The 144,179-nt window shown below is 35.6% G+C and overlaps 7 protein-coding genes across 16 annotated transcripts in view; 4 read left to right on the forward strand and 3 right to left on the reverse strand.

Moving 5' to 3' along the window:
* The first annotated feature begins 4,727 nt into the window (after positions 1-4,727).
* On the forward strand, positions 4,728-15,435 carry LOC125671041 (uncharacterized). Its single transcript, XM_048906536.2, has 6 exons — positions 4,728-5,212; positions 8,401-8,534; positions 10,884-10,924; positions 11,346-11,446; positions 12,660-12,702; positions 12,824-15,435. The coding sequence occupies exons 1-6, from the start codon at positions 5,204-5,206 to the stop codon at positions 13,051-13,053; spliced, it is 558 nt and encodes a 185-aa protein (XP_048762493.1). The 5' UTR covers positions 4,728-5,203; the 3' UTR covers positions 13,054-15,435.
* Positions 15,436-18,662: 3,227 nt separating this feature from the next.
* LOC125671020 (TOX high mobility group box family member 4-B-like) lies at positions 18,663-64,642 on the reverse strand. 4 transcript variants are annotated; one of them, XM_048906505.2, is made up of 11 exons: positions 64,528-64,642; positions 55,961-56,095; positions 46,050-46,144; positions 35,960-36,049; positions 32,253-32,771; positions 29,445-29,584; positions 28,813-28,948; positions 25,605-25,685; positions 23,672-24,100; positions 22,951-23,090; positions 18,663-21,280 (listed from the first exon to the last, which is right to left on the reverse strand). In XM_048906505.2, the coding sequence occupies exons 3-11, from the start codon at positions 46,116-46,118 to the stop codon at positions 21,220-21,222; spliced, it is 1,665 nt and encodes a 554-aa protein (XP_048762462.2). In that variant the 5' UTR covers positions 46,119-46,144; positions 55,961-56,095; positions 64,528-64,642; the 3' UTR covers positions 18,663-21,219. The 4 variants fall into 4 exon arrangements, with proteins under 4 accessions (XP_048762462.2, XP_048762471.2, XP_048762484.2 ...); XM_048906514.2 differs by lacking the exon at positions 64,528-64,642 and adding an exon at positions 61,888-62,033; XM_048906527.2 differs by lacking the exon at positions 46,050-46,144 and having other exon boundaries at positions 64,528-64,641.
* LOC125671011 (zinc finger protein 37-like) lies at positions 64,602-75,571 on the forward strand. 2 transcript variants are annotated; one of them, XM_048906494.2, is made up of 5 exons: positions 64,602-64,943; positions 65,351-65,476; positions 65,655-67,121; positions 69,235-69,318; positions 70,077-75,571. In XM_048906494.2, the coding sequence occupies exons 1-5, from the start codon at positions 64,928-64,930 to the stop codon at positions 70,292-70,294; spliced, it is 1,911 nt and encodes a 636-aa protein (XP_048762451.2). In that variant the 5' UTR covers positions 64,602-64,927; the 3' UTR covers positions 70,295-75,571. The 2 variants fall into 2 exon arrangements, with proteins under 2 accessions (XP_048762451.2, XP_055996321.1); XM_056140346.1 differs by lacking the exon at positions 64,602-64,943 and adding an exon at positions 64,985-65,226.
* A 3,876-nt stretch (positions 75,572-79,447) lies between these two features.
* LOC130048481 (uncharacterized) lies at positions 79,448-79,804 on the reverse strand (the record flags this gene model as incomplete). Its single annotated transcript, XM_056145283.1, has 2 exons — positions 79,448-79,492; positions 79,763-79,804. Coding segments are annotated over 2 exons (87 nt in total), but the record flags the coding sequence as incomplete, so codon positions are not given.
* Positions 79,805-86,694: 6,890 nt separating this feature from the next.
* LOC125671004 (WD repeat-containing protein 88-like) lies at positions 86,695-105,699 on the reverse strand. Its single transcript, XM_048906484.2, has 11 exons — positions 105,422-105,699; positions 102,461-102,660; positions 99,917-99,980; positions 99,692-99,830; positions 99,474-99,600; positions 98,165-98,278; positions 94,376-94,446; positions 91,737-91,819; positions 87,840-87,908; positions 87,572-87,664; positions 86,695-86,979 (listed from the first exon to the last, which is right to left on the reverse strand). The coding sequence occupies exons 1-11, from the start codon at positions 105,527-105,529 to the stop codon at positions 86,839-86,841; spliced, it is 1,209 nt and encodes a 402-aa protein (XP_048762441.1). The 5' UTR covers positions 105,530-105,699; the 3' UTR covers positions 86,695-86,838.
* A 95-nt stretch (positions 105,700-105,794) lies between these two features.
* LOC125670938 (E3 ubiquitin-protein ligase MARCHF6-like) lies at positions 105,795-135,216 on the forward strand. 3 transcript variants are annotated; one of them, XM_048906413.2, is made up of 24 exons: positions 105,795-105,835; positions 109,331-109,427; positions 112,174-112,247; positions 115,649-115,792; positions 115,930-116,002; positions 116,680-116,833; positions 117,022-117,214; positions 118,785-118,879; positions 119,028-119,079; positions 121,214-121,272; positions 121,393-121,502; positions 121,674-121,839; positions 121,941-122,144; positions 123,897-123,947; positions 124,042-124,142; positions 124,596-124,779; positions 125,501-125,671; positions 126,449-126,518; positions 128,465-128,646; positions 128,994-129,128; positions 129,217-129,306; positions 131,347-131,479; positions 132,571-132,706; positions 132,948-135,216. In XM_048906413.2, exons 1-24 carry the CDS (start codon positions 105,811-105,813, stop codon positions 133,024-133,026), a joined length of 2,778 nt encoding a protein of 925 aa, XP_048762370.1. In that variant the 5' UTR covers positions 105,795-105,810; the 3' UTR covers positions 133,027-135,216. The 3 variants fall into 3 exon arrangements, with proteins under 3 accessions (XP_048762370.1, XP_048762378.1, XP_055996350.1); XM_048906421.2 differs by having other exon boundaries at positions 121,725-121,839; XM_056140375.1 differs by lacking the exons at positions 105,795-105,835; positions 109,331-109,427 and adding an exon at positions 109,912-109,927.
* Positions 135,217-137,001: 1,785 nt separating this feature from the next.
* The window catches only part of LOC125670986 (solute carrier family 66 member 2-like), a 13,586-nt gene continuing 6,408 nt past the window's right edge, over positions 137,002-144,179 (forward strand). The window contains exons 1-4 of one of the 4 annotated variants that reach the window (XM_048906464.2): positions 137,006-137,088; positions 137,705-138,000; positions 139,247-139,383; positions 139,768-139,848. In XM_048906464.2, coding sequence (XP_048762421.2) covers positions 137,765-138,000; positions 139,247-139,383; positions 139,768-139,848 — 454 coding nt within the window. In that variant the 5' untranslated portion in view covers positions 137,006-137,088; positions 137,705-137,764. Of the gene's footprint in view, positions 137,319-137,704; positions 138,001-139,246; positions 139,384-139,767; positions 139,849-144,179 lie in introns of all 4 variants that reach the window. The other 3 variants (XM_048906460.2, XM_056140408.1, XM_048906474.2) reach the window with 3 other exon arrangements.

Below are 144,179 nucleotides of genomic sequence, written 5' to 3' on the forward strand. Positions count from 1 at the left end.
TACCCCCTCCCCCTTTTGGGGGATAATATTTTTTGTTGTACGCGCCGTGTGATTGGTTCGAAAAGACATTGTTTAGTTTCGGGATTATCCGAATGGTATCGTGATTATTCACGGACCAATCATACGACACGTTATAATTTCGTACTTAGTTGTGACGTCCTTTTTGGCTGCCAGTGGAAGAGATCAATGCACGCAAGATTATGACAAATAAAAGAGATGAGATGGTTTTTGAGTTTAAGAGACTTATAGTATGACATCTCCCTGACCTGCCGCTCGCCAAAATTACTTAGGTAACGCTGTAATTGCTTGGAAAATGTGCCCCGAAACGGGGACCCCCCTGTTTGTTTACAAATTTTTGTTTCATACCAAGGTTGTGTATTTTATTATACCGGTAGAAGGCCAATCTCTAAAACTTACAAAAAATGTTAAACGATTACATAAATCGAAAGAGGGATGAGATAGACAGGGAATTCGCACATTTCAGAGAAATTATTGCCACAAAAACTATATCAAAAAGGGAGGGGGGAATATCCATACTTCAGGTGCCTGTGGAAAAAATATAGGACTCTTTGAAGTATCATTTCCAGCCCTCAGTTTATAAATGTAGGCTTGGAGGCTGGGGTCACTTTTCAGATCTCTATAATTCTTAAAGTTATAATAGCTCTCAATCTGAAAAATTTATTTTGTTATAAAAATGTGCTATTACGAAAGTTTTGTATGTAACTTTATCTATAGTCATTGATAAAATTAAAATTAAGCTGAAGATTTTATCAAAATAAAGATTTCGATTCTATTGAATATATAGCATTATACAATTTTTGTACGGGAAGACAATAGTGTAATTTTACTTCAGTGAAAGCCTCTGTATAGGCTTTCTAACATATAAATATTCATTACAAAAGTTTATAAACCTTATATTTTCTGTCATTGAAATAGTAAATCACAATTTTGCAACAAAAATTTTCGACACCAAACTGAGAGCAAGTATTACTTTAAATATGGTGTGATGACATGAAATTCTACCAAGGTTATTGCAAAGACCAAAGGAATGCCGTGGTCATTATTCTGCGATATACCTTCATACGTAAAAACTTATTATGAGAAAATTAATACACATCTCACTTACACTTCTTGTTTTGCTAATGCAACAATAAAGTCTATAACTGATAATTCAAATCTTATAATCACAAAAATTATAATCAATACATATTGCGAAACAATTCGCAAATTTATGAATGATTGAAGAACATTTGTCATTCAATATAAATCAATCGTCTGCATTTCTGAGATCAATTCAATGTAAACATTTTGATGCACAGACAAATTACCCTCTTCCATGTGTGAATAGTTTTCTTGGACTGTACATTCAAAGCAGTTCGTTTGATATAGAATTAAACATTCTTTTTGAAGAATTTGTCGATGTTTAAACTCTGAACATTTTACTCACAAACTGAAGAAAAGTACGAAAATGAATTTGCTGCTTTGTGACAAATTATGCCAAACTTTAATGGGATGTGATCTCATGGAAGGGAGCCAGGTGAGACTAGTTTGACAATCAATTAGTAAAACAAGACGTTTTCGGGATGATAATTGAATTTTTAAAAACACAACAGTAAGATGAGTTTATAACACATGTGTTTGGTGTTTTCTAATTAAATTCATAATCTAAAACTTACCAGTAATCACCCCTCAAAACCAAAGAAAGATAACTTCTGATAATTCTTGGAAAGAGAAAGTGGATTCCAATTTCAAATAATACCCCTATTGATAACCACTTAATATTTGAAGAGTCCTGCCAGAAACGAGTATGGAGGGAAAGTAGTGGACGCCCTGGCCCCAGGATCATGAAACATCTTAAGCTTAAGTCAAAATCTGAATATTGTGATGAAATGATTGAGAAGTCGATCATTCCAAAATAAAATTGCTATTCAATATTGTTTCATTGAATTTCTGGTGTATGCAAATTAAGAGTTTCATTTCAAAAGTAATGAATGTTTTACATGTGATTGAAATTTTGACTTAAGTCTGAGTTTGTTACATGATCCTGGGGCCTGGACTATCAGTTCCTTGTTCTCTATCTTTTGATCAGTTTTGTTTTATTCCATCATCCTATATCTAATTAGTATATAGAGATATGAAAAGTGACCCCACCTTTTGGAGGCCCGGCCGGGTAGTATCCCTATAGCCCAGACGTATGGCGGGAAATGATAGGCCAAGGGGTCACCTATCTTGCCATGATACTCATTTCATAGACCCTAAAAAGGTTAAGACGTTATTACCCTCCATTATGATCCTATGAGATGTAAATTGGGAACTTTCAGATTGCCAATCCCCCCGGCCCTTTTGAGGGTCCTACAGGATAGCCTGCGTAGTTTTCTATCTTTTGATCAATTTTGTTTCATTCGAACACCCTATATCTAACAATAAGTGACCCCATCCTCAGGAGGCCTCAGGTAATAGTAATACCCCTACAGCCCCAAACTGAGGGTTGGAAAGGATAGTGCAAGGGGTCCCTTAGCTACTTTGTCTCAATTCTCGTTTCAAGTAAGTTGTTATTAACCTTCATTATGACCATATGGGATGTAAACTTACCAACTTTCAAATGCCCTCATAGGCCGACTTCACCCCATTATTGGGTTCTATTGGTTGGTCTACACTTTTATCTATCTCTTGATCAGTTTTGCTTCATTCAATCACTCCATATTCAATATTCATAGAGGGTCTAAAAAAGTGACCTCATCCTTGGGTACCCCAGGTGGTACACTCAAATGATTGTCCAAGGCTTCCTCTGCTTTTCATCGATACTCGTTTCGTGGACCCTTCAGCCATTAAGAAGCTATCAACCTTAAGATGCATAATTGTAATGTGCCAATTAAACTGATAATAAGCGTATTACCCATCACAATTAACAATCTGTTTTAATCGCTGTAAGCAGTATTTAAAATTTTTATCGGATATTTGTTAATTCTGAATATTCCGTCTGAGTACTCTCAGTACTTTGATGAATTTCCTTATTTTGCCTGCAAGCTTCTGCGGGCTTATTGGAGTTTTACGAACATGACGAAGAGGCTTAGCTTTTACAATCGACGGCTGACTTTTACAATTAAAGGGACCAACTCCAAATATGAAAAATTTGGGAGTGGTACTCGCAAAATTAAAAAAAACTTTTACGGCATTCAGTTGTTGTATATTATATTGTGGGACACTCGAGAAATTCTCACTCGTGTGGAGACATCACCATTCCCGGTGAAGAGCTGCAAAATTTAGGCCTATGCTCGGCGCTTATGGCCTTTTTGTAGAGAGGGGTCTTTATCGTGCCTTAACACGGGGCCTTGGTTTTTCTGGTCTCACCTATTCTAACCCGGACCCCCACGGGGTACGGTATTTAGGACAAGTACATGTCAAATGCTTATATCGATAATGTACAGTGTATACTAGTATACCAGGGAGTAATCGGTTGGGGGGGGGGGGGCAATTTTCATGTTTTGGGCGATTTAATCCTGTATTTGTAAGTAGATCTTCTTTTAGCATACTTGATTCTAACGACCCAGCGCACTCGGGTGAATCGGCAATGACCGGCGACACACTTAATTGTGAACCGGAATTGCGCACGCATCCCGCCGGGTAAGCCGATTGAGCCGGACATTTTTTGATTGGTGAATGTGACTTCAAGCTCAGGATGACGTCCTTGGAGACAGTAGTATCGAGAGTTGTTTATTCTAAGACAATTTTTTTTTAAATTTTCACTCTGGTGAAATAAACATGAATTGTAAATATGTTGGTCATTTCTATGCCGAATAATGTTTATGCAATAGAAGGTCAACATTTTCATTACTGTACTGTAGCCGGGTCACTTGATTCCTAGCGCATCGCCCGGCTTTGTTCGATTCGGCCGGGTTTTTCCAGAATCAAGTATGCTATTTAAGTCAAGGTTTTCAAGGTATTTATGCTTTTACCTGATTAAAACATGGGGCTCACAGCCGGTATAACCGGGGATGCTTACTCTTCCTGGCCACATGATCCCACCTCTGGTATGTATGCCCAACTCTTTATTTTCCTTGTGGGAGTTGTGAGATTGATCACTGTTTGTTATCTTCACCTTTCATGTATGTGTGTGTGTTATTCAAACTTGAGGTGTCATAAATTTGTGGGAAAAGGGGGGAAACCCTAAATCAAGGAAAACTGAGCTACCACAAATACCGTTGATTCTACATTGTATATGGATACATATCACGTGTTAATTGTCTTCACATTTAGATCTAGAGTTTCGACACGAAAGAGAGGAGTACAGAGACGTAGCATTGTTTTGTTTTTTTAATTAGGGAGAACTATAACAAAATATATCTCGACAAACCTACCCCCTCAAATTTTGGGTCTAGTATAGAGCTGCCGTCTGTGTGGGTGTGTGGGGGTTGCTTTGTTCCTGTGGAAGCCAGAAACCCAAGATATAGATTAGGACTGCTGACACATTATTAAGAAATGGTCTGGTTAGTGACTGCTAGCTTTTACTATCGCTGGGGGAGGACTGCTAGCTTTTACTATCGCTGGTTATAGTGACTGCTAGCTTTTACTATCGCTGGTTATAGTGACTGCTAGCTTTTACTATCGCTGGTTATAGTGACTGCTAGCTTTTACTATCGCTGGTTATAGTGACTGCTAGCTTTTACTATCGCTGGTTATAGTGACTGCTAGCTTTCACTACCGCTGGGGGGGGGGGGGGGGGGGGGGGCTGCTAGCTTCAGCGATGGCCGAATTTTACTCATTTCCATTACCCGGAGCATTCCTTTTTTAAAACATAACCTGAAACTTTAAGCTGACTTTGTCTTGAATGGTTTCAAATTTGGGAGGTTCGTTTCATTTGGTTTCGGTTTGGTCTAGTTTTGTTTCGTTTCGTAGGGTTCGGTTTTGTTTAGCAATTTATATAGGCACCTTTGAAACGTTTCTAATTACAACTTGCATGATATAATTTTGCTTTTGGGTGTTTGTTTGTTGTTGTTTTTCCCCCCATCAATAACTTTTGACTCTTTTATCCACGTTTTAATTGATAATAGGGTTTTGACAGCTTTTTTTTTTTTTTTTTTTTTTTGTATAGTCATGGAAATAAAATAAAACGTAAATTTGCAGTCGATAGGTTCCGCATCTTTGTGTAGCAGAGTTTGATCGATCAACATTAAGCACTGGAAGGACTAACGCTGCAGACGCCATGGACAAAGTAAGTTACATATTGTAAAGTTTGATCTAGTTTTTAATTAAGTAAGCTATCCAGCTAGTATGTCTAATGAAATAAAGATAATAAGCATGTGTCTTGTACAAGATTCGCCGAGAAGTCTAAACAGATTTCAGGTGGAAATCAGACTCAACCCGTGTCGATAAAAGGGAGATATTACAATATACTATACAGTTATGTTTTTTGATTTTAAATTGTATCTTATAAAGAATTTGTAGACCATTTATTTCCAATATTCGCCGTGATGCTTTAATGGTTACAGTTATTTTTGGTAGGACCTGTGAAATTCTATGCAAGACAATAGATTGGTCTATTTCTCAATTTCCAAAATTTTGAACATAAGCAAACTTTTGAGATTTTTATTGTGTTGATGCAGTTTTACATTCTTAACATACCACAGATGTAAGATTTATCTAAGCTATCATAAAATATTTATAATTTGCCTTTGTTATAAGATAGCCATTTCCTCATGAACGCGCTGCAGTTGTAAACAATGTGCATATTGATCCGATAAATGCAGTCTGTTCTAATGGCTGAGAATTCTGACAGAAGTGAAAGTAGAATGTAAATATATTGGTAATTTATAAGAAATAAATTTCATTTTGAAAATACATGAGAGTATGAATTTCGCCGCTTCACTTCAGCGTGCCGGCGTTACATGTAAGCGTGAGACATCTTACATAAACCATTTGAAATATTTTTTTTGAAATGCGATATATATAAAAGGTTGTCCAAGAAGTTCACGAACAAGAGAGTTTTCGGAGAATACAAGTCCAGGATATGTGATCCGCCACATTTCTGTCAAGGTTTGTGATCCACCACATATTTCTCTCAAGGTTTGGGATCCACCACATTTCTGTCAAGGTTTGTGATCCACCACATTTCTGTCAAGGTTTGTGATCCACCACATTTCTGTCAAGGTTTGTGAGACAAAATGATGTTTGCTGTAAAGAAATGATTGGTTGTATTAGTGTGTAACGTCCTCTTCAAGAATTTTTCACTCATATGGAGACGATTTATACTGTAAATGTCAAATGCAGAGAAAATAGATTTATTTCTAAACGATGTATGTTTAATCTAATAGTTTAAAAGGGGGAAACATCATGTCTGTGTGATTATTCACATACTGCATGCACCATTTTTACAGATCTTCGTCTGTCTGAGTGTCTCTAATGACGTCAAATTACCTTGCATGTACATTTGTAAATCGACTTGACCTTTAACCACAGTGGATATTTACACAAATAGGCCTACTTCAATTTCAAAAGTCTGAATTCACGCACGGTTTTCGTGTCTGACGTCATAAATGTCTATCGAAGTTTATGCTGAGCTTTATTGGATAAAAGAAACATTTGAAGCGAAGCGAATGAGGAATGTTAATTAAGAAATTTAATGCGCATCTTGAAAGAATGCAGGCGTAAAACGTTGCAATTCATAAACTCATGAATTTTCAAAAATGAAATATGTATTTTATTCTGTCGTAATTCCAGTCGTTATTTGAAATAGACGCACTATATTTACCAAGACCCAAACTCGAAATGTTCACAACTGCAGCACATTCATGAGAAAATGGCTATCGCAAGTTGGCTATATTTGTGAAGAAACATTGAAAATGTCAAAATGAAAATAAGATTATATCGTATGCAGAATTAAGTAAATCAATAAATAGATCAAACTGCTGTATTTCGGTAATTTTCTATGGTCTCTGGGGCAGAAAAAAAATATGGCAAGATCTTACAGCATAAAACTCTATAACAATAGAGAAAATAGTTCAGGTGCTAAACGATATACGTAAAACTGATTCATGAGAGAGAGAGAGAGAGAGAGAGAGAGAGAGAGAGAGAGAGCTCAATTTCCCGTGTTTGCATTCCATTATTAGAAACCAATGATGTTTCACACACCGTTAGTTTAATCCATTGCCCCTAATGATGCGCTGATAGTTCAGCGCGGGAATCCTGCAAGCTTCTGACGGTATAATGATCAGCCCTGTATGGAATTTTCAATGAAAGTAAAACTAATTATCCGCATATCGCACTTGGGCACGCAGCTGATTTCCGGCAACACAGCATGAAAATGAGACTTGAAAATTAAGCCTGCTTGTGCCATCATGTTCTTCTAAAGGTCTATAGAGTTTTACTTTTTATGGTTAGATCTATATTATCATACTTTTTATGGTTATGCTAGAAATTGTAGCAGAGGCATGTTTCTGGTTGTAGTAGTGAGTTTGTGAACTTGGTAAATGCGTTTGACTGATCTGCATGTACGTGTATTTACATTTCATAATCATTTTTTCAAAACAAATTTAAATATCTCAGTATAATTTAGGAATATAGATATGATATTACTTCCAGTGGCGGATTTAAGAGCCCCCCCCCCCTCCTAAATTTTTCAAATTTTGTTTAGAAAAATGTACTAAACGATAAAAGAAGCAATAATTTCTTCCACTCCTGGAGAAATGAATGACAAAATCTTTTGATTTCTTGAATTACTGTATTGGAAGAACTTAATTTTTTTCCAAAAACCCTTAAAATTTGCGTCATTTTATAAATTTTACCTTATTAAAAATGATAGAAAATAGTACAAATGACTAAATAGGAGACATATTTCAAGCCCTATAAAATCCAGGAGTTTCCGGAGGCTTCGCCCCCTGGACCCCCACTTCGCCCTGGACCCATTGGGGGCCTCAAGGCGGCCCCAGGCTCATAAAGTGGCACCCTCCTTAACCGCAATTCCTGGATCCGCCCCTGATGTCACAATGCCAACTATAACCAGTCGTGTGGTATTTATCTTGTTTTTTACACTCTGTACACAGTTTCGAGTTATTTGCACAATTGATGTAAAAAAAAAAAAAAAAAAAAAAAAAAAAAAAAAAAGAAAGAAAGAAAAAATAAAATTGCAAAAAATATAGACTATCAAAGTATATTTGAATTTTCTTGCTAAAATGTTTTAATACTTTGAAATTATCTCTTCCTCCGAACACCCTCCATCAGAGGAGTTCCGATTGGAAAAGTCCCCTTTTCTCCAAATGGAAAATAGTGGGGAGCGTACAAGAACCCTTTTTTGTGGAATAAAATACAAAGCTAACAATGCAGACACAGGGAAATATAATGGAATATAAATATTTTCAAATAGAAACAATTAATTATACGAAACTTCTGTTTTGCATTTTTCAGATATTTCTAGCTGTAATGACGTCACTTTTCCAAGGAAGCTGGTGTTTGATAGGTTTAATCGGTATTCGTCATTATTCACGTGTAGAGCACCATGTACCCCAGGATTTGCCAAAACCAACAACGGCTGAGCATTCGTAATTATTTCATTTTCTATTTATATTTAACTGAACCCTTACACAACCATTAATGCAACTTTAACCAGAGACATATGTGGTATATATGTCTCTGCTTTAACTGAGCCTTCTTTGTTTTTTGGGGGGGGTGGGGGGGGGAGGTTTGGCGACTTTTTCTTCCATACATATTAGGAAACGAATTTCACGTGTTGGTGGCTGTTAAATCCTGCTTCCGGTGCATTGGTTTATGATATTGACAATAATTACCACCTATTAAAAGCAATGCAATAATCAAACTCCCTGTGTTAAAGGGCGTGTTAAAATGTTCTTTGGTTATGATACACTTAAACTACGTCCTATTTATTGTTTGATAGTAATAAAACAATCACTACCTCTGTAACATCCACAAAGCTTTGGATAGGAAGCCTTTCTAAGCAAGTGTATTGATTACAGATAGGTTAAGCACCTTTATGGAATTCTTAGAACATTCTCAGGCATTCTCGGCGACATTAAGTCCATATAAAATCCAGAGACATAATAGGATTTTTCTCTCCATTGTTTCTCGGAAATATCAACGCCCCATTACGGTATGTCAACCATGACTTCAAAGAAATGTCGGGGGAATACGAGGAGAGACGAAAATATACAAACGTTTCTGTTCGTATAAGAAGAATATATGATGAGACAGTTGATAAGATCAAACACATTTCTCAACTCGTACAGAGTAATTTACAGAGGCACACACTACATCGTCATATCAGCTGAATTCCTCTTCAGACATGAATGAAAATATAAATATCAGCAATACTGGTATTTGTATATTCCATTTAAATCTGATGGAAATCTTCATACCTATTGTACTTATACTGGATTCCTAAACTTCACAAAATCCCTTACAAAGATCCAGTTAATGTTCTACCAAGCCCCTATATTTGCTCTTCACGAAAATATTAATAGCTGTGAAGGAGAAACGTCGAACTTACTGTACCACAAGATATGCCAGACGTTGTGTTAATCAATTGCGGATTCAAAATATTCTAAAGAACTTTTAGTAACTTTGAAATCACAAAACTTTTCACAAATCAACATCAAAACGATGACTTTTCAACACTTTACACGACCATTTCTCACGATAAATTAAATACTAGACTTTTTGACATCATAGATAGTTGCCTCGTCAACAAAAATGGAAAAACGAAATATTCAAATCTCTAGTGATCAATCATGTTAAACCCCATTCTGATTCCACGCACAAGTACACTGTACTCTGTACTCTAAGGTTGATATGCTAGAGTTCCTCATTTACAATATCTACTTAGTCTTTGGTAATCAGGTCTTCCAACACTTGCTGGAATTCCCATGGGCATGAATTGCACTCCTTTGTTAGCTGATCTATTTTTATATTCTTGTGGCAGAATTTATTCAAAAGATTTTACATGAGAATAAAAAATCTCTAACTGTGGCCTTCAACTCGACATTTAGATATATCGACGACGTTTTATTTAATCATTTTCATTCATATGTCGATTTCATAGATCCGAGTGAATACGAAATAAAAGACACCATGTCTTCCACATGTCCTTCGTACTTAGATATTTTATTGAACATAGGACTAACGGCAAACTAACAACTCAATTTATGACAAACGGGATGAATTCAGCTTTCCATCTTTATATGGTAATATCCCATCATCACTTGTATATGGTGTATATGTATCTCAACTGATACGATACTCAAGAGATTATTCTGCGTGTGATCAGTTTTTAAATCGAGGCAGGCTACTGACTAACAAGTTGATGTTACAGGGGTTTCAACAGTCTCGTTTAAAGTCAGCATTTTGCAAATTTTATGGTTGCTATAACGATATAGTTTGCCAATATAACCTGTCAAATGCTGTCTGACATATTTCACACCAATTGAGGCCGTTCTTTACACACTGATTTTCAATACGAATTGCTCCGTTTACCTGATCAAGATATAGAGCTCATGGCGGGTGTTACCAGTCGGCAGGGGATGCTTACTCCTTCTAGGCACCTGCTCCCACTTCCGGTATATCCAGGGTCCGTGTTTGCCCAACTCTTTATTTTGTATTCCTTATAGGAGTTAAGAGATTGATCACTGTTCAATATCTTCACCTTTTCGTGTAATTTGTTTTAGTCTTTCTAAGTGTGGGTTAACATCAGGTAAATGAATGATATTCAGCCATGCAATTAGCTTTGTTTAATTTTGTGGTCACTTTCTTTCACGTAGTTTCAGAAACTATCTGACGTAAAACATGATGATATAATCATAATTCAAAAAAAGAATTACCTGGCGTAAAACAGAGCATTCCTTCGGGTTGCCTAATAATGAGTACACATTATTTTTCAGAGTACCTTGGAATGAAACACGGCCGGTTACAGAAGTGGCACGTGCGTAAAACCTTTCTCTCGTTTGTATTGTACATGTATATAACTTATATGTATAGATCTTCATCGCTTCATTTTCATCGCTGATGTCCCTCTATTCTTACAATGTATCAATCTATAGATATGTTAACTTTGGTCTGAGAGAAACTACATAGTCTGTAGAATACCCGCTGTACTGTTCTCACTCAGAGATATTGAATATGTAGAATGTTTCACAGACTCTGAAGAATTATCAGTTTTAGAATTTTGCACGTATGTGTAGAAATATATCAGTGATTATTGTAAATAATAACTTTTATGTGACGTGCAAAGTATTTGTCTCTCACTTTACCCTGACCTGTTGTTTATGTCAGTGTTGTGTAATGGCTGTTTGTGATCTTTTGTAGACATGATTTTGAAATAAATATAAATATTTTTACTTCAGACACTCACCAGAGCTTACTTCACAGTTTTAGATGTGAAGTCCGTGTTCTCAAATCGATTCTCAGAAATCCTAGTATCAACGTCAGTGACGCCGAGAATCTGGTAACTTTTTATTCTATATATCTAATATTTGAATTCCCCACCCTAATTAGAACTCTATTTGGTAGCTTGTCAATCCTTATAATATAATGTTGAAATTTCCAACTCCAAGAATGATAGCTCTATCCGGTAACTTTATAACTCGTCAATCCTGAATATTTGAATTTCCCTCTACAAGAATGATAACTCTATTTGGTAACTTGGGTTTTGGTCGTTAACGTCACTTTGAGAATTTTCACTCATATCGAGACGTCACCAGCGGTAAGGAAAGTGCTGTAATCCCTGCATGGCGCTCCATGTCAGCAGTAAGGGTTCTTTATCGTGTCAACGTTTGCACTCAGGATTTTGGTGTTTTGGGGTCCGAAGACACTTCTGAATGTCGAGCTTTTAGCAAAGAAACCACAACTAGTAACTATTTTAACGTCTTAGGTTTGACACAGCCGTGGGTCGAACCCACGATCTCCAAGTCAGGAAGCAAACGCTTATACCACTGAGCCAGCGTGGATTATCCCGTACTTGCTGATAGTCAGCAATGTTTTCATAAGCTATAGCATGTCATTCACGCCAAGAATGTACTCTGGTTGATAACCTATTGATTTTCCGTTACCAAATGATGACAAGCACTCAGGAATGCTTTCATTTATCAATATTGTAAGGTAACTCATTACACCCAGACTTATACTTTTTATGGCGCTACGTCACAAGTTGGCGATTTTTAAAACAAAATTGTGAAATTATTTGTATCGATCGATTTGTTTGTCTATCATCGTAGTTCAGTGAATAAAGTATCAGTTTAGTGATTCGCAGATCCCGAATTCAAATCCAGCAGTCTTTTGTTCATATTTATTGAAATGAATTGAGAATCATGTTTTTTAAATCCAAAAATGCATATTTTCTGCTTTTTTATATATATACATGTACATACTTGTTACATATCACCATGTCTTTCGTGATTAAATAATTTCATGCTAATTTGAGAAACTCTTTCAAGGTGTAGTGAGCCACCTAAAATTGTTGTGTGTAGTGAGCCATCTTAATCACCAAAACTAATAACTCTACTAAGAACTAAATGGCACATGTAACTCCAAATGTTGATATATGGAAGACGTCACAAGACAATAATGTTCGTCGATGAGATATCACTGAACACGTAATATATAGATTTCTAAATGGTTTGTTTGACATTGTTTGGATGGTTTCCTGGTATATATTGTAGATATTCTTCTGCTCACTTGATTCCAATGAAGACATATCGCCACGTGAGTCAACACTTGCTATATGGTTGTTGTCCCCCTCCCCACTCTCCATTTTTCTTCTTCTGATTTTGCTTAAATATATACATTTTCAGACATGAGAAATTCATAATGAAGCGTTTTGTAGACGGAGACTGTAGACAATCCACACAAAGATGCAGCACGATGACGGCGAGACAACTTCTGTTGGAGCCTGGATGTTCTCCAATATCCCGGATACACTACTGCCTTGGCGACAAAGTGGTATCCTGTTTCAAAAGTTCCAAGTCGGTGAAGTTGATCTTGAGGAGTCTCTTCAATGTGTGTTCAAGACACCGTCATAACAAGCCACTTTTCCCTGTACCACAAATGGGTTAAAATATCACAATATTTACAGAAGCCCTTGACATGTACAATTTCTATTTCCCATTACATGTTGTTTTGTGCCCGAGCAGATAGCCCGGCTTCCGTTGGGTTCTGATACTGAGACTATAATGTACATTTAATTCCAGTGGAAGTGCTTTTATATTTCAGTTAGGACCTTTTTACTTCCAATGAGGTTACAAGTTTTGTGTGAAAGGGTGTTTTTGTTTGAATGTATGCGTGTTTATACGAGAGAAGGTGCTTGTTGCTTGTTTGTAAAGTGAATGTATGCGTGTTTAGACGAGAGAAGGTGCTTGTTGCTTGTTTGTAAAGTGAATGTATGCGTGTTTAGACGAGAGAAGGTGCTTGTTGCTTGTTGGTGTATGTAAAGTGAAATTACGTGTTTGTTTTGTGTGACTTACCGTATCATTCCGATCCGTCGACTTCATGAATACTTAGTCTTCCACATCTGCTTCATATTTGGATATTTCACTGAACATCATGTTAACGACAAACTAACAACACAACTATAAGACAAATGGGATGACTTCAGCTTCTTCATCGTCAATTTCCGATGTTTTAAAATGTAGCATCTGTATATGGCGTTTATGTCTCTCAACTAATTCGATACTTAAGAGCATGGTCTGCGGATACTAACAAATAAGATCATGTTACAGGGGTTTCATCAGTGTCGCTTAAAGTCAGAATTTCACACATTCTAAGATCGTACTAATGATCTTATTTGTAAATACAACCTGTTATCAGATCGAATATTATCTTATATAGATTGTTACGCCGTATAAAGCGACATCAAACTTGCATACAACTGATTTATAAATCTTATTATCGAGAAAATTTTGATTGAGAAATACGTGATGTTGAAGAATTGACGACATTCAGAATATGCAAGACTCTGGAGAAATATGTAGATTTATAGGCACTTTTTAGAGGGGGGGGGGGGTGACATCCGGTCAGCAGGCGAACAATGACTTACAATACATTCTATGGTCTTCTCCAGTCGCACATTCTCAGGCCCTTCCGGCAAGCAAAAAAAAAAATTATTTTTTTTCAATAATTATTCGCAAGAAACGATAATATCTTAGAATAGCAAGTTTAAAACATGCTGATAATTACTATTTAGTGGCTTATATAATGGTTAGACTCCAATCTCTACCAGAAGGTGCTCTCAAATTCGCCTTTGGAAGCACATTCTGGTAGATATTGGGTTAGAAGCGCCCATTTTGTACAAATTTCATACTTCCGGTAAACATAATACATACGAGGCGCCTTTCCCTAGCTGGCCGGAAAGACCCGAGAAATGCCGATTCCAGTCTTCTTATTTGTATCCCGTATTTGTCATTATTACTACATGTATCATACCACGTGTCATAGTAAAACGCATCTTCCCAAATCAAGGACTGAAGATCCAACACATTTCTCACATTCTCGGAAAAACTATCAGGTTTTTAGGCATGCACATATCCAAGGAATTTCTTTGGGTATGTAACGAACCTTGTGGACCAACTAGGATTGGAATTATACTCTTTAGAGAAACGGACTGAATAGCCTGCGTGTGTATTTCTCTAAAGATAATCATGTGAACATATCCCCGGAACAGACTTGTCATGTCCTACAAGATCAACCACTGATTCTAGAGGCAGCAGAAACCTGAAACATATCCCTAGATCTGCAAAGGACTGTAATTCATTGCCAGAAGGAGTAAGCATCCCCTGTTGACCGGTCACATCCGCCGTGAGCTTTATATCTTGATCAGGTAAACGGAGTAACAGTGTGCCAAGAACGGCCTAACAATCGGTATGAAACATGTCAGACAGCAATTGACCCAATGATAGGTTGTATTGGCAAACTAGATCGTTATAACGATCATAGAATTTGCGAAATGCTGTCTTTAAACGAGACTGTTGAAACTCCTGCAACATCAACTTGTTTGTCAGTAGTAACCTGCCTCAATGTAAAAACTGATCATACACAGAACAAGCTCTTGCGTATCGAATCAGTTGAGAGATATAAACACCATACGCAGGTTATAATGGAATATTGCTACATAAATATGAGAAGTTGACGACCATCCAGTTTGTCATATAAAGCTGAGTTGTTAGTTTTCCGTCAACATCTATGTTTAATAAAATACCTAAGTACTAAGCATAGGTTGAAGACTCTGTGGTGTCTATTTTTTTTTTTAGTTCACTGGGATATGGTAAATCGACATATGAATGAAAATGATTATTGTTAATAAATAAAACGTCGTCGACATATTTGAGTGTCGACTTTGAAGGCCACAGCAAGAGATTGTTTTCTTAAGAAAGTTAACAAAGGAGCACAATTCGTGGTTATGGGAATTCAAACCACTGTTGGAAGACCTGATCATATGGCAAGCCCTTTTACTATTTATTCGTAAAATTCTTTAACCAAAAGAGATATCTCTTTCAATAAACGAGATATCTCTTTAACTAAAAAGATATATCTTTAAACAAAAGAGATATTTCTTTACGCTAAGGAGATATATCTTTCGTTTGGAGATATCTCTTAAAGCTAGAGAGATATCTCTCAAAGAGAGATATCTCTCTAGCGTAAAGAGATATCTCTATCAAAGTAAAAAGATATATCTCTTTAAGTTAGAGAGATATCTCTTTAAATTTTCAAAAAGAGATATCTCTTTAACTTGCGTAATTACGCGTACGCTCTCGCAAATAAAACTTGATTTACAGTATTTCTACGTAAAATAAAGTATAATTTGTAACGTAAAACTTATCCTTAACAAAGACGAACCTGCAGTTTTTGTTATTATTGTAAAGCTTTCAGCATTATATAATTATATATATATATATATATATATAAAATGAAATAAAGGTTACCTATCCCATGACTTTCATCTTTAGGAAGTTGTACAATGTGGCAATATTCATAATACCATATGCGATATCCAACTACTAATATCCCACCGTTTTACAAAGGAGATAAGAGAGGCCATGCAAATGAGACATATACAAGATTCAACATTTAATTAAGATATAATTTGTAGAATTCTTCACAAGACAATAAATAAATGAATTGAAATCAGAATTTCCATAACGTTGGGTATATCGCGTGTTGCAAATTGAATCTTTTTATTGATGGATGCAGGGGCGGATCCAGGAATTGAAATTAGGGGGCGCAAGTTTATGAGGCAGGGGATCTGGGGGCCGCCTTAATTGAGGCCTCCAGTGGGTCCAGGGAGAAGCCCTGTTGGAGGCCAAGGGGGCGAAGCCCCCGGAAGCTCCTGGATTTTATAGGGCTTGAAATATGTCTCCTAAGTAGTCATCTTTACTATTTTCTGCCATTTTTAATCAGATGAAATTAATAAAAATGACGCTTATTTTAAGGGGTTTTGGAAAAAAAATTAACTTCTCCCAATAAAAATCCTTCAATAAATCAAAAGATTTTCTTAATTATAACTCCGAGAGTCCGTGGAAGAAATTATAGCTTCTTTTATCGTTCACATTTTTCTAAACAAGTTTACCTTAATTTTGAAAAAAAAGATAAATTAGTTACATGATTGACAGCTCGATGTTGTATACACAAGATCGTTTCATCATTGAACACTCGGGAGGCTCCGCAACTATTACTTGTACGTATCTTTGTAAAATACAGCTTCTTGCAACATTTAACAAATCTATCTAATCGGAGTTACCTCGCTTTGTCTGAAACTGTTCTGTTTTTAGTGACAAAGTTAAAAAAAGAAGAAAAAAAGAAAAAAGAAACCAATTCATTAGCTCTGATATATTTAAGTATATATATAGAGGATGAAATGCTTGAGACTTCGAAAATGTCAAGTGTACCTATCTAATGATGGGAAAGGGGGGGGGGGATGAGATGTACAAGTTTAAGAATATAATTCCATACACATACTAGTGTATAAAGATGTGAGGAAATACAGATGAAGGAAATTAAATAACGAACACTGGTTTTTGCCTTCAAAATCTTGACCAATTTTAATGATAGCACATGGAGCGCCATATTAACATAAACTTAAATAATTTAAGATATCTTTAATTATTTGAAGATATCATCGATTCATTTGATGTGTGTAACAATTCAATTAATGATCTCTTCAAATCATTTAAAATGATATATTCAATTCCGAATTATTGCGCACATTAACTGAATTGTTAATAGCATTAATCATTCTGCTGAATTGATGCGCAGTTGAATTGTTGCTCTCTTCAAATGAATTGATGATATCAACAAATGAATTGATTTCATACTATGCGCAATAATTAAATCATTGCTCTCTTCAATTGAATTAATGATATCATTAATTCAGTTGATGCGCGCAATGATTCTTTTAGAGAGAGAGAGCAACTATGTAATTAGAGATATCTTTAATTCAACATATCCGCAATGATATTTTTAACTGAATTAAAGAAATCAAATCATTTATACAGAGCTCCAAATTAAATTTTGCAAGCAATAATTCCATCACATTGATGCGCGCTTCGAATCAATTATTGCTCTCATCAATAGAATTGATGCAAGCATTAATTCAATTATTGTGCATAATCGTTAAATTGATGATTTTGTGAATTTGGTGCTCCATAATAGCGATTTCCTCATGAATACGATGCATTTAAGAACAATGTGCATATAAATCTTGATAAATAGAGTACGTTTATTTTTACGGTTGAAATTGTGATAGAAATTAAAGTAGATTGGAAATATAAAAATAAACTTAATTTTTGAAAATACATAGGGTATGAACTGCAAGGCTTCACGTGTACTTTTCATGAAGCATTAAGCGTTTTACGAAGTATGCCGGCAAGAAATGTCTCAGTTCGTACCTTCATGTATTTAATAACTGAAATTTATTTGTTTTAAAAGTGATCAATCTCATACATCCTATAAAGAATGCAAAATTGAAATCGGGGCAAACACGGACCCCTGGACACAACAGCGGTGGGACCAAGTGGCTAAGAGGAGTACGCATTCCCTGCTGACCAGTCATAACCTCCATGAACCCTCCACTTTAATTATGTAAACAAAATAATCCAATGAAAATTAGTATGTAATAATAAATGATAAATATATAGCGCTTTTTCCAGCGTATGCTGCTCAAAGCCCTTTAAAATACATTATTACCCCGGCAGACCTTGTATCAATCTAGAACTTTCTCAGCTTCCTTGGAAGCATACTGATACAGTGCAAGCTGCCGATACAGTGCAAGCTGCCGTTACAGGCGCTAGAGCACTAACAATTTCTTTCACTGTCTATAGCGAGGTATCCCTTTTACACTTGGGCGGAGTGAGGAAATTCATGTAAAGTGCCTTTCCCAAGGACACAACGTCGACCAGGACTTGAACCCACGACCTTTCGGTCGAGATTCTGACAGCCTAACCACTAGGCCACCCACCACGCCACATGTAAAGAATGGCCCGACATTTTCTAGGAAATGTGTCAGATAGAATTTGACCTAATGACTGATTTTAGTTGCAAATACATGTAAGATCATTATAACGATCATGGAATTTGCGAATTGCTGACTTTAAACAAGCCTGTTAAACCCCCTGCAATATCAATTTATTTGTCAGTAGCCTGCATACCATACACAGAAACAAGGACAACTTGAATGCAGATCTTTGGAAATTTAATTACATTATTTATCTTTAAAAATGTACATACATCTTAAAAAGTTTAAATGTGACATGATAAGAAGTTTTTTATATACTGTAATGCAATAATTCACAATTTTTACACATGAAGTGCACAGGCACTGCACGATACGCCCGTCAGATGTTTATTCATCATAAACAAAACAAGTGTGCATGGGATAAAATAACGTCGACTTTGTTACAAAGATTTTACCTATTTGTTTTATGGCCTGATTTATAAGTACAGAATAATTCGATTGAAAATATCATGACTCCTTACAAAGTAAATCTATGCTACTACTCACTAACAATGTAATACAGGTAATGAAATAATTTGTAGCTGGACCAGGAATCAAACCCGGGACCCCTGCATTACTAGTCAGGTGCGCTAACCATTGAGCTATTAAGGACGATATCCACGGTTCATTAGCCCTAACTACTAGTAATTATTACCAAAGGAGATTTGGGGATCTCTGAAACATTCAAGATTATTCCCTGCAGTGAACCTTGATGTCCATTGCAATTGACTCTTGAATTGTTAAAATTCGTACAGAAATGATTTTTTTAATACATATTTTCTTTGTAATACATGTATTTAAATGATTTCCTTCATATGGTATTATCACTTCATTTAACAATTTTGGGTGGTACACAGAAATGCCCAATACTAAAGGAGAGACAAATCATTTCTACAGCTTTCTTACATAATACACAATTAATCAATATTTAATTCAGTTATGCATTTTGGCTCAAATCATTAATCCCATGGTACAAATGGAATTATTGTTGTGTGATGGCTTTGCATTTTGAAGTACAGTGAACAATATTGCAAATTTATGACACTATCATTAGACACAAAATATTTATTACATCAATTGTTATGTACTATATTTTATGGGGGAAAGTGTATTTCTTGACATATATTCATTTTTCAACAAGCTTACGGCATTATTCTTAAATTTGTAGGGATTACTTCCCTTAATACATGAATTTTTGTTTAATAATTTAGTCATTTTTAAAAGTTTTCATAACCTTAATTAAAGGTCACAGTGATCTGACTTTAAACACTGACACACCTTCTATACGAGATGCAGTAGATGACAAAGTTTGATGATTCTAGGCCTTGTAGTATTTAACTTATGAACTGGACACAAATAAACTAACAGACGGATGGACGGACATGAACGCCATACCATAATAGATGGGTGTATAATTAGTGAGAATACAACAGAACATGTAATAGTAGGTATATATTATCAAGAGCAGCTTTTTACAGACTTATGGCTATCAGTAAAAAAAAATTCAGCATTTGTTTCGTGTCCTTTAAAGGATAACATATGTGTGAAGTAAATAAAACATTTCCTGTAGAAACATCTGGTGCTGCAGATACGTATATATCTCCAAGTTAGACACGACACATGAATCATCTCATCCTATATACATTTATTTCTCATCATGAAATGTGAATCAACTAACATATGAATGTTCATTGATAGAATACAACAGCATTTCTTATGAGAGAGAGAGAAAGAGAAAACATTTCTTATGAGAGAGAGAGAAAAAAATTCCTCAGTATTTCTCATTTCAAAAGATTTTATTTATTTTCATAGATTTTCAAAGAAACCCTAAAAACCTTCTTTTTTTCATTTTTGTTTTGAACATATCTTATTGATCAAATTAAAAGGATAGGGAGCAAGTTCTCACAACTTACTAGTCACTCTCCCAATTTTTTTCTTTGAAATTTCAAGGATATTTTAACTACTTTTTCTTTGTAATTTTTTTTTCTTCAAATAAAAATATTCTACAGCTGTAGGTGCCTAGTCTAATATCGTTATTTCAGATAAAACTTCCACAAAATGTACTCTTCAACACAACTGGTAAGAGAGGACTATTTTCTGTCCATAATGATACAAAGTATCACAAAAGAATGGTAAAGGACACATCCTCAACATATGATAATCATAGTTTAACAGTAGGACACAAAATGAATCCTACGAGCTTGTCTGGAAATAAAACAACCAAAAACCAATGGCAAAGCTCAACAATGTATTCAAACGACTTTCAAAAACTTCCCTCTCACATACTGCTACACATACACCTTGTAACCTAACAATTGTCATTAATTATTACCACTGTGCATAATTTACATCATGAACAGGCATAGCTATAAAAGCATTGTAGTTGCATATCAAGCATTCAAATTCTACCACGAAGTATGCTATAAATATTACAAAATGGAATCATATGCAAATCATATCAATTAGAATAATCCCATGATTGACCTGTAAAAAGTGTCTCTTAGAATAACAGTAGTCCTCATTCCAATGTACAGTCACGTTTTCAATTGTAACAAGGCCACTTGCTTTAAGAGATCCACCTCAATATAAAAGTCTTTCACTCGCAGGTTTAAAACACCCATTTATGTCAAGTCCTGCTCAGACAGGAAAGTAAATGTTGAGAGTCAGTTTTCTCCATTAGACTGCTAACAGTTCTCTCCCTTGGACTGCTAACAGTTCTCTCCCTTGGACTGCTGACATCACTTCACTGTGAACTGGTTGGGGCCCTGTCTCGATGACACCCAGGCTGTAAACACATCCCTGCAAAAGTAAATAACATTAGAAGATTTTTTTCTCATGACTAAGATGTTTAATTTAAATTCGATTCTTTACACCATTGACTAAGATGTTTAATTTAAATTTGATTCTTTACACCATTGACCAAGATGTTTAATCTAAATTTGATTCCACTATGATGTTTAATTTAAATTTGATTCTTTCCTCCATTGATTAAGATGTTTAATTTAAATCTGATTCTTTTTCTAATTGTAATCAATCTTTTCTAGTAAAGTATAATTCTAACACAAGCAAATTCAGAGAACTGTGGTCCGTTTGTTCAAGCTTCACTTTTGATTGGCTTATCAGTATATAACAATCACCTAGGTAACATGGTGAAACAATATGACATGTTAATATGAAGCCAGAAATTAAAGAATTAGTAAAACCCGTTAAAGAAATAGGGAGTATTAAGGTTCAATATTCACCTAACATTCTAAATTGGTTTTATATTCATAATGGTTAATATATCTAATTGATGTTAAGAACATTGCATGCATAAAAACGATGTTTTTGGAGATTCCCTTCCATATTATGCAACATCAATTTACCCTTGAAATGGATTTAAAATTTCCCTCAAAAAAAGCAATTTTTGCGATAGTTTTTCACAATTTAATTGTGAGCACATCAAATGACAAAGGAAACTGTCAGTTTAACTGTTACAGACTTCCTGTCTCCGCCTGAGTTTTGGTTTGTTATTTGATGTAATCATATATAAATAGTATCTATTCAAAATATGGCCAATAGAGTTTAATATATCATTCCAGGTATCAAAGCTATTACAGGAATTAAAGGTAAACTGTATTCGGACATTTAATGCTAATCCGTCTGTAAATTATCATGATCAGAGGACTTCAGAATATTTTAGGCAAAATCACTACCTAATAACAATGAAATGATAATAAAATATTTTATATAGCATCTTGTCAGATATGAGTTTTGATATACAGAATTAAGACAAAAGTAGTTGATGATGTGTATTTAGCAATTAAAGCCACTTTCAAAGAGAACTGCTTTTAGTTTACTGACTACAGTGCTAGTATTCCTGATGTAGATACAAAAAGAATTCTAAAGTTCCTGAGCCACTTTGCTGAAATGGTGTTATTGTCTCGAAATGTGAAGGACTGTGTGACATAAATGGCTTAAAAGGGCTTTCATTACAGCAGGGGAGGAACAGGATAGCATGATGCCCCCCCCCCCCCCCCCCCCCCCCCCCCCCCCCGTATTTATCTGAGAAGGACGTACCTGCAGTGATTGACGACACACTCGTTTGAGCAGTACTCATTGTCCCACCCTGGACCCCAGTATTTATCTGAGAAGGACGTACCTGCAGTGATTGACGACACACTCGTTTGAGCAGTACTCATTGTCCCACCCTGGACCCCAGTATTTATCTGAGTAGGACGTACCTGCAGTGATTGACGACACACTCGTTTGAGCAGTACTCATTGTCCCACCCTGGACCCCAGTATTTATCTGAGTAGGACGTACCTGCAGTGATTGACGACACACTCGTTTGAGCAGTACTCATTGTCCCACCCTGGACCCCAGTATTTATCTGAGTAGGACGTACCTGCAGTGATTGACGACACACTCGTTTGAGCAGTACTCATTGTCCCACCCTGGACCCCTGTATTTATCTGAGTAGGACGTACCTGCAGTGATTGACGACACACTCGTTTGAGCAGTACTCATTGTCCCACCCTGGACTGTCTATGGTGGAGTTGGTACACCCGTTCCTGATGCACATTGATTGCATCATGTCTCCTCCATCCAAACACATGTTGGCCTCCTCCTAAAAGATTCAATAACAATAAATGAAATACTAGTACTTGTGTATAAAATTTAAAAAAAAACAAACTTTTATATCAAATTAAAAACAAAATACAAGTATGTCAAATAAAAAAAAAATATTAGTACATGTTTATCAAATTTAAAACAAAAAACTTTTTATTCAAATAAAAAAAAAAAAAAATCAGTATATCAAATAAAAAAAATACTACTAGTATATCAAATTTAAAACAATACTTGAAAATTATGTGTAAAATTAACAAAAATATTAGTCTATCACAATCTTAAAATATATTAGTACATGAATATCAAACGAAAAAAATACTAGTACATGTGTACATGTATACGAAATTTAAAATTTATAAAACTACCTGCATCTTTGGAAAGAATTTCATATGAAATCAACCAATACTTTTTTTTGAAACAATGCAATAGAGAGAAAAGTGCACCATAAATCCTTGCATGTTAGATTTGATACTGTGTATAACTATTTGTAGCTACAAATACAGTCTGAACAAGGGTATCACAGGAAGTCTCGATACTTAATGAACTGCTAAAATATGCATGATGGTACATAGTTATTACCATTAGCTGTCCCAGCACAGGCTGTCTTGGAGCAATATGTTGAACAGGGCGGGGAGGGGATGGCACAATATGTTGGGGGCTGATGTGTGTGTGCTGGGGGCTGTATCCCATCTGTGGTGGGCTATTGGAGGGGGGCCGCATCATCATGTCACCCATGGAAGGTGACATGTTAGGTCTCTGATGAAGGGGGGAGATCCCTGGGCCTTGGGATGATATTCCGTGTCTGTCCGGAGACTGCCCCTGGGGGGCCATTCCATGAAGACCAGCAGGTGACTGACTCTGCATAGGCATGGAAGTCATGGGCCACATCCCCTGGGGTGGGGACACATTCGGAGATACATGCATGGGGGACGTCTGAGTTAATGGTCCTCTTGTCAGCTGGGTCTTGTCCATGACATTTCCAAAAGGACTATTGTCATCCATTGGTAACTGCAAGTGGATTAAAACAGCAAGTTTCAATTTATCCTATTATTTTTATCTATATCAAATTATTTTCATATCATTACTGCTATCTCATTACAATTACTAAGCATATAAATTTGAGTCATAACACTAAAGAGCACGACCTCAGCATCGGTGTTCGGCCTTTGAAATAAAATATGGTCAAAATGGTAATTATATCCAGGATAATATTAGGAAAATGAAAAGCACTTCATTACAGAAATATTTTTTTGATAAAAGCTTGAATACAATATGCAGATTATCCCAAAATTATATTGCCAGAAATAATAGGGATTTTGGGATAATTGTGAATCAATCTCCTCGTTCAGTATTTTTATTGAGGACAGGTGCAGAGAGACTTGTGTTTGATCTGTTGTCTCTGTCAGTACAGACACTGATGACTGGATCCCATGGTAACCTGAAACCACCAATCAAACAAGAGTTTTCTTCACTCAGACCTATTGTATTTCCCTTTCCCTGTTGCCGTTCCACCAGAGCTAATTCACTCTAGTCATCTTGTTTTATTGTACAAAATGTATCAATAAGCTCCATATTGTTAAATGGTGCAGTTTCTCTTGGTGGTTTTCAGGTTTTTTTAATTCATGTCTAAAATGTAACAATTTTCTAGGCCACTCCACTTTAAAATTCCTCTTTGTAATATATATAAGTGACATCAACCCTTTTTTAGCATACACAAATCTATTTTTGTCTTCATGATAACAGTCAGTGGATTAAAAAAAAAAAACATTTTCAACACAAAGAAACCACACTAGATATGATTGCGTGAAGAAGAAGAAATGAAAGTTCCTTTTAAACCGCTGCTTTTTCACTGACCTAGATTACATAATCACACCTGCTTCATTAAACAAATATCAAACAAAAGCGTGATGGCTCATTTGCATTCTAAGCCAGCTGATTTTTGGAACAGTGTCATTAATGCACATGCACCTTTTAACAGCAAACACAGCAATGATTTCACATAATTCAAGTCTTTTTTCCCCTTCATCTTTTTTAATCATTTTCCTTTGTGATTCAAGATATCCTAAACACATTCAATCTCATTATTCAAAGGTTTCTTTCATATATGCAGTAGATATAGCCAGACATCATCATTATTTACTGATAATTTGATTACATTTTCTCTTTTTCAGTGAATTCTGCAAAACTTTCATTTCCAATATCTTCTCTTTTTTTCTTCAGAGTAAAATAATTTTGTTCATTGATGTGCGTTTTATCTGAATGACTTCACACCTCTCATTAAGCACTAATTATTTGGAAGAGCCTCTGGACAGCAAACAACAGTTGGCAGGCACGAGAAGTTTTTTCCAGATGAATTGCTTTTCAACTGTATTTAAATGCACCCCAAATTTTCTCACAGCTTTCAAAACATTAATTGTTTTGTGTAAAAATCTTAAAAACAGATCATGGATCATATAATTCCTTCAGTCTTGAAGGATTTTTGTTTGTTAATGTGAATTTAATGGTGACTAACCTGAGAGACCAGGCTAGCTCTGTAGGCCGCCAGCTGTTTCAGATACTCCTTCTTAGCCATCTCAGTCTTCTTTTTATACACCTAAACAAAAAATATATCAAAAGTCAGAAAGTTGTTTTCCACATAAATTAAAGTCTATCAATAAATAAAATAATTTTCTGTAAAAAGAAAAAAAATGTGAGAGCACTTCAGACAACATCAAAGTGAAGACCTGCTCAAAAGGAAAGATTGGAATTTATTACCATAGTGTGTTAATAATAACACCATCAAACATCAAATAGATATATACCCTGCATGAAATGTTCACATAATGATACATGCTGACCAACAAAGGTAAATGCTGGACATTCTGCTGGTTTTATGGTACAGTACAAATTGCTTGTAATGACCAGTGGTGACCATTAACAATATAAAGAGTTCAACCCTGTAACAAAAGATGGCCAGATTTTGTTCCTTTGTGGACCAGATCACAGCGGACTGTTATCTGATGAAATTGTTTATAGCTGGGATGTATTGAACATCAGTTCTCGTGAGAATGGTTTAATTATGTTGATGTAGTGCTATTACTTTCTATAATGTAATTTTACACAGTCTGTCATTTTCCTAATGGTCATTTCACTGAGTCAAGACATTAAAACGAAATCCTGATAAAAAAAAAATTAAGAACTTGAGAAATACAGAAAATTATTTCTGCTCAATATTTCAGTTAAATTCAATGACTGTAATCCAGTACTTAACATTCAAGTTAACTTCAATTATTAATAATTATAATCCAATGAATCATTTTTGCTCTTAGAATTTCAGCTTCCAAATTTAATTAATAATTAACTTTAGCCCCATGTTTTATATATTTTTGCTCTTCAACTCATTTATTTCAGCAAAGTTAAATTCAATTACTACTAAGTTATATAATCCAATGAATTATTTTTGTTCTTTTAACATTCCTGTCACTCAAAAGCTTTCCCCATATATTTCACAGCTAAGTTAAATTCAATTATTACCGACTCATTTTTCTGCTTCTAATAAACAATATAATTTTCGGAGACAGGAGACAGCTGAACAGCCTGTGTCAGATACTCCGTGGTACCGCTGCTCGGGTTTAGTGCAGCAGCAAAGTTATTTTGGTAAAAGTCCAGTCATTTAAATTCAACATTCTACTAAACATGCAAGACTGGCACCTTAAAATCTTAAAAAAGCATTATTCCTCACATTCTTAGACAAAAGTTGCTAAATTGGTTTCCTTGATAGCAATGAGTGTAAGGGTTATGTGTAAATGGGTTATCAAAACATTTCACAATATTGCGGTACTCAGCTTTACCTTACAGACATACTATTTTTACAGTCATATTTAATATTTCTTTCTAGTAAAATATGCATTTAATTACCCTTTCATTTTATTTTTCTTAAAAATACTAAATTCAAAATAACTAGATTCATAGGTGAAATATGATCTCATTGCACAATGATAAAATTTACCCATTTTTATTGTAATATAAAAACAGTCATAAATTTTGGTTTGTTTGACTGCAAACGAGGGGTTGACTAATTGATATTCCATTAGGGTAGCTGTTTAATCAGCACAATCGACTGATAAAGCTGATAGTGTTTGCAGGCTTCAGAACAAGCCCATCAATCTTGTTCTATCTGATGGTCCCCTAATGGCTACTTCTACCAAAATGGCCACAAAATTATCCATGGAAATAAACAGTAGCTTTTAACATAGTGAATATAATGTTCGTCATTCACAGAACTGTCAACCTGTTTAATACAATATTTGCAGTACAGGGTTGATTCTCAAACTATACAGAAATTTTGCCAAGACTTGTTTCCTTCATTTCGAAGTCTTCAAAAAAAAATTTTAACATGAAAATAATGAATTTGTCATACTTTGATTATTTATCCATTTTTGATAACTAAACTCTACCCATCATGTGAAATTGAAACTAACAACACTTAAAAATTTTAAATACATTTTCATAAAACGATTACTTTTTAAAAACTATTGGGTCCCCCCCCCCCCTTTTCTTTTGTTCATTTTTCAATTTTTTGTTCATTTTTCAAATTTTGTGATAAAAAGGGAGGAGGGGGGTCTGCAGGGTTGTTAACATGTTCATGAATTACAAACAGTGCAGCTTCATAGTTAACATTAAAAACCTCTCAGCAAAATAGAGATAAAGTACAGCCAAATTATCGATGAATATTTTTGTTTGAATTTGAAGAAACAAGTTGTAAATTTGAAATAATCCATATCTTCAACATATGGTGCAACAACTTCAATTTATCACATTGTTGAAAGATTTCCACATGTAATGACAACAAGCTGGCCACCTTGTCATAAAAATTCTGATCTAGTACTGTAAATCAGGATGTTTTTATCGCAACCTTTTCACTATCACCCATCCAATACTGTAAACTGAGATCTACCATGGCCCTCTTTAATCATAATCCAGTACTGTTAATCAAGATGTCTTATGGGTACCTTTAAATTTCTTCATTCAACCCAGTACTATAACTTTGGATATTGCATGGAAATCTTTGAATTTCTAAATTCATTCTGGACTGAATTTTAATCAATTCAAGTAAAAACAAATTCAATCTAATATGATGAATTGGGATACGCTCACATCCATTTCCATTTTCTCCTTTTTTCTAATGTTTGCTTTTGGTAAATAATAAGAAAATCAACAATGTCATTAAAATTCTACAGAATCAAATTCAAACTGAGTAAATTCAGACCAGAGAGAGTGAAAAGAGCACAGATCGAAAACTTCCCACAGCAGCAGTTCAATCAAACATCTCCAACAAAAATATTTGTGAGGTAAACCATTCACAATAAGTCCTATGGTGAACTGTTCCCAGACAAATATACATGGTGGGTTCATTGAATGGTGTTTTACATCAATCTGAACATTCACAAAAGTTTGATATCAATGATAAAGGACATTACTGTAAAATTGACAAAAATGCTACTTTCAACACAATACTTTGTTTCAGAATTTTGTGACGTGTAACCGATTCTAACTGCTTGAAACAAGACCAGTCATTTGCAACAGACAATTTCTCTTGGTGTGCAAGCCTCCAATTTGGGGAAAGTTGGAACAGACATATCGGGTTGAGATGCTTCATAAGCAAACTTTTTTTAAAAAATAGATTTTTAAGGGGAAAATTTTTGAACAAGATACACTAACTTTAGAATAAATGCACCTACATTTTTTGTCTCTGGATCTAAACTATCCCACATTGAGGCCACGATTTTCGAGACTTCTCCGAAGCTGGCTGAGGGGTTCTGTCCCTTGATTGCAGCTTGAGTATCCCGAAAGAACAAGGCATACGCTGAGACTGGCCTGTAAAAAAAAAGTTCTCAAATGTCACTATCAAATATTTCATATACTATTAACATCATAAAAATTCAATACTTATGCAGTTACTATGGTATTCAGATTTAACCATTTTCTACTCCTCCATTTCTCTGATTAAAACATGCTAACTTGTGGAGGCCACTTCTCCTGGATCGACAAGTTTTTTTTTTAGTTCCGTCAGGGATGTAATTTCACAGATATGGTTTCTGTACATTTAAACATGATATGAATTGTGTATGTTGTCGTGGTTTGAAATTTGTGGAATAGGGGTATCAACGAACATTAAGCCAGCCCCCCCCCCCCCCCCCCCCCCCCCCAAATTTAATGATTCCACATTATTATATGACATGTTGGGGAGTTAAAAATGAGGGAACTGCATTACTGCTTCATCTTTCCATTACTGCTTCATCTTTCCATCATGGCCCAATGCTTTAGATTTGAGTTCAGAACTGGAATGAAGGATAATTGATGAAATAATTACTTCTGGGGCTCATTAGGGTCCTTCTTCTTTTTCTTTTTGGGTGTTTTCCTGGTTTTAGTGACTCCAGCAGCTGGAGGAGGGGGAGGAGAGGGTTCCTTTTCTTCTATTGTTGATTTTGCTGCCGCCTGCCTTTTCATGAGCTGTTCAAATAAAATGAGATATACATTTCAACGTAAACTACACACAAGCACAAGTATTAACATGATTTGGTACACATTACAATAGACCAGTAACCCTCTATAAAGGGGCCAGTAACCCTCTATAAGGGACCAGTAACCCTCTATAAGGGACCAGTAACCCTCTATAAAGGGGCCAGTAACCCTCTATAAAGGGGCCAGCAACCCTCTATAAAGGGACCAGTAACCCTATATAAGGGGCCAGTAACCCTCTATAAAGGGGCCAGTAACCCTCTATAAAGGGGCCAGTAACCCTCTATAAGGGGTCAGTAACCCTCTATAAGGGACCAGTAACCCTCTATAAGGGACCAGTAACCCTCTATAAGGGACCAGTAACCCTCTATAAGGGACCAGTAACCCTCTATAAAGGGACCAGTAACCCTCTATAAGGGACCAGTAACCCTCTATAAAGGGGCCAGTAACCCTCTATAAAGGGGTCAGTAACCCTCTATAAAGGGGTCAGTAACCCTATATAAGGGAGTTCTCAAATAGCAAAAGAACAGTTTAAAAGATTTTCAAAATGGGATGAAAATAGTTTTTCAGGGAGTCTGGCGAAAATAAGATGGAGTTAACTTTCCCTGTTTACAGTACCCCATAATAATACGATAAAACTGACTATAATTATCTATAGCGTACCTCATAATAATACGATGAAACTGACTACTATGCTCAGTTCTGTTGAGGAAGATTTTTTTATTACTGATTTTTCTTCCCTCTTTCTTTTTCTCTACATCATTAGTAAAATTTTCACAGAATCCTTCAATAGATTTTGATTTGTCTTCTCATTAGAGAACTATAACATCGTATTATGAAAATTGATTGTTCCCCGAAAATTCCATACCAGGAACTACTTCAGATTATTCCTATAAATTGCAGATTAGGTCATCCAGTGCTGTACATCTGTATCCATAACAGAAGATCAGACTCATTCAATTTATAACCATACCAGAATTCCTGAATTAAAAAACAACTTTCTTGCATGATATGAGTAACTTAATTTTTTTTTTTTGTCACTGAATATTATGAAGAAAAAAAGAAGAGATTTCCACACAGAATGCATGCTTTTTGTATTGTTTATATTTGTAGTTTTCATCTGTTGAAAAAGAGTTGACGGTGCATGTGATCTTGTAGAGTATTGCGTTCCACAGTGTCTAATGTTACTTTATAATGCATGAAGGTTCCTGTTTCACATAACTTTATAACTTTACAAAAGTCGTGACTGTCACCCCCACTAGTATAACAACTCATGGACACTTCTTCTTAAATCAAAACTAACAATTCAAAATAAACTTGTAAAAATAAATACTTTTTTAAGGATTTTGCTGTATGTAAGTGTAATGAATGTAACAACAACCCCCCCCCCCCCCCCCCCCCCCCCCCCAAGCATCAATTGTTAATACTTGTTTAAACTGTCTAACCAAAACTGATCATAGCAAGGATAAATTTAACCATCAATATATCCAATCACTGAAATATCTAGTAAAATTATAAAATTACTTCGAAGTAAAGCTGCCTAAATTTCAATTGGATAACCAACAGATTAATGACTGGTAATTCTACAAAAGCCCTGTCTCATCATTAAATTCAATGTGATATTCGATAATTTGGTGTCGGACTTTTGAACAGTAATCAATGGAACTCGTGCAACAAGAGAAGTTGAATAAGTTTCTTGTTATCTGATCAGGAAAAACTACAACAGGTGCATCAATAATCTACACTGACAAAATATTTATTAAAGAGATTAATGGTGCTATAAAAAGGCAAACACAGAAGATGTCTGCCGCTGATAAAGTATGCAGTTTTATAGTTAAAAAAAGTTGTCTAAATACTTGTCAACAACAGATGGTTTATAGCAAATTTGGACAAATGATGTTAAATTGGGAGTACTAAGGTGAAATTAACACTTCAGAAAGATAGGACTAGAACTTATTCAAAACTTCAGAAAGCTATATGAATGACACCTTGCAATTATCTGCACTACAAAACTGACTGACAAAAAAAGCCAGGAAATGCATACAAATCTGAAAGAATTTAAGCAATAAAAGCTTGCATTTTGATATTTTTAATTTACAGGTTATGTGAAAAATGAGTAACAAGTTGTTAGGTATTCATTATCATGAAAGTGCAATATGGCTAACAGATGATTAAAAACACATATTTTTCATTTCAATAGATGCTCGGCTTTTTTCTGCATTATGTGAACTAAGAATAATTTACACTTTACAATGTAATGAATAGGGTATTCGCTTTGTGACTGAGGAATTCCGAATTCGCTTGTTGATCCCCACCCCAGATGTTTAACATAGGTTTAGTGACTGTTCCCTCACCAAATGCACAGCATAGGAAGTGAAAGTCTTGGGTCTTTAAGACATGACCTTAAAAACGGAGGTTTTTTGTTACAGGGAACCTGGCACAATAAAGAACCCTCACTACTATGGAGGTCTTTTGTCACAGGGAACCTGGCACAATAAAGAACCCTCACTAATATGGCTGTGAGCACAACAAACAAGTCAAAATTTGTGGCACTTCACCCACAGCTAGGTGACACCACCATGTGAGTGAAAAATTCTCAAACAGGACAGTAAACAACATAAAAACAAACTACTTTATACCAACAATACAAACTTATTACCTGTGCCAAAGGGAGACAATCATCACTACTATCCTCGCTGCTCTCCCTTGGTGGAGACACTGAATTAGTACTATGGGATGGTGATGTTTCTTGCTTTGGTTCCATGAAGTTGTCCTCCATTTTAATGATAGAAATTTCAGCATTGTTTGTCATTGTTGGAACTGTGACGGACATAGAGGATGGTGGATACAGTGAATTCTGATTGTTTATAGAGCTGGTCATCATGGCCATGGATGTAAGGGAACTCACAGAACCATCAAAATTGTTTGTTAGGGAGATATCTGGTATATCAAAGTTCAGCGGGGGGAATGTTGGGGTGAGTGTTGCGGTGTTCACAGGGTTGACACTGGACACTGGGTTTGGCTGTTGCTGGGGATAGACATTATAATGGGTGCTGACAAAGTTCGAGTAAGATTGCTGGGGGTAACTTGTCTGGATTGGAGTCTGAAGGTTAGACACTGGAGGGAGATTCAGAGATGTGATGTCAAAGTCATCATCAAAACTCGGAGTGTGGAATGTCTGAAAAAGAGAAAACATTCAGTCCTAGAGTCATGATTCATATCAAACTCCAATTACTGTAACGAGAAAATCAAATATCAAGTGGAATTCTCATTATCAACTAGGAGTATACAATTTACAAATCTGAATTGCTCAATTAAAACCACCCAAAGATTAAGCTCAGAAATATGTCAACACTTTTACAGTAGGAAAATGGCTCATTGCATTATTTTCTGCATGAAACTGCAATACAAAACGGCTACAGATTCACCAAATTTGATAATTATTTAAATGGCCTGAAATCAACATTCTTCTTGATACACTGCATCTGATTCTTATTACCTGTGATGACATTTATAAATCGGCCTCGAAACATCTGACCTACTTACAGGTACACCCTGACACAATATAGTCCCTACCTATGCGACTACAGTCATGGGTTCCGAGAAATATGACAGAGAACTTTGTATACAAATTCTCAGGCTTGGCGGTGAGTAAGAGCACAGCATATGGTGAAAAACAGAGAAGAAAATTGTCAATTTACATTAATTATTCAGAGAAATAATAATACTGTCACTAAGATCGCAGATTTTATTTGTAGAAAATTACATCTGCTGTATTCGGATGTTCAAAACACATCATTATATCAATAGAGGTAAATTGGTAGCAATAGAAATCCTAGAAGTATGATGCTATCATAAAGGTGTTCCAAGATTCTTGTTTCAATGTAATATATAAAGACCCAGTGCATTGTAGAATGTAGAAATTAAATTATCGTATTTATCAGTGATACATCACCACATGATCCTCATTATAAGTTTCTCATACATATAAAAAATTTTAATTATAGTATAAAACAGTATCATCCTACACAACATTTTCATCAAATTCTAAGAAAATGTAAATTGGCTCACAACATGAATATAAACATGTGCATGAAAAATTCAAGCTTTGTGTATATCTATAATACAAATGTAATAATTTAATTATTACATTAAATGCTGATATTAATAATTATTTTCACTGTATATATAGTATGTTTAAAATGCTTTGCAGAAGATAAAATCTCCCCAAAGTTTTTGATTATTCATGGTTCAGTTGAAAACTCACTCAGATGGGAATTTTGTGACACGAATGAATGGTCCATAATTATCTAAATATGATCTTAGAAATATTTGCTGTAAATTTCTGATTGTGACATGTGCTGACACATGGCTTTTTTTGACGATCAAACTCTGTACTTGAGAGGAAACAAATGTAACAGTAATCATGTCTCCAACTCCATGAAGAGAAGAGAAGACTAAATACCCAAACAAAGGCCATCTCCGGCTCGAATGCCACCTGTTGTCTGTGGAGAAACTTTAACTGTCTTTTAACACACGTTTGACACTAGAAATAGGAGTCCCTCGTTAAATACTATGATCTTGTTTAAACATAAAATCAGCATTTTTATCTCATTTGTCAAAAGGCATCACCACAACAAAAGTATTCATTGATTACAAAAACTTCTTGATGCCTATCAAGTACAGCAGTATTACACCACAATTTTCCTCCTCCACAATGCAATGTCTGCAAAACACTTCTTGTCTATGAATGGAAAAATTCTAACATATGGTTAATTCTTACACTAATCTTTTCAAATTTAGTCAATTTTGGATCACTTCCTCAAGAAATTCAATATAAACGACAGGTGCCCTTAAAAAATTTCTTCAATGCATATTTCTATTGGCGACATAATTGTACAATCGGCACTCATTTCCAGGTATTTATCATGATTCAGATTATACAAATGGTTCTACTGTTTCACTGACATATGGTTAGTGAATTATGAAGTGGATGCATTAAATAACATCTTTTCTTTTATACCTTACACAGAAGTCCTGTACACCTTTACATGGAACAGAACACAATTTATTGCTGTTGTGTGCATGTATTTTAACCTATCTCAAACTGAGTGTTACTGCAACAAAATTCGACCTGCTATAGACCTAGAGTAATTAGTGGTGCTCCTCAACCCAAATAGATTGAAACCAATAGGGGGGGGGGGGGGGGCATACAAGTAAAGGACTACATACATAAGAAGAAAGTTAAAATTGATAACAGCAACACGTTGACATTAAAAAAAAAATAATGATAATTATATTAAAAAGAAATTTACTACAAATAAAGACTAGGACTGGTTCATTTTCAAATAAAGTCAATATCTCAAAGGTTAAAAATAAATTTGGAAGAAAATTTGTGGGTGTCAAGTTTTAATCTGTATTCACTACAAATCCAAGTAAATTCTATAAACATTTATAAACACTATACTTTACCCTTTATTAATCTAAATATCTAACACATATCAAATCAAATTAAAAAAAAATTTTCCTATTCATGAGAAACAAGAATATGCTAACTTCAAAATGTTTCTGCACATAAACCAGATTAACAAGAGTGTTTGCAGAAAATGGCACTTTTATGCTGACAGGTGAACTAGGGTCAACATGAATACATAATGCACAGCCTATTCATCGACCTTAGTGCAGTTCATGACATTAATGTACTATTAGAGGGTCCATTAATGTACATGGACTATAAAATGCCAGATATTAAATCTTGTGTATGATATGTATTCCTGTCAATCTCCCCATTGCTTAGAATCAGAAAACGAACTTATCACGGAAAATCTTCATATACATTACATACACAAAGTCTACATGCTTCAATCTAGACCAAAAATAAAAAAAGCTGCTTATTGCACTTTGTTATTAATAATCATCTCCTTTCAAAAACAAAGTTCATTACCAAAGAATTAAGAATTTGAACCAAATTCTCAGGAGTTTACCAGTTTACCATCCCCTGCTTCACCTCAAATACTTTCCATTTTAAAGAACAACAGGTACTACGGAGAAGTCAGAGACCCATTTGTCCAGCAGTCATGATTCATACGAATAAAACTTTAAAAATAATAGCATAATTTAAATAGTTTAAATACTTGTACTATTAAGTTACTGGAGAAATATATTCTATTGTATATGAATGCATACAGCACCCCCCCCCCCCCCCTCCCTTTCCATAGATTATTAATCATTTCATAGCAAAATTTTCGCTTTTATTTCATCCTCAGAATTTATTGCATAGTTAATCAAAAGACTGGTCTGAGTTATCTCACAGGTTAGGGGAAGGCTGGTTTTAATGAGGACAATTTTTAAGACTTGTGTAATTACCTCACTGTTCAAGAAATTATTTTCTGGTCCGCAAACATCCCCCATCACCGAGGATAACAAATTAGGGATTCCACTGGAGATTGCTGGGCTCTGAAAAGAAACAACCAAGAAACAAAAGTGAAACGGAATCACAATCATCTTCATCAAAACGTTTTATTCTGTGTGATTTTGCTGATTTTACAAAGTTATTAGAATGTAATTTATGATTTAAGAACCCAGAATATATATTCATTTACATTTTTAAAAAATATTTTGCCAGCAGTATTCTTGATAAAAACACTGCAATAAACACACCACAAGTCACTGAATTCTTATGAGATATAATATAATGCAAGTGGCCTTTCAACTTGAACTACAAAATATTTAAATTAAAAGGAATAAATGTCTCATTTATCTGTGTTATAAAGAATATAAAAGATATGGTAACATGAGAGTAATTTCTGCATAATCCACGACTTTATGATAAAAATTCCCATTTCCTGGCAGTTTTTAAAACAGCGCAATTTATCATTTATAGCATAGATCCAATTGTAGAGTCCACAGATAAGCATCAGATCTAAATAATTCAAACACTGGGGCGTTAACTCCACACAGTATTCCACCAGTGTTGATTACAGTATCGACCATTGACTCACGATGCACTTCCATCACAGTACTAATGTTTACATGACACTGATTCAATCAACAACATTAAACAATCAGAAAATACAAAAATCAAACTAATCTCTCATTCCTTATCACAGATATATCTACTGACAGAGTTTCTGCCATGAGGCATGATACTACAGACATGGCTATTTATGGCACATGGCTCCTTAATTAGCAATCAGAATTAAAACATGAAGTCTCATTGCACCGATGTACGAAGTTTTTATAGCTGATGATTAATGCAAACCAACGTTTTATACACATCCTACAATCAAACTGTTCTGATAAGAATTCCACAACATTTAGAACCAGCCACGTTAGCATACCAATGACCCCCCCCCCCCCCCCCCCTCCACAGTATTCAGTTGCTGTAGAAGAGTTTCTTTTAAATGTACGCTTGGTGTAAGAAACGAATCTTTTAACCATCTTTGTACATGAGCTGAGAGACATATTGCCTACCGGTGAAAAACTTGAGCATCCAGAGTAAAGAAAAATCCACTGCACAAGGAACCGCAGAGTAAAATAAGCCACCTGTTGCAGGTGAGAGAATGCAATGGAGACCTGAGCACATCCAGCTCTATAATAAGCCTGATCGATGTATCAACAGGACTCACTGACCTTACAGCAAGTCCCTTTACCTATGTCATCCAAAGGTGTAAATACTATCTGATATCCTCAAGTTATAAGCCTGGTCATGATGAACATAATGCTGTAATACACCATTACTTAATGACATCTCTGGGTATACCCTGTGTGGCCCAGATTATAGTCTACTCAATTCTATATATTTAGCTGTAGGACACAGTAAAATCCACACAGAGGAGATCAAATATCTAAAAGATTCCCATGAACATATATATATATAAACAGAGAGGGTATACCTCGAAATCTAACATAGTTATAGCAGATCACAACTCCAACAGCCCATTTCCTGCAAGTTATGCAAAGTCTAAAAAAAACACAAAGGTTTTATCCTGCTTGTGATTGTGTAACTGCCGATCTAACAAACACGACACCACGTTAGATATTCCTCTACTGACTGGGCCCTCACCTGTGTATTAATGTGCCGTCTTAATTATAACACCTGTCATCGTGGTCACATGACATCCAAAGATGGGAGTCATGTGACCAATTCTACAACTAAGGAGTAAAAAGAAATGTAAAAGAAAACGTGAAGAAAAGAAGAAAATCCGACACATAGGACAATATGAACACGAGGAGAAAATCCGACATTTAGGACAACATCCACTTTATGACACTCTCAATACTTTTTGAATCACTGCTGACATACAAGGAGATTCTTATTTATAAAATAAAAGAGCATGAAAGTTAAAAAAAAATATATTATCAATGGTTTGTTTATCCTCCCATTATTTCTTATAACAAATTTATCTACCTCTTCCATTTTCCACGAAAGAACATGATGTATATGCATGATTAATGATGCGCAAATCTGCATTTTTCTCTCAGTAAGTTATCAATCTTTGCATAAACTGATCTATCAAAACCATACATTTGCATTTGTGTAGAAAAAGTACTTTGCCTCTAGCTGTGAATTTCCCTCTCTCTAAATTTAAATCTGTCCTACTGACCTACAGCTCCTGATAATCAGCATATTTCTGCATGACATTAATTCGATTTATTAGAATATACCACATCAATCTGATCAAGCTGCACTTCACATGTCCACTTTGAACCACATAGGGTGTGCAAGGAATATGAGGAGTAAATAAGTCATTAGATAAATAGATTTGTTATGTTAATGCATTGTGTTTTGTGTGTACTTGTACACACATTCTTTTTTCCTAAACAACAATCACTCTGAATGCCGTGTAAATACCTGCAGAGTTAACATCTCCGGCAGGAATTAAATGCGGACATTGAGTGGCAGTTTATGACCCCACTAGATCACCTGTCCAATGCGAAGGACACATAAATTACAGGCCTTAATTCATCTCCAACATGAAACAGCTTATCCTATTACAACTCCATTGCGATACTTGGTCAAAGTCCCCTTATTCACGCAGGAAATTATTAATTATTAAATATATATATCATAAACTGGTTTGTGAATTAGCTACAATACCACTTGAAGGTTTGCTGACCTGCAATAAAGGAGTTATGTTTCATAATAGCTTATAATTAACACTGGCATATCATGATTGTGAAGTTGTGGGTTCAATTGCTAGCTGTGACAGACCCAATTGGTGACTGTTCCTTCACAGAGCACTCAGCATAAGAAATGAAAGTCACACGTTTTTTTAAATGAGACCTTAAAATCAAAGTCCCTGCTTCTTAAATGACTGCCAGATAATGAACCCTCTCTGCTAAATATGAACCCTTACTGCTAACAATGAACCCACAAAGCTAACAATGAACTCTCACTGCTAACAATGAACCCACACAGCTAACAATGAACTCTCACTGCTAACAATGAACCCACAAAGCTAACAATGAACCTTCACTGCTAACAACGAACCCACAAAGCTAACAATGAACCCACACAGCTAACAATGAACTCTCACTGCTAACAAGGAACCCACACAGCTAACAATGAACGCTCACTGCTAACAATGAACCCACACAGCTAACAATGAACCCACACAGCTAACAATGAACCCACACAGCTAACAATGAACTCTCATTGCTAACAATGAACCCAAACAGCTAACAATGAACCCACACAGCTAACAATGAACTCTCACTGCTAACAAGGAACCCTCATTGCTAACAATGAACGCTCACTGCTAACAATGAACCCACACAACTAACAATGAACCCACACAACTAACAATGAACCCACACTGCTAACAATGAACCCACACTGCTAACAACGAACTCTCACTGCTAACAATGAACCCACACAGCTAACAATGAACTCTCACTGCTAACAATGAACTCACACAGCTAACAATGAACCTACAAAGCTAACAACGAACCCTCAAAGCTAACAACAAACCCTCACTGCTAACAATGAACCCATCCAACTATCAATGAACCCACACTGCTAACAACGAACTCTCACTGCTAACAATGAACCCACACAGCTAACAATGAACCGCGCACACAACTAACAATGAACCCACACAGCCAACAATGAACCCACAAAGCTAACAACGAACCCTCACTGCTAACAACTAACTCACTGCTAATTCATCAACAGCACAAAGCACATCAGTCAAAATTTGTAGCACTTCCTCTCAACCTAATTCAGAGCAACATACTGTAGATCACTCTTATTTCGCGAGGTTTTCGTGAGTATGATTGATTGATTGTATATTGTTTAACATCTCTCTTGAGAATTTTTCACTCATATGGAGACGTTACCAAGATCGGTGAAGGGCTTCAAATTTAGGCCTTTGCTCAGCGCTTTCCGACATTGAGCAGTGAGGGTTCTTTAGCGTGCCACACCTACTGTGACACGGGACATCCATTTTTAAGGTCATCTCCGAGGGCCCATGATGCCGAGCGTTTGGCGATGGAACTGTCACTACCTGTTATAACGACTTTAGGTCTGTCATGGCCGGGATTCGAACCCTGGCCTTCTGCATGCGGGGCAAATACTCTAACCTCAAAGCCACCATGGTGGTTTATGAGTATGAAATTATGTATTTCTTCACAAGACATAACTTTCTAGAATCATTATCTATTGCTTAAGTCTTCGTTATCTAAAATAAATAAATGTTTATTTGGTATATACATGTATACATACATACATAAATACGTACCAAGGATAACCCATGAAAGCTCGAAAGCTTATTTCCAATGGGGTCCTTTGATGCACGGATGTTTGGGCTAGGGGGTCATTTGAAACTTCTTTTGCAAACTAATTTTCACAAATCACTAGTCTTGCAAAATTAGGCGTAAATCAATGTTCTTGCAAATGAAATGTGATTTACAATAACTCAAATTGTGGTGAATGATTTCAAATTGGTTGTAAAACCCAAAATACGAACAGCATAGTACTTTTATTACAAATATTTTCCTAATTGTAAAAATGAATCGCAAACTGAAAAAGGTACACAACAAGAATTTGTAAATATGTATGTAAGAGTATGTAAATATAAACTTCACCATTGCATTAATAACATATCAGACTAGATTAGAAGACAATATCTATAACCTTTCAGATAAGCCACATCTCTCTCTCTCTCTCTTTCTCTCTGTAAACCAACCATTAATTCTGTAAGAAAATGAAGCATTACTTAATTCTACAATAACATCATTACTAGTAGATTGTGTTTGAGCAAATCATCAAATGAATTAAACCTTCATGGGTCTGCCATGTGTTGTAATGTGAAAAGGGAAACGTTGAGAGAGAAAAAAAAATCTTAAACTTAATTACATGCACATCAATTTAATCAGCAGCGGCGATCAACTTTATTCCTCCGCAAGTACTCTTTGTTACAAAATCGATACCCTAGCTAATCACAGTACGGCCATCAATAACAATATTCAAATTATCTGTCACTCTGATCACATTTTATGTCTGACAAAAAGCTTCTCCTTCAAAAAATACACCCAGTCAGTCACAAGAAAGAAAAATCTCCATACATCACCTTGTAGATGACAGAGAAAATGGCAAGTATTTTTCATCTGTAAAGCAGTATTAAAAGTTCCCTGTTATCATGGTGAATACATTTGTAAACTAAAAAGAAAATAATACTGTGAATGTCTTCGTTTCTTTACTTCCTAATTGTGTGGTCAATTTAACGGCACGGTCAGTTTTTCTCATGTTACAATAGCAATCAAATGTCACTAAATTGTCTCATCAATTCAATTCTTAAAGGAGGAAGTCACTGAAATGACACAATGACCTTAACCAAGACTTCATGCCACTGAAATTCAAGGTCATTACAATTAATTGATACCTTTGTGTAAAGGTACTACCAGTTGCTGCGTATGAATAGTCCCTTTAGGAACATGCGACAATACAATATATTTCACAAACTTTGATGTAACTGACAGTGTGTATCTTCTACATCAACAGCAGTCCAAAATGCATTATACTAAAGTATGAAATAGCAAGACCACATATTGTAATGGCTTCTACTCTCAGAGTCAACAGAAAATTACTGCCAGGAAAATCTAATTAGTGCTTCTGAAAGCATTAATCATTTCTCCCCTTTTAGTTTTAATTACCAGATGAATCCTATTGTTGGAACATAATGATGGCAATAGGAATTAATATATCTCCATGTTTTATTGAACACTAGAGAATATTATATGGAATCATTAATTGAATGTGCAGAGTGCATTGGATGAGCAAGTAAATGATAAATTTTCAGATAGTTGACCCGAGCGAGTTACAAATGTTTTTCCTCGGTTTCATCAGCAGAGACTTTCATTTTTCTCTGCACATTCACTGTATACACTGTATATATAAACCAATTCTGGCCATAAGATTTCTTTAGAAAGAAACAAAAGAATATGTGAATTATGTAACCTTAATTGTGTTGAAGATGAATTTCATTTCCTTACTGATTGTCCATTCTATGTTGAAGAGAGAAATGTTTTTTAATGGTATATACAAGCTCAACAAAAATTTTATCTATCTAACAAATAAGGACAAATTTACTTGGTTGATGATTAATGAAGACAAACCAGTAATTGTCAAATTGAGTGAATATTTAGTGCAAACTTTCAGAAAAAGAAGTGATGCTTTAAAACTGCAAAAATCATTATAGTTTATTATTCATATATTGGTATAATACCGATACTGTCCATCTACTTGTATATATACATGATTAGCAATTCATATATGTATGTACTTGTTTCCCCAACATGCTGCATCCACATGCAGTTTGCAGTCTATGTAACCTGTAGTTAATGTTGTAAACTTTCTTTCTTTTTTGAATTTCCTTCTTTATAAACTGTCTTACTGTTATGCCCTCTGGGCCCAAAATTGGAATAAACTTATCTTATCTCTACAGTGTGTCATAATCCTGCAGAGGCTGGGTGTGTGTTTACTAAATTAACTCGACTTACACGACCACAATATTACAATATACATATAAACCTGCAGAGGCTGGGTGTGTGTTTACTAAATTAACTCGACTTACACGACCACAATATTACAATGTACATATATTCGCTGTGGTCGTCACTCTGTCAACACAGTGAATGATCCAGTCTAATAAACTTTCCTTTTATCCATCGGTAAAATACAGGGGTTTGATCAATATGGCTGTAATGGCCGGCCTGAAGTCCAACATAGTATTCATTGTCATTGATTTCAAATTACTGAAAGTACGACAAGATCTAACAAGAGAAAGGACCCTGCAATGAATATTCTAATATAAAATTTTGGAGACCCATGATTCTGTAACAACAAAATCAATGAATCTGGAAATGAGAATGGGCCTTCCTCTTCCTAAATCAGAGCTTTAAATTTTATTAAAATCTTTGGTTAATGCATGCTACAGAAAGTGCTATTATCTTATCAATATTAAATAAATTCCAAGTGTCAAAACTCCACAACAACAAAGATGACAAAACTCCACAACAACAAAGATGATAAATCAGACTTGGATTTCTAAAAAAAAGATCTTAAACTTAAGTTTGAGTTTTCTTCTATTTGAGCAGTCAAAATTTGAGTAAAATCTCAGACTTAAGTCCAAGTTTAGACTTAAGTTCTTTTCGAGAAATCCAGGCCTGAAAATTAAAAGGGATCTTCCTAAAATGCCTAATCCAAGTATTGTGTATAAAATTTATGAAAATCTCCTAGGGAAAATGAAGTTATTGCCAGCCATAGGAAGGGCTGACGGACCAACAGAGAGACTACTAAAGAGCTCTCTCCAGATGGTGGGGTCCTAATTATACAAGATACGTATGATAAAACAGTTAATATAATTTTTTGTGTGGATTTAACACACATACACAGCTTGAGAGACTATAAAGTTGAACACATATAAATGTCATATTTTTAACAAAAAAAAAAAAAAAACTTTGTAAAAACTTTGAGGGACAAACATGGACTCTATATGATGAAGTACATGTTGACTTAATCTGATTCATGCTAATTAATCTGAACTGGATTTACTCTGATTCATGTTAATCAATCTGAACTGGATTTACTCTGATTCATGTTAATTAATCTGAACTGGATTTACTCTGATTCACGTTAATTAATCTGAACTGGATTTACTCTGATTCATGTTAATTAATCTGAACTGGATTTACTCTGATTCATGGAGTAAAAGCAGAGTTGTCAATATGAAACCCCAGACTCCTTTACCATTTTACAAAACTGAATGGTCTTAATCACATTGAAATAAATCTCAATATTGGGAATCTATCTGGTATTTTGTAATCCACATGTTGAAGATTTGTAACTTTGAACAGACAATTCAACATGTTGGATAACGTTATAGTTTTCAGCTTTTTCGTTTCCAAAAAGTTTAGATATCTAAAAAAAATTCTGATGAGAATTCATTGATATACATGTACAATATGATACAAGCTTCTGTAACGTTTGTGTTCGGGCTTACAAAAGATGTAATAAAATCTGTAAATTCTGCAGTCTGAACAACATCTACATCTTTTAACCATCACATCTGAAATTCATTTAAAAGAATCCATAATATCCCACTACATGTAACATTTCAAGATTGAGTTTGTAAAAATGAAATATTAACTTTTAGAATTCATCTTAGAAGTATTAAAATGCATTGTACAAAATTTTACGGATGTATAGTTGAATGTAAAAGCATGTAGACAAATAATGTCCCTTCTGTAGCAGAGCAGACATAATTACTACTGGGCCGACATAATCACAGCAACATCAGGGCCAACATAATCACAGCAGGGCCAACAAAATTACTGCTGGGCCGACATAATCACAGCAGGGCCAAGGGTCGACAAAATCAAGCTGAGCCGACATAATCATATCAGGGCCGACATAATCACTGCAGGGCAGACATAATCACAGTAGGGCTGACATAATCATTTGATTATCCAAACTATAATTCTAAATGTATAGACTGCAGAGTACTCTGCAGCTCATTTATTTTGACTGACCGTGTCCTTTGACACTAATTAACCTAGGAGGCAACCTCAAATAAGCTTTTCATTAACTCCACCCATGGTCCAAGTATGGAAACTTGGACAAATCCAAACCATTTTCAAATTATCACCACATAAGTCATGCCCTTTGACCCTTAATAGGTAACCACACAACAATCCTGATGCAATCAAAAACACTCAACTTCAAAACCTTATCAAGAACCACATAATACAGGTCTAGTCCTCTGAATTGTGACCTCAGATGCAATACCTGACAGGCACCCCATTAAACCTACCCATAGTGCAATTAAAAACATTTAAATCCAACCTATGGTGCAAATATGAACATGCAAGTTCAAACCCCTTTAAATCAGTCCAAATTCTCTAATTAATGAGAGTTCAAATACCCTGATACCTATTTTTAAAAACAAAGATCACATAATTTGGCCCCATGAACCCAGAGTCAATCTCTGACTAGGTACTGGGTATTCATTACTATACACAAATCCATGGTGCAAATATGAACATTCAAGTCCAAACCCTTCTGAAGTTCCTTCTGAGAAACCAAATATCTGTTTTTAGTAACAGAGACCACACCCTATGTTGACCCCTGATCCTTTTGGTCTTGGTCAATATTGTATTTTGATGGTAGCTAAAGTATCATACTGACAGAGAAAATGTCAATAACTGTTTTACTACAGGATTGAATACTTTAAAACATTAAAACTGCCCATAAGACCCTATGAAATGATACTTAGACAACTATCTTTGTCTATACAGCTATGGTGCAAGACTTATAGCCAATAAAATTTGAACAGACACCAGTTTTTGTTTATCATATGAAAATCAAACAGGATACTACAAAACTAGTGTACAAACCAGTAGTGCTGGACCCATGTCTCACAGAACCTACAGTCCAATATGTAATTGACATTTACATAAAAAACCAACACAAAGAAAATCATACCTTACATTAAAACTCTCAGAACTCTTCCCTGTTCATTGAGCTTGCTCTTTGCCAAAGTAATACAAACATGATGTCCCCAAACAAACGTCATTTATCATGAAATGACAATGACCAAGACAGATTGCTACATACCTTTGCCTGTTCAAACCTTGAGCACAGTGTACATGTACCTCCTGGTTTTACATTAATTAATTCTTAACTACATTAATTAAAACACTGGTAATCTTTTTTTTTATAGTGAGGTCACCCTGATATTACAAACATGCACAGTAAATCCACTCTGATCTTGTGCTGCAGCCAATGTGTCACATGGTTTGAGTACTTTTTAAAATTTGTAGACACACTGTGATCTAAGAAACTGTACATCATGTTATAAAATCACCATAGTAAATCATTATCACCCATAGATTTGCTAATTTATTTTCCCTGACTGTATTGCAGAGGAAATCTCTGAGAATGTGGCAACATTACCTTATATGATGTTCCATGCTGATAGTACTTTCCACTAAATCCATAGGGAGATATAGCACAGGTCTTCATGATCGGAGGCACTTTTGGAGGAACGACTAAAGTCAACACATGAGTAATATGTCACATAATGTCATAATAAATAGCAATATCGCCCAATCAATATCGGCATGTATTTATCCCCATCAGCCATCAGAGTTCAATCTATTGCATTATCCTCAATAAGCATCCCCTCATTACAAACAAATTGCTCAATATTATACTGCATTCAAAAAGAGATTAATTCCCCTAATCTCCTACAACAAAGATGGATCTGAATAGGTCGACAATAGAACATACAAATCTGCCTCTTATGTGCACTGCATGGACAGAAAGTGACAATGTATGGCTGCAAGGGTCACCAGTGTCGAGTTTATCATCCATCAAATTAAAACGAGTTCATAACAACAAAAAGACTGCCCAATCCACATCATTTTTACAAGCAACTTAAGAAAGCATTACAAAGAGATGCACCAAACAAATTTCAAACCCAAGATCTTAGCAATTTCACACTTAGAGAATTTTGTCCTCTGATGTAGAACTATGAAAATGCTAATCCTGATGGTCATAGTTGCTTTTTAATGAGTGTCCTCTTCATTGAAATGATTGTGTTGGGGCACGTGCTGGGAATTAAGCCTTCCATTGACAACAAATTTCAATGAACTGTAAGAAGACTGGTCCACTAGACCGATTGCTTTCTGTGGCTTACAAGCAGATGTTCCAGGAATCACAGGGAGCACCTGCCTTGTGTGAATCAGTCCAGAATATTGGGTTTTATTTTTTCAGCAGATAAAGCTGAAATTGCATTGCAAATATAACAGAATTCATCAAGATTCTACCATAAATAATCTATTGATTAATGTCAAAAGCAACTTCATGAATTGTTGATGCGATTCTGGTCATTGCTGCAGTAATAGAACAATGTCATCCGATTCTGTTCAGATTTATATGGCAGATATTGATGCTTATTCTCTTTCAATAATAACTGCAATATTGAATTCATCTCACATTAATGGAATACAACCTATAGGTTAGCTGATCTTCTCAAAAGGAAGATCTAGATATGGATAAAGTACTTTTGACCTAAAAAAAACCCCAACCAACCTATTGCACTTAGTACAACTTTAATTATAATGCTTGTAGAATATTAGCATACTTAGTATGCGTAGGTGACTTGAGATTATTTCTCTGATAAAGACAATGCTTGAATTATAAGTACTTCCCAACTCTCGAAAGGTAACTTCTCACCTTCAGACTCTCCAAAGGTAACTTCTCACCTTCAGACTCTCCAAAGGTATTACCTCTCATCTTCAGACTCTCCAAAGGTATTACCTCTCACCTTCAGACTCTCCAAAGGTATTACCTCTCACCTTCAGACTCTCCAAAGGTATTACCTCTCACCTTCAGACTCTCCAAATGTATTACCTCTCACCTTCACACTCTCCAAAGGTATTACCTCTCACCTTCAGACTCTCCAAAGGTAACTTCTCACCTTCACACTCTCCAAAGGTAACTTCTCACCTTCACACTCTCCAAAGGTATTACCTCTCACCTTCAGACTCTCCAAAGGTAACTTCTCAACTCTGACTCTCCGAAGGTAACCTTTCATTTCCAAACTCTCTAACTTCACCTTCTGAATCTCCAAAGGTACCTTTTCACCTTCTGACTTACGAGGGTAGTTAGCCTCTTACTTCCCGATTCTTTAAAGCTAATCTCTCACTCGTTATAGATTTGGAGTGTTATTGTCATCTTAATGTTAAGAGCGCTAAACACAAGGATTTTTTTTGTATAAATGTAGTAAAAGATCGTAATCAATTATTATCTCTTAAATATGCCTGCTTACATTAGAAGTATGTAGGTCTGACTTTTCTTGCTCTTCATCACATGCATGAACATATGCTTTGAGGGTGGGTTGGTTACAGAAGAGATGGTGCACTAATATAGGAATAGTGCAGATTGAATGAAATGGGAATGGTGCAGATTGAATGAAATAGGAATAGTGCAGATTGAATGAAATAGGAATAGTGTAGATTGAAACAAAGACTCAGGAAGAGAAGCGGGATGATCAGAGAAGAAAAAGAGGGCCAAGATGTAGGGAATAAGTTTATAGGAGTGAAAGGAGGGTCAAGGTCAAGGAAAATAGATCATAAGGGTAGGATGGCAAAGGTGAACAGAAGTAAGGTCATATGAGTAAAAGGGGGTCAAAGTAAGATGATAACAGTAGAAGGGGTCAAGGTGAATTGAGAATTAAGGTCTTCTGGGCATAAGACTGCGGTGGGATGTGTCGAGAGAAACATGGATTTCTATAAAGTCCAGGCAACTTCTAAATTTACATCTGGTATACAACACAAAATCTTGTTACGCAACTAAAATCAGTAACAACTGCAATTATCATGCAAAACATTAATTCCAAATTATACTTATTGATTGCAGATATAGTTATATTTACATTCCATGTTTTTGCCTCTTGCAAATTGTAATAAATAGCCATTTACTCCTGAATGTACCACTATTGTGAACAATGTGCATATGAATCTCAAAAAATAGAGTACATCTATTTCAACAGCTGAGAATTCCAACAGATATGAAAGTAGAATGTTAATGTAGGAAAGAAATCTTATTTATTTTTGAAAATACATGAAAGCATGAACTGTAACTCCTCACACTGACAGAATTTTCATGAAGCACGAATTCACTTCATGAAGTATCACCGTTTCCTGGTGTGATGTGTCACAGTGCATTACCTCGCTTTCTAAAAATGAAATTTCTTAAATAATTTTGATTCTTGGGAACAATGTTTCAAAATAATTTTCCCCCTATCTAGATTATGAACCATTATTGCGGCCCTGCGGAGACTAACACTCTGGTCACGGTGTAATCTTCCCTTGCTAGACGTCGAACCATTATTGTGGGCCCTGCGGAGACTAACAGGTCACGATGCAAACAAACAGGAATCTACACTGCCGGAGGATGTTTGCCTATCATTTTGAGAAATTCTATCGTAGTGGTTCTTGAGTAGATTTTTGAAGAATTTTCCTATGTAAATTCTAAAATCCTCTTCTGGCTCCAACCTGGTTTCTGAGGTCATTATGTACTCAGACATGAAACTGAATGCAGATCAATTTGATAAAACTAAACTAAACAGGACAATTTAATCTTTGATGAAAATAATCTCATGTGAGCTAATAAATTCTATATATTTCATGAGTTTATGGGTGTGGTGTAATTAATGCTATGAAAAAGGTTAAATTGCACAATCAATCAGGACGTGCAGTTCATTATTTCTTTAAATATTCAAAGAAATTTCCCCATCTTATTTTTGTTTTGTTTTTTGGAATTTCTATATTCACTAAATGTCACCCTGTTCATTACACAAGTTGGATAAACTTCTGAATGCATCACTTTCACTTCAAAAATGCAATTTTTACGATTGTTTTCTGAATGTGTGTAAACTTATTTTAATAAAATTAGTAAATTTATAGAAATTTAAAACAATGGTGGATTAATTTTTGTGTGGTTGAATGAGAGGTAGAAATTGAAACAGAAATATGTGGGTCAGCTGCAGACTGACCCTTTCATTACAAAGATGGAAGTGAACATACTGTAACATCATATTCCTGCCAATTTTTTACAATGGTGGAAGTGAACATAATGGAACATCATATTCTTGCTAATTTTAGAGAGAGTGAAAAAAACTGATCAAGTTATGAAGTGAAAGACCATGTTTGAGTCAATGTGGTTGAATTAATGGCACTTTACACTGATGAAAATCCCTGATTCACATGCACAAAGTTCAATTCTAAATCAAACTGGATAAAAATTTACCTTGTCAATGTGACATGAAATCAGGCAGGCAACTTTGAAGTGAATTTGTGCAGATACAAGCCATATTACGGAACAGGTCAGAGGTCAAGAGAATAGATATATTTTCCTGCATGCATACAAAAAATTGTATTCATCTTTTTATTTTCATGCAATTTAAGGTATTGCGAAGAGATTTAAAAAACATTTTCATGCAATACAGGGTATTGAAAAGAGAATTTTTTGTGACTTTCATACAAAACTAGGTATTGTAAAAAGAGTTGTTTTTTTTTTTTTTACTTTCATGCAAAACAAAATATTGAAAAGAGAATATTTCTTAACTTTCATGCAATGCGAGGTACTGAAAAGAGAAAAAATTTCTAATTTCATGCAATGCAAGGTATTGAAAAGAGAATTATTTTTTACTTTCATGCAAAACAAAGTATTGCAAATTGAGGTGTTTTTTTTACTTTCATGTAATACAAAATATTGAAAAGAGAATTTTTTTTTTCTACTTCCATGCAATATAAGGTATTGAAAAGAGAAACTTTTGCAGAAAGTGCACAAAACTACTTCTTGGTGAATAATACAATATGTGTCATACTCTCAAATGCCCAACCCAACTACATTATCAGTACACTACTCTAGATTATTATTCACATGAATTACTAGTGGGTCATTAAAATTCATGACTTTGATATAAAGTACACGAGTTCTTTGACAGAACACTATTCTGACAGTAGATTTCCATTACAGGATTGTAAAGGATCTAGGGGGACCTGGGTTCTATACCTCTGCCCAATGTCAGGAAGATTTGACAGCAATTTCTTAATTATAACTTCATTATTAAGAAAAGGGTATACCTAAAACTCCATATTAAAGCTTTCAATCATTTACAGGAAATTTCATTTCACAAATTAACTGATCAAAATTGAAAATGTGATAACTGTTTTCATATTTATTTACGAATTATAATTATGATCATAAAAAAATCATGATTTTGTATCTTCTTCATTTCATTTGAACAATAAACATTACATCAATTAAACATCATAATGGGAAAATTTGATACACCGACTCAATAGGATTTTTATAGTCTAGAGTTCATACATCTCATTTAATGATAGCATTGTCAGTTTCTACATGATTATCATATGGACTGATAATCTATAAAAATCGAATCTTTGAGAAGCCATAAATGTAATAGCCAAATTTTGCTCCAGGTCTTCTATAGTAGGACCTGCTGTCATTTTGTGACTGAAAATATCGTACAATTATAAAACTTAATTTTTATTTCATAAACACGAGAAGCTTAAATGTTATCAAACCAAATATTGCTGCCAGTTAAGACCCATGTTTAAAAATATATAAATAGTAAGCAAGAATATGCAGATACTTCGTGTTCATGAAGTGAAAGTACATTTGTGGAAAGGAAAAATGATACGAAAATGTGAAGCTTTCCATCAAAATTTTAAACATTTTTTAGCATTGCCAACAATTTTCTTAAAATAACACGATATCAAAAGGTTGTGCATTGTTAACACTCTTCATTTAAATATTGTAAAATTCGTTAAAAACCTGAAAATTGTTTTCAGGGAGTAAATTAGGTCCAAATAGCTATATACAGTTCATCCTTCTGCGAGAGAAATTTATTGTACAATCATATTAATACGTTAATAGCTATACCATTCAGCCTTCAGTGAGATAATTTTATTGTACATACAATGCAGTAATTTTAGGCCTTGATTTCAAGGGCCTCATAGGCCTTTCAAATTGGGAAAAAATAGTGACATTTGCTTGAAAACGTTTCATACACAGAAGTAGGGAAAAAACCCAAACCAGTATATTGCAGTAAAATTGGGACTCTCTGAATTTCAATTTGGTCAAAGCTTACCTCATTTAAATAAACAGAGGCCAAAAAATTAGGTTTGCTTAACAATTTTGAAGCAAAACTTATTAAAATCTGTGTGCTTTATGATCATTAAAGCTACCTTACTTTGATTGGGAATTTCAAAACAGAAATACCTGCTTTTAGCCCCCTACAAAACCTGGGGGAAAATCTGTTATATCATATTAAACATTTATCATTCATAGGTCCATTACAGCTGTCAGTTAATAGCAAGGGGGGGGGGGGGGCAGGTGTGACCCCCCTCCCCCTCCCCTTAACACTTTTATATGGATGATTCATATAAAATCTCCATCTCTATTGATTTTTTTGATAAAAATCAACATGCTGTGACAATCGACCATATCTACCTCTGCACTTTAAGGTAATTTGTATATCAGATCAAATGGAATATGCTTTATGTACTACTTAACCCTTACATGTGTCTGCCAATCAGATCATTTCCACAAACTTAATGAAGACCAATAAAATATATTTTTTAAAAATTATGCATGGAAAGCAACTTATCAATTTTACTTCCAACAGCATAACAAGACTTATTCAACACTTCTTTGCATATCAGCAAATATGTATATACCTGGGGTATTTAGTATATCGATAAAACATATCGAAAATAATGAGGAGACTGATTCAAAAGCATTTTCCCCATGCAGTGCTAAGTTTAAATAATAATATACATGTGACTATTAATTCTTTTCATAAATTTTTCATAAAACACCTTATTTTTTTACCAAGGAAATGGACAAATTTTTGTGAAATCTAATTAAATGGAATTTTAAGAAAAACACGTAATTTGCCACTCTATGAGTAAATGCATTTTCATGAAATGAACTTGTTGACGTGCTGCTTTAGAATTCCACTCATTCCTTATTGGTTAACAGCGTACTTTAAAAACAATTTCCTAATTAAAATTGTTTCATGCATTCAAATTCATTTCTCATAAACATGCTTTTTGGGTGATGATACTAAATTAGTACTTATCATACTAAATTAAACTATATTAAGTACATGTATTACAGTTGAACAATATATACGTGCAACTGTCAGAATATGTTTGCATCATAATTGTGCCATTTCACATGAACCAGACCCACGTAACACACGATGAGGTGAAAGGTCAACAAGGGTCACAATTCTCTTCAACCAAATTTTGGAAAATATTAAAATCTATAGAATATTTTCTTACATTAAATCACTTAAATAGGAAAGTTGTTTTTTTTTTACAGGTCAACAGAGGTCACTGGGGTTGTCTAATATGTTGAAAGAGCTGTCCAGATGATGGATGGTAATAAGAGAACTCTCTTAATTCATGTTGGCCGTGTCCCACTAGTGTCCAGCTCGACACGTTGCTTGATGGATCACCTGGTAGTGTCAACCAGAGCTGGCTTTATGACCACATGTTCCTGTGTGTTGCGTAACGAGCTCTTCATTGTGAATCAGAACCATTCGCCCCAAAATAACTAGACATAATAGCTTCTAACTTTTATTACCCTTCCTCCGTTCCTGCTGCAATATTTATGGAGATATGTATGAATCTATCTAAATATTGATGTGGAAGATGAAACTGGTAGTATTCCAAGATTTATAATTCAACTGTCCAGACAATAGCAAAGATTTTGATGACAGTTTATAATTAATTACTCATAGGAATTTACTTGGGATTAGTCTGTACAGTTCTGGGTATTAATAAACCGGCAGAAAAAAATCATTGGACAGCAAGACTCCAAACCTGTCACATGATGAACACGTTGAGAGCACTGCACATGTTATGATCCAGTACCAAGCAATACACAGAACATAAAACGTGCTCCTCTGGCTAAATGATTACATAAACATGTAAATATCACAAACCTGTTACGTCAGACAAGACCATGCACCTACAGATACCAATAGGTCACCAAAGGTTGTGACCTTAATAAGGCTAATAATCATCATAAAAGGTCGTTAAATTCTTTGATCCAGGAAAGATCAAAGAGAGATCTACATTAAGCAAGACAACCCAGCAGAGGTCAGTGTGAGGACAAATCTGAGAGCAGGGGTAGAAATGGCGCAGGGGACGTGGCTAAATAAGGTTAATTACAACCAAAGAAATTCGGTTTGATTTAAAAGCATTGTCCTGGCCAGCACATTGAAGAGATTGCCTCATCATCTGGTCCACATCATTCAAAACACATTCACACAAATCTCAAAAGTACACAGTGGATAAAATTTAATATTTATAGGTTATAGACTTTGTATGGGAAAATATGACGACCGAGTTTTTTGGCGCGTAGACGGACCGAGCTTGCGAGGTCCGTTCGCGACAAAAAACGAGGTCGTCATATTTCCCATACAAAGTGTATAACCTTTTTATTATATACTTTCAATTTCATTTAGAAACTAACAATAATTTTATTTTTAACAATAACTTTATCGGTTTAACTGAGTAAAAGATGAAAAACACGAAAAATTTGAAAATTAACGGCGTAGAAATTTGATTGTGACGTAATGTTTGCGGGCCGGAATGTTTCCGGGCATATATCGTGTGATATATGCCCGCAAACATTTAAAGAAAAAAGAAGAGATGAAATTGAAAGTATATAATAAGGTTAGGTATTGCATGCATTAAAAGCCCCCCCCCCTCCCCCTATTATAATTATTTTCATAAATAACTTTCTAAGAATTATCAGATGTATCATGCTGAATATCCTGGGAGTTTGCATAACGCTTTCTTCTTCGTTTATCACGGCACAGTGAAACAAAGGTCCATGCCCTGACCAGGAAGATACAGCAGGACTTAACAAAATAATGAAGATAAATTTACTTCACACATTAGAAATCCATTAAAGTCGTGTGTTATAATTGCTGCTGTATTCTGGGACAAAATTTAACACAAACATGTCTATTGTTTAATGTAATTCTAATTTCTAGTCCCAGTACATTTGATCAATCACTTGGCATGACTCTAACCATTGCAGAGAGGTCACAGAAGAGTTGCCATGATCCAGGTCATATAAAGTAGAATGACTGAGTCCAGCGTGACAGAATATGATAAGCAACACACTTTTATGTTCCCCCTATCAAAATTCCACCAAATCAGCAAAACCAACTACTCAACACCTCGTAATCTGGTCAGGACGTCGAGTGATTGATGTATTCTAATAGAGTGCATATCTTCTGTTTACAGTCGCCATGATCTGGGTAGTATAGACCTACCCTTCACGGACCGAGTACATTCAGGAAAATCAACTCGGTAATTCTCCTCTAGCCTCTTCCCTTTTTAGAGATTTCAAATATGTGTAGACCTCCTCCCCAATCAAATTACTACATCCAAGAGGCCTCATATCATGACTATGTTTTTCATTGTCCTACACAATAAAACCAAATTATACTAAAGACCTCAACAATTGAGGTAATGGCTATTATCAACTTATTTCTGTAACTTAGCAATGCCATAAACTTTCTCATATACTGAATTTTTGAATAAAATAAATTTCTCTTCAGTAAATTTCTCTGTAAGTGCTTTGCATTGCTGTGATGATATTTATGATATTGTTGAAAAAATGTCAGCGAAATATGCAAGGATGACATTCACACAAGGATTTCTGATATCTAGCAGAAATATACACGGATCATATTCACACAAGGATTTCTGATATCTAGCAGAAATATACACGGATCATATTCACATAAGGATTTCTGATATCTAGCAGAAATATACACGGATCATATTCACACAAGGATTTCTGATATCTAGCAGAAATATACACGGATCATATTCACATAAGGTTGTATTTGGCCCTGTGAATTTTCTCAAAGATCACAATTGACAATTTTCATTTTAGGCATACAAAAATATCAGAAAATGCATCGTGATTAGAGATATGTAGCCAGGACAGTACAGATTATCCTCAAGATGAGAAAATCTCATCTCTCCAAGCTACTGAACAGTAGACTAACCCTTGATAAGAAAATCTCAGGTACTTGTAGATAAACCTTGACATTTGAAGAGAAAATCTCAAGTATATGTATTTGTAGATGTTAATTAACCTTTGACCTTTGATAAGAAACTCTAATTTTTCCAATATGTTATTGTAAATTAACCTTGACCATTTATTATCATTTATCATAAAAAATCACCTCTCAATGTAAATTATGTTGACCTTGACCTTTGATAAGAAAATCTCACCTCTCCATGTTTTGCTGATTATGAAGATGACAGGGAATATGACCTAATTATAAGCAAACTGTGTTCTTCTTCTTTAAAGCTTTATAACAAAATCAGAGTCCAAATTAAGCATCCCCAGCATCTGTTTCTGTGTGACTACAATAAAAAATAATTAGAAATTCAATTACAATAAATGAAATAAAAAGACGACACAGTCATACATCACTAATTAACATCAAAATCACATATCCCATTTGTTAAGTGCACACTAATTTGATTTTTAATACCATAAAGAATTATTATGCAAATAGGATGTTTGCACAGAACATCTGCAGTTCCAGATGTTTTTGTTGTCAGATAATACAACAAAGGCACAAATTTTCTTTAAAAGTTTACAAAGAAACTGTCAAAAGCCTAAGAGAAAAATAAACATTCTTTGCAAGCGTGAAAAAAAAAAAAACACTGCATAATAAAAAAAAACAACACATTTAATATTTCCAAGTCATCATAGTACTATCAGTACTCTATATGTAAAGGTTGTTCTTTCATACTGAGAACAAGCTACAATGTACGCGTCATTAAATCAAAGCAATATTTCTTGGTGTGGACCTGAAACCATGCTTATCTTCATAGTTACATGACCCGTCCTAAAGGCAAACAACGCCCAACAGTACACCCCCCCAAAAAAAATCACGGAAATTTCTCTGTACACATTCATATACATACTTAAACCTAGTAGAAATTTCCTATATTAAATTAATTCAATTCATGATTAATTAGACATATGTGAAGTACAAATGAACTACTGTACTTTATATTAATCTAATTAACATGTAGATTTCTACTGCTGGAAACTAAATATTGAAATTTACCAGGAACAGCAACAGTCTGCCTATTATAATAAATGGCTTGACTCCCTATGCACTCTCTGCTGAAGGGTATATTAGCTAGTCTCTAATTTTAATGCAAATATATGCAAATAAAAAATTCCTACGGTAATTTCACTTAGTCTTTTTTCTTTCAAAAAAATCCCTGAAAACATTAGTAAGCACACAAAAGGAAATCCGGTTTGCAAAACCGTGAATTCTCAAAAATAATTCAATGCATAGTATTGACATCACAAAAATAATATTAAACAAGAGAGTCTTCACACAACTCAATATGGCTTCATACTATTAGAATCTTAAAGAATGATTTCAACGTGAAAAAATTTGTTGTGGTCTCTTCTCTTTCACTGAAAGTTGTTCACAAACATAACAAGAGTAGATGAATGTGCAGTAAGCTTTTACAAGTACCTGCATTTTAGAAAGCAGGACAATTTAAGTTTCTATTTCTATGAGGCAAAAGACTTTACAAAATTCACAAATAATTTAATGTACAGTTACATTTATAATACATACAACTTCATTAAGATCTGTACAATGCTTAGTCTGAATCTACATCTTGTATAATACATATTTATAAGTGTCTATATCTCTCCAAAGCTTACAGAGATTATCTTTTTATTACTAATGAAAATTGCCACATGTCAACTGAGCTGAACACCAGGTCAAGGGAGAAAACCCTTACATTATCTACAAACACCTGACAGTGGTGTTAAGTTATCTGCCCTTGGCTACTGTGAAACTCTGATAAAGTCTATTTCTTTACACTAAAAGTGGTCATCTAACATAGTTTTATTAGATTTTTCTTTTGTACAAAATGAATGTTTTTAAAAGTCATTTGCCATCGAGAGATTTTGAAAAAATAAATGGTTGCCATCACTTTCACAGCTAAAACTTTTACAGTATTGCTTTTGAGGTATATTGTACATTTTATATAATGATTTTTTTCTGGTAAACAGTCTTTCTCAACAAGTAGGTCCATTTGATGTCCAGGTCTATATCAATGTTATAAAAGATGATAGAGGAAGCCCTAGTAGAGAGCACAATGTTTGGTATTATCCAATACTGAATAAAAGAAAAAAATACTAAATAATATATGTGTCAAATTCAAATGTCCGTTACTGTCGCCGAAAGCATTGTCTTGTATCTGAAGGTCCATAGAAATATGAATTTCCTAATACATGAAGGTAGGATTGAATCTAAGCTGTTCTGGTTATCTCATTTTGCAGCTAAAAAGTCATCTTTGAGGTACCTTATTAACTCAGCACAGGGCTACACAAAGACAGTGTTGTATAAAATCTTAAACTTCCAGATTCTGTGAAACCTGGCAGATAAAATGGCATTTGATTGGTCACAGCACCAAATGTAACAGAAAGGGAGAAAATGCAACGAACCAGACCAGGATTCGAACCCCGGGTCCCCTGAATCTCTTGTCAGGTGCTCTACCAACTGAGCTATCTGACGAGTAATCGAACCCGGCTGATCGCTATTTGGTAAGTCATAGTCACAACTTCAGGGCTTGAAACTAACTTTTTATGTCACCAGTCCAGTCGGACTGGTGGGGTATAATTTCAACCTTTCCGCAGAAAAATTTACCAGTCCACCAGTTTTCCAGACATAATTAAACATATTTCGTTAATGTTATTAAAATGAAATATGCCATTTAACCCAATATGCCTTAGATAATATTGTAATACTTATGTGAGATTTATATTTACTAATCAGGTTTACCTGATATCTACAGAGGAATGCCAAATGCTCGTTTAAGATTATTCACATGTATATTTTCCAGAATGAAGTTTTAGAAAATTGACTACATGTAGTCCCATCGGACTGACTAAAACAAATGTTAGTCAGTCCACCAGACTTTTAACCAGTCACGAACTGACGGGCATATGTTAATTTCGAGAGCCCTGAACTTACGTCAAATTTTTTTTTAATGACATAAGATATTTTGAGATTTTTAATGAAGTGTCGCAATTGTCTTTTACTGGTTGTAATACATCATCATATTGGTCCAAGAGTAAAAGTTATGGAAAAATAGGTAGAATGTTGGATATTCCGAAGTCAACAGATTTCAGCGTCTGGGAAAAATTTAAAAGGCAAGGGGATACTGATACATAATATATCCACATACCTCCTTGTACATCGCTAATTTAAAAAAACAAATAACAGGAACTCTTCAAATTCGGGAGATAAAATATTGCACCATGGAAGTGATCATTTGAACGGAAAAGAAGATGGGTGAACTTGGCGAACAATAAGCCTATTCATGATTGGGAATCGGTCGCAAATCGGGAGTTTAAAATCCGCATTGATGGAACAAGTAATTACAATAGATACAGTACCGTACTAAAACGCTGTCCAAAATATTTAGAATTCAAAACAAATGTATAGATATGATATTTAATCAAAATTATCATCAGAATTTGTTTCAAAGGCAGCATCATGTATATCAGACATTTTAAAAGCTGTTTTTAACACACACATAATTACACTGATGCCCGGAGTACCATAGAAGGTACCAAATGACATTACATATATATGCTCGCAACATCCAACAGTATGCTCTCCGCATTTCCATTGACATATTAACTGATATGAATGAGAAACTTCACGTTTTGTGGTGTAAATCAAATGTGGAATAGCGTTTTCTGTATGGTGCAGTATCAAATGCTTTGATTTGGATTAAGTTTTTCCCCAACTAATGTTTTGAATAGCATTTACAACCTACTGCTACTAATATACCGAATATAATAAAGGCATCCGTTCTCGCCTCTTTTGGTACAACTCTGAGGCTGGTTTTACAGTTACAGAACACAAATTTGCTGTTAGATTTCCCAGCAAATACAAATGGGACAGAAACAGACACTTGATTTGCTTTTGTTTTTGTACTGAACTGTAGTTCACAGTACCTTTTAGACAGTGTGCACCAGTTGGTTGCATATTTGGCTTTTGTCATGATCTCTTCAAGCATTGTTGAAATTGTTCTCTTTAACTTTCCTTTAACGTGTCATTTATATAAACTACATCCATACTTCACAGGAGGCCCCATACTTGTTTACATTTATTCACTAGTTGCATGCTGGAATCTATTACTTGTGATCCTCATTAAAGGACACATATCATGTTTTTAACTTATACAAAATTACATGCATTTTGTCTTCTTTATGCTTATAGTAATTAATTGTAATAGTTTGTTCGCCGAAATTTTGCGATAATTAACCACAATAAAGACTTAATTCTAAGCCCCGATTTAAAAAAAGTCAAGTTAATTAGATAGGTAGTCACGTGGTACAGTGACGTCACATGCACCCTTCGGATTGTGAAAGTACATGTACTGTGAAATATTATTAAAAACTCAGCTTTTAGGGGGCCTAATTTATTCACCATGGGCAACATTTAAATCGATGTTGACAAATTTCTTGAGTTTTTATATGTTTTCGCCACCACTGCATACAAATAGCGATGTATATAACCAGATATAGCAAGGAAAGCGAGTATGAAATCTGCAATATTGCGAGTAAATAATGTTTATATGGCTCGCTGTCTACAAACTGTTTGGTAATGTTAGTCCTTTATACATCTGTAATTGGTGCTGTTTTTCTAAAATAAACAGTGCAATTATTATTTATTTTTGAATTAGACAAATTATAATATGCTACATTGTTGAGAACTAGGCCCTAGGCCAAGCTACTGTCTCGGGTGAATTTCGGAAAGAAAGAAAAAAAACCATAAATCAATAAAAACAAGAGGTACTGTGAGCAATGCTCACTAAGAATACCCCCCGCTTACCCCAATCTCCCAAAGGGTGTTGGTAATAGGTATAAACTACCTCTTTTCTGAGTGTAAAAAACAAATGGCATGACAAACCGAACCATATTGCTACTTCGATGTCCAGTGCGCGTGACCTTTGACCTTTTGACCCCAAAATCGATAGGGAACATCTTCATCCCATGGGTAGTCCATATGTATGATATGGTGACGGTAGGTGGAAAGGATAACGCTTTAGAGCCCGGAAACCATATTGCTACTTCGATGTCCAGTGCGCATGACCTTTGACCTTTTGACCCCAAAATCGATAGGGAACATCTTCATCCCATGGGTAGTCCATATGTATGATATGGTGACAGCAGGTGGAAAGGATAATGCTTTAGAGCCCAGAAACCATATTGCTACTTCGATGTCCAGTGCACTTGACCTTTGACCTTTTGACCCCAAAATCGATAGGGAACATCTTCATCCCATGGGTAGTCCATATGTATGATATGGTGACTGTAGGTGGAAAGGATAAGGCTTTAGAGCCCGGAAACCATATTGCTACTTCGATGTCCAGTGCGCTTGACCTTTGACCTTTTGACCCCAAAATCGATAGGGAACATCTTCATCCCATGGATAGTCCATATGTATGATATGGTGACTGTAGGTGGAAAGGATAACGCTTTAGAGCCCGGAAACCATATTGCTTCTTCGATGTCCAGTGCGCTTGACCTTTGACCTTTTGACCCCAAAATCGATAGGGAACATCTTCATCCCATGGGTAGTCCATATGTATGATATGGTGACGGTAGGTGGAAAGGATAATGCTTTAGAGTCCGGAAACCATTGCGTCTACAGACGGACGGACGGACAGACGGACAACCCGATTCCAGTATACCCCCCCCCCCACAACTTGTTGCGGGGGGTATAATAATCAAATTTAAAAATGGAAACACCATTATTTTATTTTGATAAAGCAATCTTATGATTATTATTGAATTGTGATCAGCACGTCGTTAGGAAGTGGGATCACGGCGTTATACTGACACACTCTAGAAAGATTTTACAAGTTCAATGATTTTATAATTCAATTTAAAGTTAGGAAATACAATATTCTATTACTTATATAATTAAAAGTTCAATTATTTTGTATCATTAAATTTTTTGTAAATCTACCAGTTGTTAGAAACTGATATAGGCCTAGCACAAGTTACATTGTATATATGTTGTTACAAGGTGAAGGTCAGTTGATCCAAGTGTGTATTGAATTTGAAGACCAAAACAGAATGTATGCTGTAGGCCTACCAGTGCTTATAGCTTCGATATATCCATTGTCTCACAGTTTATCTGGGTCTCTGTCCAAGCGGGTTTTGAAATGGTGACTGGGTGTTTGTTTTTAAGGTAAAGTTCTTGGTCCAACAAAAAATTATCCCAACGTCTTTCTTCTCATACTTTCCTTTGAAAAATTGAAAAATACTCAGTCTAAATCCTTTCTACCGACAACTAGTACACCCGAGCACGGCACTAAACATCTTAATGCAATATTATTTATAAGCAGTTAACGCGTTAACGTGACAATTGGTTTTTTGTCAATTAAATCTAATCTGTTTATGAAATGGCTAATAGATGTTTTCAAACCCTAAAGGGCGCATATGACGTCACATATAACAGCGCGTAAAATAGCGAAAGTAAGTATACATATCGCAAGATTTGAATTTCATCGCTTTCAAACTCGAAAACTACGCAAACTATTTCATTTAAAACACAAAGTTTTAGGCATGAAAAGAATTGATTTTGCTGAAAAAATGAAAAAGTTTAGAAACATGCGTTGTGTCCTTTAAGACTGCATAAACTTAGCATAAAATGCCAGAGACAAATAATTATGGGAAGTCTATTCATTAATAAGAAAAAAAAATAGGTATGAAAAATTGGCATTCGAACCACAGATATACAATCTAGGCTTGTCAAAAAATTCAGTGAGACTGCCGCTATACCACCTCGGCTATCCATCCCATGAAGGATTTCCGAATCTCAAGCTATCTAAAGTCACCCGTCGTGGACATAGAAATTTTCTTGATAATATTACAAAAGTTATACACAAGAACTAAGATTTTTTCATAGAGTGGGTCAAGTCTCCATACTTTTATTTACCAAACATATTACACCTGAACATGTACTAACATATCTTACTTAGTTCACAATGGAGACTTGGCCCACTCCATATGAAAATCTGCTTGGAAAAGTCAAATTTACTGTTATTTTGTGTGTTTTTCGTGTATCGGTGATTTTAAGTAGGATTTTTACAATGTTCCTTTGAAATGAGTACATCGAAAAAACATTTTTCGAAACTATCATATGGATTGATTGTTTTAACTAGAATGCAAATTTTTCTTTTTCTGGAGAGTTTCAATTTTAACTTTGATGTTTGTCCCTCTGTGGGTTCTCAGCTCGATACGTCGATAGTCACCCATCTTCTTTAGTGATAGTTTATTCAATGGAATTGACATACTTAGACAGTACGTAAAGTAGCATTAATATAGACGTGATACTGAGGTGGTTTAATATTCAACTAACTTATTTGAAGCGAACAGCAGTGTCACATAAGTGCATATCAATTGCTAGAAGCTTAAAGCAAATTTCCAGACATGAATTATGAAGGGCTGCTCCGAGATTTGGTGAAGGCGTCAGTCCAAATATTCAGCTGTGCCGAATCTCGACCGAGATTAAGATCTGTGTACATACACTGTGTGCAGCATCTCCTGTTGATAGTGGCCCCTTCAACATTTTAATCATCTTTCGTTGATACTAGTGGCCCCTTCAACATTTTAATCATCTTTCGTTGATACTAGTGGCCCCTTCAACATTTTAATCATCTTTCGTTGATACTAGTGGCCCCTTCAACATTTTAATCATCTTTCGTTGATACTAGTGGCCCCTTCAACATTTTAATCATCTTTCGTTGATACTAGTGGCCCCTTCAACATTTTAATCATCTTTCGTTGATACTAGTGGCCCCTTCAACATTTTAATCATCTTTCGTTGATACTAGTGGCCCCTTCAACATTTTAATCATCTTTCGTTGATACTAGTGGCCCCTTCAACATTGTAATCATCTTTCGTTGATACTAGTGGCCCCTTCAACATTTTAATCATCTTTCGTTGATACTAGTGGCCCCTTCAACATTTTAATCATCTTTCGTTGATACTAGTGGCCCCTTCAACATTTTAATCATCTTTCGTTGATACTAGTGGCCCCTTCAACATTTTAATCATCTTTCGTTGATACTAGTGGCCCCTTCAACATTGTAATCATCTTTCGTTGATACTAGTGGCCCCTTCAACATTGTAATCATCTTTCGTTGATACTAGTGGCCCCTTCAACATTGTAATCATCTTTCGTTGATACTAGTGGCCCCTTCAACATTTTAATCATCTTTCGTTGATACTAGTGGCCCCTTCAACATTTTAATCATCTTTCGTTGATACTAGCGGCCCCTTCAACATTGTAATCCAGAAACAGATCACAGGTTCTCGGTTCTTAATACATAAATATTATAATTTGAAGAACAACTAAGAATATTCTGAACCCAGACCATGTAGATCGAGTGCACGACTAAACAGCATACCAATTCTTAACCCTTTAAACGACTACATTAAAAGGCATATAGCAGTGCGGCACCTCTAATTAAATTCTCACTTTCTAATTTGGACTACGTGATAAAAAATATATCAAGTTATAAACTCTTTGCTCTTCAAAATAATGTTAAATATGAAATTCAGCCTAGCCTATCAGGGACAGAAATTTATCATTGTTATCTATGAACTTTGACAGGGGAAATTCGAACGGCAGGTGCACCGCTAATCATTTGGCAACGGATTAAAACAAATGAAAAACTCGGGTTAAGATCAATTAACAATTCAAATCTGGTCATAAAAATTATATACTTGTTCATGATCTTCCCATTTGTATATATCTACCGGTCTACTCGCAGGCTTTTGATGTGGGCAGCTGTGCACGCGTTTTGAAATCTTGCCCGAGAAACTCGCTCGAACTACTTCCGGTTTCGATTTCTAGTTTCATGTTATGATAGGATATGTATTTCATTTAGACCTACAGTTCAACTAAGGTGAGAGAGTTAATTTGTGAAGGTAAAAATAACGGGAAATCCTGTTAAAAGAGTTGACGCAAACAAGGGATTTCAAAATCTTTCTGGGAGGTTTTGCACACTGGTTATTGAGGAGTGGAGGAGGAATGTGCCGTGTGCCAAGTTCCTGACTCGGAGTGTTACGTGAAACAGACCACCTTATCTAGCTATGAGAAACAGGCAGACGACACAGTAAAGACATGGGCGAAATCACGGGTAATTATAATGATTTCCTGGGATGTTGAAATCAGCGATTTTAAAAATCCGATGTATCGTTGCTGTTGCCATGCATTTAGTTTAACAGTTTCTTGTTGACATTCAGTATAAAATTTACGTCTTATTTTTTAAGCGAAACTCGGTAGACAATTTTGTGATAAAGAATATCAATAAAATTATTATTAACAAAATGTTTTTTGAAGAGACTTAACAAAGCTGCTTGATATGGACTAGCTGATACTCAGAGGAATCCTGAAGGATTGGTCTATATTCATAATATTGTGTAATTTGCTATTAAGTTGTTTTTTCCCTATTGTTAAGGATTGGTCAGTTTACTTAGATATTAATGGAGGTTATTGTTGTACATAATCAGTGAATGTTTCTTTGAACTTAATTTTTTTTTTTAGATGATTCAAATGACTACTTAACATGTGGAAAATGTTTATCAGAATTCCCACTGAAGAACATAGTAACATTTATTGAGCACAAAAAGAAAGATTGTGATGTCATATCAATTGAGGACAAAGAACCAGGTAAAAAGCTTAAAATTCTGTGGACTATTTTTTTCTCCAGTACAGAATCAAAATCGTGTGTGAACTGTAAATAGATATAAATTACTGGTAAATTTTCATCCCACCTTTCACATTATAAATCTTCATCCCTGTAGTGCTAAGTATGATGTTTGGATTACTGATATTTATCTTATGACAGGTCTGCTTTGTTCTGCCTGTTCTAAAGGATTCATGACAGCAGTAGGACTTCTCAAGCATGCAAAAATATCTCACAATCTGCAGCTCTTCCTGGAAAGCGGGCCATATAGTAATGGAATCCTTGCATCCAGTAAGAGAAATGAAAGTTTGGATGTGAATAATGAGACTCCAGTAAATCTTGTAACACGGCCCAGTGCAGTACCTCAGGATGATGTAGAGAGAGATGGTAAAAAGGCCCAGGAAAACCCCTCCCTCTCTGGCTTAGTATCCACAAGTGATATATCGGAATATTGTCTTAATGGACTTTGTTCAGGTGCTGATAATCCTACAGTTTCCAAGGTAACCGTTTCTCCAAACACTTCACCAAAAGATTCTCCATCATTAACGAGAAATACTCCAAAACAGTTCAGTACTGAAAATCTTACAAGTGTCCAGATTAGTCCGGTCCAGTCAGATGCTTGCAGTGGCACGGTCGTACGGAATCCTGATACCACGTACCCTGGAAACACAGGTGATAATTCTCCAGAAGAAGCACTCGGGGAGAGTAGAGAAGACGTAACAGAGGAGGCTGTAGAGGGTGAAGATGCCTGTTGTTCCAGTCAGAAATGCGGGGTCACAGTCATCCCAGGAACCCACGAAAGCCTCAAAAAGTGCTGCTATGCAGTGGCTCCTAAAAAACGGAAGAGACATATGGAGACTAAGCACATGTCATCATATTGGAGAACAAGATTGAACAGGAGGCGGATGCTAAACGCGAGGGACACTTTTCCACGAAGGCCCACTAACAGAAGTCAAGGCACAATCTACATTGACTTGAAGCCGGAAAGTGGAGTTGTCTCAACAACACACTCTGAAAATAAAACTTACACAGATACGACAAGGACAACAAATTTAAACGACAGCTCCAGAGACAGCATGGGAATTCATGTGACAGGCATGACAAGGGATTCGACATCCAAAGCAAATTCACAGAAACCAAACAGAGGCAGTTTCCTCATAAAGCCAAGAGCAGTCTTCTCTATTCCCATTTCTTACACCATTCCAGCACAGGCTCTGGACACAGACAAAGCAATCCAACATGACACCAAATCAATCCTCGATGAAGGGTCTCTACATTCCAGTGATTCAGTGACACTCAAGGACCAGAACTCTTCCATATCTTCATCTGTCAGTGGTTATTTCTCTTTAAACTCAAGCAGCGCTGCTACCTCCGTGACATCAGAATCTCACATTTATGGCATAGACCTTCCATCCCTTATTTCCCGGGCTACTAGACAATTTAATCTGGTTCCTGGCTCTTCAGAGTGTGGGGAAATAAGTGATAAAGATCCGCAGTACCTTGAAGATGGCGACGGAAAACTGGGACGAAAGAGACGGTACCCAACTACAAAGCCCTACAAATGTGAGCAGTGTGACAATGCTTTCAATCAGAGAATTCACCTGAAGAAACACATGAGTAAACACACAGGTAAAAAGAAAACTGTCCACTTCACTTTGTAGTTACAGTATAACTCATTTATAAGGAAATTGGTTATAAAGGAAGTATTGTAAATGAGAAATACTTTTAAAATCACTTGCCATTTCACTTCCTTTTTAACCTTTGTAAGAGAGCATGGATGGAAGGTTAGCAGGAATTCCCATTAGACATCAATGTCAAGGTTACCCAAATTATGTAAAATTAGTAAAAATGTCACTTCACAAATCTGTTATGTTGCCAAAATTCATGTAGCTTTGTAAATGTTCAATAGTTAGATGAAGTTATGAATGTTATTACTATAAATATAGACGACACCCCCACCCCACCACCCCACCCCCACCCCTTTATTGTCACATGATGGTATCAGTCAGGTGACCCAATATTTATATATTACAAACTTCCTACAATAAATGACTTTGACACTTGTAGAAGCTGCCATAGCATTAGAATGTAAAGCATAGTCAGGTTTACTTGCAAAATGCTGGGGATGTCATAATGACAGAAATCCTAGCATCTTTAACATTACCTGTAGAAATAAAGAACATTCTTAGATTTGAGGGAATGTTTTGCAAATAATGATCCTTTATAATATAGCACCAAAATAATACCTAATTCCCTTAGCAAGGTTTGCAGAGATGTACGTTTCCTCTCCTTTATTCACACAAAATATCGGCAAACGATTCCCCTCTTCAACTTGCACCTATAATTAGTCATTGTTTACACATAAATAATTTTCTTATATTCTAAATGCCGATGTGCATTAGGGGCAATTTCAAGGTAACAAAATAATATCAAAATTACTGCAGCACATACTATATATATATTTTTAAAAAAATGGAGATATATACAATATCAAAGAAAAAAAATAAATAATAATTTTACATGAATTTGACAAGTAGATTTACTCATATACAGCTTAACACTTGATAACAGTAGTAAATAACGACAAAATGTGACATTTTGCCTGTGATACAATTATAGACCTGTGAGTCATGATGTACTTTTTCATTGTGACATCACATACTTAGAAGTGCGCTGAGGTACATTTTCTGTATGACACTGTGATTTTTCTTGGGATTTGCCTTATCTAAGCTGTGTAATTATCCCCACTTATCAATTTCACACAGGTGGAATTGACGTGTTCTGACCTCAGTCAAAATAGTGAAATCTTATCACATGTTTAAATGGTTATGTAACAAGAAATGTTCATATAAGGATCCACACGGGTAATTATTTTATACTGTCACATGATTCATATAAGGATTCACACGGGTAATTATTTTATACTGTCACATGATTCATATAAAGATTTACACAGGTAACAATTATTTCCAAATATCAGATATTTTAAGTTTACGATGCAAAATATAACATTGTTGAATCAAGTATAATTTTAAAAATTTGGCTATTCGGTATAACTTCCTTCTGGATATGAAGAATTACCTTTTAGTTAATTATAAACGAATGTAAGATGTTCCCAGAAATTCCTTATAAGTAGGTTTTACTGTACTGGATATTCAGTTTTGATTTAAGGTATTCAATGTATAATGACCATATCTCATATCTAATAAATGGATGGTGGAATATTTGTAATCATGGTATCATTTTGAAGGGTTCATCAAATAAAAATAATCCACCATAGGAATTTTCAAAATTTTGTTTCATGCTTGATTTATTTCACCTAGAATTTAACATTGAAGTATATGGGAAAAGCATGTTTTATTACAATATTTTAAAAACAAATTATATTTTCATACTAATCTCTTGGTAGAAAGTTACATACACTTTCTTTTTATGAAAATATGAAATAAAATTAATCATTGACCACACACATTTTTAGAAAATTAGATTTTTCTTTAATTTACAAAGGACAGACAACTCTTCCAAAAAGAGTTAAGTGCAAAAAGATCAGCTTCTAATCATTTACCAGTCATGTGAATTTCATCTGCTTCACTTTCATCATTATTTAACAATAAACTTTTATGTTGATCTAAGTCGTTCAGAATTGTTCATTATCCTTTCATTATACATGGAATACCTTAATTCCCATTTTGATTTTTTGTGTAGGTGCATGTTTTGTAAATACAAGAGTCTCCTGTTTTAGGCATCAAACCTTTCAAATGTCAGCAGTGTGATTACTCTACAGTGGAGAGAAGCCACCTCAAGGTTCATATAAGGATCCACACGGGTAATTATTTTATACTGTCACATGATTCATATAAGGATTCACACGGGTAATTATTTTATACTGTCACATGATTCATATAAAGATTTACACAGGTAACAATTATTTTATACTGTCACATGATTCATATAAGGATTTACACAGGTAACAATTATTTTATACTGTCACATGATTCATATAAGGATTTACACAGGTAACAATTATTTTATACTGTCACATGATTCATATAAGGATTTACACAGGTAACAATTATTTTATACTGTCACATGATTCATATAAGGATTTACACAGGTAACAATTATTTTATACTGTCACATGATTCATATAAAGATTTACACAGCTAGGTAACAATTAACAGCTTAAAAACTATAAATTAGATATTAAGATATCATATCATAGACCCATTCGTTACTTTAAACAGAACAGCCTCTCTTTGACTTTGACAACGCTCCATATTTGGTAATAGTTACGTGAACAGGTGGTACAGTACTTTAAAACTGGATTGAACTAGTTTGCAACAAATATGTATTCATTGTCGAGGGTGAAAATGAAGCTAATTAAACCTGCAATTTTAAATAAATACTGGTTTAAAATGATTGTGTTTATCACTCAGAGCAAAACATTAAAAATTTAATGTCATTGTTTATGAAGGTATACACATTTTTAATTAATTATAGCATACTATTTAGATTGCATGTAGGAATTTGCCATGTTTATAAAACAGTATTCAATGATAATCTGTAACACATGCTTATTTTTAGGGGAGAAACCCTTCAAATGCACATTTTGTGAATATGCAACAGCACAGAACAGTACTCTGAAAATTCACTTAAAACGACATCATGGCCGCCAAAGGCCCGAACTAGAGAAGGAGGGAGAACAGTCTCCTAAAACTCCCCAAGCAGCAGCAACCAATCCAAGTGGTGTTACCATGGAAACAAGTCAAGATGGTTGCTTTTCTACTAATACAAATACTTAATCAAAGAAGAACTTGTAAACTGACAACCTTCTTGGGTTATTTGTGATGAATTAGTGGCACAATTAGCAATATACCAATGTATTAACTGAGTTGTTTTTGTGTGTGACTGAACTCAGTGACCATTATAACTTGTTTCAGATTTGTTTTTACGAGAGATTTCTTTTTACAATCAATTAGTTATACATGTAGCTTAAGTGCTTAATTAAATATACAGTGAAACATCTCACCCACCCACCCCTAAAATTGACTGATTTTGGAAGTCACAGTCAGTATCATTCTATGTGAACTTCTCTGATCAACATTTTGTCAAGAGCCTGTCATCCTGGTGTCAACAAGAACCAGTTGACCAATTTCTACCAAAACTCAAAAGCATTCTAAGAAAAGGACACTCAAGTTTAGGACAGTGTACCCTTTCAAGGAGAGATAATTAAGACATAGTGAAAATGAAATGGGTGTTTTAAAGATGAATGAATACTTCATAATAATGGCAGACTTCCTTTCAAACAAAAGAATAAATATCAATGGTTACCTCAGTGGTTGATGTCTGCCTGTTGATCTGCAGATCATGAGTTCAAATCTCACAGGGGATTTAGCCCCCTTCTCTCACGAAGGCTCAAGTGTGTTCAAACCATGGTCCCCAAGACCTGGATGGGGCCACAGTAGGATTTAAAGCTTTACATTGGAGAGTTCTTTAAAATTTTAGTCTTTTAAAGTTTAAATGCAAGCATCTATGTTGAGAAGATTCAAGTGTGTTCACAACTTCTTGGGTGCTCCTTGAACTTGGGTGAGGTGACTGTTTTACATAGGAATATATGGTCGGCATCTGTCTCAGAAGAAACATAAGTAAGATTCAGATCAGGAGCCAGGGTAGGACTACAATAGTGTTATAAGGTTTCACATGTGTTCATGTGTTCACATGGACATCTTGTTTTATTTTGAGATAGATAGTTAAGGAAAGCATTTAGGGGGAAACACAATCTTATCTAGCAAGTTACAGTTCACTGTCTTTTTAAAAGAAATGTGTAATCCAGTGTTCAGGGACGATTCAAGAGGCAATTTATTGCGGAGGGCAGATGTGTGTATTTGAACCTGTGTATTTATTGATGCAACTTATTTATTTTGCTTATTTTTTAGATTCTTGATCCTTGTTGTCTGAGGTTTTTTAGCTTTTTTTTTAGGATGGGGCCACAAGGGGGGATCAAAGTTTTACATACAAATATATAGGGAAAAACTTTAAAAATCTCCTTCTCAAGAACCACTAAGCCAGAAAAGCTGAGATTTACATGAAAGCTTCCTGACACAATGCAGATTCAAGTTTGTTCAAATCATGGGCCCCTGGGTTTGGATGGGGCCACAATAGGGGATCAAAGTTTTACATACAAATATATAGGAAAAATCTTTAAAGATCTTCTTCTCAAGAACCACTGAGTCAGAAAAGCTGATTTTTACATGAAAACTTTCTGACATAGTGCAGATTCAAGTTTGTACAAATCATGGCCCCCGGGGATAGGATGGGGCCCCAAGGGGGGATCAAAGTTTTGCACACAAATATATAGGGAAAAACTTTAAAAATCTTCTTCTCAAGAACCACTAAGCCAGAAAAGCTGAGATTTACATGAAAGCTTCCTGACATAATGCAGATTCAAGTTTGTTCAAATCATGGGCCCCTGGGGTTGGATGGGGCCACAATAGGGGATCAAAGTTTTACATACAAATATATAGGAAAAATCTTTAAAGATCTTCTTCTCAAGAACCATTAAGCCAGAAAAGCTGAGATTTACATGAAAGCTTCCTGACATAATGCAGATTCAAGTTTGTTCAAATCATGGGCTCCGGGGGTTGGATGGGGCCACAATAGGGGATCAAAGTTTTACATACAAATATATAGGAAAAATCTTCTTCTCAAGAACCACTGAGCCAGAAAAGCTGATTTTTACATGAAAACTTTCTGACATAGTACAGATTCAAGTTTGTTCAAATCATGGCCCCCGGGGATAAGATGGGGCCCCAAGGGGGGATCAAAGTTTTACACACAAATATATAGGGAAAATCTTTAAAAATCTTCTTCTCAAGAATAGCAAAGCTGTGATTAATCATATTTATATGGAAGCATCTTCAGGTAGTGTAAATTCAAGTTTGTTCAAGTCATGCCCCCAGGGGGGTAGGGAGGGGCCACAATAGGGGTTCAAAGTTTGACATTGAAATATTTAAAAAAATATATGTTCAAAAATCTTCATCTCAAGAAGAACATAGTAATGATTAGTCATTTTAATGTAAAAGCATTATCAGGTAGTGCAGATTAAAATTTGTGGAATTCATGGTCCCCTGGCGAAGGTTGGGGCCACATAGAAGATCGATATTTTTTTTTATTTTTTTTTTTTTTTTTTACATGGGAATATATAAGGAGGAGTGTTTAAGAAATTTTACATGGGAATATATAGGAAAAAATGTAGATAAATTTTCAATTTTTTCTGCTCTTGTTAATTTTGCATCCAAATAAATCTAGTGATATAATTTCATTTTTGTCTTCATTTACAAATTAAGAAGGAGAAAACTCGCCGTTGATTCCTTTTGAACAACTTGGTGAATATCATTAATCTTGGCACCAAAAATCTTTGACTGAAGGGCATTCAATTGTTATAATTACACACTTAATGCACATATTTACAACGTGTATGACCCCCTATTGATTTTCTGGTCACACCTGCCATGTTGGGTTTAAAACATAAACACTCTTTTCTCAGGTGAGCGATGTGGCCCATGGGCCTCTTGTTTATATTTTACCATGTCAGTGAAGGAAGATCAGAAAATTTTATTTCAAGTCAAATTTTATGCACAAATAAATAATTTTATAGAGTTTCCAACCCTGGGCTAATACTGAGGACTCTTTCAGTAGGACTCAAAGTATTTGAAGGAGAAAAATAAATTTTAGAAAAGTTGGTGAAACAAAATGTTCAACCAATGTTTATGTTGTTGTGCTTATTATTATATTTACATGTACATTGTTTTAATTTGGTTTATAGCTTTATTTAATTAAAGATAGCCTGAAATCTACAAAGCTGCTCTCCTCAACATATAAACAAGTAAATCTCTATCTCTCTGTATGGGTCTTTTAATCCAGTCAGTGGACACTAATGATTTTGTTGGGTTGAATCATTGACTACTCCATCATGCAGATAGTATAACTTGATGAAATTCCTGTCTCTTTTGATCAATTGCAAGTTTTCAGATATACTTAATTGCATCCATGAATAAATGCATTTAAATTTAGAGCTTATCTATGAATCTTTTTTCCCCCTATAACATGATAATCCTAATTGATCAGGTTTATTGGTAGGCTAATTTTTAATTTTGCTTCAACCCCCTGAAGTTTAAGGGGGTATACTGGATTCACCCTGTCCATCCGATGACATAATTTGTCCATAGATTATCTTTAACATCAATGGATAGATTTGATTAAGACTGTGTATATTTTATATGAATATTGAAATGGTGCACCTGCTATTTTGATTGAGATTTCCCACCATCCAGTGTGCCCTGCACGGGGAGGGGGGTGTATTAGTCCCATTAGGGCAGTTCTACTTAATTTTACTTTAAGGGAACATTATCTGTGATTTTGTCACCAAAAAATTGAATTTAATGAATTAATTATTTCAAACATTTAAATTTTAACCTCAAAACAGGCACATGAATATGTGATTTTGGTGATTAAATAATTATTGTCTTGCAAAACAATACTTCGTAATATATTTTTTTACACTAAAAGTGGTTATCTAATGTAGTTTTGTTAGGTTTCTCTTGTTTTTCTACAAAATAAAAATGTTTTTATTAATCGTTAATATATATTCCTGTGCCATTGAGAGATTTTGAAGGAAAAAATGGTTGCCATCACTTTTACATCTTGTACCCCTTTAACATTGTAATACTGGTTTATCAGTAGGTTGATTTTTAATTTTGTTTTAACATGGTGAACTGTATTTTATCAATAGCTATTTTTATTTTTATTTAATTTAAAAATGATAAGCCTAATTGGTTTATGATTAGTCATGATAATCTTTGATTTATCAATAGGCTATTTTTATGTTTACTTTAATTAACATGATAATCTTTGATTAATCACTAGGCTATTTTGATTTTAACATGATAAGTTTTGTTGTATTCTTGGGTTATATGGAGCATTACTTCAGACATATCATGAATGCATGTTATCCCATGGTCAATTATCACTGTGTAGTGGACCTGTCAAAAATAGCAGTGGGGTACCACACGGAATGCTTTACAGTAACTGTGAGTTAATTAGCGTAGTTTGTTAATTAGCGTTAGAGTTAAAGACTTGCCTTTATGGTTATACCGTTGTTATTCTACATATATTTAGTATTCCGGTTTCTCTTGTTTCCTTCTATGGTCATGGAGGATTTGAATTAGGATTCATAAAAACAAATCAAGCCACCATGAAAATTAATGATTTTACGGTATATGTATTAAATTTCATATAAAGTTTTAAGTGTACGTAGTATTATATAGGACGTACGTTATTTACGGTAAGTTGTATCCCACCTCTGATATACCCAGGGGTCCGTGTTTGCCCAACTCTCTATTTTGTATTCCTTATAGGAGTTATGAGATTGATCACTGTTCGATATCTTTACTTGTTATATGATTGTAACATATTGATTTTGGAAGTATTATAATAACATTGATTTTAAATGAGTATTATGATATCAGTGATATATAAGAATTGTTTATGATTTAGCGGACCCTCTGTGTATTATGTTATATTTACAGTTCCAATGTTTTTTACCAATTGAAATGATAGCCATTTCCTCATGAATGAGAACAATGTGCATATGAATCTTTTAATTATAGTACAACTATTTTAATGGTTGGAAATATTCCAACAGAAATGGAAATAAAATATAAATTTCATTTTTTAAAAAATACATGAGGGTATATGAAGACCAAGATCAAGAAGCGCTAATGCTCGTTGTGAAGTATGCTGGTGTAAAGCACTGCAATTCATGTCCTGGTGTTTTTTTTTTTTAAAATGTAAATTATTTTTTGAATGTTGTCCAATATTTTTAGTGCTCTGCAGATGCTTTTCTGCCCATTCTCAGCTTTGCAATTCCAGTCATGATCATGTACGACAATCGTCAGAGAGTGCACAGGAAATGTTGTGTGTTAAAAATAGTTTTACATTGTCTTACAATATGTTTACTATTCTATCATAAAACACATGTATTTAATAAATTACCAAATACAATAAGATTATTCATTTAAGACATTTTTATTCTTTTGTGTTTGTGGGTTTGGAAACTTGGAATAGATTAATTACCCTGATGGGAATAGATTGAATATTATAGGTGGACTATAGATTGAATATTAAAGGTAGATTATAGATTGAATATTATAGGCAGATTATAGATTGAATATTATAGGTGGACTATAGATTGAATATTATGGGCAGACTATAGATTGATTGAATATTATAGGGATATTATAGATTGAATATTATAGGTGGAGTATAGATTGAATATTATAGGCGGACTTTAGATTGAATATTATAGGCAGACTATAGATTGAATATTTTAGGCAGACTATAGATTGAATATTATAGGCAGATTATAGATTGAATATTATAGATGGACTATAGATTGAATATTATAGGGATATTATAGATTGAATATTATAGGTGGACTATAGATTGAATATTATAGGCAGACTATAGATTGAATATTATAGGCAGACTACAGATTGAATATTATAGGTAGACTATAGATTGAATATTATAGGCAGACTACAGATTGAATATTATAGGCAGACTATAGATTGAGTATGATAGACTATAGATTGAATATTATAGGCAGACTATAGATTGAATATTATAGGTAGACTATAGATTGAATATTATAGGCAGACTATAGATTGAATATTATAGGCAGACTATAGATTGAATATTATAGGTGGACTATAGATTGAATATTATAGGTAGACTATAGATTGAATACTATAGGCAAACTATAGATTGAATATTATAGGTAGACTATAGATTGAATATTATGGGCAGACTATAGATTGAATATTATAGGTAGACTATAGATTGAATATTATAGGTAGACTATAGATTGAATATTAGGCCAAGTAAAATTAATTAGTAGATTATCATTCCCGCCCGCTCCTCGAAAATCGCCCCACCCCGATTTTTTTTATTTTTCAAAATTACAATTTCCGGATATTTTTATGTCCAGTCCGGTATCGTAAACGTACTTTGTTTCACTTTGCCTTTTAGAAACCCAAATACACATGTAATTATGATTTATAAAGCCTTTTCTCAATGAGAGAAGGCATTTTCGAGGTCAAGAATACCATGGCAAAAAATAAAAAATAAAATCCTCCTACCCGCCCCATTTTTTTGTGAAGTTTGAATGATAATCTACTAATTAATTTTACTTGGCCTTATAGGCAGACTATAGATTGGATATTACAGGGAGACTATAGATTGATTATTATAGGTAGACTATAGATTGAATATTATAGGCAGACTATAGATTGAGTATGATAGACTATAGATTGAATATTATAAGCAGACTAGAGATTATGAAAGACTATAGATTGAATATTATAGGCAGACTATAGATTGAGTATGTTATTATACCTCAGTATGAGAATTCTATGCAATGCGTAATCTGATTGATCTAGACAGTCACGTGCCAGGGAACACAAAACTTCATATCTCCCTCTCAAACATCATATCTCCTTATCATATGGGCAGCTTCGTGCATTTTCCATAAATTTAACGTCAAAGTAGACGAAGTGTATTGTGACGTCACAATAAGTCCGAGTCATTCTACTTTCATAGTTCGTAAGGCACAAAATATGCGGGTCTCTGATATACAGTTTTAAAATCGACTGATTTTGGTTGATATAAAAACATGCAAGTAAATCAGCATTCAAGGAGAATGGAAATACAAAAACTGGCTATCATATCACTGTATTTCGCTGTTTGTACCTTCTATATATACGTTGACGGCGCGATGTTACTGTTGGGGCGATCTCAGCTACATACATGTATGATGTATAGATAAGTAAACTCCAATCTCAAATACAATTTTGTAGTCTTGCTTTGTTTCGGTATAATAAACAATTTATTGCATGAATGTTCGGGAGATATGAAGATTTATTCACCCAAGAAAAATCATATTCCCCTCGGGCGTTGCCCTCGGGGAATATGATTTTTCTTGGGTGAATAAATCTTCATATCTCCCTCACTATCATGCAATAAATGTATAATAGACTATAGATTGAATATTATAGGTAGACTTTAGATTGAATATTATAGGCAGACTATAGATTGAATATTATAGGCAGACTACAGATTGAATATTATAGGTAGATTATATTGACTGCCATAGTAGATGTAGATTGAATATTTTGATAGGTTGAATATTCTAGAAGAAACAGATTTAAGTATCTTGATAAGAATAAATTGAATACCCTCGGTCGGATAAACACAGTAGGAGTTAGTAGAAGGAATGCCCTACTAGGAGTAGATGTACTATCACTAGGAGTAGATGTAATGTCACTAGGTGTAGATACACTGTCACTAGGAGTAGATGTACTATCACTAGGAGTAGATGTACTATCACTAGGAGTAGATGTACTATCACTAGGAGTAGATGTACTGTCACTAGGAGTAGATGTACTATCACTAGGAGTAGATGTAGAGTCACTAGGAGTAGATGTACTATCACTAGGAGTAGATGTAGTATCACTAGGAGTAGATGTACTATCACTAGGAGTAGATGTAGTATCACTAGGAGTAAATGTAGTATCACTAGGTGTAGATACACTGTCACTAGGAGTAGATGTACTATCACTAGGAGTAGATGTAGTATCACTAGGAGTAGATGTAGTATCACTAGGAGTAGATGTACTATCACTAGGTGTAGATGTAGTGTCACTAGGAGTAGATGTACTATCACTAGGAGTAGATGTACTATCACTAGGAGTAGATGTACTATCACTAGGAGTAGATGTACTATCACTAGGAGTAGATGTAGTATCACTAGGAGTAGATGTAGTATCACTAGGAGTAGATGTACTATCACTAGGTGTAGATGTAGTGTCACTACGAGTAGATGTACTATCACTAGGAGTAGATGTAGTATCACTAGGAGTAGATGTACTATCACTAGGAGTAGATGTACTATCACTAGGAGTAGATGTACTATCACTAGGAGTAGATGTAGTGTCACTAGGAGTAGATGTAGTATCACTAGGAGTAGATGTACTATCACTAGGAGTAGATGTAGTGTCACTAGGAGTAGATGTAGTATCACTAGGAGTAGATGTACTATCACTAGGAGTAGATGTAGTATCACTAGGAGTAGATTTAGTATCACTAGGAGTAGATGTACTATCACTAGGAGTAGATGTACTATCACTAGGAGTAGATGTAGTATCACTAGGAGTAGATGTAGTATCACTAGGAGTAGATGTAGTATCACTAGGAGTAGATGTAGAGTCACTAGGAGTAGATGTACTATCACTAGGTGTAGATGTAGTGTCACTAGGAGTAGATGTACTATCACTAGGAGTAGATGTACTATCACTAGGAGTAGATGTACTATCACTAGGAGTAGATGTACTATCACTAGGAGTAGATGTACTGTCACTAGGTGTAGATGTAGTATCACTAGGAGTAGATGTAGTATCACTAGGAGTAGATGTACTATCACTAGGAGTAGATGTAGTGTCACTAGGAGTAGATGTACTATCACTAGGAGTAGATGTACTATCACTAGGAGTAGATGTACTATCACTACGAGTAGATGTAGTGTCACTACGAGTAGATGTACTATCACTAGGAGTAGATGTAGTATCACTAGGAGTAGATGTAGTATCACTAGGAGTAGATGTAGTGTCACTAGGAGTAGATGTAGTATCACTAGGAGTAGATGTAGTATCACTAGGAGTAGATGTAGTATCACTAGGAGTAGATGTAGTATCACTAGGAGTAGATGTAGTATCACTAGGAGTAGATGTAGTATCACTAGGAGTAGATGTACTATCACTAGGAGTAGATGTAGTGTCACTAGGAGTAGATGTAGTGTCACTAGGAGTAGATGTAGTATCACTAGGAGTAGATGTAGTATCACTAGGAGTAGATGTAGTATCACTAGGAGTAGATGTAGTATCACTAGGAGTAGATGTAGTATCACTAGGAGTAGATGTAGTATCACTAGGAGTAGATGTAGTATCACTAGGAGTAGATGTAGTATCACTAGGTGTAGATGTAGTGTCACTAGGAGTAGATGTACTATCACTAGGAGTAGATGTAGTGTCACTAGGAGTAGATGTAGTATCACTAGGAGTAGATGTACTATCACTAGGAGTAGATGTACTATCACTAGGAGTAGATGTACTATCACTAGGAGTAGATGTAGTGTCACTAGGAGTAGATGTACTATCACTAGGAGTAGATGTAGTATCACTAGGAGTAGATGTAGTATCACTAGGAGTAGATGTAGTGTCACTAGGAGTAGATGTACTATCACTAGGAGTAGATGTACTATCACTAGGAGTAGATGTAGTGTCACTAGGAGTAGATGTAGTGTCACTAGGAGTAGATGTACTATCACTAGGAGTAGATGTAGTGTCGCTAGGAGTAGATGTAGTGTCACTAGGAGTAGATGTACTATCACTAGGTGTAGATGTAGTGTCACTAGGAGTAGATGTAGTGTCACTAGGAGTAGATGTATTGTCACTAGGAGTAGATTTAGTATCACTAGGAGTAGATGTACTATCACTAGGAGTAGATGTAGTGTCACTAGGAGTAGATGTAATGTCACTAGGTGTAGATGTACTATCACTAGGAGTAGATGTAGTATCACTAGGAGTAGATGTAGAGTCACTAGGAGTAGATGTAGTATCACTAGGAGTAGATGTACTATCGCTAGGAGTAGATGTAGTGTCACTAGGAGTAGATGTACTATCACTAGGTGTAGATGTAGTATCGCTAGGAGTAGATGTAGTGTCACTAGGAGTAGATGTACTATCACTAGGTGTAGATGTAGTATCACTAGGAGTAGATGTACTATCACTAAGTGTAGATGTAGTATCACTAGGAGTAGATGTACTATCACAAGGAGTAGATGTACTATCACTAGGAGTAGATGTAGTATCACTAGGTGTAGATGTAGTGTCACTAGGAGTAGATGTACTATCACTAGGAGTAGATGTACTATCACTAGGAGTAGATGTACTATCACTAGGAGTAGATGTAGTATCACTAGGAGTAGATGTACTATCACTAGGAGTAGATGTAGTATCACTAGGTGTAGATGTAGTGTCACTAGGAGTAGATGTAGTGTCACTAGGAGTAGATGTAGTATCACTAGGAGTAGATGTACTATCACTAGGAGTAGATGTAGTATCACTAGGTGTAGATGTACTATCACTAGGAGTAGATGTACTATCACTAAGTGTAGATGTAGTGTCACTAGGAGTAGATGTACTATCACTAGGTGTAGATGTACTATCACTAGGAGTAGATGTACTATCACTAGGAGTAGATGTACTATCACTAGGAGTAGATGTAGTATCACTAGGTGTAGATGTAGTGTCACTAGGAGTAGATGTACTATTACTAGGAGTAGATGTACTATCACTAGGAGTAGATGTAGTATCACTAGGAGTAGATGTACTATCACTAGGAGTAGATGTACTATCACTAGGAGTAGATGTACTATCACTAGGAGTAGATGTAGTATCACTAGGAGTAGATTTAGTATCACTAGGAGTAGATGTAATGTCACTAGGAGTAGATGTACTATCACTAGGAGTAGATGTAATGTCACTAGGAGTAGATGTAGTATCACTAGGAGTAGATGTAGTGTCACTAGGAGTAGATGTAGTATCACTAGGAGTAGATGTACTATCACTAGGAGTAGATGTAGAGTCACTAGGAGTAGATGTAGTATCACTAGGAGTAGATGTACTATCACTAGGAGTAGATGTACTATCACTAGGAGTAGATGTACTATCACTAGGAGTAGATGTAGTATCACTAGGAGTAGATTTAGTATCACTAGGAGTAGATGTACTATCACTAGGAGTAGATGTAGTGTCACTAGGAGTAGATGTACTATCACTAGGAGTAGATGTACTATCACTAGGAGTAGATGTAGAGTCACTAGGAGTAGATGTAGTATCACTAGGAGTAGATGTACTATCACTAGGAGTAGATGTACTATCACTAGGAGTAGATGTAGAGTCACTAGGAGTAGATGTAGTGTCACTAGGAGTAGATGTACTATCACTAGGAGTAGATGTAGTATCACTAGGAGTAGATGTAGTGTCACTAGGAGTAGATGTACTATTACTAGGAGTAGATGTAGTGTCTTTAAGTGTAGATGTAGTGTCACTAGGAGTAGATGTAGTGTCACTAGGAGTAGATGTAATATCACTAGGAGTAGATGTAGTATCACTAGGAGTAGATGTAGTATCACTAGGAGTAGATGTAGTATCACTAGGAGTAGATGTAGTGTCACTAGGAGTAGATGTACTATCACTAGGAGTAGATGTACTATCACTAGGAGTAGATGTAGTGTCACTAGGAGTAGATGTACTATCACTAGGAGTAGATGTACTATTACTAGGAGTAGATGTAGTGTCTTTAAGTGTAGATGTAGTGTCACTAGGAGTAGATGTAGTGTCACTAGGAGTAGATGTAATATCACTAGGAGTAGATGTAGTATCACTAGGAGTAGATGTACTATCACTAGGAGTAGATGTAGTATCACTAGGAGTAGATGTAGTGTCACTAGGAGTAGATGTACTATCACTAGGAGTAGATGTAGTATCACTAGGAGTAGATGTAGTGTCACTAGGAGTAGATGTACTATCACTAGGAGTAGATGTACTATTACTAGGTGTAGATGTAGTATCACTAGGAGTAGATGTACTATCACTAGGAGTAGATGTAGTATCACTAGGAGTAGATGTACTATCACTAGGAGTAGATGTACTATCACTAGGAGTAGATGTAGTGTCACTAGGTGTAGATGTACTATCACTAGGAGTAGATGTACTATTACTAGGTGTAGATGTAGTATCACTAGGAGTAGATGTACTATCACTAGGAGTAGATGTACTATCACTAGGAGTAGATGTACTATCACTAGGAGTAGATGTAGTGTCACCTGGAATAGATGGAGTCTCCTACTAGGAGAATGAGTGTCCTACTAAATGTAGATGAAGTTTCACTTGAAGTAGATAGAATGCTCTGCTAGTGGTTGACGGATTATGATAGACCTTATCATGCATGTATGTTCCCACTTCATTTGCCAGTGAACATTTTGATATGGTTATCCATTACTTATACACTGGTTATAAACTTCTTATACAGTGGAGTTTCAATAATCCGTTACTTATACAGTGATTATCCATTACTTATACAGAAGTTATTCATTACTTATACAGTGGTTATCCATTACTTATACAGTAGTTATCCGTCACTTATTTAGTGGTTATCCATCACTTATACAGTGGTTATTCGTTACTTAAACAGTGAAGTCTTATTAATCCATTACTTAAGCAGTGGTTAACCATTAATTGTACAGTGATTATCCATTATACAGTGGAGTCTCATTAATCCATTACTTATACAGTGGTTATACATTACTTATTCAGTGATCATCCATTACTTATACAGTGGTTATCCTTTACTTATACTGTTGTTATCCATTATTTATGCAGTGGTTATCCTTTACTTATAAAGTGATTATCCATTACTATTACAGCGCCGCGGTGGCCAAGAGGTTAGAGCGTTCACCCCACATGCAGAAGGCCGGGGTTCTAATCCTGGCCGCGACAGACCTAAGTCGTTAAAACAGATGCTCGGCATCAGGTGTGAATGTCACAGGTCCTCAGAGATGACCTTAAAAACGGATGACCCGTGTCACAGTAGGTGTGGCACGCTAAAGAACCCTCACTGCTCAATGGCCGTAAGCATAGGCCTAAATTTGAAGTCCTTCACCGGTTTTGGTGATGTTTCCATATGAGTGAAAAATTCTCGAGCGAGACGTTAAGCAAGATACATACAGTGGAGTCTTATTAATCCATTACTTGTACAGTGGATATTCATTACTTATACAGTGATTATCCGTTATACCATTGGCAATATAGAGGAATTGAATACTATGATGTGCATATGCACTACTACATAACCTTGTTGAAATAAAATAACCACTACTAAAACTTGATTGGAGGTGTAGACATGATTGCCATGACTGGCAGTGGATGTAGCACTGTTTATAGGGCCAAATTGATGACTAACGAAGCTAGTTTCCAAGGACTCAACCCCCATCCTCTGAGTATCAGGTACAGCTTTGAATTTCACCAGGTGAGCTATCAGTAAAACCTCCCTTTTATTTGAAGGCTCATCCATCCAATAACTGCACAACAAGGAATACAAAATAGAGAGTTGGACAAACATGGACCCCTGGATATACCAGAGATGGGATCAAATGCCTTACTAACCTCTGCTGACTGGTCACACCCGGCGTGAGCCCTATATCTTGATCAGGTAAACAAAGTTATCCATAGTCAAACTCAGTGTACCAAGAATGGCCTACCATTTGGTATGAGACATGTCAGACAGCATTTGACCAAATGATAGGTTGTATTTGTATTGGCAAATTAGATCGTTATAATGACCATTGAATTTGCAAAATGTATGCTGACTTTAAGCAAGACTTTTGAAACCCCTGCACCACCAACTTGTTTGTCAGTAGCCTGCCTCGATTTAAAAACTGATCATATGTAGAACAAGCTCTTGCATATCGAATCAGTTGATGTATATACACACCATATGCAGGTGATAATGGAAGATTACCATGCATATAAAGATGGGAAGTTAATGATGGAGAAGCTGAAATCATCCCGTTTGTCATAAAGTTGAGTTTGCTGTTAACGTTGTTCCACCTTTCTGTGACATCATAAGATTTTGCAAAGTCAATGATTTATAGATTTAAGCATGACAGGAACATAAATTTTGTTGGAGTCTTTTTCAATAGCTATTGTAAAATATCTTGTTAACCATAAAATCTTTCAAAAGTCTTAAGTTATATATGAACAAGAGGCCCATAGGCCTAGAATCGCTCTTCTGATACATTGTAGGACAGGCAAAAATTCTCACTAACCAAGATTCATCAATTAACAAAGTTTGATGATGTTAAGTCAAATAGTACCTGAAAATTTAAATGTAACTGTCCAAAAGTAGGTCACGGTGACCTACTTTTGGTCGACACACTGAAGACTCAAGATACATCAACTAACAAGTCAAATAGTATTCAAATCTAGCCGTCAAATTCCAAAAGAAGGCCACAGTGACCTTCTTTTTGATCGACACACTCCAAAGACTCAAGATGCATCAACTGACAAAGTTTGATAATTTTAAGTCAAATAGTATCTGAAATATTAAAATATAGCAGTCAAATTCCAAAAGTAGGTCGAGGTGACCTACTTTTTGGTCAACAAACTATGAAGACTCAAGATGCATCAACTGACAAAGTTTGATGATCCTAGCTTTCATAGTGTCCAAAATATGCATCTAAAATTGAAAATGTGAAATTTGAATGTCTGCAAAATTCAAAAAATAGGTCACTGTGATCTACTTTTTTATAAATATGTTTTGAGGCCTCTAGACGCATCAACTTACAACTTACTCGGTATCTGAATTAACAACCTAAAATGTATTCATAAATGATTAGCCATAAAATTCAGAAAGTAGGTCATGGTGACATATTTTTCACATGATGCAGTTCAAGGTCCCATGATCCATCAACTGACAACTTTTGATGATCATAGGCTCAAAAGTGTCCAAGATATGCATCAAAATCCATTTAATAATAATTACGTGCGAAATTCAAAAAGTAGGTCACCATGACCTACTTTTGAGACAACATGATATTAGGTCCTAAGATGCATCAACTGACGAAATTTGATGATCCTAGTCTTAATACTAAGCAAAATATCAAAGTTTTAACAAAACAAAATTTAAGGTCAACTTTGAAGTGACCTTGACACCACACCCTTTGCCCCAGGATGATGCCTTGAACAATTTTTTATCTACAACCTATCCTCATCCTTATGAATAAGTTTAGTGATAATTTGCCCAATGGTTCTTGAGAAGAAGAGTTTTTAGCAACCACTACTTTTGTTTGCATTTTCCCAATTATCTCCCCTTGTTAAAGGGTCAAAACCCTAGTTTTAGTACAAATGAAAGCCCCTGGGCCAAGGATACCCTGTGACAAATTTGACAAAAATTGAGCAAGGGGTTCTTGAGATATAGCCCTTTTTCCAAAAAGTTGATGCACACCGCACGCCAGACACATGGCCATATGATTAGCTCTTTGAGCCTTAGGTTCAGAAGAGCTAATAATCAATTATGTGTTTGAAAATGTTGAATCCAAGGGCAATAACTCTGTTTTCATAGAATCCTTTACCAAGTCCACTATGCGATAGATTTTCTTTATTTTTCACAAACATTTTGTATAATTTTTTACAGAGACATGCAGTTTCATGAAATTGTTATGAATACTATTGTTTTAACCATTTTTTAAAAATAAAATTTGATAATGCTGTTTAAGGAAAATTGCAATTTTCTGACATTGCATAACAGGGATCTGTGTGCTTATTGATAAAAAAAAATTATTAATACCGCCACATACTTATTTTATCATTTTTATTTGTTAATAAGATGTATTATTTGAAAAATCAATAATCAAATATAAGATTGAACCTATAATTCTGGTGGAATTACCTTAGTATCTAATTTCAATAAAATATCTAAATATGAAGCAGAACATTTAACCAACATTAGTACCCTAACTATATATATACAAGTATTTTGCCGATTAAACATTAAGGCTATTAATATGGAAAATTATTTTCTGGTTGCAATACAGTAGGGGAATTAAAAACATGCTGGAGAAGTGAAAATCTTGTTCACACCTTTAAGACAGCCAGGCCAGTGTTTTTACAACAATTATCACCAGCTGTCTAGAGGCAATAGACCAATGAAAAATTACCATCCATATAAATGAACCAAATTACAAGTATCATAATGGAAAAGTGCATTTGGTGGGGGAAAAAGACCACTCAATTCTGGAAAGCGTTAAAAAATCTGTTCCCAAAAATGTCTGAAACTTGCATCTGGATACCTGAAGGTCCACTGAATCATAATGCAGGCTACTTTGAAATATTAACATATAACTGATCAATGGGGCATCTAACATTATTACAACTGACCTCCGAAAGACTTCATTGAAAATTAAAGCTATTTTATCAATGCTCTGGATGTCTATATAGGAAAGAAAATTCACAAATGAATACATAAATGTACAATGTATATCTTTAATAAAACACAAAAATTCAACGTACATATATATATCAACATATTTTGTAACAGTAAAATTTAATGGGTTCACTCTGTATCTCATCACCATGGTGATGATTAGTCTTTATTGTTGTCATGGTAATAGTTAGTCTTCATCCACTTGTACAGAGTTCATGATTTCAAGCATTTCCTTCTCACGATTCTGGAGACGACAGAACACACATATGGTGTTGTCACGGAAACTGTCCATTTGAGATATGGAAAATGGCTTGCCACAGTTTGAACACTGCAAATAAAACAGAGCTTGGTAGAGAATTGTTATATTCAGTTAAAAATCAAAACTCCCTGATTTGGACCTCATTCCTTTTGAATATCCAGACATCTCATCCAATTCCTAGTACAGATGTGTGATTTGATTTGAAGGATTGTACAAGTATTGACATGACATTTCAGTGGTGTCGATATTTACATAGCTTTTGAATTCTTTAACTCCTATCTCCCCCTCTTAGCCCCCCCCCTTCCCAATTGGGTAGATTTTCTCTCTCCCCCCCCCCCCCCCCAGATGCCACTATTTGACACATTTCCTCTTTTCCCTATTGCTACCATTTGGCACATGTTCAGAATTTATTCAAAGTTAACAAAATACATAAAATTGTAGATAAGATGCATTTTTTTCCCTCCAAAATAGATCAATTCAAGTTTTTGAAATATAAATGCTGTGATCGAGTCGATAAAGCAACAGGTATAATGAAAATGTACACAATACTTATGTAGTCCAATAAAAGCTCAGGGAAAACAAGAAAATGTTTCAGAATAATGATGAGAGTGTTAAATGGTGACATCACAGAGGGCGGTATTCAGTGACAGCTAGATGATACCTTCATGATACTTAGTCCCATCGCTTTCTTTCTCTCCAAGACCACGGGAATTTTCTCTGTATCCTTCACATTCCACATACGAACTGTATTATCCTAGCATAAAGGATAAGATACTTATCAAATACAATCAATTTCTTGAAATTATGATTCACAAAATCACTTTAATAATTAAACTCTTTTTTTTTTTTTTTAAAGTTGTGCCTGCTTGTCATCAGATTTTAATTGGCAGTACATTTTTTAAAGCTTTATCCAGTCTTTGCAGGCTTACTTTAGAGGCAGATAATATGTTGTTTTGGTCAGCACTAAAACAGACATCCTGCACCCAATCTTCATGTCCCTGAAAAGCAATGTCCAAAAATTTCAGAATGAACTTATATTTCAAGCATGAGAAGTGGACGAGTAAAACAACACTGAAATTTTCATTATTGCGTTGATTCTGATATTTCTGTAATAACAAAGCTGCTAGATTGTGTGAGATGCGTAAGGGGAGGTAGTTTCTTTACTTCTAATGGTGGGATTTCATTTGTCAAACCAATGTACGACCTTTGATAACCTGGCGTGACACTTCATTTGCTTGTTTCTGGCCCGCCAGCGTACGCAGATAATATGCCAATTTTAGAAGACCAGCGAGTTTCTTGCCGCTTTGTGTAAAATGGCGGTTACCGCAAATAAATGTAATTTTCAGTATGTAGAAATGCAAATATTGATCATTGTAACTATGTGAATATTGATCATTGTTACTAGGTGAATATTGATCATTGTAACTATGCGAATATTGATCATTGTAACTATGCGAATATTGATCATTGTAACTATGTGAATATTGATTATTGTAACTATGCGAATATTGATCACTGTAACTATGTGAATATTGATCACTGTAACTATGTGAATATTGATCATTGTTACTAGGTGAATATTGATCATTGTAACTAGGTGAATATTTGAATTGTAACTAGGTGAATATTGATCATTGTAACTAGGTGAATATTGATCATTGTAACTAGGTGAATATTGATCATTGTAACTATGCGAATATTGATCATTGTAACTAGGTGAATATTGATCATTGTAACTATGCGAATATTGATCATTGTAACTATGCTAATATTGATCATTGTAACTATGTGAATATTGATCATTGTAACTATGTGAATATTGATCATTGTAGCTATGTGAATATTGATCATTGTAACTTTGTGAATATTTAAATTGTCAAAAGATAACAATACACCTGTACATAAAAAGTGTGAATGATCAGATTTTAATTAATTCTTACTAAAACAGAATATGCTTATTTTTCATATAGAGAAATAGGAGAGACTAACAGAGAGAGAAAGATAGAGAGAAATAGGAGAGAGACTAGCAGAGAGAGAGAGAGAGAGAAATAGGAGAGAGAGAGAGAGAGAGAGAGAGAGAGAGAGAGAGAGAGAGACTGACAAAAAGAGAGAGAGACTAACACAGAGAGAGAAATAGGAGAGAGAGACTAACAGAGAGAGAGAAATAGGAGAGAGAGACCAACAGAGAGAGAGAAATAGGAGAGAGAGACTAACACAGAGAGAGAGAAATAGGAGAAAGAGAGAGAGAGAGGAGAGAGAGACTAACAGAGAGAGAGAGAAATAGGAGAGAGACTAGCAGAGAGAGAGAGAGAGAGAGAAATAGGAGAGAGACTAGCAGAGAGAGAGAGAGAGAGAGAGAGAAATAGGAGAGAGAGAGAGAGACTGACAAAAAGAGAGATAGACTAACAGAGAGAGAGAAATAGGAGAGAGAGACCAACAGAGAGAGAGAAATAGGAGAAAGAGACTAACAGAGAGAGAGAAATAGGAGAGGGAGACCAACAGAGTGAGAAAAATAGGAGAGAGAGACCAACAGGGAGAGAGAGAAATAGGAGAGAGAGACCAACAGAGAGAGAAATAGGAGAGAGAGACCAACAGGGAGAGAGAAATAGGAGAGAGAAAGAGAGAGGGGATAGACTAACAGAGAGAGAGAGAAATAGGAGAGACCAACAGAGAGAGAGAGAGAAATAGGAGAGACTAACAGAGAGAGAGAAATATGAGAGAGAGAAATACGAGAGAGAGAGAAATACGAGAGAGAAACTAACAAAGAGAGAGAAATAGGAGAAAGAGAGAGAGGGAAAGAGGAGAGAGAGACTAACAAAGAAGTAGGAGAAAGAAAGAGAGAAAGAGAGAGAGAGAGAGAGAGAGGAGATAGAGACTAACAGAGAGAGAGAGAGAGAAATAGGAGAGATAGCCAACACAGAGAGAGAAATAGGAGAGAGAGACCAACAGAGAAAGAGAGAGAGAGAAAAATAGGAGAGAGAGACCAACAGAGAGAGAGAAATAGGAAAGATAGACAAACAGGGAGAGAGAAATAGGAGAGAGAGACTAACAGAGAGAGAGAAATAGGAGAGAGAAACTAACAGAGAGAGAGAGAAATAGGAGAGAGAGACCAACAGAGAGAGAGAAATAGGAGAGAGAGACTAACAGAGAGGGAGAAATAGGAAAGAGAGACAAACAGAGGGAGAAATACAAGAGAGAGACTAACAGAGAGACAGAGAGAGAGAGAGAAATAGAAAGAGGAGAGAGAGCCTAACAGAGAGAGAGAAATAGGAGAGAGAAACTAACAGAGAGAGAGAAATAGGAGAGAGAGACTAACAGAGAGAGAGAAATAGGAGAGAGAGACTAACAGAGAGAAATAGGAGAGAGACTAACAGAGAGAGAGAAATAGGAAAGAGAGACAAACAGAGAGAGAGAAATAGGAAAGAGAGACAAACAGAGAGGGAGAAATAGGAGAGAGAGACTAACAGAGAGAGAGAAATAGGAGAGAGAAACTAACAGAGAGAGAGAGAGAGAAATAGGAGAGAGAGATTAACACAGAGAGAGAAATAGGAGAGAGACTAACAGAGAGAGAGAAATAGGAGAGAGAGACTAACAGAGAGAGAGAAATAGGAGAGAGAGACCAACAGAGAGAGAGAGAGAGAGAGAGAGAGAGAGAGAGAGAGAGAGAGACCAACAGAGAGAAAAATAGGAGAGAGACCAACAGAGAAAGAGAAATAGGAGATAGATGAACAGGGAGAGAGAAATAGGAGAGAGAGACTAACAGAGAGAGAGAGAAATAGGAGAGAGAGACTAACAGAGAGAGAGAGAGAGAGAGAGAGAGAGAGAAATAGGAGAGAGAGACCAACAGAGAGAGAGAGAGAGAAAAAAAAATAGGAGACCAACAGAGAGAGAGAGAGAAATAGGAAAGATAGACCAACAGAGAGAGAGAAATAGGAGAAAGAGGAGAGAGACTAACATAGAGAGAGAAATAGGAGAGAGAGACCAACAGAGAGAGAGAGAGAGAGAAATAGGAGGGAGAGACCAACAGAGAGAGAGAAATAGGAGATAGATGAACATGGAGAGAGAAATAGAAAGGAGAGAGACTAACAGAGAGATAGAGAGAGAGAGAGAGAGAAATAGGAGAGAGAGACCAACAGAGAGAGAGAGAGAGAAAAATAGGAGAGAGACCAACAGAGAGAGAGAGAAATAGGAAAGATAGACCAACAGAGAGAGAGAAATAGGAGAAAGAGGAGAGAGACTAACATAGAGAGAGAAATAGGAGAGAGAGAGACCAACAGAGAGAGAGAAATAGGAGAGATAGATGAACAGGGAGAGAGAGAGAGAAATTGGAGAGAGACCAACAGGGAGAGAGAGAAATAGGAGAGAGAGACCAACAGAGAGAAATAGGAGAGAGAGACTAACACAGAGAGAGAAATGAGAGAGACTGACAAAAAAAGAGAGAGAGAGAGAGACTAACAGAGAGAAAGAAAAATAGGAGAGACTAACAGAGAGAGAAATAGGAGAGAGAGACCAACAGAGAGAGAGAGAGAGAGAAATAGGAGAGAGAGACCAACAGAGAGAGAGAAATAGGAGAGAGAGACCAACAGAGAGAGAGAGAAATAGGAGAGAGAGAGACCAACAGAGAGAAATAGGAGAGACTAACAGAGAGAGAGAGAGAGAGAGAGAGAGAGAGAGAGAGACCTATAGAGGAGAGAGAAATAGGAGAGAAATTAACAGAAAGAGAGACAGACAAAAATATGAGAGATAAACCAACAGAGAGAGAAATAGAAGAGAGAGACAGAGAGAGGAGTAACAATTTAAAGGGAGATAACTCAAAAGAACTCTACCTGCAGTTGAAGTTTCTGCATTTCATTATCAACATCCCAGACTACCACCGTGTTGTCATAGGAACCAGAAACCAGCATCAGTCCTAATTTAAAAAAAATCATCTTATTTAACCTGTACATAGATACATTTAATTTCAGTCTCACTACAACACTTCCTCAGTCTCACTACAACACTTCCTCACTACAACACTTCCTCAGTCTCACTACAACACTTCCTCACTACAACACTTCCTCAGTCTCACTACAACACTTCCTCAGTCTCACTACAACACTTCCTCAGTCTCACTACAACACTTCCTCAGTCTCACTACAACACTTCCTCACTACAATACTTCCTCAGTCTCACTACAACACTTCCTCAGTCTCACTACAACACTTCCTCAGTCTCACTACAACACTTCCTCACTACAACACTTCCTCAGTCTCACTACAACACTTCCTCAGTCTCACTACAACACTTCCTCACTACAATACTTCCTCAGTCTCACTACAACACTTCGTCAGTCTCACTACAACAGTTCCTCAGTTTCACTACAACACTTCCTCAGTCTCACTACAACACTTCCTCACTACAACAGTTCCTCAGTTTCACTACAACACTTCCTCAGTCTCACTACAACACTTCCTCAGTCTCACTACAACACTTCCTCACTACAATACTTCCTCAGTCTCACTACAACACTTCCTCAGTCTCACTACAACACTTCCTCAGTCTCACTACAACACTTCCTCACTACAACACTTCCTCAGTCTCACTACAACACTTCCTCAGTCTCACTACAACACTTCCTCACTACAATACTTCCTCAGTCTCACTACAACACTTCGTCAGTCTCACTACAACAGTTCCTCAGTTTCACTACAACACTTCCTCAGTCTCACTACAACACTTCCTCACTACAACAGTTCCTCAGTTTCACTACAACACTTCCTCAGTCTCACTACAACACTTCCTCAGTCTCACTACAACACTTCCTCACTACAACACTTCTTCAGTCTCACTACAACACTTCCTCACTACAACACTTCCTCAGTCTCACTACAACACTTCCTCACTACAACACTTCCTCAGTCTCACTACAACACTTCTTCACTACAACACTTCCTCAGTCTCACTACAACACTTCCTCACTACAACACTTCTTCAGTCTCACTACAACACTTCCTCACTACAACACTTCCTCAGTCTCACTACAACACTTCTTCACTACAACACTTCCTCAGTCTCACTACAACACTTCCTCAGTCTCACTACAACACTTCCTCACTACAACAGTTCCTCAGTTTCACTACAACACTTCCTCAGTCTCACTACAACACTTCCTCACTACAACACTTCCTCAGTCTCACTACAACACTTCCTCAGTCTCACTACAACACTTCCTCAGTCTCACTACAACACTTCCTCACTACAACACTTCCTCAGTCTCACTACAACACTTCCTCAGTCTCACTACAACACTTCCTCAGTCTCACTACAACACTTCCTCACTACAACACTTCCTCACTACAACACTTCCTCAGTCTCACTACAACACTTCCTCACTACAACACTTCTTCAGTCTCACTACAACACTTCCTCACTACAACACTTCCTCAGTCTCACTACAACACTTCCTCACTACAACACTTCCTCAGTCTCACTACAACACTTCTTCACTACAACACTTCCTCAGTCTCACTACAACACTTCCTCACTACAACACTTCTTCAGTCTCACTACAACACTTCCTCACTACAACACTTCCTCAGTCTCACTACAACACTTCTTCACTACAACACTTCCTCAGTCTCACTACAACACTTCCTCAGTCTCACTACAACACTTCCTCACTACAACAGTTCCTCAGTTTCACTACAACACTTCCTCAGTCTCACTACAACACTTCCTCACTACAACACTTCCTCAGTCTCACTACAACACTTCCTCAGTCTCACTACAACACTTCCTCAGTCTCACTACAACACTTCCTCACTACAACACTTCCTCAGTCTCACTACAACACTTCCTCAGTCTCACTACAACACTTCCTCAGTCTCACTACAACACTTCCTCACTACAACACTTCCTCACTACAACACTTCCTCAGTCTCACTACAACACTTCCTCACTACAACACTTCTTCAGTCTCACTACAACACTTCCTCACTACAACACTTCCTCAGTCTCACTACAACACTTCCTCACTACAACACTTCCTCAGTCTCACTACAACACTTCTTCACTACAACACTTCCTCAGTCTCACTACAACACTTTCTCACTATAACACTTCTTCAGTCTCACTACAACACTTCCTCAGTCTCACTACAACACTTTCTCACTATTTGTTCTGTCTTTCAAAGTGCGACTGAAATCAAAGGTGAGCTTCTCTAAATTATATGGCCCCAAAGCCTGATATTACATATATTTAACAGAAAGTTTGAGTATGTTTCGTAACATTTCATAAAAGGAACTGTAACTCCACCAGAACTATAAATCTGCTCTTCTTGATATAAAACCCTAAATTCAGGCTTCTTTATGCATTTTCAACAATCTCTCTCCCCCTCTCTCTATAAGTTTACATTTTTCTCTCTTTCTATAAGTTTACTCTCTCTCTCTCCCCTCTCTCTCTCCCTCTCTGACTAACTAAACCTTACCGTCCCTACTAAACTGACAGCAGCTGACTGTTCCCTCGTGAGATCCCTGAAGACACCCCGGACCTCGAGATCTAAATCAGGAATTTATTTCTTTAAAAAAATCTGTGAATAACTGCATGGTACACAGTCCTGGTATGAAAATAAAATCAGTGCATTTATAATAGTCATAGGATGTGAGATGAGACAAGGGTGTAGGAGAAGGGGGGGGGGGGGCATTTTAAGGTATATGCCCCTCCACTTTTCAAAGGGGGCAAACCCTCCCCCCTCTCTTTTTGAATGATAGTAGTAATGTAATTATACTTGAAACTGAACTTAACTTAGGCCTGTTTTGTTATCATTAAAGGTGCTTTAAATTTCTTGAAGTTTATGGGTTTGGGGGGGGTGTTGTAGAAAGAAGGGGAGAAAATATTTGGACCAATTGGAGAACAAACCCAGGACCCATGCAGTACTATCTCACTACTGAGCTAACCAGACCAATACACGATTGATTGATTGATTGTATCTTGTTTAACGTCTCTCTCGAGAATTTTTCACTCATAGGGAGATGTCACCAAGACTGGTGAAGGGCTTCAAATTTAGGCCTTTGCTTGGCGCTTATGGCCATTAAGCAGTGAGGGTTCTTTAGTGTGCCACACCTACTGTGACACGGGACATTTGTTTTTAAGGTCATCTCCAAGGACCCATGACATTCACAGTTGATACCAATTGGCATTTGGCGATGAAACTGTCACTACCTGTTTTAACGACTTAGGTCTGTCGCAGCCGGGATTCGAACCCCAGCCTTCTGCATGCGGGCGAACACTCTAACCTCTAGGCCACCATGGTGGTATCATACGAAGTATATTATTACAATTCTAGTTTAAACTTTAAACTTATTTTTGGAAATCATTCTACAACTCGATCTTCATGAGATGAAAAATGAAAAAAAAGTTATTTAATGTACATCTCTTGGCTGTGTTTGATAACTCTGAGGCAAAAATCACTTAATTGTTCACATCATAAAGACTAAGGAGTCAGGATCTGAGTCTCAAATTTCTATCCATGCATCAAAAACCGTTGTGGATTATTATTCTGCTGTTCATGAATACCATAGAAATTCAACAAAATGTTAAGTAATACACTAATTAAGATGTTATGTAATATGCTTAACAAGATGTTATGTAATACACCTAACAAGATGTTATGCAATACACTTAACAAGATGTTATGTAATACACTAAACAAGATGTTATGTAATACACTTAACAAGATGTTATGTAATACACTTAACAAGATGTCATGTAATACACTTAACAAGATGTCATGTAATACACTTAACAACATGTCATGTAATGCACTTAACAAGATGTCATGTAATACACTTAACAAGATGTCATATAATACACTTAACAAGATGTCATGTAATGCACTTAACAAGATGTTTTATTATATGATTGAATAATTCCTAGCTCTCTAATTGGCTGAGATTCAACAATGTAGAAATCATACTACGTTATGTTTACCTGCACGTGACCTTCCAGGTGAACATAAGGAATTATTTTTTCCACATAGGACCAAAAATAGACCTTTCAGGTGAACATAAGGGATTATTTTTTCCACATACGACCAAAAATAGGTCGTTGAAATTTACAATTAAAGCAAAGAACAATCTTGAAGGGTTTTTTAATCATTTAATCATATAATAAAACAATTATTGTTGTTTTTGAGGTCAATACGATGATTTAGCCACCTTCAAAGTACAATATTCACATCACCCTTTGGGCTTGGTGAATATTGTACTCCTCAGGTGTCTAAATCATCATATTGACCTCAAAAACAGCAATAATTGTATAATGTAATACACTAAACAAGATGTTATGTAATACACTTAACAAGATGTCATGTAATGCACTTAACAAGATGTTATGTAATACACTTAACAAGATGTCATGTAATGCACTTAACAAGATGTCATGTAATACACTTAACTAAGATGTTATGTAATACACTTAACAAGATGTCATGTAATACACTTAACTAAGATGTTATGTAATACACCTAACAAGATGTCATGTAATACACTTAACAAGATGTTATGTAATACACTTAACTAAGATGTTATGTAATACACTTAACAAGATATCATGTAATACACTTAACAAGATGTCATGTAATACACTTAACAAGATGTCATGTAATACACTTAACAAGATGTCATGTAATACACTTAACAAGATGTCATGTAATGCACTTAACAAGATGTCATGTAATACACTTAACAAGATGTCATATAATACACTTAACAAGATGTCATGTAATGCACTTAACAAGATGTTTTATTATATGATTGAATAATTCCTAGCTCTCTAATTGGCTGAGATTCAACAATGTAGAAATCATACTACGTTATGTTTACCTGCACGTGACCTTCCAGGTGAACATAAGGAATTATTTTTTCCACATAGGACCAAAAATAGACCTTTCAGGTGAACATAAGGGATTATTTTTTCCACATACGACCAAAAATAGGTCGTTGAAATTTACAATTAAAGCAAAGAACAATCTTGAAGGGTTTTTTAATCATTTAATCATATAATAAAACAATTATTGTTGTTTTTGAGGTCAATACGATGATTTAGCCACCTTCAAAGTACAATATTCACATCACCCTTTGGGCTTGGTGAATATTGTACTCCTCAGGTGTCTAAATCATCATATTGACCTCAAAAACAGCAATAATTGTATAATGTAATACACTAAACAAGATGTTATGTAATACACTTAACAAGATGTCATGTAATGCACTTAACAAGATGTTATGTAATACACTTAACAAGATGTCATGTAATGCACTTAACAAGATGTCATGTAATACACTTAACTAAGATGTTATGTAATACACTTAACAAGATGTCATGTAATACACTTAACTAAGATGTTATGTAATACACCTAACAAGATGTCATGTAATACACTTAACAAGATGTTATGTAATACACTTAACTAAGATGTTATGTAATACACTTAACAAGATATCATGTAATACACTTAACAAGATGTCATGTAATACACCTAACAAGATGTCATGTAATACACTTAACAAGATGTCGTGTAATACACTTAACTAAGATGTTATGTAATACACTTAACTAGATGTCATGTAATACACTTAACAAGATGTTATGTAATACACCTAACAAGATGTCATGTAATACACTTAACAAGATGTCATGTAATGCACTTAACAAGATGTTATGTAATACACTAAACAAGATGTTATGTAATGCACTTAACAAGATGTCATGTAATGCACTTAACAAGATGTCATGTAATACACTTAACTAAGATGTCATGTAATACACTTAACAAAATGTCATGTAATACACTTAACTAGATGTTATGTAATACACCTAACAAGATGTTATGTAATAAACTTAACAAGATGTCATGTAATACACTTAACTAAGATGTTATGTAATACACCTAACAAGATGTCATGTAATACACTTAACAAGATGTTATGTAATACACTTAACTAAGATGTTATGTAATACACTTAACAAGATATCATGTAATACACTTAACAAGATGTCATGTAATACACCTAACAAGATGTCATGTAATACACTTAACAAGATGTCGTGTAATACACTTAACTAAGATGTTATGTAATACACTTAACTAGATGTCATGTAATACACTTAACAAGATGTTTTGTAATACACTTAACAAGAAGTTATGTAATACACCTAACAAGATGTCATATAATGCACTTAACAAAATGTTGTGGAAGAAAATGGAATTACAGACCTGTAGGAACCAGTCGCCACATCCCAGATCTTGACAGTTTTATCCCAAGAGGCTGTGGCAAACTTCCTCTCATCAAACGAAATGTCACAATCAGCTATGATGTTGATATGACCTCTGGAAGATTCCACATGGAAATTTACTATGAAACATTAAAAATCAAACAAGAAAAAGCACTGTGTTTATGATCTATTATCAAAATCATGTCATGTGTACATACTATGATACTTAATTACAGATAAGCAATGAGTTTGCAAAATAAATGTTTCATTTTATAACATCCAAAACAAAAACAATTTCAAAGACAATTTTAATTGTCAAGAAAGATGACTAATATATGTACACCATATTTGTCCTATCAAATGCACCAGTTAATGCCTCTCAGGGCCTATTTTCTATTTAATAAAGACCCCCCTAAAATTGGAACATTTCAATTTTACAGCAGTTCTGGTGTTGCAGAAAAAGAAGAGCACATTGTTTTGTTTCTCGGCCTGGAAGAGTCCCCTAATTCTTAATACTGAGCACTTTTTTTGTAACAGGAAGGGAGAAAATGCAATAGATCAGACAGAGATTTGAACCCAGGCCCCCTGAATCTCTAGTCAGGTGCTCTACCAACTGAGCTATCTGGCCATCGGTGACCGAACTTGTCCGACAGCCACATTCCTCCCTCCTTAAATGCCTTCTTCTTCTTGAAGACATCAACCCATGATCTTTATCCCTTGGCAGGCAATTTTCACCTGTATGTTCCAGGGGCTGGTCTAAATGTAACAGAAAGGGAGAAAATGCAATATTGGACCAGACCAAAATAAAGATGTTAGTTTGGAAGAATATCTGACCAGAGATTCAGAAGACTGGGTTCACAGTCTGGTCTGTTGCATTTTCTCCCTTCCAGCTGTTACAGTTTCTTGGTATGGGAGAGGTTCCAGTTGATGTTTTTAATATATCAGCACTTTGTTTTGTTTTCTAAGAACTCCCTTATTATAACCTGACTGTGAGATGATTGATTTTGGAATTTTCTGAGCAACCTTGGGCAGTTATTAGAACATATACGGTAGATGATGTCACAGATAGATTCTATACCTACTCTAACTGAATTGTGACTTAAATTTGTTTGTTATTAGAACATATACGGTAGATGATGTCGGTACAGATAGATACTACCTACTCTAACTGAATTGTGACTTTGTTTGTTATTAGAACATATACGGTAGATGATGTCAGAGATATATTCTATTACTCTAACTGAATTGTGACTTTGTTTGTTATTAGAACATATATGGTAGATGATGTCACAGATAAATTCTATACCTACTCTAACTGAATTGTAACTTTGTTTGTTCTGAGATCGAAAAACTTGGAAGTTCTGTCCATTGACGTTGTTACGACTTTGTCGTCTGCTGGGGCAAAAATGCAGCTTGTTATTGTGCTTTCGTGCATATCTGTAACGAAAATATAAAATGATATCAGATTTTGCTGAACGAAATTTACTATTTTAATGTTTAGATGAACTTGACCTAATCTTAGATTTACCTTCAAGATTTTGAAGGAGTTCTCCAGAATTCGCATCCCAGATTTTCAGTGTGTTGTCCAGGTCTGATCCGGATATAACCAGTTTTCCATCATGGGAGAAGCGACAGCATGTGACGATTCCTGCATGTCGACCAGTCCACTGTAAGACACAAAGAATGAAATGTGTGGTGTGCTTCATCATGTTACAGTTACACTGAGATGTCATTTTACAATCTCTATACATACCAAAATGTTTCCCGATTCTATATCCCACACCTGGACTTTCTTATCCCAGCCACAGCTCACAAATCTATCAACATCAACAGTAACATATTAACACCAGCCACAGCTCACAAATCTATCAACATATTAATACCAGCCACAGCTCACAAATCTATCAACATCAACAGTAATAGATTAATACCAGCCAGAGCTCACAAATCTATCAACATCAACAGTAACATATTAATACCAGCCACAGCTCACAAATTTATCAACATCAACAGTAACATATCAATACTAGCCACAAATCACAAATCTATCAACATCTACATATTAATACCAGCCATAGCTCACAAATCTATCAACATCAACAGTAACATATTAATACCAGCCACAGCTCACAAATCTATCAGACATCAACATATTAATACCAGCCACAGCTCACAAATTTATCAACATCAACAGTAACATATCAATACTAATCACAAATCTATCAACAGTAACATATTAATACCAGCCACAGCTCACAAATCTATCAGACATCAACATATTTATACCAGCGGGAGCTCACAAATCTACCAACATCAACAGTAACATATTAATACCAGCCACAGCTCACAAATCTATCAACATCAACAATAACATATTAATACCAGCCACAGATCACAAATCTATCAAGATCAACATATTAATACCATACACAGCCCAAAAATCTATCAACATCAACAGTAGCATATTAATACCAGCCACAGCTCACAAATTTATCAACATCAACATATTAATACCAGCCATAGCTCACAAATCTATCAACATCAACAATAACATATTAATACCAGCCACAGCTCACAAATCTATCAACATCAACAGTTAACATATTAATACCAGCCAAAGCTCACAAATCTATCAACATCAACAATAACATATTAATACCAGCCACAGCTCACAAATCTATCAACATCAACAATAACATATTAATACCAGCCACAGATCACAAATCTATCAACATCAACATATTAATACCATACACAGCCCACAAATCTATCAACATCAACAGTAGCATATTAATACCAGCCACAGCTCACAAATTTATCAACATCAACATATTAATACCAGCCATAGCTCACAAATCTATCAACATCAACAATAACATATATTAATACCAGCCACAGCTCACAAATCTATCAACATCAACAGTTAACATATTAATACCAGCCAAAGCTCACAAATCTATCAACATCAACAGTAACATATTAATACCAGCCACAGCTCACAAATCTATCAACATCAACATATTAATACCAGCCATAGCTCACAAATCTATCAACATCAACAATAACACCAGCCATAGCTTACAAATCTATCAACATCAACAGTAACATATTAATACCAGCCTCAGCTCACAAATCTATCAACATCAACATATTAATACCAGCTGCATGCCAATTCACAAATCTATCAACATTAACTACTATGGTAAAAACCTTGATGCATTAATTTACTATGGTGAAAACTTTGATATATACTGATTTACTATAATAGTAAAAGTTTTATGCATTGATTACTATAGATGGGAAAAACTGGATTAACAACAGTAAAAACTGAATTTGATACATTGATTAATTATGGAAACGTTTGATACATTGATTTACTACAGTAAAAACTGAATTTGATACATTGATTAATTATGGAAACTTTTGATACATTGATTTACTACAGTAAAAACTGAATTTGATACATTGATTAATTATGGAAACTTTTGATACATTGATTTACTACAGTAAAAACTGAATTTGATACATTGATTAATTATGGAAACTTTTGATACATTGATTTACTACAGTAAAAACTGAATTTGATACATTGATTAATTATGGAAACTTTTGATACATTGATTTACTACAGTAAAAACTGAATTTGATACATTGATTAATTATGGAAACTTTTGATACATTGATTTACTACAGTAAAAACCTTGATACCCCTTCATTAGCATGGTAAAAACTTTGATACACTGATTGTTTCAAGGAAATACACTGTCTGACGTGTTTCACACCAATTGTTAGGCCGTTCTTTACACACTGTCTGATTTTGACTACTGATCACTCTGTTTACCTGATCAGGATATAGGGCTCACCGTGGGTGTGACTGGTCAACAGGGGATGCTTACTCCTCCTAGGCACCTGATCCCACCTCTGGTATATCAAGGGGTCCGTGTTTGTCCAACTCTTAATTTTGTATTCCTTATAGGAGTTATGAGATTGATCACTTTTCATTATCTTCACCTTTTCATGTGATACAGGTTTTCAGTTCGATCGTTGATATCGGCTATTGTGACATCATCCATATCACAAAGTGAAGAATCAACATAATCATTACCAAGTTTATGATAAACATGTGTGTGTGTGTTTGTGTGTGTGTGTGTGTATGCGTGTGTGTGCGTGCGTGTGTGTGTATACATACACACACCAGTCATGCTGATATTTATATTTCATTTGTGTTTTAAAAGGATTTAAAGAAAGTCAGCCATTATGACGACATATACTATTCCTCCTTAAGATGATAGGTTACCTGCGACTGTTGTCATTGATACTTGTTTCTGATATGGCTGCTTCATGTCCACCTGTGTAGTGATGTTTTAACTCTCCTGTGTCGATGTCCCATATGCGGGATGTCTTGTCTGCGGAACCCGTGAGAATTTTTGTGTCATTGTCGATGTAGTTACAGGAATTCACAGCATCTGTATGGCCTCGAAAAACTCGTATCTTCACCTGATTCATTCAAATCATTGCAAGAAAGTGAATATAAGAAGTTTGTAATAAACATAATCATTCAAAGTGACATACTTACAAATGAGTTACAATTAATCCCAAGCTTTTCAGTATGTCACAGTGGTATTTTAGGTCAAATACTTCATATGCAATAACTTTTCAACATATATATGTAACTACCAGGACATATAACAATGAAAGAGAGAGTGGGGAAGTTGACACCTTTGTAATATAACTAGGTGCAACTGTGAGCAAAGAAGGAGGGGCAGACAAGGAGATATGCAACGGGGTCATCCCAGAGTGGTCTTCAACAGACTATATATAAGATATAGTCAAATAGTCAACTCCTAAAAAGTACAAAATTCAAGGTCTTTAAATCAATTGTTATACCTGTTTTGGTGTATGGTGTGGAGACCTGGAAGATGACCAAAGGAAATGAAAAACTATTTGCCATCTACCTCCTCAAACATTTATTAATTAAAAAGATATATTGAGAATATTCTGGCTTGTAAAGATTACAAATGAAAGAGTGAGAGAATTAACCAAAATGAAAAAGATCAGTAACATCATAAAATAATAAAAGGAGAATAATGAAAGAATACGGCATCCCAGACAAGATCATAAGCATTATCAGAAACACCTATAATGAATCTCAGGCTAGAGTGAAAGTAGGAGGCGAATTTTCCGACTGGTTTTTTGTGGAGACTGGGGTGAGGCAAGGTTGTGTTTGGTCTCCCCTACTGTTTGGCATTCTCATAGACTGGGTATTAAGAAAGTCCTGTGACAGTCATGGATTGCAGATGAAGAAGCGTGTTCGTACACTCAGGGGAATCGAGGATGGTTGGAAACTATCAGACCTCGACTTTGCTGATGATGTGGCTCTGATAGAACCAGACGGAGAAAAATCAACACCAGCACTGGCAAGACTCAGGAGAGCAGGAGAAGAGGTTGGCCTTGTAGTTTCTGCAGAGAAAACCAAGGTTATGTCAATAGGTGAAACATCGGCATGCGTGAAAGATGGCGAGTCTACCATTGATAAAGTTGAGAAGTTTAACTACCTAGGCTCAACTCATTCTGTAACACCAATTAATTCCATCGATACTGAGCTGAACATCCATATAGGAAAAGCCGCCAATGCTTTTAAGAACTTGCGCAACACTTTAAGAGCAAGATCAGCCTCAAAATAAAAATGAGAATATATAGATCAGTTGTCATTCCAACATTGCTGTATGCATCTGAGACATGGGCCACAACCAGGAAACATGAGCAACGACTAGACGCCTTCGATTCCAGATGCCTTAGAATTATTCTGAAGACCAAATTGTGGGAACGAAGGCGCAACAGTGACATTCGAGAGCTCACAGATCAACCATATGCCTCAACACTACTCATGAGGAATCGGCTGAGATGGTTTGGTCACATGTCGAGGATGGGAGACGAAAGATTCCCTAAACGAATGTACGAATGGGACCCTACATCGGTCGGAGGCAGACGAAAACAAGGACGACAACGGCAGAGATGGCGAGACACGCTGGCAAGAAACTTTACAACTGCAGGCCTAACATATCAGGAGGCCGAAAATATAGCCAAAGACCGTGTGACATGGAGGGATACCATAGCGGCACTGATGTGATAACAATCACTAACAGTATCCAGTAAATAAGTATATAAGTAAGTAACATCATAAAATCAAGGAGATGGAAATGGCATGTACTAAGAATGAGAAGTAATAGCCATGACAGAATAGTTTCAGACTGGACATCCAAAGAATAAAGGAAGACCAAAGGAAACATGGAGAAGAACTGTACAAAGAGAACAGAAACATTGGGATCCAGGTCGTGGGATGAAGCTGCAATGAAAGCCAAAGATAAAACACAAAGGAAAGGAATTATCCACGGTTCAATTCTCAATGAAGAGAGAAAGCGGTGATCAATGATGTAAGCTAAAATTTCCAGGTATCTTTTAAACTCCTAATTCTTTCTTTCAGTGAAATATATATAACATATAGAACATATATGCAGTTAATCCGAGATTCCTCTGACTCTTACCCCCGCTTTTATATTTGACATGTGCGGGGGAGAGTCAGAGCGGACTCCATATTGAAAAGTGGGAATTCAGCGACACTAGCTGGTGTCGCTGCTTTACCTACCTCTTACAACTTTATTTCGCGGACCCATCTTCCAAGACGCGAGGATTCAGTTATCGGAAGATTATTCTACAAATACATCATGATTAATACGATGCTATCGCCGTTTAAACGATGGAATTTTGTGTTTACATGTGCTGACGTCATGCGCAAAGAAATCAAATGGCGAGGCGGCGACCTAATTCAAGTGATGCTCCATTTGTCGGTGTTAGGGCCGTTTAAACGGCGATAGCATCGTATTAATCATGATCTATTTATAGATTTTTCTTCCGTTAACTGAATTCTCAACTCTTGGAAGATAGATCCGCGAAATAAAGTTGTAAGAGGTAGGTAAAGCAGCGACACCAGCTGGTGTCGCTGAATTCCCACTTTTCAATATGGAGTCCGCTCTGACTCTCCCCCGCACATGTCAAATATAAAAGCGGGGGTAAGAGTCAGAGGAATCTCGGATTAATATGCAGTGAGTAAAATCAGGACCCTATCCACAAGGACTTGTCACATATATTCATATATAGGTATGCTAATATATTTATATATAGGTATGCTATTACATCATAAAAATTTCTAAAATACACCTAGATGCGATAAATCCCTGTGCAATGCCCAATCGCTTACTTGTGCTAAATCTTCATGTTCCCAAGTCGCAGCACTAGCTCGACCGTCGTTGCTCTCAGATTTAGTTTCAATCGCCAAATAATCTATATCTTCACTCAAAGTTGTCATTTTCAATTCATATCATCTCCCAAATTAATAGGTTGTCTTTTTACCACCAAGCCATTTACAACTCCTAAGCGTCCCTGGTTTCCGAGGCAGGTGTTACCGTAAACAAGTTTCTACTCCAAGTCGTAAAATAAAAATAATCAACAATAAATTATAAGAGAAGTGATATTGTATAAAATGAGATATTCATATCTGTTTATTTAAAAGACTCAGTAGTTCAATATCATTTCTCTTGTTTTATGTTTCTAATGATACGATAACCGGAAGTGATAATAAAATCCAAGATGGAGGAATCAGAAGTTCACACAGGTACTATTTGTATTAATGCATTTTTTAGCTGCATTTTAACTATTGACATTTCCCATTTTACTCCTTTCATTAGTTAAAGCATTTTTTCTCAAAATACTTTCTTACAAATTACTTTCTAGCAGTAACATGCTTTCTGCACCTTTCCTATTGTTACTCCATCTGTCGAGTTTTCAGAGATTGAGAGAAGACATATTCTTTACACAGTTGATAACATACTTTGTACAGACGATTAATAAGCTTCTTACATATGTGAATGTATTTTCATCTGTTGACATAAATCTGATTTAGTGTAGAAATGCTTTGTATAGACAGCATGTGGTCTATATTTTGAAATTAAACTCTACCATTCATAAGTCTGATAAGGCAGAGAAGGTCTTTTGATAATTAGTGATGATCATCTTGTTGAAGATTGTATGCTACCCGCCAACCTTTGACACTGCGAATGTGCAAAGTGGAAAATTTTGTGTGACCAATCAATACTTTTTCCATATAGAATAGTACCAAGCCCTCTTGAGGGGATTTTCCTACAGCAGTTGTATAAATCCCCGGACTTTCGAACTGAGAAATTTATGATGTTCGAGAAAAACAAAAACTGGGAAATTTGAATTGACAACACTCACCATAGCAAGTGCAGTGAGCCAGAGCAAAGTACTGGCTCCTACTGTGAGCCCTATTGATTAATTAAATTTCAGTTTATTTATTGACATCACCAAGTTGGCATGCAGTCAAAATAACAAAACAAATGACATATAACAAAAAGAAAAGAAGAACAAGAAAAATTATGGCACAATGACTAAAGCATATATAAGACATATTCATACAGTCCATGAATTGGTTTTCTCTGCATAAAGCATTTCAGGGCTCGAAATTAACATATGTCCGTCAGTCTGTGACTGGCTAAAAGTGTGGCGGACTGACTGACATTTGTTTTAGTCAGTCAGATGGGACTGGTTAATTTTCTAAAGCATCATTTTGGAAAATATACTTAATATGAAATTTCATACACATTTGGCATGCTTCGATCTGTTCAATCAATCGGATGAATCTGATTCGTAAATATAAATCCTACATTTAAGTGTTACAATATTGTCTAAGGCATAATGAATTGTAATGATATCAACAAAATATATTTGATTATTTCTGGAAAACTCTGTTGGACTGGTAATTTTTTCTGCGGACTGGTTAAAATTATACCCCATCAGTCCGGCTGGACTGGTGACATAAAAAGTTAGCTTCAAGCCCTGCATTTATCTAACTAGTTACACAAACGTTTTGTAATATTATAATCACTGATCACATGGGTTAACAATTTCTTTAATGGGATCAGTACCACAGTATAATTTATCACTAAAAATATCATAATATTGAAATCGAAGTTTGTCATACACAGGACAGTAAAGTACAAAATGTTGTTCATTTTCAACAAATAATTTACAAGCATAGCATTAAAGTGCGCGAATAACTCTGAGCTGAAGCTGTAGATTCATCTAGAATTTTTTTTAGTCAAACCCCAGAAGTTTGTCTTAGAAAATGTCGTAAATCTAGCAAAGTCACATCTCATTGATCTCAGATTACAAACTTGCGTAGATTATCTGAATTTCATCCTTGTCGTGTGGCCCCCTACACAATACAGTGCACCACATTTATTAGGCTTAATGTATTTAATACTAATTAATTTGATACAGTGGCAAGACAATAAGTGTGTGATGCCATGGTCTACATTTTGACATCATAATAATACAATGTATCTGAATACGGGATATCGGAACTATAAAAATTTGGAACTCTTCAGAAAAAGAAGTTACGAAAATGATGCGTCACTTGGGCAACTCTTGTACTTACAAATTAGTGATGTTAAAGACCACTCATTTCTCATACAAAAATATCTGTCTGATTAAGATTTGAAGATTATTTTTTCAGAATGTCGCTAGCGAATATCCTAGTACCAAAAAACATAAGTTATTAATTTAAATTTCTGTTGTTTGGTAGCGGAAACAAAACAAAAATTTTACAATACCGTTTATTTCCTCTACCGTATGTAGATATTACGAAGCGAGATTTTCTCAAGTCATTATAACAATCGACCACTATGAAATGATACAATTTTTTATGGATAAAAAATTATCACAATTTTTATGGATAAAAAATGATCACAATTTATGCATCAATCTCCAGATGCGTACAGTAGTGAAAATACAAGGTTAAACTGATGAATTGTAACCCCCTCCCCATTTTATTGTTGTGGCAGAACTACTTTGCTTGCTAAATGTAACAAAGAATTTTCATACAGATATGACGGCAACTCTTTTCTCCGTTTGCTCACCACCCCACACCTTTGAAAAACGACCCAAAGCGCCTATTAAACTTACTATATCTGATAGTAACATGTACTTGTTTCGTGAAAAGTTGCCCAAGTAACGCAGAAAACGTGCAGACTAAATATTAAAACATCGCCGGAATCAGAGACAAAATAATGGTTCTGATATCCTGTATTAGGGGTTGAAGGTTGAGTTTATTATATACACTCACATGACGATGAAATTCAACCTTGCCACATATACCATAACAGAAAAATTAATTTTATATATCTGTCTATCATGAAAACATTTGACATCAAATGATAGTGATTAACTTGATTAATTCTAGGCTTGTGAAGATTGAATTTCAATGTATAATTACAACAACGAAAAAATGGAAAAAGGGGGGGGGGGCAAACATATAGAAATTTATTTACTATTGTCTGAATGGTGAAATATTTAATTAGTGTGTTAAATTAAGATACATCATCGCAGCATCATGGGATTATTAAATAGATTTTTAAGAATAATCATTGCATTGCCATTAAATAGAGATTTTGATGATTTTTATTGGCATCCTTTTGTGCGATTTTCAGTACATTACAAACTTTTCTCATTTTCTTTTAAATCAAGTATCTTAATTCCATTGGTAAAGGCTATGTTTAATAGGCATGTATATATGGGAAATGTAGGGTTTGAACCTACCACCCATGGGCTAGATAGAAAATGAATATATTTGTCTATTTGTATGATATATGATCACCCATGTTTTTGTTTACATAAATATTTAAAAAGGGAAAATAAAATTTTAACATTTTCAACTCAAATCGTGTCTATGCCCCTTTAATCTTGACCTGTAAAGATGGGTTTTTTTTATGTTTCTACTGTGTATTTTGTATAAGAAGTATGAAATAAGAACATCTGAATTCACAATATAAAGATTTCATAATATCACAGGACTGTGGACTGTCAGTATGAACACACAATGGTACATTCATATTGGGTGATTACTCAATATTGCTTTCATATTGGTGTATGTTTGATCTCTATTCAGACTGTCTTTAGTGAAAGCAGGATGGGTTATTATGTATCAGTATTTCTCATAATAAAACCAGACATCAATACTTTATTCAGATCAATTGACAACAAATATTGTTTGACAGCGTATATACTGACAATGTAATCTTTTCAATTTCAGACATTTGTCGTGTCTGTCGCTGTGAGAGCACGCCAGACAAACCTTTGTATCATCCATGTGTGTGTACAGGAAGTATCCGATATATACATCAAGACTGGTACGTGATTTACATGATTAAATTAGTATCCGACATATACATCAAGACTGGTGCGTGTTTTACATGATTAAATCAGTGTCCGATATATACATCAAGTCTGGTGCGTGTTTTACATGATTAAATCAGTATCCGACATATACATCAAGACTGGTGCGTATTTTACATGATTAAATCAGTGTCCGATATATACATCAAGTCTGGTGCGTGTTTTACATGATTAAATCAGTGTCCGATATATACATCAAGACTGGTGCGTGTTTTACATGATTAAATTAGTATCCGACATATACATCAAGTCTGGTGCATATTTTACACGATTAAATTAGTATCCGATATATACATCAAGTCTGGTGTGTGTTTTACATGATTAAATCAGTATCCGATATATACATCAAGTCTGGTACGTGTTTTACATGATTAAATCAGTATCTGATATATACATCAAGACTGGTACGTGTTTTACATGATTAAATCAGTGTCCGATATATACATCAAGACTGGTGCGTGTTTTACATGATTAAATCAGTATCCGATATATACATCAAGTCTGGTGCGTGTTTTACATGATTAAATCAGTATCCGATATATACATCAAGTCTGGTACGTGTTTTACATGATTAAATCAGTATCCGATATATACATCAAGTCTGGTACGTGTTTTACATGATTAAATCAGTATCCGATATATACATCAAGTCTGGTATGTGTTTTACATTGCGTGACTAAGATCGTTCTTAGCTGAGAAGATTATGCAGCTGATCGAAAGATGAGTTTGTTAAAGGAAAGTTAGGGATGAATTCGATTAAAGCAATTCTAGTGACACTAGAGTTGAATTTACGCATGCTCAGTTAATGAACTCCATATATGAAAATAAAACATATTGTGTTGCATGGTGTTTGTTTACAACCTGGAGGGTAGGAACACAAAAAATTGCTAACTCTGGTAGGGAAATGTGATATAACAAAGTCATTGTTGCATTAACATAGGCAATTGTTTTATATCTTCTAATTGTTATATACTCATTTAGAATTGCATTTTGTAAAATTAGTAAACGTCAGTTAGAAAAAAAATGATATTAGTTATATTATTATCTGGTAAATTCAGCATTTCAACAGACTGTGCATTCGCAAATGTGATTTAAAGTTTCCTTTTAGTATTCAGTTCAATTTTATGCGTCAGAATTATACTTCGTATCGTGTTTTTATCGATGCGTTACATGTCTGGTACGAAATATAATCAAAACTAACCTCTTCCTAACACGCCACCAGATTGGAACACTTGTGGGCTAAAATGGGGAATATACTTGAGTAACACGAGTTCAACACTAGTGTCGATAATTCAACATTTTATTTACAACTCTAGTTACCTGTGTAACTCGAGTCGCTTAAACGAATTCACCCTAGGATTTTCTGAATGTAGATGTAAGCAATATGTATTGGGAATGCTCATTTTATAATGCAATGGCAGTACATGTAATAAAATGACAGAAGAAGAAGAGTTTAAGGGTTCATCCTCCTCCGACCCTGGGCCCTGTTTTTCAAAAAACAACTCATGACTAAGACTAAAAATGTTACATAGTAGAAAAAACTCGTCAGCTTGATTAATTTTGTCACTTTTGTGAAGTTATACATTTACGTACATAAAATTACATAACTAAATTCTTCTTCTTCACATTAAAATCACAATTCAATCAACGTAAAGAATGAAATAAAGTGCAAAAGAAGATTTAGTGTTAGACGTAGGTTTTTCTGTAAAACGTGGCCCAGGACTGTTGACATTTCAAGTCTCATTTAATACCGGAAAATTTAGGTTGGCAGTGTTCATCCTTAACTCACTTCCGGAGACCGACAAATAATCAGGAGGATCGATTAATTTAAAATGTCGTCTGTCTGTCGTGTCACTACAGATAAATCCTGTTTAAAACGTGGGTAAATTAGTATTCTGTGGTAATGACACGTGTAGTTAAGCTTCCTGAAATGCTAAAATAAAATTAAAAAGAGACACCATAGGTGGGAGGGAAATTTTTATTCGTGGTTTGAATTTCCTCTATTGGTTACATTGTTACAATATCCTTGACTAATTCATAAGAAGAGTACATTTGACCTTGAGTCACAGGAAGGACAGACAAATCTGGTACAGGAACAGTAACTCTGCATTTCTCTGATGTTGACGCTAATTTATCACGTTCTAATATTTCTGAATATTCTTTGCATTTGTGGTCTAAATCACAAGGTTTTGACACAATCTGAGCAACCTTGTGTATATAGTATGATACTCTTATTATACATGTACTATACATATATACACAAGTTTGCTCAGATTGTGTCAAAACCCTGTGTTCTAAAGACTAAGAATTTATCAAATGATGATTGCATTCGGTTCCAATAGAAAATGATACATTTATACCAATTTTAAGAAATTTGGGAAATTAATTTACACATCGAAATGAATGAGTTTGATCGGGTTATAGGAATCCTTTATTTAGGCCATATGAAAATGTGCATTGTGACACAGGTGGAACATTTCATATCACCTGATCACGAGTGACTATTTAAATCTGAATTTTATCACAAAAGTATGGAAAGCTAGGTGTCGCATGATAATTAATATTATCCCTTGTAGTTTGATAAAGATTTTTGATTTATTGCTTGCAGAAATTATGAACATGTTTTTGAATTATGCAAGAATGAATAGAGAATTGTTACTTTTTCATATCAATTTTACTTGCACTCTTTTTTCTTTTCAGCTTGGTGCAGTGGCTTAAATATAGTAGGAAAGAATATTGTGAATTATGTAAACACAGATTTGCATTCACTCCAAGTGAGTATAACCACAAGATCCTTATCAAATGAATTACAGTTTTGAAAATATATGAGGGTATGAACTGTGACACTACACACTGGCTTACTGTAGGGCTACGTGAAGAGTGTGAGGATCTTGTGACACTACACACTGGCGTACTGTAGGGCTACATGAAGAGTGTGAGGATCTTGTTACACTATACACTGGCGTACTGTAGGGCTATGTGAAGAGTGTGAGGATCTTGTGACACTACACACTGGCGTACTGTAGGGCTACGTGAAGAGTGTGAGGATCTTGTGACACTACACACTGGTGTACTGTAGGGCTACGTGAAGAGTGTGAGGATCTTGTGACACTACACACTGGTGTACTGTAGGGCTACGTGAAGAGTGTGAGGATCTTGTGACACTACACACTGGTGTACTGTAGGGCTACGTGAGTGTGAGAATCTTGTGACACTTCACACTGGTGTACTGTAGGGCTACGTGAAGAGTGTGAGGATCTTGTGACACTACACACTGGCGTACTGTAGGGCTACGTGAAGAGTGTGAGGATCTTGTGACACTACACACTGGTGTACTGTAGGGCTACGTGAAGAGTGTGAGGATCTTGTTACACTACACACTGGTGTACTGTAGGGCTACGTGAGTGTGAGAATCTTGTGACACTTCACACTGGTGTACTGTAGGGCTACGTGAAGAGTGTGAGGATCTTGTGACACTACACACTGGTGTACTGTAGGGCTACGTGAAGAGTGTGAGGATCTTGTGACACTACACACTGACGTACTGTAGGGCTACGTGAAGAGTGTGAGGATCTTGTGACACTACACACTGACGTACTGTAGGGCTACGTGAAGAGTGTGAGGATCTTGTGACACTAGACACTGACGTACTGTAGGGCTACGTGAAGAGTGTGAGGATCTTGTGACACTACACACTGGCGTACTGTAGGGCTACGTGAGTGTGAGGATCTTGTGACACTACACACTGACGTACTGTAGGGCTACGTGAGTGTGAGGATCTTGTGACACTAGACACTGACGTACTGTAGGGCTACGTGAAGAGTGTGAGGATCTTGTGACACTAGACACTGACGTACTGTAGGGCTACGTGAAGAGTGTGAGGATCTTGTGACACTACACACTAACGTACTGTAGGGCTACGTGAAGAGTGTGAGGATCTTGTGACACTAGACACTGACGTACTGTAGGGCTACGTGAGTGTGAGGATCTTGTGACACTACACACTGACGTACTGTAGGGCTACGTGAGTGTGAGGATGTGAAGCATTGCAGTCCATACCTTCATGTATTCTCTAAAATTGAATTTATTTTTTATATTTTCCCTCTACTTTCATTTCTATCAGAATGGCCTACATTTTTGCAGTTACTCCCCTTACACCGGAAGTTGGGGGCGCGCTTACGATTGAGGTCCTAAGCTTCACATAAATACTATTCACAAATAGTGTATAGTAAAGCTTACGTTACCAAATTCTTTAGTATACCAAGTTTTAACAGGGTGTATTATGTCTATGACAAAAACAAGGTTTAAATTCTTGGATTTTATGGAGAAAACTTTTTAAAGTATGCACTTTGTCAAATTGTAGAGTTGGGGAGGGGGGTGTTATAGGGTGTATTTCATGTTTATTTCTGTCCAAATTATACAATTGATATCGATGATATTTCAATAGTCATCTGATTTAAAAACAACAGACACCTAGAATTTAAAACACAATGAAAGCATGTGATACAATCAGGCACGTTTATAAGACTCAGTTCATAATATTGCCTAAAATTTCTTGACATGTACATTTAAAAAAAATAATCCAAAGCTCGAGAAGGAAGGTGGCAAGGGTTGATCTTTCATTTCCATTCATCGGTTAAATATTGCATTTCCACTACCATTCACGACAATATTGGGGTTTGGGGGGGGGGGGGGGGGGGGCTATCTGACTATAGATCTATCTCTGCATGTAAAAATAAATAAGTTTGTATGTAATAGTAAGAGGAGGCAGACCCATTGTTGCTAGGAGCCTGATGATTGTTTTTGTGCTCATTTGAGTAATTGAAATGCAATAAGAGGTGTAAGTCGATGTACACAAAATCTAACTTTCAAAAGATTAAATCACACGCGAAAAAATATTTTAACAAAAATATTACACTAGAGATACCCATTCGAGATCATTAAAATGCTTTATTTATTGGCACCTAGTGTACATTTAGCAACAAGTAGTTTTCAGTGTGAAATGATAAATTGATAATGTACATGTATGCGTTGGTTTTACATCATGTGTTTTTAGGCATATCGTATTGCATGTTTTTTTTGGGTTTTTTTTGCGTTTTGGTTGTCGAAAATATATTGATAAAAATTAATAATGAAGAATTGCAGATATACTAAGGACATCATGATTCTGATCTAAAAAAATTGAGGACTAGTTAATATTTACGTACTTTGTTACATCATGACCATACATTGCTTGCGAGAAAACCACACAAGCGACACATATAAATGTAATTAGTGACTAAAATATTATGCTCAATTATACTATTTTTAAGTCATTACACTTAATTCTTCGAAAAATTCCTTAACTGGCAAATGATTGCAATCAAAACTTGTAAATTTTCTATTTATTCCTTATATGACACCGTCAACTAAGGACCACAATATGCTGCGCACCCTCTGTGATCAGGAGAAATTAACTCGCATAGCGTTATGAAAAATGTAGGCCATTCTCAGCTATTGTGATAACGTACTACATTTATAGAGATTCATTTACACATTGTAGCTATTGTGATAACATACTACATTTATAGAGATTCATATACACATTGTAGCTATTGTGATAACGTACTACATTTATAGAGATTCATACACATTGTTCAGAATCCTCAGCTCTTGTGATAACGTACTACATTTATAGAGATTCATTTACACATTGTTCAGAATCGCTGCTCATTCATGAGGAAATGGATATCATTACAATCTGTAAAGAGAAGGCAAAATCATTGGAATGTAAATATGTTGTAATGAGAGCAATTGTTTATATATGTGTACAGTATACTACTACATGATTTCAATTCTACCACGGTAATCTATTTCCTGTACAAGAACTTACAAAATTACTTGATGGTATTTTTGAGTCTCTGTATTGCAGAGTTTTTTGGGTTTTTTAATTCTGGTTCTTGCATGCCAAACATTTTGTTAATTTACCAGCCCAGATAATGTAACATAGTCACTTTCTGTCAGTCTGAAGGAATTTTTGATGGATAAAACCTTTGGCATTTTCTAAAAATTAATTTTCTGGTGTTGCCCCAGTTTATAGATCTGATCATTATTTTTTTTCCAGTTTATTCCCCTGATATGCTAAAGAGACTGCCCATGAAGGACATATTTATAGAACTGATCATTATTTTTTCAGTTTATTCCCCTGATATGCCAAAGAGACTGCCTGTTAAGGACATATTTGGAGGATTATTGTCCAGTATAGGGCGAGCCGTGAGGTACTGGTTTCATTACACACTTGTGGCATTCGCCTGGCTTGGAGTTGTTCCTCTCACTGCCTGTACGTATTTCACTTGGAACAATCAAATTTTGTTTAAGAATTGAATTCTGATTTCAATCAATATTATGCTTACCATAATTATATACTTTTATGTAGGCTCATCAGAAATAGATTGCCTGTGTTATTTGTTTTTTCAGGTCGTATTTATCGATGTCTGTTCACGGGCTCCGTCAGTTCATTACTTACCTTACCGTTAGACATGTTATCAACGTAAGTTTCATATTTACTAATACGCTGAAAGACAGTAGGCATGAATTTTCTTCATTTGGTTACATAAATCTATAAGAAGACTTACAATGTAGATACGTAAACATTCCTCCTTGTTTATTAAATCATGGCCAAAAAAGAAGCATCAGTCTAATGAAATCGAAATTACTCTGCCGCCCCTATTATTTATAAAGTTGAATGTTTTTAAGTCAAGCTTCAATATATTGGTTGATTTGATATTGTTTATATTGATACTTATTTGTATTGATATTTGTTTATTATAGGATTAAACGTTCCTTTTGATGAATTTATCGATGTGTAAACTCCGGACATTTTGCTCACAAACTGAATAAAAGTGCGAAGCACTTTTATGTTAAGTTTGTGAGTAAAATGTCCGGAGTTTACACATCGATAAATTCTTCAAAAAGAACGTTTGATTCTTATAATTCCAATTCATTCCATATACTAACAATTCCAAAAATTTGAATAGTTTCCCCGCACTACGTTATTTGTTTTCAGGTGTGTATGAATACATCGCGTTTTCGGATTTATTGATGTGTAAACTTTTGTTCAGCTTTATTTTCGTCCAATCAAAACAATTGTAATAAATAACATTGGAATTATATGTTCTTTAACAGGGAGAATTTAGGATTGATATTTATTTGTATGTTCTTTGACAGGGAGAATTTAGCATCGGATTGCTTCCATGGCTGTTTTGTGGTGACATGTACCCTGTGTGCATTCATCAGCTTGGTTTGGCTTAGAGAACAGATTTTACACGGCGGTGGACCAGATTGGCTGGAACAAGACAATCAACGAAGAAATAACATTAGGGTATGTCTAAATGAGGCAACAAATGAAAGACAAATACTGTGTGACAGATAGTATACTGTATAAGGTAACATTTGGTTAAATACATTGATTTAATACATATACACAGAAAGACATGTACACTCTGTAGAAAATACACATATAGTAGATGATGTGATATAGTGTCATGTTAACTGTTTTTGTTTTGTCAGAATCCACTAGATGGGGCTGTTGTAAATAACCTTGTTGGGTTAGGAGGGGGCAGAGGAAGAGCACCTGCCGGCAATCAGAATGAGGCTAACAATGTGGGAGATGTGGGACAGGCGGCAGCCAATGAGGAGGAACAAGAGGAAGACGGTGTGGAGGGAGTGGATGGCGCAAACAACGGAAATAATGGGGCCCAAGGTGGGGAAATATAAAATAACAACGGAAATAATGGGGCCCAAGGTGGGGAAATATAAAATAACAACGGAAATAATGGGGCCCAAGGTGGGGAAATATAGAATAACAATGGAATTTATGAGGCCCAAGGTGGGGAAAATATAAAATAACAATGTAATTTATGAGGCCCTACGTGGGGAAATACAATGTAAAAATGGAATTAATGGGGTCCAGGGTAGGGAAAATATATGGTAACAATTGAAATAATGGGGCCAGAGTGTGGAAATAGAATATCATAATTGAAATATTAGGATAAAGATGGAAAATTATGTTATGTAACAATTAAGATGATCAAACCAAAAGAGAGGGAAATGCAATGCATACTTTCTATAACTTGATTTTGTATCACCAGCACAGCTTAATGAACACTTATATTAATAGTCTGTAGTAGCAAAAAAGCGTTCTCCAGCAGAACTTAGTGAACAATTATAGTAATAGTCTGTAGTAGCAAAAAAGCATTCTCCAGCAGAACTTAGTGAACAATTATAGTAATAGTCTGTAGTAGCAAAAAAGCATTCTCCAGCAGAACTTAGTGAACAATTATAGTAATAGTCTGTAGTAGCAAAAAAGCATTCTCCAGCAGAGCTTAGTGAACAATTATAGTAATAGTCTGTAGTAGCAAAAAAGCATTCTCCAGCAGAACTTAGTGAACAATTATAGTAATAGTCTGTAGTAGCAAAAAAGCATTCTCCAGCAGAACTTAGTGAACAATTATAGTAATAGTCTGTAGTAGCGAAAAAGCATTCTCCAGCAGAACTTAGTGAACAATTATAGTAATAGTCTGTAGTAACGGAAAAGCGTTCTCCAGCACAGCTTAGTGAACAATTATAGTAATAGTCTGTAGTAGCAAAAAAGCATTCTCCAGCAGAGCTTAGTGAACAATTATAGTAATAGTCTGTAGTAGCGAAAAAGCGTTCTCCAGCACAGCTTAGTGAACAATTATAGTAATAGTCTGTAGTAGCAAAAAAGCATTCTCCAGCAGAGCTTAGTGAACAATTATAGTAATAGTCTGTAGTAGCAAAAAAGCATTCTCCAGCAGAGCTTAGTGAACAATTATAGTAATAGTCTGTAGTAGCAAAAAAGCGTTCTCCAGCAGAGCTTAGTGAACAATTATAGTAATAGTCTGTAGTAGCGAAAAAGCATTCTCCAGCAGAGCTTAGTGAACACTTATAGTAATAGTCTGTAGTTCCAAATAAAGTATAATGCTTCTGTATATCTGATTTAATCATTCCTCAGTTATACCGTATAAGTAGAATTTTTAGCGAGACACAAATTTTGTGAACTTTCTATAAACATGAGTAGATATATTTAGCAAGAGCTAATTTTAGCAACTTAGTTTATTCCTCCAGGAAAGATAACTATTAGCTCCGATATGGAATATATTGTTAGCAATATTCAATTTAAGCGATCTAATCACTCTCACTAATAATGCCAAAATTAAATCCTCGCTAAAAATTCTGCTCGTATGGTATATCCCTGGTATAATCATAAGTTCTGTAACAGATTGTCTAATGTAAGTGTCCTACTTATTCAGATGATAATAACTGGAATCCCATTGAGTGGGATCGGGCTGCTGAGGAGTTGACCTGGGAGAGGCTGCTGGGATTGGATGGATCCCTCGTCTTCCTGGTATGTTAATGTCGTTTTTCCTGTAACGTCAATGTAATTTTTTCCTGCTACATTAATGGAATTTTTCCTGGTATGTTAATGTCGTTTTTCACACATTTCCTGAATTCAGAATATTTTCATGGACTTATTACCGACACTCTTGTTGTAGGAACACGTTTTCTGGGTGGTGTCTCTGAATACTTTATTTATATTGGTGTTTGGTGAGTATTCGTTAATAGGGGATAAATTAATTAACATGTAGTCCACAATTATTTGTAATACTTTTAAACACTATACTTTTTTAATCAGTCGTGAGAAATTTATTCTAGTGTAATTTTGTCCTATGTGTCTATCACAAACAACATTGTTTCTTAATGTTATAAATAATTATCACTACTGATGTGTTGTGAGTAAATAGAATGGAGCGTTGCATATTCTTGCATTTCGACAGAGGTGATCTGACAGAAATGTATACAATATTACGTCATCATTTCCGTATATTTACATTCCAGCATGATCTTGCTATAAAAAACTCAAGAATTGGCCTCAAGACCATAAACTGAAAGTAGACTTTAGTCTTAATTTCAAATCCAGCTAACTTTTGAAATAATTATCATAAAGAAATAAGATTTTCAGTTTACTTTGTTTGCATTTGATTTTTTTTTTTTTTATAAACCTGCAGTTTTTTTTTTAAACATCTGTGCTATATATATCTTGAGATATAAGTAATATCAAAATTTTGACTTGGTCTATTCTCAGTTTTAAGATCATGGATTCTGTTGTTCTTCATTCAATAACAACCTCACAATGACCACAAAGTTATGCACTAAACAATAGGACGACACATTGTCAATCCATGCTATTCTATGGGGGTTTCAACATTTTGACTGACAAGCACAGATTGTTTTAGGAAATGGTATATTACAATGACACTTTAACAAAAATAACGTCTAAATTATGTAAACATTAATTGTTCTAGGAAATGGTATATTACAATGACACTTTAAAAAAAACATAAGGTTTGAATTAATGTGAATGTAAGCATTGATTATTTATTTTTCGACATCTATTATGGTGAAAAGTTACGTATTATCAGCTCTATAGACACAAAGAAATGCATGTCATTACCTACACACACTGTTACGTATTATTAGCACTATAGACATAAAGAAATACACATTATCTACACACTGTTATATATTATTGGCACTATAAACTTAAAGAAATACACATTATCTACACACTGTTATATATTATTGGCACTATAAACTTAAAGAAATACACATTATCTACACACTGTTATATATTATTAGCACTATAAACTTAAAGAAATACACATTATCTACGCATTGTTACTATAAGTATTATTAGCACTATAGACATAAAGAAATCGGCATTTTGAAATACTCAATAAACAACTTATAATCTCCCTCAACTGTTGATTAACAGTGCCTTGTTAAGAAAGATCTGTGTTAATTTCTGTCTGTTGATTACCAGTGCCTCGTTAGGAAAGATCTGTTTTAATTACTGTCTGTTGATTAACAGTGCCTTGTTAAGAAAGATCTGTGTTAATTTCTGTGTGTTGATTACCAGTGTCTTGTTAAGAAAGGTCTGTGTTAATTAGTGTCTGTTGATTAACAGTGCCTTGTTAAGAAAGATCTGTGTTAATTACTGTCTGTTGATTAACAGTGCCTCGTTAGGAAAGATCTGTTTTAATTACTGTCTGTTGATTACCAGTGCCTCGTTAGGAAAGGTCTGTGTTAATTAGTGTCTGTTGATTAACAGTGTCTTGTTAGGAAAGATCTGTGTTAATTAGTGTCTGTTGATTAACAGTGTCTTGTTAAGAAAGGTCTGTGTTAATTTCTGTCTGTTGATTACCAGTGTCTTGTTAAGAAAGATCTGTTTTAATTAGTGTCTGTTGATTAACAGTGTCTTGTTAGGAAAGATCTGTGTTAATTAGTGTCTGTTGATTAACAGTGCCTCGTTAGGAAAGATCTGTTTTAATTACTGTCTGTTGATTACCAGTGCCTCGTTAGGAAAGGTCTGTGTTAATTAGTGTCTGTTGATTAACAGTGTCTTGTTAGGAAAGATCTGTGTTAATTAGTGTCTGTTGATTAACAGTGTCTTGTTAAGAAAGGTCTGTGTTAATTTCTGTCTGTTGATTACCAGTGTCTTGTTAAGAAAGATCTGTTTTAATTAGTGTCTGTTGATTAACAGTGTCTTGTTAGGAAAGATCTGTGTTAATTACTGTCTGTTGATTAACAGTGTCTTGTTAAGAAAGATCTGTGTTAATTTCTGTCTGTTGATTACCAGTGCCTCGTTAGGAAAGGTCTGTTTTAATTACTGTCTTTGTAGCATTCTGTCCCTACCACATTGGACACTTTACGATGGTCGGTATGAAGATGGATGACATGGTATGTTGTGGTATTTTTGTGGATAAGTAACCACTCTGGTTTTGCTGTGAATTAATTGATTTATTTGGTACATCTATTGGTACACCTATCTATGCTGAACAAAAAGTGCATTTGTTTTAGGTGGAGTCAACCCATTTTGAAGGTCTCCTGACAACTATGATAGGTTACATAGTCATCTCGGCATCACTAATTGTCCTGTACATGATGTGTTCTATAGCCAAACTTAGAAAGTAAGTTCTCGATCACTGTCATATCAGCAAACTTAGAAAGTCAGTTCTCCTAGAAAAGTCACTTATCACTGTCATATCAGCATTGAAGATTCTTTTTTTATTTTTTATTTTTTTGGCAAACTGAATATAAAATTTTGGCAAAACTTTCACAATCATACTTCTATATTGAAGTTTGTCAGCAGAACACAGATTGATGGAACTTGTCCATTCTCCATTACACAGATTCCGCAGGGTACTTGGTCTCTGTTACGTGGTTGTCAAGGTGATGTTGCTAGTTGTCATAGAAGTTGGTGTGTTTCCCGTCATTTGCGGCTGGTGGCTTGATGTCTGCTCCTTGGTAAGAGCTTAAACAGTTGTTTCATTAATAGCTATTGATATTCAGCCATTCTGAATGTAGTCAGGAAGCCCGCTTATGTTGATTGTCTTTGTGGTTTGCAGTCTATGTTCGATGCTACGCTGAAGGACAGGAAGACCAGTTTCCATGCAGCTCCAGGGACCTCCATGTTTATCCACTGGTTGGTGGGGATGGTGTATGTGTTCTACTTTGCCTCCTTCATCCTCCTCCTCAGGGAGGTCCTCAGACCAGGCGTCCTCTGGTTCCTCAGAAACCTTAATGACCCAGAATTCAACCCAATACAGGAGGTAAGAAATTCTCAGGGAGGTCCTCAGACCAGGGGTCCTCTTGTTCCTCAGAAACCTTATTGACCCAGAATTCAACCCAATACAGGAGGTAAGAAATTCTCAGAACTCGGAATGCAATGTACAGGAGTTTTACATACGTATCAAACAGTTCCATCTGTTCTGGTATGACTTGGAATTTAGATACATTTGTTGATGAATTTCTGTGAAACTGACCACATTACAGTGGGTTGGTGCTCTTCATACTACTTGTCAAGTTTGTGAATGTGTCTATCAAAAATATGTCATTGGTATAGACATTGGTAGTTGATATGCAATTGGTATAGACATTGGTAGTTGATATGTCATTGGTATAAACATCGGTAGTTGCTCAATGTTATTATCCCCCTCGTGCAACTAGTGGCAAAGGGGATATAGCATCGCTACTGTATGTATGTGTGGGTTTGTCCATTACAGCATGTTGGTAAAATTTAAAAAGAACCCTTGCACTAAGGATTATCACACGTCGCATTCTTCTCTGGCATTGTAAGAGGACGAACCCTATTTATTTTCAAGTAAATTGGTGGAACATTCTTTTAAATGTTGCGTCATTTCAACGATTAAACACTGGGATTTTATGTACCAGTTAACAATACAGACTTCCGGATAAAGTGAAAGTGAAATTAGAATAGTTTGTGAATGGGGAGGGAGGGTTAAGTATTGAACTATTATGAATCCTGGTATATAATTGACAGCGTGCACAAAGTCAGTTAATTTGATGAGCTAACTTTGTGTTCATATGTTATTGTATCATTGAAAATTAGCATGCACAAATCTTGAGGCGTGTATAAATTAAAAGTGACATTCGTCAGCTTTGAGTAATTGAAATAATTTCATAAACGCAATTTGAACATCGTGGTTTCATGACCACTCGTGTTAGTTAACAATACAGAATGAATCTGCGAGGCTTTGGGATGTACGTAATTCATGAAACCAAAAAGACATGTGACAAGCTTCAGCGATCTCTCATCACTGGGATTTTGTCCCGTCTCATGAAAAATAATGTTGGTTTCGTGAAAATTGTTAGATTTGATGCCTTATGCATGTATTACTGTAAGATAGGTAAATGACCAAACTTTAGAGGGTACATGATGTTTTTCTGCTATAAATAAAGGAAACTGCCCAACCACTGATTCATGTTATGCACCCACCCCCCTCCAAGATGTTTTGCACCTGTCTGTTGGTCAGTTGGTATACATAGTGTTGTCCACTTAATAAATTTTGGAACCTAAGATACCTCTTCTGGTCTGTGAAAGAAAGAGAGAGAGAGAGCAAGAGAGAAAGAGAGAGCAGAAAAAGGCAGGGATGGGATAAAGGAGATATATATGAATAGAAAGTAGTTTCTATGTGATGAATACTTCATATTTACTCTCATCATATATATATATTTATATATATGATATATATATAACATGTATAGAAGTATAGAATAATGCATCTTGATTTCCTACAAAAGAAGTTGACCACATTCCTCATTTATATCTAAATAATGGATAATCCATATGTTCATAAAATTTCCTTTCACAAGGGGATGCTTAGCGGGGATGCTCTGCTAAGCGGGGATGCTCTGCTAAGCGGTGCTCTTGTTAAAATAAAAACCAAGCACGAAATATGACAATTTTGGTAAAAATTTAATAATAGATTACACATGATTTGAATTTGTTTACTTACATACACTACAATATACACGAGAATAAAAATGTTGTTCTGTTGTAGATGATACACCTACCTGTGTACAGACACGCCCGGAGGTTTTTAGCATCAGTCGTAAGTTACTCTTTAGTACATACAGTCGTATACTGTTCTGATGGGAGATCTACATCCTTATTTTGTTGACACATCCTACTTTCTGTTTCTACAGGTGATCTTTGGAAGCACTGTATTACTGATGCTGTGGCTGCCAGCCCGAGTCATCAGGAAAGTCTTCTCATCATTTCTACCTTACCATGTCATGCTGTCCAGGTAAATATTGAAACCTTCACATTGTCAGATTCCTGTGGTATCACGGTAAATATTGAAATGTTCATATTGTCAGATTCCTGTGGTATCCAGGTAAATATTGAAATTTTCACATTGTCAGATTCCTGTGGTATCCAGGTAAATATTGAAATGTTCAGTCATATTTCTGTGGTATCCAGGTAAATATTGAAACCTTCACATTGTCAGATTTCTATGATGTTCAGGTTATTTTAACAATAACCAGACAGTATTTTATTACGAGCTGTGCAGTATTTTACCAAGAATCGGGCAGTATTTTAGCAAGAGCTGGACAATATTTTATGTTGTGTTTTATTAACATTGAGTTTTTGTGTTTAGAGTGAGTCTGTTGTGTTTTAGTGATGCCCCGGTCAGTGAACTCCCCATAGAACCCCTTGCTGTTTTTATGACATTGAGACTCTGTCTGTTGTGTTTTAGCGATGCCCCGGTCAGTGAACTCTCCCTAGAACTCCTGCTGTTACAAGTTGTACTGCCAGCATTGTTAGAACAGGGACACACAAGGATGTGGCTAAAGGGAATGATTCGTGGCTGGACAGTGGGCGTGGCATACCTCCTGGGTCTTCGGTCGTACCTGCTGGGAGACGCGCCACTACAGGATGGGGTAAATTAATTTACTTTTTGATGGAAACGCTGCACTCTTCTTGTTTCATGGCTATGTATGGAAATGATTAATATATCATATACATGTACATTGAAAGACGTATACTTTTATGTCATTACACCAGGGTGAATTGATATGGATGCATTAAGTAACTTGTACAAAGGCATTGTGACTTGTAAGTTTGCCCAACAAATTTTTATGCTCCCTGAAAAATTTTGGAGGAGCATAAATATACTGTAGTCATTTGTATGTCTGTCTTTCCGTCCATCCTTCTTTCTGTACGAGCTCATATCTCATAAATCTTTCATCAGGAATTGATATAATTGATCACAAATGTTCCTTTCTTTGGACAAGGACTTGTGGACCAAGGTCTCAAGGTCATTTTTGGAGAGGTCAAGGTCACTCAGAACATATAAAAGTTCCTTATTTTAATAGTTTTTGATATAAAAGTTCATATCTCCCAAACATATTATCAGAAATTGATCATAATTGATCACAAATATTCCTTGGGACAGGGGACTTTTATATCAAGGTCATTTTGGAGAGGTCAAGGTCATTCAGAACATATACCTTATATGAGGATTCAGCTTTACAGCATAAACTATTGGTTGTAAACTCTCAATAATTTGTAGGACAGTAATTGACATGGGAAGTGAGTTTTATTTTACTAATGTCTGTAAGTGAAAGTTTATGATGCCTTTTTTTTTTTTGTTATTCACAGGACCATGTTGTTGAGGGGGATCCAGCTGTACAACCCCAACCAGCTGCAGCCAATAACCCTGCCCCACCCCCTGCTGGTGGGGGGCTGAGAGCAGCCCATGTTGCTATGTTACAAGGAGGGGGACCAACCGGGTTCCAGTCCTACAAGAGGCCACAAATCTTCCCATTCAGAGTGAGTTTTCTGCTATGGTGTGATGTATTACAAATAACGCTGAGAGTCTGTTTCATTGATACCAGATTGTTTCCTTCTTCTCGATGATTAACAGTTGTTAGTTTTTCTGGTCAATGTTTGGCTTTCACACAGATATGTACATGTGAACATCAGAAGGTTTATAATTATTTTAACCTTCCACATTTACAACTTCTCAAGAACCACTTGATCAGTTTCAGCCAATTGTGACACAAATCGTCCCTAAGTTTGAGTTAAGGAGTCTCAACTTATTTAAATGGAGGGATAAAGGGAGGTAATTCAGATATAGTAAAGCAGAATTGTGTCATATAAATAGCTTTGTGAGATTCAAGCATCCTCATGCAGTACAGATTTAAGTTTGTTCATAAAATGCCACCCACCCTCCATCAGCATTGGACTTTTTTTGAAAATACAATTTCTTGGGAAATTTTTTTTTTATTATTTTGATTAAAAAACCTAAATCCTTTTAATGATACAAGCTTTGAATGGATGAAACATTTTATAGTGTGTTAAGATTTAAGATTCTTTTTTTTCAACTAAAGCAAGTTGTCTTTGACGAATGTTGAGGCCCATGATCTTCAAGATTCCTTGCACTGCAATGGCTCGTTATGAAATACTTGTGAAATATTGCTGAATGACTAAATATGTACATGTTATGAAATACTTGTGAAATAATGCAGAATGACTAAATATGTACACTTTATGAAATACTTGTGAAATATTGCAGAATGACTAAATATGTATGTGTGAATCTTTCAGATTGTGCTGCTTGTCCTTTGTCTGTGTTTCACTCTCTTCTCTATGAGTCTAGTCTCTTTAGTTTTACCCGGTGAGTACATAGTATTGAAATACTGAACCACAAAACAAATGTCACATGTTGAACATGCTGTAAACGTTCAAGAAGATCAAATCTGTTTGTTTATAATGAACTTTTGTAGGATTTATTTATTATGAACTTATTTTGATATATTGAAATAATTATTTCAGCTGAATATGATTTCGTTTTAAAGCTTTTTCACATATCAGTATGTGCAACGTTTCTCTTGCGGTTCAGTATGTATCAGATTTGATTGACCATTGTAAAACAGTGCGTTTGTTACACTTGTTTTATGAAACACATTACGGATTTATCAAATATGTATGAAGGCTTCTGCATAAATCATTCATTTGATGATAATTATATAGAATTGGAAGTCTTTGTTGTTGGTTGATGTACTAAAGCATAATAAGTACAGAGAGGGTATTTAATGTAGGAAGTCGTGTAATAAGTACAGAGAGGGTATTTAATGTAGGAAGCTGTGTAATAAGTACAGAGAGGGTATTTAATGTAGGAAGTCGTGTAATAAGTACAGAGAGGGTATTTAATGTAGGAAGTCGTGTAATAAGTACAGAGAGGGTATTTAATGTAGGAAGTCGTGTAATAAGTACAGAGAGGGTATTTAATGTAGGAAGCCGTGTACACTACTGAAAATATTCCTGTCTGATGTGTTATACCACTGATAAAACACAACAAAATGATTGACAGATTTCTCTGAGGCATACGGTAATAAATGTTGGGGGTATTTATATTGCTGATGTTTATTTTACAGTATTTGTGGGACGGATGTTAATATTGCTGATGTTTATCGTACAGTATTTGTGGGGCGGATGTTAATATTGCTGATGTTTATTTTACAGTATTTGTGGGGCAGATGATAATATTGCTGATGTTTATCGTACAGTATTTGTGGGGCGGAAGCTGATGTTTATCGTACAGCATTTGTGGAGTGGAAGCTGATGTTTATTTTACAGTATTTGTGGGGCGGATGTTAATATTGCTGATGTTTATTTTACAGTATTTGTGGGGCAGATGTTAATATTGCTGATGTTTATCGTACAGTATTTGTGGGGCGGAAGCTGATGTTTATCGTACAGTATTTGTGGAGCGGAAGCTGATGTTTATTTTACAGTATTTGTGGGGCGGATGTTAATATTGCTGATGTTTATCGTACAGTATTTGTGGGGCAGATGTTAATATTGCTGATGTTTATCGTGCAGTATTTGTGGGGCGGAAGCTGATGTTTATCTTACAGTATTTGTGGGGCAGAAGTTGATATTGCTGATGTTTATCGTACAGTATTTGTGGGGCGGATGTTAATATTGCTGATGTTTATCGTACAGTATTTGTGGAGCGGAAGCTGATGTTTATTTTACAGTATTTGTGGGGCGGATGTTAATATTGCTGATGTTTATTTTACAGTATTTGTGGGGCAGATGTTAATATTGCTGATGTTTATCGTACAGTATTTGTGGGGCGGAAGCTGATGTTTATCGTACAGTATTTGTGGAGCGGAAGCTGATGTTTATTTTACAGTATTTGTGGGGCGGATGTTAATATTGCTGATGTTTATTTTACAGTATTTGTGGGGCAGATGTTAATATTGCTGATGTTTATCGTACAGTATTTGTGGGGCAGATGTTAATATTGCTGATGTTTATCGTGCAGTATTTGTGGGGCGGAAGCTGATGTTTATCTTACAGTATTTGTGGGGCAGAAGTTGATATTGCTGATGTTTATCGTACAGTATTTGTGGGGCGGATGTTAATATTGCTGATGTTTATCGTACAGTATTTGTGGAGCGGAAGCTGATGTTTATTTTACAGTATTTGTGGGGCGGATGTTAATATTGCTGATGTTTATCTTACAGTATTTGTGGGGCGGAAGCCGATGTCTCTAATGTTTCTCTTACAGTATTTGTGGGGCGGATGTTGATATTGCTGATGTTTATCTTACAGTATTTGTGGGGCGGAAGCTGATGTCCCTGTGGATGGGAGAAGCCAAGGTCCATGAACTTTACACTGCGGCTTGTGGTCTGTATGTCTGCTGGGTCGTCCTCCGGATCGGAACTGTTTTGTACAACTGGATCCCACAGGGTACCTCAGTCATCCTCAACAAGGTCAAGGAGTGGGTGTTCCTGGTAAGTCACCTTTAATTCAAGTCAGAATTCAAAAAACTTTAAGAATGTTCAGGGGTGGATCCAGGATGTTTTCAAGGGGTCCGAAATGAATTTTATTCAGATCGATGCAGTCCCGTTGGAGGAAATTTAGGATTGAGAGAGCTCAACACTTCGCATTTGTCTCACAAGCAATTTAAATAATAAAAAAGAAAAAAAGAGGAAGGGGGTACAAGGAAGCCCCATTATGATTGATTTTGGATGTAAATTTGGGAGGGGGTGCTTTTTGCTGTATTGTTTGCTTTTAGGGAATTTGTTACTGTATAAATACTTTCTATTGTACTCATGTTTTGTATTCATTTGTTTTTCAGGCTTCCAAATGCATTCTGGTGGCTCTCCTGTTGATTGGAGTGGTGCCATTATTACTTGGTTTGTTGTTCGAGTTGGTGGTGGTAGCACCACTTCGTGTACCACTAGACCAATCACCCATATTTTTCCCATGGCAGGTATGAATTGATTTGAACATTAAACTTGAATTTGTAAAAGAAGTAAATGAGATTCCCACCACTGGTTATTGTGTACGTCTCTTAACAGGACTGGGCACTTGGTGTACTACATGCCAAAATCGTGACTGCTGTTACCATGATGGGGCCCCAATGGTGGCTTAAAAGGGTCATAGAGCAGGTGAGAGTAGGTTAACTACACATTTTGTGTTTCTGATTTTTCAGTGCAGTGGATCAATTACATATTTTGTTTCAGCAGATTTTTCTGTGCATTGGATCAGTAACACGTTTCATAGTACAGATTGGTTACACATTTTTGTCCTGATTGGTCAGTTTGAACACAGCGATGACATTTCTATTGCTGTGATGTAAATAGCATTAATCTTGTCTGTCATTCATCCTCTGTCCATCCATGTGGCTTATTTCTGTAATATGTTTACGGTGTGACCGTTGAGACGAGCGAAGACCCATAACATCTTGCAGCATGACTTTAGGCATCATTTAATGCGGGAAATATAACGCGGTTGATGTAAATAGTGCATTGTGACATCATTAGCTGCCAATTTTTTTCTCTCTTTCAAACCAAGAAATTATCCACAGCAATATGTACAAAGGTATGGGAAAACTTGCCTGGAATTCAAAATCATTTATAGTACTTTCCAAACTATTTATTTGTTTTATCTACGGGTTTGTCAATGAATTATACCGCAGTGATGGTGACATTTTTCCGGAAGCATTATGGGTAGTCCCCATTATTTTTCAGCTGAAGAGCAAACACGTGATTCAATTGTGTAATCATTGGAGCGAGCTCGTCGCGTTGCTGCTCGCTATTAGCTATAGAAGGTTTTTTTCCTATCAAAATATGTACTTGTACTTGTATGTACATTTTAGTGAGAGCATGAGAAATAAACCCACATATCATTGTTAACCTTTGCCTTGCATATGACTTTGATGTCACATTTTTGGATTTTACATAACCCTCTTATCAAATTTCATTTGAGAAATGAATAACCATTTTTTTAAAATCTCTACTGGAATTTTAAGTTGGGCTGTCAGATGATGAACAGGCAATTTTAGAAGATAACCCTAACAACCCACTGTATGCCGTGGTAACAGTGACCTACAACCACCAAAAAAACCCAGGGTGTCTCTATATTTTTAATGCATGTGCTGAACGTAAGCAAGTTTTACTCAGGATTCATGTCATCATCATTCTAAAAGAACATGTTTGTATCATTAAGAATGGTTGGTTGGAGAGAATAAAAGAAATTTTGAGCATTAAGGAATTTTGAATGGGATACAGACTTTGCATGTTTGAAACTAGGCTTACATGTGGCTAATCGTGTTTAAAACTAGGCTTACATGTGGCTAATCGTGTTTAAAACTAGGCTTACATGTGGTTAATCGTGTTTAAAACTAGGCTTACATGTGGCTAATCGTGTTTAAAACTAGGCTTACATGTGGCTAATCGTGTTTAAAACTAGGCTTACATGTGGCTAATCGTGTTTAAAACTAGGCTTACATGTGGCTAATCGTGTTTAGAACTAGGCTTACATGTGGCTAATCGTGTTTAAAACTAGGCTTACATGTAGCTAATCGTGTTGCTGTACATTTGCAAATTGCAAAAAAAAATGAACTAGCCTTCCTTTTAAATTTAAGCTACTATTGGATCTTGTTATACCTCAGTCATGTTTTGCTTTTTTATCTGATCAATGTCTTTGCTTTGAAGGGGCATCTAACATGACCTTTGACCTTCCATACTTCATTTTTTGTTTTGATGTGTCTATAAAATGAAGGAATATCACAAATGCATTCACTCAAAAATTACATCTTTGCTCAGAGCATGACAACTATGTCCATGGTTTTTTTTAATAGTAACCATGTATAAGACCTTTAATTTGTTTGTTGTTTTTTAACAATCATTTAAGCCTTTGTCCTGTAGGTACATTATTTTTCAGTTTTCATCAAATTAGCAGTATACACCAAATGTGCAATTGTACCATCATAAACTCCAAATATAATCACCATGTTGAATAAAATATACTTCATCTAATTACAATTAGATCCCATGATCCGCTCATCTACTATCGCTATACATAGGAAATCCCATGTGTAGCGATAGTAGATGAGTGGATCATAGGATCCAATTTTAATTACATGTAGATTGAAAATATGCTATCGGTCCAATTCCTTATTTTGTAAGTGGCATTTTATATTTTAGGTGTACAATGATGGCATTCGGAACATAAATCTTCGTTTTATCCTGACAAAGTTATGTGCTCCTGTCATTGGAGTGCTTGGAATGTCTCTCTCACTGCCGTACGTAGTGGCGAGGAGCATAGTCCCATTCCTAGGTAAGGCTGACTTCTCATCGTACGTAGTGGCTAGGAGCATAGTCCCATTCCTAGGTAAGGCGGACTTCTCATCGTACGTAGTGGGGAGGAGCATAGTCCCATTCCTAGGTAAGGCTGACTTCTCATCGTACATAGTAGCTAGGAGCATAGTCCCATTCCTAGGTAAGGCTGACTTCTCATCGTACATAGTAGCTAGGAGCATAGTCCCATTCCTAGGTAAGGCTGACTTCTCATCGTACGTAGTAGCTAGGAGCATCGTCCCATTCCTAGGTAAGGCTGACTTCTCATCGTACGTAGTGGGGAGGAGCATAGTCCCATTCCTAGGTAAGGCTGACTTGTCATCGTATGTAGTGGGGAGGAGCATAGTCCCATTCCTAGGTAAGGCTGACCTCTCATCGTACGTAGTGGCTAGGAGCATCGTCCCATTCCTAGGTAAGGCTGACTTCTCATCGTACGTAGTGGGGAGGAGCATCGTCCCATTCCTAGGTAAGGCTGACTTCTCATCGTACGTAGTGGCTAGGAGCATCGTCCCATTCCTAGGTAAGGCTGACCTCTCATTGTACGTAGTGTCGAGGAGCATAGTCCCATTCCTAGGTAAGGCTGAATTCTCGTCGGTATATCTCTTCTTAAATGTATAATCTTTTCTGATTTTTGTTTATTTTCCATTTTAATAATCTTTCTAGGATTTATAATGTAACACCTCTATATGTGTCTCCATTGATTTTTGACAAAGTTGGGCCGTTCTGTAGGCTTGTCGGAGAAATTCGTCTATCGGAGTACAGTCACTTCTCTACGTCGGTTGTTCCGAAATTGTGACAAACATACCATGAAATCATTTAAATTTCTGAGGCCAATTTTCATGGGTTGTCAATATTTTACTTTTTTGTTGGGATGCACTTTCATTGATATCGTTTCTGCACATTGAAACATTACATAAATTGTGTATGTTGTGATTGAAATTCATGGGATAGGGGTACCCACAATAATTGGGCCCCTTTGAAATCTGATGATTCCACAGAATAAAAAGTTTATATGATCACAAACAAAAGCAGGCCTTTATGGGTCGACATGATGATATGGTTGTTTTCTAGGTTTCCCGTTCGAGGTGGAGAACTTGGTTTTAAGAAGAATCTACCCATTCCTTCTTGCCTGCATTATTTGTGTATTAATTCTAATATTCCAAATTCGCCAGTTTAAAAGACTTTATGAGCACATCAAAAATGACAAGTAAGATTTTCTCTCTGACAGTAGTGCATGTGTAAGGGGATTCTGTGTAAAGGTGCACGAATTCATCATGGTTCTTTCTTTGTGGTTAAGTTTTAAGAAAATAGATTTTAAAACATACTGACTAGAATGTAAATATTACAGAAAGACTTTAATTTGTGGTTATTGTATATATTATACATTGTAGGTATGTAGTGATTTAGAAGTTTTGACTTGCAGTACATGTATATATTTTATATTGTAGGTATTTAGTTGGTCAGAGACTAGTCAATTATGAACCACACAAAGCTGCCAACGTTGTCCCCCAGATGCCATCTTCTTAAATCTCCACAGCTGTTTTAGAATAAATATAAAAATTACAGGAAGAAAGGGAAACATGAAGGGTGTTAAATTGATGGACAGTAATCATTGCTGAAAAAGTCAGTTTACATTGTGTGTTCAAGTCACCAGGATGATAAATCACAAGCCAATCATGAGGACTTTTAGTGATTCAAAACTCTTCTATCAAGGATAGAACCTGTGTTGGTAGTTAATACACTAAAGTGCTGCACATTTTTTTTTTTAGATGATTTACTTTGAAGTTCTGCATATTGTATAATTTTTTTGAACTTATCGGTAATTTCAGACGTTTTTTAGCGTGCCTGTTACACATAGTTTTTGATGTAACAGTGACCAGTCCACTATTTATGATACGATATTTCCTGTAATTGTAGAGACTTGGCACTTTTCTTATTAGCGAGAGTAATCAGTGTGGAATGGATGAAGAGTATGTTGTAAAACTTGTTTCAATGAATGGGACCTGTGATGAATTCACAAGTACCTTGCTATACCTGTATATAATGAGAGAAGTTTCATTACTGTGATTATAAGATGAGTGATAAATATGTGTGTTTGTGTGTACATACATATGTCATCAGTTTTTGTGATGATGTCATATTTTTTTGTGTGCTGTTCATTTTGTCAGTATGTGTGAAAGCTGTAAATACATCTGTCCTTACATTATGTTTGGATGGGCGAGTGTACATAACTATATCTCATAATGGCTACTACCGAGTTGTTGCCAATTTGCCACATTTTGTTGCCTTTGTTTGTAATGTTAGGCTAATCAGGATGGGAATTGCACCCCATGTTGAACACCCGGAGGTCATGTGATGTACTGAAATACAACCCCAGTAAATCTCCCACTCTTTGCCATCAAACCCACGCAGTACATGACCGATATACAGTCAAACTTCAATATCTCAAACTCAATGGTGCTGAAAAAACTTCAAGATATCAGACGATTTGAGATATTAAGGTTAAAATACATAAAGAAAACGTAGTTTGGACGTCCAACTCACTTTGACATGTCCATTGTATCCGAGATACCAATGTCGGAGATACCAAAGTTCAACTGTAGTTTCATCCCTTTCGTTTTGTGTGGAAGTTCATGCAGGGAATGGATTGTTTCTTAAAGGTCCACAATTTCCTAAGTAACACAACAGTGTACACTTTGAATGATACACCCCCCCTCCCCCCGGCTTCAGCTTTGTGTTGTGGTTGTGGTAGCCAATCAGAATGCGTCATTTTTACTTGTCAATGAAAAAGGATAAATATGCATCATAAACATACCTTTACACGAACATAGTAATATATATACTAGCAGTGAAAACTTCTAACTGCTTAATGAGTATATATGGACCAAAAATTGTTCCCATATGAACAGCTTTATGGATAGACTATTGTAATTATTGCATAATTTTTCAAAGTGTTGAGTTTATGAGAGCTGAGATCTTGTCATTGACAAGTTTTCTATTTGCCTGTTTATAAGTACAAAATCAGTTAAAATGAACTGATCCAGGATTTTTATTTTAATAGGACAAAACTGTGAGTAATGCGTAAGAATCAAGACACATTTTTCTGTATAAAATTCACTTGTTTAAAGTGCAGTTTATAGAAGGAAACAGACAGTATATTTTATGTACATTTATTTAGTTAGAAAATACACTGTACATGTATTTAAATATTATGTATGTGTATTCCACAAATGATTATTTTGAAATTTGTGGAGAATTAGACATTCCATTGGTGAATTGTATACATCAGCTTAAGCAGAGTGAGAGTGAAGTGCAAGGATGGAGAGACAGTAGATTTTGTAATCCTATGATGTCTAATCACTAAGTTGCTACATCACAACCCCCCCCCCCCCCCCCCCCCCTACCATTCATCTATTTTGTTTGAAAGTTATTGTGCCAAATATTGTATGTGTTTCATTTTTCCCCAGGGTTTAGTTATCCCAGCTTCTCTCAGACAATTGTGAAAGGACTCTCATATTTAGTGTATATACCCCTGTTTACATGTAATTGTGTAACATGATTTAAACCTAATGGAATGGACATTTAAAACTTTTCTAATATCAAACTTTCTAGTGTTCCCCTTAGCTGGTTTGAAACACCTGGTTTCTACAAGGAACAAGTGGAGAGTTTTCTGTTTATTAATTTAATGATGAATAAAAATTATAAACTTACACCCAAGCAAATGTTGAGTGGTTTATTTCTGTACATTCTTGGCCTCAGATTGATATTCCATGCCATGCTTGTCCAAGTGGGACAGACTTCAGATAAAGACCACATTCATACAAGCTTGTGCCAATTATAAGCATATAATGTTGCTTTACAAAGACAGTTTTGACATGAGCACCAAACTGTTCTGTGACCTTGGGTGAGGGTTGTGAAAAACTTTGGGTCATAAGCAGTTTAGTAAGAGAAGGAGATGGTATATGTTGCTGGACCTCGGCATTTAGTGACCAGGCCGGGGTATATCATTGGTATTACATTCCTCCCTCCTTTAAAAGTCTTTTGACAGAAGTCACAAACAGTAGTTCACTCCTGTCAGGAGTATAATAAAGCCCCCAACAGGGTTAGTCATGGCATCATCTCAGTAGTAGAAAAGGAGAAACCAGTGTTGGGCCGGAACAGTAATCGATTACCATGCTGGGCTGATGCTGCATTTTGAGTGTTCTATAACCAATGACTTATCTTTCTATAACCAATGACTTATCTTTACCAATATCCACAAATCACCAATTATACTACACAAGTACAAGTTTCTGATGTTTTTTACGTTGCAGGGTGAGGGCCGAGTGGTTAGAGCATCGCGCTCAACATCACATGGCCTCTCACCTCTGGTCAGCGTGGGTTCGAATCCCGCGTGCGCCGATAAGTGAGAAAGTTTCCCAGTTTACTTTCGGAAGGTCGGTGGTCTCTTCCCAGGTACATTGTATCTGGTTTCTCTCTTCCACCAATAAAAACTGAGCGCCTCCAGATAACTGAAAAATTGTTGAGTGTGGCGGAAAACAGCAAAACAACAACAATTAACGTTCCAGGGTTATACACGGGGCAGGTAATAGTACCCCAAATGTATCGACTTGCGCAGAGGGGATTACTTACTTGGGAAAAACTTAAAACTGACTGAAATATAGGATATGCTTTGTATACATTATTGTATGGATATTTTGAACAAAAAATTTGCAAACCTGAACAGTATAATGGGAGATTTGCTCAGAATACAATATATCAAAACCACGTGTAACAGATTTGGAGAAAATGCAACGGACCAGACCGGGATTCGAACCCGGGCCCCCAAAATCTCTAGTCAGGTGCTCTACCAACTGAGCTATCTGGCCACCGGCGATCGAACCCGGTTGACCGCTACATTCCTCCCTCCTTAAATGTCTTCACCCTGAAGACATCATCGCCTAGTAGGCATTTTCACCTGTCAGTTCTAGGGGCTTGTCTACGGCACCAAATGTAACAGGAAGGGAGAAAATGCAACGGACCAAACCGGGATTCAAACCCGGGCCCTCTAAATCTCTAGACAGGTGCTCTACCAACTGAGCTAACTGGCCATCGGTGATCGAACCCGGCTGACCGCTACACATGCATGTGGTCCTGACTGTATCCGGATGATTGAAGCCGTGAAGGTACGACTTAATTGCACGCACTTCAAGGGATTAAACATTCTTGTTAGAAAAATCGTTCTAACATCATGCACTGCATGAAAGAAAATCACTGTTTCATTACATTCGCCACAACGTTTTATCTAACATTCAGACCTCATGTCATAGGAATTCGAAATTTTATCAATAAAGTCAATAAAATTCACTCCATTGACCAAACCATGAGCTAAATTAAATAGTGAAATGTGAATTATTCTCATTGAACAAATGGACAATACTTTAAGATGAAACAAAACATCTCATAACGAAACAAATATATCCATTCTTCCAAAAGTGAAAGTAGACAAGAGTTATCGACCTTGAACTTTCAACCAATAATATTGATCGTTACTGTTTTCTGCAGCGAGTCGGATCAAGTGGCGAAGTCGTACAACAGAGTATTTGAAAAGTAAGTCTAACAGTAACAACACTAAAGTATTTAGATTATTCGATATGTTTTGATAATTTGTGATAAAACACGGAAGGGGCGTGTCCTGGGGAAAATTCCCAGGTTACTGGTCAGAGTTTACTTACCTGGACTTATTCAGTTATTGACCAGCGTGGCTGATACCAGCATGTTGGCGTGACTCGAGGATCTATCCAGATTAAAATTGGAATATAACTTGTTCAGAAATATGGGTATAAAATGCCTTTTTTTCTCTCTCGGATACACTTTTTTCTCTCCATATGACCATTTACTGTCAGATTTAGGAAAATGAGGACGTGGAAATTTTTTTTATGTTTGTGAGATCAGAATGGTTTTATGGAAACTTCATAAATTTTATTATCTATAATTCATAATTTCATTTTGTTTATCTCTTAATATGACTCTGCATTCAGTATTTCTAAATGGAATAATTGGCAACTTTTCTTATTTTAAAAGTCAGTTTCAAGAGCTAGATCTGATTTCTGTTTAATATGATTTAAGTATTGATGTCATATGAGAAATTTTACCGACTCACTGGACCAGTTCAGAAGAAAAGTATACTGACTTCAGATCACAAATTGTTTATTTTAAACTTCAGAGAAATGTAACAACCTTGGACATTCCAAAGCCGACTCCCATCTGAGGGAATCCCGTTACCATGCCAACACCAGATTACATGATCCCAGCAGTTCTTCTGGAACCTTTTAGTGGGATAACAATGCCGAACATTGTAGAAATCATCAGCATTGGCTGCCAGGGGGCAATGATATTTGGTGGTGTGATTCCGTTCATACCGCAGTACTTAGACATACGAAAGTCAGGCAATGCTGACGGATTCTCCATTTTTGTTTGTCTGAACCTGTTGGTTGCCAATATTCTCCGAATTTTGTTTTGGTATGATATAAATTTATGATTAAGAATCACACGGATTCATTAGTGATATTCATATAACAACTTTTTTCTGAAGATTTTTAGAGAGGATTTAGCCTAATTCCAATCTTTTCAGAATTTTGTTGCATATATTGCAGTATTTTTTGTCCGCCAGGGTACATTAACATTTGAACTTTTCATTCTCTTCTGAAATACATTTGGGCCAATGTGGCCCCAAATCAATGTTCTTGATAGTGTTGAGTTGAATATGTTTGATACACTGGATGACAGTATTTCAGTAATGTTGGTTTTAGATCAGGCAGACTGATTGTTTAGCACAGAAAAAAATCTCGAGTTTTTTCTTATTCTTGCAGGTGTAACAAAATTTGATACTCTCTAAATGATATCATATGATGCATATTAGGTAAATGGGCAGTAATGTTTAATTCTGAATGAATTTTCGGCATTAGTTTTCTGGTTTTATTTGACTGACTAACCCAAATTTTCTCAAAACAAACAAAAAGTAAACCAACAAAATAAAACGCTTAGTTTGCATGGTTAGAAAAAGTTTCTCAGTGCTTAAAGGCCGAGGTTTTCAACTGGTTGGTTTAATATATTAAGTTTTAAGTCAAAACATGGGAAATAATTGTTATTGAAAAATAAACACGTAAACTTGTCAATGTTACTAGTTCAAATGGGATATAGAATATTTATATTGAATATAACTGTCCAATAGGGCACATGGTCTTTATAAAGTACTGGCCTAAAAGCAAAATTTACTGGCCCTGGACCATCAAACTTTCATTTATTTTGAGCCCTTTGACATCTAGCAGCTGCAATCATGTAAAGTCCTGCCCCCCAGTGTTTGACATTTTTTGGGGTGAGATTAACAATTTCAAAAGGTCTTCTGCTTCTGTTTGGTGCACATATAACTCAGCTACTGTCTGTAAAACAAAAAGTTTTCCTGTTGGCACTGATAGACAGGGTGCAATCTTGATTCATTTTCAACAGACCAACCTTTTATTTATCTAAACAAGATAATTTACCTGTAAAAACTAATGTTCAGTCTTTCCTCATAAAACTAAACAATTTTAGAGTAGATAAAATGTGGTCGTTGTATAAGTGTGGGTACTGTTGCCAGCTGTCAATCAAAAGCTGCAGCATGTTTTCCCATGTGCATTAGTGTCTGTCGAGTAGAAATAAAACTTTTATCTTGATTATCTTAGCATACTATAGAACCACAATGTACATGTATGTATAACTATTACAGGTTTGGTCGTCATTTTGAGCTGCCTTTGTTGGCTCAGAGTGTAATAATGGTGTTCACTATGCTGATCCTGACCGAGCTATGTGTCCGAGTCAAACACAAAGGAGAAATTATAGCGTCCAAGGAACGCAAATTCTCCGGTAAGTCCTCCGACATCAAAAACTGGTACCCTCATGTAGAGAACAGCTTTTGTGTGTAAGAATTCATTTTCTCACATAGAAACTTATTCTGAAAATTTAAAAATGAACACTAAATACAGTTATGTCTACTGATTTGAATTCTTGTTTGAAACTGATTTTTCTATGTCAAAATTTGAAAATAAAACAATTTTGGATGTTACCAGATAAATAAATTTTCCTATTTAGGTTTGTTTTCTCATGTTACGATTACAGCATGATATACAAATCAAATTCTCATGGATAAATACAGCAAAAACAGTAATTCTATCTGGTAATTACATTTTCAAACTCAAATTTACGTTTTATTGAATTTTGAAAAATCTGATAACTGTGAAATTTGTTCAGATCCATTCTCTGCTCATCCACATAATGGAGAAGCTAGTCCACGAATAATTCATTCTGTCATAGCCGTGAGAAAATTTATTGGTAGGTAGTATTCATTCAAGTGTTACAGCTTTCTATCAATATTGCATTTGGCAGCCTCTTGCATATGTTCAGTTTTACATGAATTGCCTGTAAGAATACTAACAGCTACTTTGTTTAATCAGGGAATAAGCTTTTGCTGTTGTCTCTCTCTGTAAAAAAAAAAAAAAAAACATGTTGAAGTTTTGTTCGGAATTTTTTTTTTGTGTTTATGATGTGAACTTTTGAAATGTTTTGATTTATTAATATTTGGGCGTGTTTGATTTGTCAACACTGACCACAAAGTGTTACACCTTTCCATAATCATATTGAATATAGTACACTACACCAAATTGCACTTGATTATAAGGTGTAAACCGACTACACCGGGTAGACTACACCGGGTGTACAATGGTGTAGACAAATCAAGCGCATCCTTTGTTGTAAAAAGTTATTTGTTCCAATGAAATATGGAGAGAAATACAAAGATACTGGTCAGATATTTTGCTGTGATGAAGCATACATTATTTTAGAATATACCTGTACCTATAGAGATTGTAATGATGTTCAACAGTGCATGGAGTTTGTGCATATATACTGACTGCAGTTAACATCAGCACAAATCATATATTTATATTAACAGTTGATAACTATATTTAATTTACAGTGTACATCTAATTTGTACTGATATGTATGCAAGAGTCTGATCAGGTGTAATCCTAATGAACCGCATGACAATTAAATCCCGTAGTATGGACAGGCTAGACTTTCACCCTTCCCCTCATCTTGTCACTCTGCATGACTTTTGATTTATAATATTCACGACAAAATCTTTACTTCAATCACCATCAGTGTGCATGTTTACCAGACATTGGTATTACTGTTTACAACACAGAATTTCCAACCCACGGGCAATTTTCAAATGAGTACAAATTTTGATCTTGGATTATTAATGCTTGATATATATATATATAAATGTATTTAAAAAATTCACTAAATCAAGAGAAAGGTTTGTGTTAATTCTGACAAGTGAAACTGGTGGCAGGTCTTTTAACTTTTTTGCGGAAAACCCCCCACATGTAATTGGAAGTTATTTACAATTTTAGAAATGAATGTAATCATAAGTATTTATATATTGATTTTCCGCCTGTATATAGTTTGAATATGGTGATAATTTACTCTTTTACAGGTCCAGTACAATCTTTCTATAATAACAGATTAAGCTACCTATACTGCTTTAAAAGGCTATTTATAGATTTTCAGGCTATCGGGGGGGGGGGGGGGGGGGGGGGGGGGTGAACTTGATTCAGGTGACAAGTGCAAGAAGTGGAGGTGGTTACATAATCAGACTGAGCTTGTCAGATTTGGTTGTCTTTAGAGAAGACAGCAGTGACAAATGTACTAGCTTTCATACCTGTCGTTAAGTTCATGAGTAAAAAAAAAATTGTGAGTAATTTTTAGCTCACCTGAGCTGAAACCTCAAGTTTCTGATCACTCATTGTCTGTCTGTAAACTTTTCATACTTTCGTCTTCTCCAGAACCACTGGGCCAATTTCAACCAAACTTAGTACAAATCATCCTTTGGTGAAGGAGATTCAAGTTTATTCTGCTTAAATGAAGGACCGTGCCCCTTTCAAAGGGGAGATGATCACAAAAATGCAACATTTAAAAATATTCTTTTCAAGAACCACTGGGCCAGAAAAGCTGAAATTTACATGAAAGCTTCTTGACATAGTGCAAATTCAATTTCGTTATAATCATGGCCCCTGGGTGTAGGTTGGGGTCACAGTAGATGGTCAAAGTTTTATACACAAATATATAGGAAAAATCTTTAAAAATCTTCTTCTCAAGAACCATTGAGCCAAAAAAGTTTGCATTTGCATGGAAGCTTCCTGATATAATGCAGATTCAAGTTTGTTAAAACCATGGCCCCCGGGGGTAGGGTGGGGGCCACTATAGGGGATCGAAGTTTTACATGTAAATAGGAAAATCTTTAAATATTGGCCAAGGTGACTCAGGTGAGCAATGTGGCTCAGGTGCCTTTTGTTGTTTTTGAGTATTTTTCTATGTGCAGATGAACTTACTGACAATACTTGAAATAAAATTTTGGTATATTATTTTATAGAATTTTATTTAGCTAAATTAATTGGAGGCATGGACACAATTATGGTACAAAAAATTATTTAGATATTTGATAAAGATTCATGTAAAACATGGCAACAAACCTAATTTCAAAAACTGACATATCTAAACTTCTCATTTCCAAAACACGGCACGAGCCTTATTTATTTATGTTTATATTTAATGGGACTCAACTACAAAATTGATGGCTTCGATGAAAAATACTTTTACAATCAAAAATTTCTGTTCTTTATTCTTTGTGCTTGCTCCCTAAATTGATTTATCATTAACACAGGTCAAAATGTTGAATTCTTGCGACATACTTTGTAGAAATCACTGTGTTCTTACCTCCACACGTGTTTTCCTGGCTATGACAAGCGTATTGACCAATGATTTTTTGGGGCTGGATTTTATATAATTACAAAATATATTCTGTGTAAAAATGTTATTAATCCACTTATTTATTAAAGATTTTTATTTCAGAACTGTAACAAAATACTGTCAATTTCAATTGATCAAAAATCGACTTCATGCCCCTCGAGTTATTTCAAATGGTTGGATAAAACTATATATAGCTTAATCCTGTTGATATAGAGATTGTACTGAATCTGTTTTATGAGATGGATTCATTCAATACAAGAAAACTTCTCAAATTTGTTAAGAAATATTTAGATGAAACATGACATTGATGCTTTAGCTTTTTATGTTGCTATTTTCCCATTCACCAGTGTATATGCAGTACTAGTTTATTTACACCAGTAAGTGTGTATGCAGTACTTTATATACACTTGTATTTTTTTTATTAGCTCACCTGAGCAAAAAGCTCAAGTGAGCCTAAGTGAGCTTTCTGATTAAAGTTTGTCTGTTTTCTGTCTGTGAACTTTTAATATATTCAACATCTTCTTAAGAACAGCTGGACTAATTTCGACCAAATTTGACACAAAGCATTCTTGGATGAAACAATCCACGTAAATAGATGTTAGATTTCTCTTGTATGTTCTGCACTTGTGTTGTGAAGCCCATGAGCGGATCAAAGGATCTTAAATTTTAAATAGAATGTGGGTGAAAGAAATTTTTAAGTATGAATGACAAAACTTCCTTCAAAGGCAAGATGATTAACAAAAAAGTAAAAAAAAAAATGAATGGGATATTCTAAAAATCTTCTCAAGAATCACTGGACCAGAAAAGCCTTGATAACCATGGTAACTTGCATGTCAACTTCTTTGTGTATTTAAGATTTTATTTTGATAAAATCCTGGTTCTTTGGGCAAAGTGGGGCCACAATGATGACTTCAAGTTTGAACAAAAAATTAGATGGATTTTTTTTTTTCAAATCCTTTCCTCCAAAAAACCAGAGGGTATAATTAGTCAAAAGTCATACCGCATACATTGCATTTTAGCATCTTCATGTAGTGTAAACATGTTTATTTACATCATGCAGAGCCATCAATCTCCTGTAAAAGGGTCCTTTAAAAGGACCCTTCCAGTTGGAAAGTAAGTAAATGTTTTCAATAAATTGTCTAGAAATTCCCAATTTTGAGACAAAGTAAGTTATAAAATAAATTTCTTAAATGATCAAAAATTTATTGTCAAAAATGCAGAGATTTCTAGAATACACTTTATGTACTTTGATGGGGAAGAGGGGTATACTGAATAAATGTACTTGAGTAGGAGTGGGGATACTGACTGAATGTAATTGAGTGGGAGTGGGGATAGTGACTGAGTGTAATTGAGTGGGAGTGGGGATACTGACTGTGAGTGTAATTGAGTGGGAGTGGGGATACTGACTGAGTGTAATTGAGTGGGAGTAGGGATACTGACTGTGAGTGTAATTGAGTGGGAGTGGGGATACTGACTGTGAGTGTATTTGAGTGGGAGTGGGGATACTGACTGTGTGTAATTGAGTGGGAGTGGGGATACTGACTGTGAGTGTAATTGAGTGGGAGCGGGGATACTGACTGAGTGTAATTGAGTGGGAGTGGGGATACTGACTGAGTGTAATTGAGTGGGAGTGGGGATACTGAGTGTAATTGAGTGGGAGTGGGGATACTGAGTGCAATTGAGTGGGAGTGGGGATACTGAGTGTAATTGAGTGGGAGTGGGGACACTGAGTGCAATTGAGTGGGAGTGGGGATACTGAGTGTAATTGAGTGGGAGTGGGAATAATGACTGAGTGTAATTGAGTGGGAGTGGGGATACTGAGTGTAATTGAGTGGGAGTGAGGATACTGAGTG

Source organism: Ostrea edulis, chromosome 1, assembly GCF_947568905.1.
Source record: "Ostrea edulis chromosome 1, xbOstEdul1.1, whole genome shotgun sequence".
Classification (NCBI taxonomy): Eukaryota; Metazoa; Mollusca; class Bivalvia; order Ostreida; family Ostreidae; genus Ostrea; species Ostrea edulis.

Bases quoted from the DNA above. Each gene is read 5' to 3' on its own strand.
- LOC125671011 (XM_048906494.2), top strand. The intron at 65,477-65,654 runs GTAAAAAGCTTA...ATCTTATGACAG, and splicing joins AATTGAGGACAAAGAACCAG to GTCTGCTTTGTTCTGCCTGT. The intron at 67,122-69,234 runs GTAAAAAGAAAA...CTCCTGTTTTAG, and splicing joins ACACATGAGTAAACACACAG to GCATCAAACCTTTCAAATGT.
- LOC125671020 (XM_048906505.2), bottom strand. From the start codon at position 46,118: ATGAAGACCTGTGCTATATCTCCCTATGGATTTAGTGGAAAGTACTAT. The intron at 25,686-28,812 runs GTAGGTGCATTT...TTTTTTGTTTAG, and splicing joins TAGATCCAGAGACAAAAAAT to GTGTATAAAAAGAAGACTGA. The intron at 24,101-25,604 runs GTTAGTCACCAT...ATCCACTTGCAG, and splicing joins GAGCTAGCCTGGTCTCTCAG to TTACCAATGGATGACAATAG.
- LOC125671004 (XM_048906484.2), bottom strand. From the start codon at position 105,529: ATGACAACTTTGAGTGAAGATATAGATTATTTGGCGATTGAAACTAAA. The intron at 99,981-102,460 runs GTAACCTATCAT...TGATGTTGATAG, and splicing joins ATCAATGACAACAGTCGCAG to ATTTGTGAGCTGTGGCTGGG. The intron at 91,820-94,375 runs GTAAGGTTTAGT...TTTTTAAATTAG, and splicing joins CTGTCAGTTTAGTAGGGACG to GACTGATGCTGGTTTCTGGT.
- LOC125671041 (XM_048906536.2), top strand. The intron at 10,925-11,345 runs GTGCGTAAAACC...TTTTTACTTCAG, and splicing joins GCCGGTTACAGAAGTGGCAC to ACACTCACCAGAGCTTACTT. The intron at 12,703-12,823 runs GTGAGTCAACAC...AGCGTTTTGTAG, and splicing joins CAATGAAGACATATCGCCAC to ACGGAGACTGTAGACAATCC.
- LOC125670938 (XM_048906413.2), top strand. From the start codon at position 105,811: ATGGAGGAATCAGAAGTTCACACAG. The intron at 118,880-119,027 runs GTATGTTAATGT...CTCTTGTTGTAG, and splicing joins ATGGATCCCTCGTCTTCCTG to GAACACGTTTTCTGGGTGGT. The intron at 121,840-121,940 runs GTAAGAGCTTAA...TGTGGTTTGCAG, and splicing joins GGCTTGATGTCTGCTCCTTG to TCTATGTTCGATGCTACGCT.